This window comes from Canis lupus, chromosome 28 (genome assembly GCF_003254725.2).
Source record: "Canis lupus dingo isolate Sandy chromosome 28, ASM325472v2, whole genome shotgun sequence".
Classification (NCBI taxonomy): domain Eukaryota; kingdom Metazoa; phylum Chordata; class Mammalia; order Carnivora; family Canidae; genus Canis; species Canis lupus.
Window position 1 is genome coordinate 23441494 of NC_064270.1, and position 144179 is coordinate 23585672.

The window sequence follows — 144179 nt, forward strand, 5'->3', positions numbered from 1 at the left end:
TGACCCCTGACCATTGGCCACAGTGACTCCTGACCCTTGGTCAGGGGACAATCAGGTTGGCGGGGGGGAACTATAGCAAACTTAAAGCCACAGGCCTCATCTAAATGGCCTCTATTCCACTTGATGGGATGAGCACTGGGTGTTATGTTATATGTTGGCAAATTGAACTCCAATTAAAAATAAATTAAAATAAAATTAAAATTAAAAAATAAGTAAATGGCCTCTATTCATTTCAACCCATTGTTCAACCCACTGGAATGCAGACCCAGTGCTGAGAGATCTTCTAGTAATCTCAACAAAAGCCAGAATTTCAGAATTTAGAAATCTTTTGATACCTTGAACATTGACTCCATTTGTTTGGCACTTCACAGTTACCAAGCTAGGCGGGTCTGCGGGACGAATTAAGCCCACAGGTGACCCATGGGCATGGGCCTTGCACGTGAGCAACTTAATAGTTTCGTGAAATTTAATTATCAAGTGAGATTTTACAAGGATTCCTGTTCCCACGGCCTGATTCTCACCTTTCCTTCCAGACCCAGTTGAAGACTGACTCTGCCAGCGACCCCCTCGGGCACTACCACTCAACCTCCCACAGCAGCTCCTGCGTTTGCCTCCAAGTAACTTCTCTTGGGAAAAGTCCTGTGTCTTCTAGGAGACAGGGAGCTGCTCCGGGGTGAGTGCCACACTTTGCACTTTGTATCCTGTCCCCTGCCTATTAAACTCTGTCAGTGTTGGCTGCGGATGACAATAACACTCCCCGAACATTTGCCACCCTGAGTTCTTTTTTTTTTTTAATTTATTTTTTATTGGTGTTCGATTTACTAACATACAGAATAACCCCCAGTGCCCGTCACCCATTCACTCCCACCCCCCACCCTCCTCCCCTTCTACCACCCCTAGTTCGTTTCCCAGAGTTAGCAGTCTTTACGTTGTCTCCCTTTCTGATATTTCCCACACATTTCTTCCCCCTTCCCTTATATTCCCTTTCACTATTATTTATATTCCCCAAATGAATGAGAACATATAATGTTTGTCCTTCTCCGACTGACTTACTTCACTCAGCATAATACCCTCCAGTTCCATCCACGTTGAAGCAAATGGTGGGTATTTGTCATTTCTAATGGCTGAGTAATATTCCATTGTATACATAAACCACATCTTCTTTATCCACTCATCTTTCGTTGGACACCGAGGCTCCTTCCACAGTTTGGCTATCGTGGCCATTGCTGCTATAAACATCGGGGTGCAGGTGTCCCGGCGTTTTCATTGCATTTGTATCTTTGGGGTAAATCCCCAACAGTGCAATTGCTGGGTCGTAGGCCAACATGCATATGAGAAAATGCTCTGCATCACTTGCCATCAGGGAAATACAAATCAAAACCACAATGAGATACCACCTCACACCAGTGAGAATGGGGCAAATTAACAAGGCAGGAAACCACAAATGTTGGAGAGGATGCGGAGAAAAGGGAACCCTCTTACACTGTTGGTGGGAATGTGAACTGGTGCAGCCACTCTGGAAAACTGTGTGGAGGTTCCTCAAACAGTTAAAAATACACCCTGAGTTCTGATCTCTCCAAGCACCTTGTTGATCTTTCTCACTGGCAAGCAGCGAAAGAGGCAGGGCAATGTTTATAGATCATTCCTCATCACCATCTCTGAACACGGATCTCAAACTGGGAACTAGCAACGTCAGGTTCTCTAATTGCTCCACTCGCTGGTATGCCAACACATTGGTTAGTCGAATTTACCAGTCTTTGGAAACACTCTTCACATTGCTTTGTAGCTCAGCATCTAGCCAACGACATGTAGCCATGATGGCTGTCTTAGTCTGGGCTCCCCTAAGAGCGGCTCCTGAGACAAGAACTGGTCTACAAGTCATTCACGTGTGAGCTGACACCAGGAAGCACCAGCAAGGGATGGGCAAAGAGACAGGGAAGAGAGAAAGCCAAGAGAAAAGTATAATGAGTGGTCACTGCCATGGTCAGTGGAGGTTAAGCCCATTGGAGATCCTCTGAAGTCTTCCCATGAGGGGCAAAAAAGCCAACCTCTTATCTTCTGGTTCCCACCCCTTCTTGGTTGAGGGTCACTCTTGGGATGTTAACACCCCAGCACTTCTGGCTTGCTCTGTGGGCCCTCACACTTCCCAGTCAGAGATTGCCCTCAGCAGGAAGATACAGGCAGACAAGGAGTGCCGGAACATTCGGGGGTGACCCCCGGGTGGCCAGGAGGGTATAGGCAGAGTCCTACAGAATCTCTACAAGAACTCTGCCTCCAGAAGACCCCATTCCATGACACTGAGAGAATGAATTATACTTGCAAAGCATCGTCCTCTGGCCCATCTTGCTTCCCCATGATAGGCTTGGGGCTGTGACCCTTTGCTGGAGTTGGCAAATGGGAGAAACCGTTTGCCCAGAGTGATATAAATGGTCACTGACTCTAATTTGCAGATTTGCTGAACTTTATATCACTAAAGGCCTTGCCAGGGAGTTACTTCACATAGCAAAGCATTTCATCCTTGCAAATTGTTTTGTAATTTTTAAGTTGATTTCCTCACATCTTTTCGGGAATGTGTCTAGTTCTTGGTGTCATCCGTCTCGGTATGCTGGCGGGTCCTCTTTGTTACAGAAACCCTATATTGGGTGTCTGGCCCATTCTGGCCCCTTCCAGGGTCTTGAAATCCGAATGCCCTTTCTGACAAGTACTCTTTCCACCTTTACACTTCACCTTAATTTATGTAAAACTATTCCTTGGGCAGTGGCAAGATTTAGTTGTTAATAAAACTGAATTAAAACAGCAGCCACGGACACAGCATTGATGCTGACCCTCCCAGGACAACAGATTAGAGAACGCAATGAATTTTCAGTGAGAATGACCTCAATGGAAGGCTGCTGCCAATAAAAATTAAGTTTCCTCCTTGATCAAAAACAATGGCTGTGTTCCACTCCCCATCTGAGATAGTCGTTCCAAATTAATTTGCCTGCTTTGTGCCTACCGTGAGCGGGAACGTCAGTGGGGAAAAGTTAATGAGGCCGGAAGGCTCCCACCGAGCAGATTCCATACAACTGCCCAATTCGGATAGAAACAAACTCTCCATGAAAAATGACTTGTGGTTTTGAGCCTTATAGCATTACGTAGCTCTGACCCTGTTGATATCATTACTGGCCCAGGAGTCAGATTTAGAAGTGATTGATTCCATAGGGGAGGGGATGTCTCCTGACCCCAGACGGAGGGGCCAGGGCTGCAGGCTGTGCTGGGGGAGGGCAGGGTGGAAACGCCACCTCCTCTCCGCACCAGAGACAGTGACTTTTCCAACCTGGTGAACACAGCAGAAGACTTCACAGTGAGCCCAACCAAAGCCTGCCCGGTGCTCAAAACGCCTCCCAAATAAATGCCATCTGCAGATTCGCTTTCAGTGTTATTAGTTCTCTCTTCCAGACATGGACTGGCCAGGGAGGCGGAGTGCCCTCAGGAGCATTTGTAAAACAAAGTGCTGAGGATAGCATTTTTTTTAATTTATTTTTTATTGGTGTTCAATTTACTAACATACAGAATAACCCCCAGTGCCGTCACCCATTCACTCCCACCCCCCACCCTCCTCCCCTTCCACCACCCCTAGTTCGTTTCCCAGAGTTAGCAGTCTTTACGTTCTGTCTCCCTTTCTGATATTTCCCTCACATTTCTTCCCCCTTCCCTTATATTCCCTTTCACTATTATTTATATTCCCCAAATGAATGAGAACATATAATGTTTGTCCTTCTCTGATTGACTTACTTCACTCAGCATAATACCCTCCAGTTCCATCCACGTTGAAGCAAATGGTGGGTATTTGTCATTTCTAATGGCTGAGTAATATTCCATTGTATACATAAACCACATCTTCTTTATCCATTCATCTTTCGATGGACACCGAGGCTCCTTCCACAGTTTGGCTATCGTGGCCATTGCTGCTATAAACATCGGGGTGCAGGTGTCCCGGCGTTTCATTGCATTTGTATCTTTGGGGTAAATCCCCAACAGTGCAATTGCTGCATTTGAAAACCAGTCCCACAGCCTGCTGGCAACACGACCTGGACTAAGCGCTCACATTGCTTACCTCTGAGGGTCCTGAGAACCACCACCAAGTGATCGGCATGGCTCTTGACATACAGGATCCTAAAAGTACTTTCATAGGATCCGTTTGCACACTGGCCCTTGTACACTGCAGGCCAAGAGACACCGAAGAAAGAGGCAGAGCACTCCAGATTGGTAGGTGGCCGCCTTCAACAAGCAAGGGAACTTAGGAGGCTTTTCCTGGGCAATGGCAAGAATGGGAGATCTCTACACTCACCTGTGGGAATCTTAAAAGCTCACGTAGAGACCTTCACTGGGTTCACAGAAGCCCTCCAGACAATCTGAACAACACCTTTTCCTCTCAATGCTACATCCTTGAGATGGCTGCTCGGGTGGGAATAGTAGGGGAAATGTACTTTCCAGAGACAAAGGAGGGGACAGCAAGAGGGGAAGGAGCCTCCCATTGCCCTGGTTCAGCCTGCAGGTCAACTGGAGATCATGTTCTCTCAATAACCTCTGACATGTATGGCAATCACTGCTGAGTTTTGGCTCTGCACCATAACAAATACACAATACGTGTAGCCAACTCTAGCCATCTTCAATCTCAGAGGCTCTCCTCCTGCCTCACTGTGTGCAAGCAGCATGGTGGGAGAGGGCTTGTGCAAAATCCTCTGAGCGAGTCACATCACCTCAGTGCACAGGGACACCCTCACAATGCATTCTCGAAGAAGACCTTAGGTGGAATGAATGTGGAAGTGTTTTGTGAATTGGAAACGTTGCTCTTGGGTGGGATTTGCTCTTCTCTGCTTCCGATTGAGGACAGAAAAGTTTAGCTCTGAAAGGGAAATGAGGAGTCACCCAACATTCAGCCCCATTTTCCAGAGGAGGAAGTTGCCCATGCTCACACAGGAAGGTGATGAAAGAATCTGGAACAGAAATGACATCATCTGACCACCAGCCACATGGAATGCAAACCAGTAAGTGAAATGACCCAAAGGCCCTACAGTAATGTCAAGGTGATTCCTGCACTTAGTGTGAAACTTGGAAAACGACATGACAAAGTGAAACAAGAAGAAAGTTTATTGGCTCCAGCAAAACAATGGAGAACACTTATTATGAAAAACAATAAATACTGATTTGAAGGGCTATATAAAATTTGCTCACAGAACAAAACTTGGACAAGCCTTCTTTGGATAAATTGAGTGCTGAGAATCCCCCAGATGACAAGTCACACAAGGCAGAAGGTATGCCTGCCCTCACCCGCAGAGATGGCTGAGCAATGACAAGGCTCAGTATCACCATTGCCCAAGGTAGATACACCCCAACATGCATAGATGGGCCAAGGCCCATTATCCCATAGCCCAGCTTGGACAAGCTGACTTGATGGCTTTCATGCTTTCCTGAGAAGAACCCATTTTGGAAAGGGTATTTATTACCCATCTCTGTCCCTTGTTTCCATTTCCTGAGTACAAAGTGAAACTCCCAATTTTTGCCAAGGCTGTGTATCTAAAGCAGGGGTTCTCAAACCCTATGAATCAATGAGAGTTTGTCAAAACAGATTGCTGGGCACTGGGGTGGAGCCAAAAGTATTTGTTTTTCCAACAAGGCCCCAAGTGGTGCTGATGCTACTTGTCTGGTGATCTTCTTGAAAACCACTGATCAACAGAGAACAGCCATATTCAGTCCCTCCTTGAAATCCTCTTCACAGGCCCCATGTTGTTCTGGTTTTTCCTTATTAGATAAAAGGAGACTGGTAGCTCTCTTCTCCACCCACCATGCATGCCTAGAATCATACAAATAGAAGCAGGGATATTTTGCTCACCCTTTGAACCATAGAGAAATAATGAAGCATATTCATTTGGCCTCAAACCCTCCAAATGTACTAGAAGAGATGGACTTAATGGAACTCTGAAAAATTGAGAGATTCTTTGGAGAACTCCCGGGCTGTTTCTCCACAGTCTCTCCATAAGTGCTCAGATCAGTTCAATTATAAACATTTCCTTACAAGTAAATTTGAAGATGCTGAAAGTTCTCAGGTGGTAAACCCCCGAGTGTATTTGAGAAAAAAAAAAAAAAAAAAGAGAGAGAGAGAAAGAAAGTAGTGGAGTACTAACAACAGTGGCCAAAGTCTTGGTGGGACAGTGTTTAGAAAGTTTCTTCCCCTCTTTGACCAAGTTTTAGTTGAAAGAGTGTAGCCAAAACTGTAACCAAAGGAGGCACTACGTTTCCAGAAAAATCTCAAGGAAAAATACTGCAAGCAACAGTAGTAGCAGTTGGATCAGGTTCTAAAGGAAAAAGTGGGAGAGATTCAACCAGTGAGTGTGAAAGTTGTAGGTATAGTTCTTTGCCCAGAATATGGAGACACCAAAGTAGTTCTACGTGACACTGAATAGAGATGGTGACATTCTCGGAGAGCATGTAGACTAAAGTAAATCGTTATTGAAATGGCATCCAGTGAAGCTGCCCATTCCAGGGAAGTTGTGAAATCTTTTATCATGTAAATAATTTGTGTCTCTTTTATAATAAACTAATGGTACCCCAAAAAAGAAGCTCCTTTCTCAACTCTAGTGGGATCCTGTCACTGACGGGCAGATGGATGTCCCATGGATAGTGACCATATAATCTATTACTTTCACCTAGACTCCTCTGAGAGCCAAAAAGGGCATTATTAATAATCACAAAGGGACTATGGCAGGCAAATGGGAATCTAGGTATCAGATGGGCCCACCAATAAAGAACCCAAAAGGAAGCAAGTGGAAAGGTTATTTTTAAGATTTTTAAAAATTTATTTATTCATGAGAGACACAGACAGAGAGAGAAGCAGGCTCCATGCAGGGAGCCCGACGCGAGACTCGACCCCGGGGCTCCAGGATCACACCCCAGGTCGAAGGCAGGCCCTAAACCGCTGAGCCACCTGGGCGTCCCGAGGAAAGGTTATCTATATCTGCTATTGTCTTATGTAGACCCCTCACTTCTACTATGTTCTGTATCTTGGCTATGTAAATTAAGGACTTTCAACAGGTGTCTGCGGGAGTCTGTATGGGTTCTTTTCCTTCTAATTTTCAACTGACCTGCAATGTGAAGGTGGCAAGATGTTTTCCCAGAAGTTTGGAAATTGAGCTTGTGCACCTATTCTAACCATTTCCTGTCAGAAGTAGCTTTGGCAGGAACACCAGAGCCACTGGCAGTGGCAACACTGGCTTGTTTTGATGTACACTTTCCTTGACGTGGGCACAGCAGTGAGCCCAACATCAAAGGCTGACTCAATTGCCCATTGCCTGCCTGGTTAAACATTACCCAGTGGTCCTCATCAAAGCCTTGCTTTGACACTTCATCCCTGCCTAACTCAGATGAGCAAGATCAACCTTTCCCCAACAACAGAACCTTTTCTGGCTCCTGGAAGGGGCATCTAGAACTGGTGTATTCATAGCTGCTTTCTCCCAAATCAGAAGGCATGAACTGGCAGCTGACAAGACAGAAATGGCCCAGCAAGGCAGTACACATAATCCACATACTTTGTTGTACCAACATATAAAAATTGGGTACTTTCATATTGAAAAAATACAAATTTCAGACAAAATTGGCTTAATACTCAGAGGCTCCAGCAACAATGCCTGGACCATCTGATAAAGGGTGGGAGGCAAGGAAGAGTTGGAGAGGGTGGCGTTCTGAAGGAGAGAGAAGACCAGAGGGCCAAGGACACTCGAAGAGCAAAAGTAGCATCTCAATGAGGGGTCAGGCTGCGGTATGGACAGCGCGGATGCTGTGGACATTACAAAAACATCTTTCTATTTGCCAAGGGGGGACGGACATTAGAATTTTACTAGATATGTGTGTAGGAGACAGACTAGGTGGTACAAAAGGGAATAAACAGACTAAAATGAGTGGGTGCAGAACTGAAGATCTAGAGATTAGCCTTCAAAACTAACATCCACTTAGAGTGAGCGGTTGTAAATGGAATTTTGTATGATAGAGGGAAGGTCACACTTGGCTGCAGCGAGAGAGCTGCTAATGCAGAGAAAGAATGAATGCATCAAAGGGCAAGGGCACAGTCCTGGCAACAACCCGACCAAATCACAGAGGGCAGAGTACAACATTCGGATAGAGGGTCTGGTGGAGAACAGATGAGACGGCCTTGAATGTCAGGTTCACAGCCATGTCGTGTGCCTAAAGGACAGGGACAGCATGGCCAGGCACGTGTTTGCTCCCTTTCCAAAGGGCATGCTCCTGAAAAGGCTGCATTGGAGTGATTGTGAAGGATCCACAGAAAAATGTGCTATAAGAAAATACTTGCCTTGTCAAAAAAGTCAACTAATATTTTTTTGAGCAAATATTATGAACTATTGGGAGAAAAAAACGAACACTTCAGTACATAAAAATATGACAGAAGCACCCAGTTTAAAGGGATCTTTACAGAAACTCAAAGTCTATCTCTGTGATGTGAATATTTACTAAGGAGAGCAAATGCTTGATCGCAGTTGGAGAGTTCTGGGTCCGTAATAAAACCATGCACTGCATGCAGGCTCATAAATTTATGTAAGATCATTTCCTATAAGCATTTTAATAAAGTGCTATATAAAATCAAACAAGAACAACTGTATAATGAGTTATGTCAGGAACTTTTAACTACAAATGCAAGACATCAAGAATGTATTCATTTTTTGGTTTATTAAAAGAAAACTACACTTCTGTGTTTCTTACAATACATTAACAGGCATAAAAATCAATCAACGTTTCCAAATAAGTTTCGCTCACAAAATCACATAGTATTATTTCACAGTACTTTATAGTAATTCTTTTTACAACAATTTAACATTTCTTTGTACAACAGGAAAAATAACACCTTCCATCAAGGCATTTCAGAGCTTTAGATGTTTAGAAATAAAGTCAAAATTCTTTCAAATGCAATCATTAGTTTGTATTAAACTAGAACACCAGAGGCCAAGTCTCAAGTTCCTAAAAAGAGTGTTTTAAAAAACAGATTTACATCCAAATTAAGTCTTAGAAACTTCAATGATAGATCTTATCATTTCTAAACACTAGAACTACCTGTGGATAAAAATCTGCATTCAGTTGTGCATTATTTTCTTCTAGATCTGAATTAAAATCTTAATTATTTACCCCAGTTAATCCTTGTGTTAATTTTGCTACTTTCGGGGGGAAAAACCCAGGATCATTGACAGCCAATCTCTCCTTCAAAGGAAAGAGCTCTGACCGCCTATATTAGTTTTCTGTGCTTATTGTCTCCAGGGAAGAAAACATACACCCACTAACTAGAACGTGACTATACACAATGCATGCAAACTCTGCCTCCCTGCCATCTCATTCTGTTTTGTCCCCTTAAAGAACTACCTAATGTAGTGGTTCCCAAAATGTTTTCCATGGCATATTAGTGAGAGGTTCATAGGGGTGCCAAGGGGAAAAGAGGATCACAACGGTTTGGAAATGCCAGGTTAAACAGGCTTGGGACTGGCATATCCTGAGCCCTCACCATGCTAGTGCACAATGGGAGTTTCTTTAAAAAAAAAAAAAAAAGAGGATCCACATTTATTTTATCACCAACACTTCTTCTATAAAACACCTATGAACATCTCACAGAGCACTGAGATCACATGGAGAACCATGGGAAATGCTTTGCCCCTTCAGGTGCCTGGAAGCTTCACAATCTGAGTTTACATTCATGGCAATCCCTGATGTATTTTCTCCACTCGTCCTCGTGACTTTGAGAGACTGAACAGGTCTCAGAAGAAAGACTCGCGAGTACTTTCTCTGTTACTAGTTCTCCATGTTGCACACAAATTCCTTCCCTTTGTTTTTTCTTGAAATTTAAGGAAGAAAAAAAATCCTTCCTCTTTCTGAAATCACTTAGGACATTCTCAGTTGGAAAGCGTGCAGATTCATATTGCTTATTATTGGATTTTGTTTTTTAATTTGACTCACAGTCTTCCCCTGGAGGGCATGCATTTCAGTGTTAGAGAAATGCAGGAGAGTAAACTGTAATAAATTATTTACAAGCACCTAGTTTGTTTAATCTTACATGGAAGCCATTCGCTTTTGGAAAACAGTGAAAATAAATCTTTAAGCAAAAACAGTGCTACCTGGAAGCCTTACTGTGATGATGTATGTTTTTTTCAGTAATGAGGCACTGAAGAATGAGTTGTGCTAAAATTAACTCAGGGTCAGCTTGTCTGGATGAGCATAACTTTGGTTGAGATTATTCTTCCTTAAAAAAGGTTTTCAAAGCACCAGTTAATTACAAAAAGCATGCATATTTATTCTCACAGTGAGTTAAGTTGCGAGAGAGCTAGCAAATCATACATCGCATTCCTCAAAGCATCTGATTATATTTCCAGAAAACAAACCAACTGAAAAGGAAAATAAAGCCAGAGGAGCCACTGTTCCCTGCTCAGGCCAGCACAGCAGTGGCTCTTAGCAGAAGTCTCAGGTAGGGCAGCAGACTCCACTCAAAGTCACTCCCAACCTTGACTTCCCAGGTAACTGAGAGAATCTGAGCAATCCTTGATCTATGATTTAGAGGGAGAATGAGAGAGACTAGTGCGATGACGGCCAGTCGAGAAAAGGAACGCCCGTGGGGATTAGTAAGTCCCCCTGGGTGTTCCTCCACAGGCACAGCTCCAGTCCACAGAAGTGCTCCTCTGTCCCCGTTAGTCAAACGGAGTGCTACAAGGTGGAGACCCCGCTCCACACCAGAGCCGCTACAACACTGACAATGGCTTAAGGGTACATGAGTTCCTATCAAGAACAAATATAACCTACACACGGAATTTGAGAAGACTGGAAAAAGATCACCACAGCACAGCATTATTGCTATGAGTTTCAAAGGAGATATTTCATACAACATGAAGTACCGATCAGTACCCTTTCCTCTCCTGACACACACAGAGGACGATACAATTAGTGTTTAAAGTCCAAGCTTATAAAAGTACAAACTAAATTCTCAGTACTTTCTAATTCAAAGACTATATGCAATATTCTTCAAGAAAAATTCCTAATTCCATAATACCGTGGAGAGAAAGAACAGTAAGATGCTAGAAAATATTTTCATATCACATGATCTTTATGAAATCACCATAATTACAATGCACAGTTATGCTCCCTGCTCATAAAAAGGCACCTACCCATTATGAACAGACAATTTTTCATGACAATTTGCCACTATGTGGCATCAGGGTGTAGGCATGTAACCCACATACATTTTTTAAAAACCATGGTTTTTCCTCATAGCTAAAAATCCATACATGCCTCAAACCGATGACTAGTCAACAGGGCTACGACATATATGGCACAGGTTGTACACCACACAACTTGAGTGGGCACCAGTCACCTGGACTGGATGCAGTGCACAATCTGTACAAGGTACATGAGCCCTGGGGCAGCAGCCTATCACCACAGCACTTTACCCTAACACAGTCTCTCAGGCCAAGCTAATCAGGTTAGGACAACTGCTATTTGGTTGGAGAATCTCCAAGAAAGAGCTGCACCTATGACAGGCGGGTGCCACCCGAGGGTGGGAAGGGGTACAGACATAAAACAGGACTCGTTCCTAAATCCTTGCTGGTCATTTAAAACTCAATGGCACTTTTTTTACATGAGCAAAAGTTCAAAGTCAGTGTTCTGGCCAAGTTCACCTTGAATTTTGCCAGCCAAATTTACCTCCTGATGGTAACAGTTTGATCACATTAGCTCTATTTCTGACATAAACTAATATTGTGTTTTCAGGTAGCTTTTAAAAAACTTTCTAAATCTGACTGCGAAGGACAGCACAGTGATACCTGGGTGTGATAAAGATCAGCCCATTATTTGTAAAGCACTTTGGGATGAAAGGTGTCCCCTTTAAGACTTAGCTATTATTGACAAAAACTGAAAAAAAAAAAAATCAACAGTGAATGGATGACTCAATTATGTTTAAAGGAAGTATTAACCGTTAATCAGAAAGTATACCGACAAATTATCCGACAGTATTAAGTATACAAGATTCAGTTCTAGAACGAATCTACATTTTTGTGCCCATCACAGTAGTTTAGTCCTATACTTAAAAGGTAAATCTTTTCATATAAACTCCAAAATAATTTTTTGAGATTTCATTTTGTCATCTATTGATGATGAATTGCAAGCGGAGGCTGCTGTGTCATCTCGGAGTAGGGATAAGCACAGACCCACGGAGGGGAAGGCACTTGTCTTCCAGCACGTCAGATTAGGACAGGTCAGGCCTGACCACACGCTGGCACCTTCAACTCTCAAGCCAGAGGCTGGAGCCTACCAGGGACTCGTCCCATGCCCTTAACTTGCCAGAGGTGCCAGGAGTTACCTACAGCACCACAAAACTCAGAATGTATTCTAGGAGTTTTTGCCGGTTGCGTTGAGGTAGAAACGTGCTGCTGAGTTCTAAAACAGACACTCTCTTTTGTTTGGTCTCTTTGAAAACCTAGAGAGAAAGTTTAAATTAAAGACAAACTAAAAAAAAAAAAGAGAGACATTCCTATTACCAACCCTGACCTCTGTTCTAGACCCCAAAATGCACAAAGGCATATAAAACTGTATCTTGGCTTTAAGTAAATGTACTACGGGTTTTCACAAGTATGGGGTGGAGAGGTTATGGATGTAGGTGCCGTGTTCTTTGGGGTAGAGTCCAATCAGTACACTATACTTTAAAACCTGTGTTAGGATAGTCACAAATAGTTCCTTACAAATGCCATTAGTACCTCCATGGAACTCATGTCCCATATGACACATGAAGGAAGGTAAGTACACTGGAGGGTATATCTGGCAATACTGGTAAAAACCCAGTAACTGAAAATCATATGGCATAACTAATATCCCTGTCAAAACTTGTAGTAGCATCTTGAAACACACTGCCACCAGTTATATATAAATGGTCTTGGGATAAAAATGAAAGCCAGGGAAATTCCAGAACATTAGAATAAATCTGTACTGATGGGCACTTTTAACATACCTGTCCCCCTCCCAATCCCCAGAAATGTGGTCATGACTAGTCCAGCACAACCTGCTTTTCTCAGGGCCCACCCCAGATGCAGGTGGCTCAAACAGACCAGAGCTGATCAGAAAGAGAAGTTAACACATGCCTTCATACCATAAGCGGTGGGTACTCACCCCAATATCCTTAAACATTTTCACAGCATTCTTCACAAGGCAGTAAGTGGCACTCTCCGCTGTAGAGAAGGATAAGACCTTGTCAAAAGTTCAAGCCTGACAAACTCAAAAACCCCAACATCCACAGTATGAAAGTGTGGGAGGCCCTGGAGAGGGTGTGAGCAAGTCAGCAGACCGGGCTCGAGCTCTTCTGCTACTGGCAACCTGTGAGGTCTCAAAGGATTTGCTGTTTCTTTAAACCCATTCTGTCATCTTTTAAGGCAAAAAGAGCAAGAAAGAGGGAGGAAAAGAAACGAGAAAGAAAGGAAAAGAAGGAGAAATACCTATAACATCCATCTTGAAGGGTTTTTTGAGAGAAGTAAACAAGACAGTGGGGAGAAATTCTGTTAATCTGCACAGTGATGCACAGATGTTCCCATACCAGTGGAGTCAGAAAGAGCACAAATCTAGAGGTCAGAAAAAAAGAGTTCTGAATCCAGGTGTGCCCATGAACTAGCTGTGTGACCTACGATAGCTTCCTCATCTATAAAGTGAGTACTCGATCTCTAGATATCTATCTAGAGATAAATCTATAACTATATAGGTCTATAAGACTATGGGGAGAGGAAGGGAGAGAGAGATATAGTTCTAGAGAGAAATCACCTCTAGGTCCCTTCTGCCTCTAAATAAAGTATTGATTCCAAGCAGTTTCAGTCCTAAGCCATCACTGTATAAAACACTACTCCCACCTTAGTCACACTCCCATAAACATGGACTCTACTAAGCAGTGGCTGGATGGGGAGCACCGGAAACCCGTCACTGCGGGCGTGCAAACTGGCACATCACCCCAGGACCAGCCACAGTACCCCCAGAAGCTGTGACAGGCAACTCTATTCCTAGATGCAGCCTGGTGTAAATGAGGGCATATGTTTGCCCAGTGTTCAAACATGTTCGCAGTAGCACTAGTCACCGTAGCTCCAAGGTGCAGACAACCCAACTCTCCATCAATGATGGAAATACATGAAACAAGGTAAATGTTTCTGCCGGGTAGGACTATACAGCAACAACAATAACCAAACGACCACCTGTGCTATCATGTATGCTCTCACAATGTTAAGTGAGGGAAGCCACACAGGACAGTACCTGTATCATTCCGTTTATATAACATCCCCACACAGATAATAATAGCAATCTATGAAGTTAGAGATCAGGATAAGTTCGCATTTTTTTCCCTTTTGTCTACCAATAGCAGATTCCTGTGATCAAAAAAGGCCTAACTTTTGGGGATCCCTGGGTGGCTCAGTGGTTTAGCACCTGCCTTCAGCCCCGGGCCTGATCCTGGAGACCCGGGATCGAGTCCCACGTCAGGCTCCCTGCATGGAGCCTGCTTCTCCCTCTGCCTGTGTCTCTGCTTCTCTCTCTCTCTGTCTCTCATGAATAAATAAATAAAAATCTTTAAAAAATAAATAAATAAAAATAAAAAAGCCTAACTTTTAAAAGACACCAGAGTATCATACCATAGACAGCAACACTTCTCTCTGTCCTGGTGATCAAGTACTTGTGCAACTTCTGCAGATACTCAGGCTCCGGGACAGGCCCGCTGAAGTTGTGGATGAAGATGGCGGCCGAGCTGTAGGCCTCGAGCAAAGGCCCGAGCAGCCGCTGGAGGAAGGTGATGAACTGCTGGTGCTCCTTGGACTGGCTCACCTGGGAGTGCGAGGGTGGGAGATGAAGTCATGGAGCAGGGGCAGAAGAAACAAGCCTGTGACACAGCAACCTCCTCAGAGGCAGAAGTGGAGCGGGTGGCCTCTTCTGGCCCTTTCACAGAAACAGCTGGCCGCTCTGGGAACACAGACCCTCTGCTCAAAAGGACTCTGGCTTTGAAATGGGCTCTTTTATTGGGAGTCACTGCTTTCTATAGTATTTGAGGTTTGCACTCCCTACACAGCTGCCTAGAAGAAACCAGCATACCTGAATGACAGAGTTACGACATATCGTCATCACTGAACACAGCTGGTCCTGAGGCCAGACCCTCCAGGGTTTCACTCCAGTGTGAAAGAGGGCACGTGGCAAGACCACCAAGGTCACCTCAATCCTCCCCAGCCCTCACGTCCTGCTACCCCACACGGCCTTTGGCCCATATCCCGGCACAGTGGGGAGTGACAGTAGTGCTGACGGGGTGCTGGGTGGCAGAGGGGGCTCTCACTGTACCCCCCAAAACAGGAACTGCAGAGGTAAGCCCCTCTGCGGTGTGGCAGCAAGATCACTGCCCCATCTTAATGATGATAATACCCAAAATGCAGAAACTCCTAAAACTCAGGTGGACTTTCCAGAAGTGACACCTCCTGAATCTCTGTGTGTCTGTGTGTGTGTAAATTAGGGGTGTTACTAAGTAATCCATTTAAGGTATTCAGAAAAAATGGGTCAAATCAGGGGCAATCAATCTCATAAATCTGAAGTTTCCCGTGATGGGATTTGTTTTGATTGAAGGCAAAGAGCTCAACGTATGAAATTTGGGAAGGCTTGACAAGAGTGAGCATGACTCAGAGCCACGGGCTGCGTGGCAGCTGAGACCTACTCCCTTCACCACCTGGTCCAGCACTGCTGGCTCTGTGGAGGACCGAACACTGTCCCCCCTCTACGGGAGGAAGTGAAGGTTTGGGAAACAGCTTTGTTCCCTGTGCATTTTGATGAGAGGGTCGGGAAGGGTCTCACTCGTGTTCATCTTCTCAAATTTTGTTTCCTTTTCCATTATCTACACCCAAACTGAGCAACTGGGGGTATTTGCTCACCGTGAACATTTGAGTGTCTTTACTAGGCAGCAAGGACCACAGCTGGTTTGTGGGTAAGTCAGCAGAGTCCCAGTTGCTAAGAACCTCATTGACTAGGGGCAACATAAACCTCAGCTCCTCACTATAACGTCCACCAGAATTCTTCACCGAAGTACCTTCAGGTAGCAATCTCGCTGCTCCTCACCAAAATCACTGTCTTCATCTTCTTCATCACTTCTCCAAGACAAAGGCTCAGGAAGCTTCTTGTCCCACTGCTGCTCAGCAAGACCGGGACTGATATCTTCCTGGTCATCTTGCTATGCCAAAGAGATAGCAAACAGCAAACAAACATGCGTGGGCACACAGACATCTGCGTGGTTGGATGTCATACCAACATCCTCTCGCCCTGCCCTCCCAACTCCCCTCTGTTAGCCCCCTACAGCATCAGCCCACGTCCTGCTCCAAACACAGTCACTCGGGAGACAGTGAGGAGGGAAAGAAGGAAAGAAAGAGGTAGCAGGGGAAGCTGCCAGGTAGAGCAAATAAAAATACCCTGACCTCCCCTAAACTGATATCTACTTTCCCAGGCCATACCTGCTATACTAAGTACAAAAATTAAAATCTCAAAAGAGAAAAATGCATGTGTGCAAGCTACAAGCACATGGATATGAGACACATCTCATCTTGGAATGAACACTTTCGGGTGTCACTAAGTCAAGATATGTTCTAGACACCAGTTACACAAAAGAAACCAAAATATTAAAAACAATCCCAAAAGATGTTCGCTCTCCCTATTCTTTCCTCTTTATGTGGACTTGACTATATATCAAGATGTAATTATTGGCTAAAATCATTGGTTGTAACACGGGTTAAAATAATTGGTAGAAAAGATAAGGAAGAGCCAGAAATTGAATAAAGGCAAATAAAGGAAAGCCATTCCTCTTACCTCTGCCACAACGAGAATGCCATACTGGATAAACCTTCCTACTGTTTCATGGCAAATTTGGTAAAATGTCTGACAAGGCTGAAAAGAAAAGGCATTTAAATAATGTCACTGACCTTCTTAAAAAATTTTTTAAAGATTTTATTGAGAGACACAGAGAACACCAGTGCAGGGGGTAGGAGAGCGAGCGAGAGGGGTGGGGGGGGAGAAGCAGACTCCTCACTAAGCAGGGAGCCTGACACCAGGGCTCAATCCCAGGACCCCGGGATCATGACCTGAGCTGAAGGCAGATGCTTAACCCAACTGAGTCAACCAGGTGCCCCCCCATCACTGACCTTTTTTAAAGACAGAAAACACTGCACAAGGTAACTGCTAAATGCTTCCATATCAACCAACTCACTAAGTTGTTCTTAGGCAAGTCCTAAGATTCCTGAGGCCCACCCTCCATGGTCAAGGGCAATGTTCAAGAAGAGCCCTTGTTCTGTATCTGGTAGAGCACCCAGAGTTGCACCACCTGCACAGATGCCCTGAAACTGTCTCCTCCCACAGTGGGGCAACTCTCAGAAGGGTTGCTCATCAGGCCCCTACAGTCTATTTCTTTTCCTTCATAAGACAACTTCTCTGCAAATGCTACCTTACAGTAAACACTGTACGTAAAGGTAGTGGAAGAGGAAACATGCTATTCAAGTAACTCAAAAATGACCCAGGAAAAGGACAAGGTCAATCTTGGGAGCTTTATCCACCCCATCCCATCCCACCCTGTCCCTCAAAGTTCATGCAAAACAGATTCCACAACAGGGCGACAATATACCATATGCAAAGATCACTGTACTCACAATATACATACTCATAAATGTCCCAGAACACATTCAAATAAGTGAGAGAGAGAGTGCAAGACTTCAAATAGAATATGAATACTATTTGTTGATGATTCTGAGAAACAAGATTCTATTGCTTAATATGTATGCCTCATTATGGACGTTTAAAGGTAACTGAATACAAATGCTCAGCAGCCCTGCAGAGACTTAGTTTTCCCATTTGTAAAATGACAAGGGGTTGAACAGATGATTTTTAAGACTTTCTGGCTCTTATCTTCTGGGCGTGTTAATTATTTACAAGCCTCTAACCCAGTGCCTTATGTACAATAAGAGCTCAGTCAGTTGGGATCCATCTGATGGAGAATGTTGAGCAATCTGTCCTATCATGCCTCATAACTACATGAAGGGTTCACTGGAGCAGTGACCCCAATGGCAAACAAAGATAGTAAACAACATACTGGCCAGAGGGTCACTGACACCCAGGAGTAGAATGTAAAGCTTCAATAACAGACCAAACATTCTCTGCGAGAACAAAGGTGGCTTATGTTTGCATTAAAGTTCTCAAGGAAAAGAGAAGAGACAACACTAAAAAGTCTTCACTTACGAGGGATATGGTGCCTTCGTTAGAGAGAAGACAGCAGAGGCTGGCAGCCTTCCGCACCAGCTGTTCCTGGCTGACCAGGCTGGGGGATGTACCTGAAGGCCCTCCTGTGCCTCTCTTGTTCAGAACTGCATAAAGGCTGCAGGCTAAGGAAAGGAAAACATCAATGAAGCCGGCAGCCTTACAGCTCCAAGGAAAACTTCGACCGGCTCAGAAAACTTGAATTACCTTAATAGATCATGAACAAATCAGAAATAACAGTCTGCATTCACTGGAGAAAAATGTAAGTAAATCCCTGCAGGATTCACTCCTCACAATTCCATATGATCCCAATGCCATCCAACATCTTCCTCAGGGGCTTCAATCCCTCCTGCTCTCCTCCTCTGTTCCCTCTGGATCCCCTATACTCACTTCACTGCCATGTGGACTTCTCAGATTTTCAGCTCCTGATAGCAAAATACCTTCCCTCTCCTCCTTAGTAATAAGTGTAACACTATGCAAACAGTGATTCAGTAACAACTTATCCATAAATAAATGTAAAAATAAGTTAAAGTGAGATTTAGCAGACTACATAATTTGAAAACTAAAAGTACAGCAACACATCCCCTCCAACAAGGGGCTACCATCCAAATCAACAGACACCACCATGTGCTTTAGGCCCTTTCAGCTTCCACGAAGCTATTTCAGGGCAAGCCGTACCTATGATGGCCTCCATGATGAAGACATGGAGCACTCCGTTGCTGTAGAAGTTGAGTTCAAAGACTGATGGGACAGTTGTGCTGGGAGTAATAAAAAACTCATCATTCCTGCTAGTGTGGGTGATCGTGATGCAATTTCCCAGCAGCTGTATGGCATGCATGACTACATCTTCTGAGTTTCCTGAGAAGCCCAGGTCAAAATCACGAGCCAGGACTTCCTCCTTCATCACAAAGAAGTCTTCCACCAATGTGGAGAGATCAATTCCCTAAAGAAAAAGACAGAAATGGTCTCACAACAGTGGAAAACTGCTTCGCAAAAGGCCAAGAGGCCAGTCCAATGATTTTATTTCTTGCCTTGGCTTTCCTGCAGCCCACTGTTGGTCATATAGTGGCCAGAATATCAGGGCACAGGATATCAAAATACTGGTGAAAAAGCTGGTCCTCCAGAAAGTCAAGATACATCCAGAAAACGCTCTGATCACAACACATGATATGATCACAAAGGGGATAAGCAGCCATCTAAAAGTAAGAAGTGCTTATGTTTTAGCAATTATTCCCCTCATTTTATTTATTTATTTTTTAACAATTTTATTATTTGAGAGCACGAGAGAACACAAGCAGGGAGAGCAGATGAAGAGGGACAAACATATTTTCCACTGAGCAGGAAGCCCAATGCAGGGCTTGATCCCCAGACCCCGGGATCATGACCTGAGCCAAAGGCTGACACGTAACTGACTGAGCCACCCAGTGCCCCACTTTCCCTCATTTTATTGTATTTTTTTTAAATAAAAGATTTTATTTATTTATTCATGAGAGACACAGAGAGAAAGAGGCAGAGACACAGGCAGAGTCCTTCCAGCATGAAGCCTGACAGGACTCAATCCCGGGTCTCCAAGATCACAACCTGGACTGAAGGCAGAGTTAAACCACTGAGCCACCCGGGCTGCCCTTATTGTATTTTTTTTAAAACATTTTATTTGTTTATTTAAGAGAGAGGGAGTGAGAGACAGCATGAGCAGGGGGGAGGAGAGGGAGATGGAGATGAAGACTCCTTGCTGTGCAGGGAGCCCATCATGGGGCTCAATCCTAGGACTCTGGGACCATGACCTGAGCCAAAAGCAGATGCTTAACCAACTAAGCCACTCAGGTGCCCTCATTTTAAATATTTATCTGGGGCAGCCCGGGTGGCTTAGCGGTTTAGCACTGCCTTTGGCCCAGGGCATGATCCTGGAGACCCGGGATCGAGTCCCACGTCAGGCTCCCTATATGAAGCCTGCTTCTCCCTCTGCCTGTATCTCTGCCATTCTCTCTCTCTATGTTTCTCATGAATAAATAAATAAATTCTTTAAAAATAAATATTTATTTATCTATCTGACAACTACTTATTTGGTGCTTACAATATATATACACACATACGTAGGCACTATGTTTGGTGTTGAGTGGAACAGATGTGGTCTTTTCCATCACAGTACTTAGACAAGTGCATGAAGGGAATGTGACCCTAATTTAAGTCAAATAGTTGTCAGAACACTTACTGCATGTCCATGCAATATGCCTTATTTACGTGAACTATATTATTCAAAGAGTGTCCTACTGTCATCTGTATTACGCAGTCTCTGAGATTTTTTTTTTTTTTTTTTTTTTTTACATAGACTTCTTTCTCCATCAGATCTGTAAGCTCCTGTGGGCAGAGTGCTTAGCTTATTTTACTGCTTATCTCAGAAGCACAAGCCAGGACGAGACCACACTTATTAGTGAACAAGTATTTAAACAGCAGACACGGCATCCTCTGCTTTCCCTTAACTGCAGGTGACACTGCAGACATACCTGCCTGTGTCTGTAGAGGAGCAGGCAGGCCACGATGTGTGTTGACATAATGGCACAGGACTTGCTAGCAGCTGGAAGGCAAACACAAAGCTTTAGGGTCCCTTTTTTTAATAGCACTGAAAGTCTCTAAAAAGTACCTAAACCTTAAATAGGAGGATTGAAAACTATAAATACCTCTACGTTTCCTGTCACTATAGTTTACTGAAGGGAAATTACAGCATTACACCATGCTCTGGCCAACAGATCCTCAGTAGAGATCACTATGATGATATAACAGAATCTGGCCTAAGACAGCTCCACTTTCCAAACAGGCCAGTGGAATTTAGTTACTGAATGACCGAGAGACACCTTTATAGAAATACCAAGACCCAAAGCAGAAGCCGTTCTGGCAGTTCTACAGGGTCTCCCACTTTTGAGTTTGACTTAGTACTCTAGTAGCTGCATCTCTACTGTTCTAGTAGCTGCACCACTACAGCCTTCCTCTTGCAGGTAGATTCACCATCACAGTAAAACAGGTGTGCAGTGGGAGAAGGAGTAGTAGATTTGAAGTCAGAAAATCTGGGCTAAAATCTAATTTCTACAACTGACTAATTTCATAACTTGGGGGGAAAATTACTTCAACCCCTGTGCCGTAGCTTCCTCATTGGTAAGATGAAAATGCTGCCTCGCTCACTGGGATGAGGAGGAAATGACCCACCTGCCAGGTAGAGATATGGAGGGAGAGGGCAAAAATATATTTGAGAATGACCATAGTCCATAACCCAATACTCAGAATTTGTAGGAAATAATTATATAAATCAAATATGAGAATATCTATGGAATAATCCAAAACAAACACACTGTGAGTTTTCTGAGATGATAATGAATTCACGAATACTTCACTCATAGTGTTGTCTCTAGCGTTTGAAAAACAAAAACAAAAGTACCAACTACCACATTTATAGCCATTAAAAAGAATATTCATAGTTTTTAAAAAAACATGAATAAATATTTGTGTTATAAATGGAAAACAGTGCAATACAAAACATTTTTAGAGACTACACAGCAACATCCCTGGTTATCTAAGTAAGAGATTTTTTATTTATCTTCCAACTTTTCCACATTATAGGTGTATTATTTCTAGCATCAGAATTTAAGCAAGAAAGAGACACAAATAGAGGTGCATAAGAAAGAATACCCTGACTTCGGGTGAAGCAAGAGCAGGAGCAGCTGGAGTGGCAGGAGCAAGAGGAGGTGAGGAAGCCCCCACACTGGTGTTGCCGGGAAGTGCTGAGAGTCTGGCCTCACTGGGAGTGAGGCTCAGAGAATAACAAGGAGAGCCCACCTGGGCTGTGCACCAAGGGACCTCACCACTACCACTGCCACTGCCACAGGATTTTAAAGCAGACTCTACCACATGATACACACTGTCATTTGGGACTCAGAGATGGCTAATTCTGCACTCAACTCACTCTGCTCTGGCTCACATCCACTTGAATTACGTGTGCACGGCTATGCCACCAAAAAGAGCATAAGCTCATGCAAAACTGCTAATTATTCCATTTGTATCCCCCATGGCTGAAACAAAGCTGTATGCACACACGACAGCCCCTCAGTATTTGCTGGATAAAAATGAATATGGGGTCAGCAGGGGAAAGGGACATGCAACTATAAACCCACATGCGATATACTACTAATTAGTTCAAAGAAACAAATTCATGAACAAAAAAGGCAATAAATCATTGTGACAGTACTCATTTGTAAAAAGCATAAGACTCATCATATAAGCACCTACTAATTATCAGGCACTGTGTGTGATGTACCCGATTACTTCAAATCCCCAAAGCATCACCTTCTAATAACTTGCCATCACCACCTGTGTAGTAGGTAATGGCACCAGAAGCAGAACCTAACTACAGCAGGTTCCAAAATAAGTGTGGTGCGCCCTGCCCCACGCTGGGTCTCAAATGCAGTATTAAAGGGTTTGGTACTGTACTTACTGAAGAGAATGTGCTCAGCCAGATTTGCAATCAGCCTTCTTCGGAAGGATTCATCGGTTACATTTCGGGACTCATCGATGGATGTGTCTGCACCTTCATCAGCAGCATCACTAGGTCTGAAAAGAATTGTTTTAATTAGACTCTACAAGCTCTTTTATAAGCAAACTATCCAAAACTAAGGCATAAATGTCTTAAATACTTTCAATTACTCTATAATATAAATTTAAACCACAAATAGATTTATATGCATTATTTCCCTCCACAATATGCCTTACTATATTTATATATGTAGTATACTCTCCTGACCAAAAGATTTTATTGAGTCATGACTAGATAACCTATTGATACATCACTTCCAAAATCCACTGGCTGAAAAAAGCAAGATACCTCATTTTAAGACATTTCTAAAATTGAACACATTAAGGGAGGGGCTTAATATTTAATTTTGCTAAGTTACAATTCAACGTAAATTCTAGAAAATCTACATAGGAACTCTTCTGTACACTGCACTTAGGTACAATACACATAACCTATGCTACTACCAAAAGGAATTCAGTTCCAACATTCAAAAGTATAAATCAAGTAAGAACTCATACCTGATTCACACAATCAAAAAGATGTTAGAACACAAATAATCAAAAGCCTCCAGACTGATATGAAAATGTGTTACTTCACTATCCTTTAACAGACCAAGAGAAAAGTTACCCAAAGTGAGGATGTGAAAATGAGAATGTGCTCATTCTTCATACCTGCCCTACGACCCAACAATTGCACTGCTGGGGATTCACCCCAAAGATACAGATGCAATGAAACGCTGGGACACCTGCACCCCGATGTTTCTAGCAGCAATGTCCACAACAGCCAAACTGTGGAAGGAGCCTCGGTGTCCATAGAAAGATGAATGGATAAAGATGATGTGGTCTATGTATACAATGGAATATTACTCAGCCATTAGAAATGACAAATACCCACCATTTGCTTCGACGTGGATGGAACTGGAGGGTATTATGCTGAGTGAAATAAGTCAATCGGAGAAGGACAAACATTATATGGTCTCATTCATTTGGGGAATATAAATAATAGTGAAAGCGAATAGAAGGGAAGGGAGAAGAAATGGGTGGGAAATGTCAGAAAGGGAGACAGAACATAAAGACTCCTAACTCTGGGAAGCAAACTGGGGGTGGTGGAAGGGGAGGAGGGCAGGGGGTGGGGGATGAATGGATGACGGGCACTGAGGGGGGCACCTGACGGGATGAGCACTGGGTGTTATTCTGTATGTTGGCAAATTGAACACCAATAAAAAAATAAATTTATTATTAAAAAAAAATCTTTTAGAAGAATTTGGGGATGAGTTTGAGTTTAGTGCATAAAGAAGTAAACACTGACAAATTTAAGCTATAATTAACTCCAGGGAAAATAAAAGTTGTACAAGCAAGCAAATTGTAACAAAAAGAAAAAAATCTATCTTTCTGTACAATGCCAGAAGTAATAGATTATCTGATAATTTAGGTAGTATAAAAAATGTCCACAAATCTTACCTTAAAGGAAGTATAGCTGGTAACAATGCTTGCTCTAGAGAAAGTGGAGCAGATACAGGTTTCTGACTTTGGCTTTCTAGATATTCCTGGGGGTGGGGAGGGAATACAATACAATCATTAACTCCCATTGTCTTGCTTACATAAGCATATATAAAATATAATTCAATCTTCAAAAAATAAAAAGGGAGTGGTTTATAAAATGAGCCATGCTACAGAGCAGAAGAAGTACTTTCTAATGCTAAACTACCTTCAAAAGTGTAGAACGACACCTACAATGTTGGCAAGCATGAAATCTAAGGACTGATGATACAAAGGATGGGACAATGAACGCTTAAGCAAAATTACATATTTTTTTAGTTAAAAAAAAATTTTTTAAGTAGGCTCCACACCCAACATGAGGCTTGAACTCCCAACTCTGAGATCAAGAGTTGCACGCCCTACCAAGAACTTTTCTCATATCTACACAAAACTATCTGACATTCCCAATATTATATTTAAAAATATAATGCTTATAACCATGCTTTTAAAAATCATTGTTGTTATCATAATGATAGTGATAATAATAATAATGATAATCAATACAACCCTGCTTTTTAAAGGAAATCTGACAACCTGAAAGTCACATAATATTCAAAAGACCCTTAATCCAAAAGCAGATCCTAACAGTATAGAGAAGCTGTACAATAATTTTGAAGAGGATAAAGTGGTTAAGAAAGGACAAGATTCTTGAAAGCACGTAAGGCCAGAAAGCACCGAGCACCACAGTCAGAATCTTTAAAGAAAAACTACGAAAAAGAAAAGGAGGCCTCTGCTTCTTGTCCCTGGGCTCCCGATTCCCTTACTCGTTCTTCTCCCTTCTCCTGGACTGATTCAGTGATCTCAGGAAAGTAAAACTGCCAGGACCTCAGGGACCCGCCAGCACCAGGCTTCTACACAAACGGTACCGTGCCTTTGAATGTATGCATGCTGCATTCCACTCGGTAGAACAGAACATGGTCCTAGACTGTCGATTTTACCCAGGTTTTAGGGGTAGGTTTTGAAAAAATTTCCTCTAAAGACAATTTTAAAACATACTATAAGATACCAACGTATATCAATGTGCAGAATTCTCATGAACTAAGAAAGAAACAATAGCAAAAAATGTTGATGCTGGCATTGCCCAGAGATAGAAATTTACTATCCTTTGTCAATAGGCACACTTGGGTGGGAAAATTTAGGAAATGCCAATTTTGACATAGCCCTCATTTTAAAAGAGAAGATACCAAGGTCACACAGAGAGGAGGCAGCAGAGACAGAACCAAAGCCCACATCTTCTGACACAGAGCTATGCCAGCACTTTAATACCGCTTCGTTCCAATAAATACTCACCTTTAAGGAAAATGGTTGTGCAAAATCCACTCTGACACAGCCATAGTTTTTTCGTAACATTCTGATAACTCCTCTAGCTACGCTCCAAAGGCTCTCATTCTTCTTAGGTTTTCCCTGAATGCCAATTTTCAAAGAACAGCATGGTAAGAAATAAAGCTAACAAGGTATTCTGTTACCCAAAAAATGCCATTCATTCATTCATTCATTCACTTATTACTCGGACGCTTAAATCAACTGAGCCCAGGTGCCCACCATTTTTTTTTTAAGGAAACTAGATGTTTGTATTGAAAGAGACAACATTGGATAAAGAAGGAAAAGTGTTCCTTGACTGAGACCTGTCATAAATGCTTAGCATGCAAAGACGCAAAAAGACGTAATCCTTTTATGGGGAGAGACAGTTTGGTCAGTGAAAACCAGAACACTAATTCATTTAGCACACTGTTTACACCATTCACAAAAACACCTCTGCAAACTATGGTACTGGCACAAAAACAGACACATAAATGAACAAAATAGAGTTTCCAGAAATAAACCCACAATTATATGGTCAATTAATCTTCAACAAAGGAAGCAAGAATATGCAATGGTAAAAAACCTGTCTTCAACAAATTGTGCTGGGAAAACCGGACAACTACTTGCAAAATAATTGAAACTGGATCTCTTTCTTACACCATACACAAAAAAATACACAAAAAATAAACTCAAAATGCGTTAAAGAACTAAACGTGAGACCTGAAATGATAAAAATCCTTGAGGAGAGCACAAGCAATAATTTCTCTGTCACTGGTCATACCAATATTTTTCTAGACAGGTCTCAAGACAAGGTAAATAAAGACAAAAATAAACTATTAGGGCTACATGAAAGTAAAAAAGTTTCTGCACAGCAAAGGAAACACTGAACAAAACTAAATGACAACCTACTACATGGAAGAAGAAATTTGCAAAATGACATATTAGATAAAGGGTTAATATTCAAAATGTATAAAAGAACTTATACAACTCAACACCAAAAAAAGAAAAAAATTTAAAATGGGCAGAGGTGCCTAGGTGGCACAGTCCATTGAACATCCAACTCTTAGTTTGGCTCAAGTCATGATCTCGTATGATGATCAAGCCCTTCCTCAGGCTCCAGGCTCAGCACAGAGTCTACTTGATTCTTTTTCCCTCTCCCTCTGCCCCTTCCCCCTGTAGGGGTACATACATTCTCTCTCTCTCAAATAAATGAATCAATCCTTAAAAAAAAAAAAAAAATGGCAGAAGATATGAACAGATAGTTCTCCAAAGAAGACATGCAGATGCCAACAACACATCATCAGGAAGTTCAAATCAAAACTGCAATGAGGTATCACACCTGTCAGAATGGCTAGCAACAAAACAAGAAACAACTGTTGTCAACGATGTGGCGATAAAAGAACCCTCATGTACTGGCGATGGGAATGCAAACTTGTGCAGCCACTGGAGGTTCCTCAAAAAGTTAAACACAGAATTAGCCTACAATCCCATAATCACACACTACTGGGAACTTACCCCAAAATACAAAAGCACTAATTCAAAAGGATAGATGCACCCTAATGTTTATTGCAGCATTATTTACAACAGCCAAAGTATGGAAGCAGCCTAAATCCCTATAGACTGAATGGAGAAAGAAGATGCAGCATATATACATAATAGAATGTCATTCAGCCATAAAAAAGAATGAAATCTTGCCATTTGCAACAAGGATGGAGCTTATAATTATACTATAGAGTATAATTATAAGCAAAATAAACCAGTCAGAGAAATACATATGATTTCACTCACATGTGGAATTTAAGAAACAAAATAAATGAACAAAAGGAAAAGAGAGAGAGAAGGAGAGGCAAAGAAAGAAACAGATCCTCAACTACACAGAACAGATGGTTGCCAGAGGGGAGATAGGTGGGGGGGATGGGAGAATTAGGTAAAGGGGATTAAGAGTACACTTAACATAATGAGCACTAAGGAAGGTAGAGAACTGCTGAATCACCATTCTGTACACCTGAAACTAATAGAATACTATGTTAATTATACTGGAATTGAAATTTAAAACACACAACAAAGAAAAAATACCATTGCAAACTAACGAAGGATAAAAATGATGCAACAGGCTGGAGAACTGTTCTGCAGTTCTCAGATAAAAATAGGTCAGGTGCCATTTATATGAAGCCTGATGATCACCAGAGCCCACATATCCAATATTAGGCAAGTGAATGCCAAATCTAGCCCCAGTGGCCTTTAATCCAATTATTCATTTAGTAACATTTACTGAATATTAATATACATAAGGCACAATGATGGGCCTCTAATGGACACAGGATGCAGATATGGCCTCATGAAACAGGGTGAGTGGTGTACATATTCAACACAGACCAATTCAAGGAGGGGTCTCCTAAGAGGAACACAGATGATAATCCGGTCTATCACTTCATCTTTAAAGCCTCTAATTATCGGGGTGCCTAGGTGGCTCAGTCAGTTAAACATCTGTCTTCGGCTCAGGTCATGGTCTTGGGATCAAGTCCCGAGTCAGGCTCCCTGCTCAGCCAGGAGCCTGCTTCTCCCTCTCCTTCTGCTCTGCCTACCACTCTGCCTGTTGGTGCGCTATGTATGTATGTATGTATGTATGTATGTATGAATAAATAAATAAATAAATAAATAAATAAATAAAATCTTTAAAAAAGTAATAAAGACTCTAATTATCTAGTATCCTTGAACTTCTGGCATTTTAGGGGCAATTAAGCTCAAAACCAATACTTTATCCAAGACTTCTACACTAAATCAGAGCAAAACAAAATCCCTCTGGAATTCTCATAATGCAGGTAAGTTGATAAAAGCAATCTGGAAAACTGGCATTATCTGCTAAAGCCAAACATACGTATACCTTATGACCCAGCAATTCCACTTGTAGGTACATACCCAACAAAATGCATATATATGGTCATCAAGAGAAATCTACCGCCTATTGACCATAGTCAAAAACCAGAAACCAAATTGCCTTTCAACAGATCATGGTACATGGTTAAACACAACAACACGGATGCATCTCACAAACGCCTGCTTGAGCAAAGAAAACCAGAAGCAAAAGACCATCCATATATTACATAATTTCATTTACGTAAGAGTTCAAAAATAGGCAAAATTAATCTATTCTGTAAGCAGATAAGTGGTTGCCCCTGAGAGGACAGTGATGACAGGGGCATGGTGGGCGGGGGGCAGTTCCTAGGGGCATGATCATATTGTTTCTTGATGTGCATACCAGTTACACGAGTGTGATCACTTTGCAATCATTCAACCTACATGCTTCTGATTTGTGCATTCTTCTCCAACTATTACACTTACTTCAATAAAAAGTTTACTAAAAAATTACTGCCACTTATCAAATGAGTTCACAGTTGCTTTTTCGACGTGATCCCACCACTCCTTCAGGCTGAACTTAAAACCCACACATAAACCATAAACCCTGGGGAGAACTACATTTAACCCTCCATGGTAGAGATGGCAACTCAGTGCCAAGTGTTCTTGCCTTTCCCAATTCCACAGTCATGGCCAGCACTGAAAATCTAACCATGTCAGTCCCTCCAAGTGCAGGAAAACAGCAGGTCAGCACTACCAATCAGACTGACACAAAAGATGAGAGCTACTCAGTATGACCACGCTACCATGTCTCCCACAGTGCTTTAAATAAAATAATAGCAAAAAAATTCCTAATTGATTCCAAAAGCTTGTATCTAAAAGCAAAAGAGTTGACAGTGAAGAACACTTTTGGGTAAGCAGGCCTCTTACCAGTTGTTCGCCATTGTAGTGACCTTCAATAATACGATCATAGGAGATTCCAACAGGTATTATCAAGATGTCTGGGATAGTATTAGTAGACAGAGTATCTACCACAACTGACAAAAGTCCTGCCCGAGCACAGGACGTTTTTCCACTCCTAGAGCGTGTGCCTTCCAGAAAAATCTCTAAGAATTGCTGCTGTCGAAGTAGCTCAACTATATGCTGCAATGGAAGGAGAATGTAAAATGTGAGTTCAAGACCACCCAACTTAGATGAAGCTTAGCCAAGTTAAATCTTAAAACAAACAGAAACCTGTAACTTAACTACTGACAAAATATTTTACTCATGAATAATAGCAAGCCAGCTCCTCCAATGCTCTATTTTGGTGATAACAGAAATAATCATCAGCCCCATATTCAAACAGTAACCACTTACATAATTTCTCAGACAATTTTTTAAATCTCAGTCAAGTCTCTTTTTCCTTCTACTGTGACAACTACTATAAGGGCTTTAAGAATGAGAGAACGTGGGCAGCCCAGGTGGCTCAGTGGTTTAGTGCTGCCTTCGGCCCAGGGTGTGATCCTGGAGACCCGAGATCGGGTCCCACGTCCAGCTCCCTGCATGGAGCCTGCTTCTCCCTCTGCCTCTCTCTCTCTCCCTGTGTCTCTCATGAATAAATAAATAAAACCTTTAAAAAAAAAAAAAAAAAAAAGAATGAGAGAATGTACATACCCCATGGAGCAAAGCTCTATAAAGAACATCCTTCCGTCCATCTGGCGTCTCATCCAGCCTCCGTCGTATGAAAAAGCCTCCGAGCTTATGGATCAAGGTACTGCAAATTAAGGAATGCATTAGTTATTTATAAAGAAAAACGTAAGGATACACAAATTCTAGGTTACTTCAAAACATATGCCACATGAATATAAACCACATGTGTTGTTTGAGCTGACAGTGAAAACATGAGCCTTTTTCCATTTTCATGTTATTGACATGTTTCCATCATTTGCATCATTTGTCAGCCTTTAGAATATCACTTCATGTACTGAAGCTCTAATAACATCTGTTCCAAACTAAAAGAAGTTTGTACAATACATTACCCTGCAAAGATGGTGTTATAGATTTAAAGAGGACGATGAAATACTGATAAATCTTAAAACTGTCAAAGATCTCAGGACATTGACTATTAGATATCCTGAAATCTACCTTTGGCACATTTACTACAAAATGAATGTGATGTGGCAGAAGCTCCTTGGGCAAATGTTCTTGGAAAGTACTGCTTAAGGACGCCTAGGTCCCTCAGTTGGTAAGCATCTGCCTTCAGCTCAGGTCATGATCCCAGGGTCCTAGGACTGAGCCCCATGACAGGCTCCCTGCTTAGTCTGCTTCTCCCTTTGCCCCTTCCCCTGCTTGTGTGCAATCTCTCTCAAATAAAATATTTTTTTAAAAAGAAAGTACTGCTTAGAGAGTGCCTCAGTAAGACAATGATAATCTTATCAAACCAAAACCAAGCATAACCATTTTCCCAAAACATGAAACAAAAATGTGCTTCATGTACCCTTACAGGGGGATAAAACGATTCTTCTCTCAATCCTATGGTTCTTTCTATGACACTGATGGATTCTGACATTGAAATGAAATTTTATAATACCTAAGTCAACCTTTCCAAACTCAGAGCATCCCCCTTTTCAAATAGAGTGATATTAATATTAATATCAACATACATTTTCAATATCCTCTAAGAGCAAAACTACAGAGCTATTTGAAGGCAAGGACTACGTTACCTTCTTCACTCTTGTCTAAAACATAGCTGGGTAAGTATCAACTGACACATGAATGAATGACCTCCCTTCAGCCATTCACATGAGTCTGGCCAGCCACAGAACTTTGAGCAAAGGATTAGGAAGGAGCTCCTTGGACTGTGAGGCTGAGGGTAAAACTTCACAGCACACAAAGGTAATCACACTGCCACTCTGTGAGACCTTACCTGCACAATCTGCCAGTCCACTCCCCCACCAATTACTGTGAATCCATCCTCGTTCTATTCCCAACTGCTCAGAGCTGACCTCAGAGATGCTCTATGCTTTGAAATTTGAGCCTTCAATGTCCTAAACCAACTAAACCTACTCCTCACCCATTCCCCATTGGTGATCAGCTCTACTGTCACCAGGTGGTAAATATCTGGGAGGCTTCTTCCCTCATTTCCCCCTCTCCCACTGTGGACTAGCATTTCATCTTATAAATTCACCTAAGTACTCTTAGTGGCCACTCTATGCCTTCCTTACCAAGAGCACCACGACAAATTTTAAGCCTTCATTACCTTTTGCCTAAACTATTGCAATAGTTGCAATAGAGCCAGAATTGTTCTAAATCCCTCTAATCCAGAATGACTTTCCAAAATGCAAATCTGACCACTTCCCAACTACAGGATATACTCCATAAACTCTTGGCTTAAAAACTCTTGGTTGTGATCTAGCTCTCACTCCCTGTGCAATGACCACTTCTGGCCTTTGACCATTTAACTGCATCTCATATTCTAATCCCACTGAATCGCCTGCCCTTCTGACCATACCATGGATTTGAACCTCTCAGCCTCTTCACATACTATTTCCTCTGAATGGAATGCACTGCATTCTCCCAAAAACCTCTAATATATACTTTTCGTGTCATGCTATAATTATTACATGTCCTAGCAGTACTAAATTATCGGGGCAAAGTTAACAGGTATGGTTCTTCTTACTTACTTCCTACCATCACCACAACCCTCATACCCACCCTACCTTCCCCTACTGCCAAGCCTTATACAATATGCTAGCTCATCTTTCTAGGCCTTTTAGCCATTTGATAAATATTCCCAATGAAGTTGAGGTATTCATAGTTCACTAAGTACCCCACATAAAACATAGAAATAATTAATAATCTTAATGCTTTTTTGTACTTTTCAAATTTTCACAATAAATATGCATTACTTATATAGCAAAAGTAAAAAAGCTAATATCATCTTTACAATAACAGGTTTTATGTTTCAAGACATATAATGAAAAAATAAATATTCAACATACAGTCTTTCCACTACCCTAAAATTCAAAATAAGCTGGTCTTACCTGAAGATGGGAATGTTAAGATTATTGCCTGAAGCAATGTATGGTGCTTTGATGTTATGACAGAAGAGAATGAAAGTCAGCAGGAGATAGTCAATATGTGATCTGTGAACTGGCAGGAATATAAGTGGCAAATTCATCTAGTAAAAAAAAAAAAAAAAAAAAAAGCCAAATTTAAAATTCAAATGTGAACATCAAATCAATGAGTCATTGATCTGTGTACAATTGCAATTTTATATTTGGTTAGAATGCTCGTTGATCAATGACTCATTCTTTAAAAACATTTTCCACTAATTTCTCCCAATTTAATACTTCCACAGCTGAAAGCAACAACCACCACAGTAACAATGAGTTAGGAAAGGAAAAGTGCAGTCGAGAATTCAAATGGACTTTATGTACCTTCGGAGAGGCAGCTCTGATCATGTCAAAAGAGCAGAGGCTTTAGAGTCAAGCCTGGCTTGGGTTGAAATCGTGGGCAGTCACTCACTAGCCATGATTGGGAAATACTTATCTGCACTTCTATTTCTTCATTAAAAATACGGATTGTTCTACCTGATTTCAGAGTTGTTGCAAGGTAATTTACAGAAGGAATCCAGCATATTACTGGCAGGTCCTCCTTTACTCACACCTCCCCAAATGCACAACTACTGTGGTCACCTCACATGGGGGAAATCTTCCAAATGGGTTGGATGCACACAGGACACAAGAGAACATTTCCATACAAAAGACTCTAACTAACATCACTCCACAAACATGGGGATAACAGAATGACAGATCACACAAATTCTTGCCTCAGTTGCAGCTTTAACCATCTCAAGTTGGCCTTTGTGGATCTGAATATTCCAAAAGAAGCTGTTGAACAGTTTAAGCAACACCCATCCTGTCAGTCTAAAAGAAATTTAAAAAGGAAAAAAAAAAAAAAGGAATTTGAATGTGCATAAATACATTGAGAGAGAACTGACTTTTGTCTAAAGTTTCTGAACCTACAACCTAAAAGTGCTCATAAACAACTTAGTGTGTATGTCTGTATCTGAACTTCTGAATTAAAGAGCTGATTTTTACATGTATACGTATAGATACATGTATTTATTAAAGACTAAATCTTACATTTCACTCAAATAGCATACTTTACACTTTAGAAGCAAATCATCAACTGAATATTTAGGTGAGCAGAATGCCGTACAAAACTACTCCCTTTTGGGGCACCTAGGTGGCTCAGTGGTTGAGCATCTGCCTTTGGCTCTGCTCATGATCCTGGTGTCCTGGAATCGAGTCCCGCATCAGGCTCCCCCAGGGAGCCTACTTCTCCCTCTGCCTATGTCTCTACCTCTCTGTGTCTCTCATGAATAAATAAAATCTTTAAAAAAAAAAAAAGGGGGGGGGCGGGGAGGGAAGCCTGGGTGGCTTAGTGATTTAGTGCCGCCTTCAGCCCAGGGCGTGATCCTGGAGACCCGGGATCGAGTCCCACGTCGGGCTCCCTGCATGGAGCCTGCTTCTCCCTCTGCCTGTGTCTCTGCCTCTCTGTCTTTCTCTCTCTCTCTGTCTCTCATTAATAAATAAATAAAATCTTAAAAAAAAAAACCAGTTTTTGTAAGATATGGATATGTGAAATCTACCACACAAGTCTAGAGAGATGTCAGCAGTTGTACAATGGTTGCTATCAATTAACAAAGATTAAGGCACCTCAAATCCTACCACAGTGCTACTTCCTATGGAAGCTGAATAAGAATATAAAAAGGAGTTAGTTTTAACATCAGAACATGCTCAAACTTCCTTTGGACGGAAACCACTGCACTAGGAAAGTCCAATGGTTCAGTCCCTATTTGCTCAAAACCGGATGGCTCTGAAGGAAAGCTTTTTACTTTGCCTTTTAATACCTGATCATTGTTGGTGAGACAGTGGCAACCATTTCTTGAAGGATCCTTTTGGCTTTCTTTTTCACTTTATTGATGGCTTTTGATTGCTGCTGAGCAGAACCATCAGGATTTAATTCAGCAGCCACTTCTGCAATTGCCTCTTGAACTCTGATTTGAAAACAGAAAGACAATGTAACTGGTTCTAGGATACATTCTGCATTCAGTATTTTCTAAATCACAGCTATAAATCACAAGAAAAGCCATAAATCTCCTTAATATACTTATAGAACCTGAAAATAAGCTCAAATTAGATATGTTTTGTTTGGCTGCCCACTAAATATTAAGGATATTACACTCCTAAATCAAGGAATCTCTGAGGTATCTGGAAGGCGGATTTAAGAACCTAACTCAAATTCATTGGCTTAACAACTACATGAATTGAATGTTCCAGGTATCCTGCAAGGGATACAAAGTTGCAGTCTAGCAGAGGAAGAGAAAGAAAGGTTATCCTTTCAGGAATATAATTCAGAGGTATCCAAAGCCCCCTGCCAAGGTGAAGTGTGATTTTTCTTCTGAAGACTTTACTCATTTATATTGTGACTTTATTAGAACAACATGTAAAACTCTCTAGGAGGGATCAAAGAGGAGTATAAATATTTACAAGTGTTTCCCATATCAATTTACTAATATAAGAAAGGCATAGCTCAAGATTAAAACAACACACAGTGATAAGTGGTAAAGTAAGAGGTAAGATTTAACCTAGTTTTTGTAAATCTTCCATGTGACTTAGGGAACGTGTGAGGTTAAACCTCCTTAAATCACTTTTAATATCCTAGTTATTAGTCAAAACAGGCAATGGAATGAAACATACTTAAAGGTTTTTACCTAGAAAACAGAACATACAATAACCCAAAGGAGTTTCAAATAATTACATTTTTCTCCCACCGTTGCTACTGATTTCAGACTAGTACACAGCAAAACCCCACATAGTCCCGTAATTCATTAATACAAAAGATCAATTCCATAGGACACTGATGCACCTTCAGCCTATTCCTTTAATACCTTCATTTCAATCTGGCCAGGCATGTATTTTTTACAAGTAATTGAGAAGATAACTAAATCTCCATATCAACTATTTTCTCATTCATTCATTCATTCATTCATTCATTCATTCATTCTTTACTGAGTACCTACTATGTGCCACCACTGTTCAGGCCTCAACAACCACAGCATAGGGCCTGCATTTCAAAGCAGTCTTTCTAACCACTCTGATTTCTGGTCCCTAAATCCAGGTAGATATCTACATGGGCCACACCAATGAGGTGGAGCAGAGACTGACCTTCCTGCAAACTCCCATACTCTAACACTTAAACTTGAGAATGATTTCTTTCCCCACTCTGAGTTCAAGTCACTCCCATTTGTAAGCAAGCTCTTCTGAGACCAAGGACAGAATTGTTATTCTCTTAAAATTTCTAGGAAGGATTTTCTAGCACAAAAATTTGTACCTACATACTCAATAACTGAAATAGCAAATGCACTTCTCTTTCAGCTATAAGATAGGAAACATAATGTCCCAAATATTCATATTAAAGAAAACTTAACAGAACTAGGTATGTGCATCTCTAAATTCTAACTCACCTTTCACATATTAAAAGCCCATTTGATTATTAATGCATAAAACAAGACTATTATTCGCAAAACCACCTGTTTTGCTGCCTTTCCTTGCTTTCCCTGTAGTTTAACATTTAACATTTGGAAATGGAAATCCCACTTAAGACAGAGTCCCAGAGAAACTAAAGGTTAATAAAGGAATTGATCCCCCACTCCCTCACCCCATCCCTGCCTCTTCCCCTTACAATAGTATCCTTACCCTTACCTACTGCTGTTCAGTACATTTTCAGCCACATTGGTGGCAAACATGCCTCTATGGACATCTCGCTCTTGAATAAAAAGCACATAAGAAAGACGTCTTGCAAGCCATCCTCGGTGCCTGCAATGTGAAAAAAGACTTAGCAGAGAGTAGACTAGGAAGACCTAAAAAAAATTGCTTGAAGTATACAGTAGTTTCCCTGCCATAAAAACAAACCCTTGTTTCATCTATTCCTGAAATGTGGCATACTATAGCAAATTCTCCGTAGCAGTTCAGAATGATTTGCGTAGACAATTTCATTCCAGATTTCTTTCATGTACTCTCAACTAAAATTTCAACTTGGAATTTGTGTACTAAAATGCTTGGTTTAAAAAAAAAAAATGCCTGGTTTTTACTCTGCCAAATAATAAACCAATATAAAAACAAAAGAAATAAAAATGTCTTACTTTATTAAAACATTGTTAAAAGCAAGTATGTTGAATGAGATCTATATATTTAACTGTGAGCTATAAAGAAAAAGTTTGGAAGTCTTTTCTACACAAAGGGCTATTTTTTTTTTATTAAAGTAATTTTTTTTTTTTAATCTAAGGTATCACTGACTCTCATATTGAATTGATAAGGCTTGATTAGTTGAGAAGTCAAGGATAGCTCAAGTACGGTCTGAACATTTGTATACTGGGCTTACGAAGCCAGAAATTCTTACCTCCTCCCCCCCGCCCCGGACATTTGACCTATCTTAGGCCTAGGACACATTCCCATCAGTGTTGCTGACTATGTGTTACTTATATAGGGCTTTGGAGACAGAGACCACAAAATAAGAATGCTACAAACCTTCACATGCAAGGATTTGAAACCATTTGTAATGATTATATAATGCCTCACTATCATTTCCTCATAAGCACATTCAAATGGATTCAAATATAAATTCATGAATTTTGAAAAGCCCTCAGGTGAGGAAAAGTAACTGGAGGAAGAACTATTGATGAATCGCTCATTCCTTCACCTTTTTTCTGGATATTCTTTTTCTACCTCCTTTCCTCTGTCTCATTTCTCTGCAAACTTGACCCACTATGTTAAGTGTTTACTTCTAAATTCTTCCTTGAGTGAGCACTTTCAGAACTGTTACTAGAATGTGCAAAGTCCCAGCTCCTGATGAAATCCTTTTGCAATGGATTGAGTTGTGTGTGTGTGGGGGGGGGGGGGGGGGGGAAATGTGTGGTGTGTGTGTTTATAAAACTGTTTAGGCTTTGCTCCATGTAACATGCAGAGAAAAGCTAAGTAGCCAGCTCAACCGCAGAGCTGCAGAGGCAGCTCATCACACAGACTGGTTTCCGATTGCCTAGTCAGTACAGCATATGCTTTTTTTTTTTTTTTTTTCCCTTAACTGCTTCCAACTGAGGACAACAAATGAACCCTTTGGCTTTACATAAAATGGCTAAACAAGAAGAAACCCTATGAGATTTTCCTTAAGTCAAATAGGGAGGAAAAAAAAAGAAATAGTGGGCCATAATTTCTCCTCTCTCCTTTAAACTTAAGACAGAGAAAAAAGAGTAGCATGGGAATGGGGAAACATAAATCCCTTGACTTTGGTTCTATTAAAAAAAAAAAAAAAAAAGACCTTTTATATGCAGGTATTGTCATGCTCACTTATGATCTCATCACCAAAATATGATCAGTAACATCAGAAAGCCTTCAAATTTAAGTACTTGACTTTTCTGGATCAATTTTTCACAGAATTTCAAGCATGTCTCATCACCTGAACCTACTTGCTGACCCACTCCAGGCATTTACTCTTAGAATTAGTTGTAAGGACTGGCAGCATTTTTGGCTGCCATTCTCTTCTGCCTCACAGACATTCACACAACCTTCCCTTCCCCCTAGCCTAGATTCACATAAAACAAAGCCTCTTTTCTCTGGCTCGGATGCCTAACAGCCCATCTCCATCTTCAGTGTGCCTGAAGTCTCGAAGAATTCTAAAGAAAATCTTAACCTAATAAATGAAAGAACATTTGCTCAATGCAGGAACACATCTTTTAAAACTCCATAAATTAGGCTGATTTCAATTTTTAAGTATAAAATAATAATAGATAAGACATTTGAAACTACTCTTTCCTCAGACAAACCTTTTATCGTTTTGGCACACTTCAGATATAAAATCAATATACAAATAAAAAAAGAAAGCTATTAAGAGAAATCTACACTCTCCCAAAATAGTTACTAAATCATTACAAAGTGTAATAGTAACAGGCTGCTCAGGGGGCTGTGCTGCTTCCAGTTTTTAGATAAAGCCCTTTGTATCCAAAGCTCAATTCTATTAGCTTTAAAAAAGATGAAGAGATTCCTCTTAGAATATATCCATTCATTATTATAGTATTTCTTTTGAGAGGTATTAGAAATAAAAGAAATTTCTTTTTACCTTGTGTGAGTTTCATTGATATAAATAACATTCCGCAAACCCAAAGATGGGATACTGGAGTTGAAAAATTTATCCTACATGAAACAAAATGTAGACGTAAGTATACAACTGGACTGCTGGTGAAGAGCTCACATTACTACTTCTTGATAACCTTTATAACTCAGTTTAAAGTTAAGCATTGCTTCAAAAATCTAAGTGATGAAGAAAAATTATGTTTTGTTGAAAAAAAAAAAAGTACTTTTCAGCCTTCAAAGAAGGTCACAAGCTCAGAACTAAGGCTTTCCACTACCTTGCAAAGGAAATTGTGCCTCCCTTTCCTGCCTCACTCCCTTATCTCCAACCCAAAAGGCTTGAAACTACTGAAAGCTTGTTAAATCGCCGCCAGGAATACTGGAGATTTCAGTGTTCTCCAAATGCAAAAATATCATGCTAAGTACCATGTAGTTATCATTAGATTACTAAATCTGGCAATAATCCTGACACAATAATTATTATCCCCATTTTACAGATAGGAAAATTGAGGCTGACAGACACTTTAATTTTCAAATCTACATCTTGCTCGAAAGAGTATGGTCTATTTCTTTAAAATGACTGTTTACTTAATTGGAAACTGTATGGCTAGATGTCACTCTTTGTACAGGAAACCTTAAAGGGTAATTCAGAGATAGTTCTGCTGAAAAGAGAGTCTGTAGCTTTAGCAGTGTGGACAAAAAGAAAACATTCCACAAATAAATGCTGGGAAAGCATAATGTACCTTCGATAGAAAATATAAAAATATTTATGTGGAATCTCTTTAGAGATAAGGAAAACAAGATATCAGAGAAAGGATAACAAATATCAAAAAATCACTATTTAAATACTGTTTAAAATTTTTTTGAATAAACATGCCAAAGGAAGAACTTTACGTTCAACTCCATCAGGTTCTGTATTTAAGCACAAAAATCAATTATTTACTATACAATTCATCTATGCCTCCCCAAAACACCCCTCCCACCACCAAATAATTTCCTATACTATCTCTTGACTTAAGAACATATTAGAGTCAGGGCCCCTAGGTGGCTCAGTCAATTGAGCTTTGGACTCTTTGTTTTTGGCCCAGTCCCTGATTTCTGTGTCATGGGATCAAGCTCCATGAGGCTCCGTGGGATCAAGCTCCATGAGTCTCCGTGCTCAGCAAAGAATCTGCTTGGGGCTCTCCCTCCTTCTGTCTCTGCCCCTTCCTCATGCTTGTGCATACGTGTGCACTCGCTCACTCTGTCTCGCTCTCTTTTCCAAAAAATCTTTTTTTTTAAAAAAAGAATGCATTAAAGTCAAAGCCACATGACCGTTTTATTTAAATTTGTATTTCAACTGGCCTATTCATCTGAACTAGCCTTACTTCTAGGCTAGAAATATCATGGTCCTTCAATACTACCAAATTCCTGCAACAAGGCACTTGTGATCTAAGAGGAACAGTATCTATAACTAAGATATTCTTGAGCAGACCAGAATATTGAACATAAACTGCCTGGGTCCCACACAAATCTCGCCCAAATTAGTGAATCCCTTTATACAACTCAGAATCTACAACCCTAAGTAGAAAACTCACATAGCACAGTTAGCTCTCTACACAGATTATAAGCAATGTCAATAAATGAAAGGCACTCAAAAGGCAGAATTTCTACCCTGATAACTATCCCATCCCAGAGAGAGCTTAACATACAGGTATACCTTTTTTTCTTTTTTAAAGATTTTATTTATTTATTCATGAGAGACAGAGAGAGAGAGAGAGAGAGAGAAAGAGGCAGAGACACAGGCAGAGAGAGAAGCAGGCACTATGCAGGGAGCCCAATATGGGACTCGATCCTGGGACTCCAGGATCATGCCCTGGGCTGAAGGTGGGCGCTCAACCACTGAGCCACCCAGGCATCCACCAGGCATACCTTTTAAAAGGTAATTCTAAAAAAAATAAAAAATAAAAAAAATAAAATAAAATAAAATAAAATAAAAATAAAAAAAGGTTATTCTACTGCCCAAGAACACAGGCACATTAGATTTTACATTCCTGTGCTAATTCATCCCTCTAGCAAATTAGCAACAGAAGCTTGCTTTTCATCTGATTATTCAAATACTTAAACTGTAATGTGGAAGATTTTGCATGATGTGCTTATTTCACCAAAATACAAGCAACAAACCCATACACATTCTATTTAAAATTTTCATCCTGGGACGCCTAGGTGGCTAGCGATTGAGTGCCTGCCTTTGGCTCAGGACATGATCCCGGGATCCGAAATCAAGTCCCACATCAGGCTCCTTGCATGGAGCCTACTTCTCCCTCTGCCAGTGTCTCTGCCTCTCTCTGTGTGTCTCTCACGAATAAATAAAATATTTAAAAAATAAAATAAAATTTTATCCTAACACTTTTTTGAAAATTTTATTTATGTATTTGAGAGAGTGAGCACACGTGCAAATGAGCATAAATGGGGGGGAGGAGCAGAGGGAGAGGGAGAAGCAGACTCCCCCTTGAGCAGGGAGCCAGACACAGGACTGGATCCCAGGACCCTGAGATCATGACCTGAGCCGAAAGCAGATGCTTAACCTACTGAGCCACCCAGGCACCCCTTATGTTTTAAAAAGATTTTTATTTATTTATTTATTTATTGAGAGGGGGAGAGAGAGAGAATCTCAGACTCAAAGACTACACTGAGCAGGGCATGAAGCAGAGCTCGATCTCACAACCCTGAGATCATGACCTGAGCAGAAATCAGGAGTCATATGTCTATCTGAATGAGTCACTCAGGCACCCCATCCTAACATTTTCATAACCATCCTTCACTATCATAGTCAACAGATACCCATCCTCCCTACCTGTCCTCCCCCTCAACAGAAACTTAGCAAAAGGAGAGTAGGACAGAGCCACATCTTTAAAACTTCACTCTGTCCTGCTATCTCTTGCTCATCTTGCTAGGATTTTAAGATTAAGTTAAAGTTCAACATCTAGAAGTTATATGAAGGTTCCTATTAAACTCTTTAGAAAGAGTAATTTAAAAGATCTACTCTTCCCCTAAAGTCCTGCTAAATTTAAAAAGAACTGGGGAAACTAAGTGGCTCAGTTAGTTAAGCGTCCATCTTCAGCTAACATCATGGACTCCAGAATGGAGCTCAGCAAGAAATCGGTTTCTCCAAGTGCTCCTCCTCCTCCTCCCTCTGCTCTCCGTCTCACAGGCTCTCAGGCACACATTTCTCTCTCTCAAATAAATAAATTAAATCTAAAAAAAAAAAAAAAAAAGAAACTAAAAAAGAACCAAATTATCACTTATCATCAACTGTTTGACCAATATTTACTGAAAAAAAAAAAAGAACGGAAAGAAAAATTGAGTCAGCATCGTTACTTGGAATATTTGGTTTATAAACATGGGCCTAAGTTCTAAAAATGAACTAAGTCCATTCAAACTATCCAATAATAAAATTCACACAAAGCTGGAATTTCACTGTGTTTATTAAAGATCAACAAGCAGTAACATTCTTACCCAGCTCTGGGGAGTACAGGAGTAACAACATCTTCCAACAAATGGCCTTTTTCGGCTCATTAGGCTTTCTTTCCATTTTAAGGTTGCAGATCTGAAGACAGTAGGTCTGAAACCACACTCACCCTAATAAATGTTAATGAAAAAAAGGGTCTGAATGGCAAGAGAACTCTATTTGTCCACTTGGTCTCTAAAACTAAGATATTTCAGATAGAAGAGAAACCTAGGACTTAGGTTTCTTTGGGTAGTAGAAATTTCTCAGAGTAATTTTCCTTCATGGTACTCCCCTCCGTCATCAACACTTGGAACACAAGCAAAAAGCAAGCACCTAAGAGTAATAGCAAGGTCCACTGCACAGAGGTTCAAAAACAGTTGTACAAGGTTAAGCAGCCTGTGACAACACCAGGATGAACAAAACCAGACTCCTGGATCCATATGCTAATAATCAACCTTATCCCTCTCCTATCACAGACTCCCACAAAACCACTACAAAGCCTTAAACAGCAAGTAACTTGTCATTTACAGCTTAAAATATTTTAAACAAAAAACAAGGTAAACTTATATAACATTCCTTTATCCTGACAACAGAGTTTAAAGGCTGGAATTTAAATCATAGCCATACTGTCCAATTAGGGTCAAATTCTACTCATTGTTCTAAACATTTTGCTCATTGAGTTCGTAAGTTGCTCAAATCCCATGGATATAGTATTCTCAAAAATAAGCCAAAAAGCCCCAAAACTCTGACATTATTTTTTATATAATGCAGATAGTGTTCAGGAAACATTTTAAACATGCTACGTTACATCAAAACAAAAACAATACAAGAAAATGCATGTCCTTTAAATTGAGATTCATGCAAATATTTATTTCCTGCTTTTATTTTTTTTTAAACTTTATTTCCATTGCAAAATCCATCATTACATTATGGAAAATAGACACAGAAAGTATCTTATAGGACACCATCCAAAACAACTCCTAGTTGTTTTTTTTTCCTATGCAAAATATTTTGCTTTTTAACATAACCACAGTGCTTAAATATCTCACCCAATTTTTTCTTCCCAATTAACATAAAACCATAAGAATATTTAAATATTAGGCTTCATAAACATATCTTCTAACAGCTGGAGGCAGTTTCTTTGGCTATTAACTTCTATTTGATATTATGTTGCTTCCAGCTTCCTTCATAAACAACATTGAAACAAACATCTTTAGGTTGAATTTTTACCATATTAAACTTACCCATTCCTCATTTGCATGCTTACATCGACCCACACTGTATTCAGATGAATTTGGCAAATAAGAAACATCTATTGTGCCAAGGGTCAGTGCAGATTCATCCATGTCACAAAGAGTAACTTCCAAATCATGTGCTATTAAAAAAAAAATACACCATTTAAATTTAATGACTAATCCAGGTGGCAAATTAATTTGTTCCATCATCAGATGCCAAGGGAACTACTGATGTACTTCTACCATGTTCAGTCAATGTGTAAAGGTAGACTTTGATGTGTTTAAACTCAGCAACTCCAATAAACTATTCTGATTTTTTTTTTAAATCAACATTTGTATCCTTCGACTTCCTGAAAAAAAAAAAATAGCCATGAATGTGCAAGGGTAAATAACAGCTTATTTCAGGTAGGTGACCAAGAATTCTGGAAGGATGAAGGCATGTGCTTATTTAATTAAATAAAAGTTATGTGTATGCACACAAGTACTTTTTTAAAATTATGTGCTGGGAATTTTTGGTCTTACATACTCTCAAGTTTCCCGCTTGAATTAAGCAGCCAGTTTTCTTGTTTTGCCTTAAATGCAATATTTGCACTTTTAATACACCTACAGGGCTCTAAGTCAAAACCAACACTGTCTTGAAATAACCTGATTTAAAAGCTTTCCCCCTTTTCAATAAGCCTTTTCGTACCCTAAGGGAAAATGTTGATGAACAGTGAGCTGCCAAAGAAAACAGAGATTAACCTAAAATACAAAAACTCCCTAACAGAATTCTCAAATTGCCTAAACTCTCGGCTATTTCTCACCAGTCCTTAAATTATTCCCTTAAAACTCTGAGAGGTCACGTCCAGGGTAACAGTGTCACTCCCCAGATGGGTTTGCTGCGGTAACTAGTATCCTCGCCACAACCAACCACCCGGTACGTCCTTAACAATGTCACGCATCAACCTAGCGTAATTGGCCAGATGAGAGAACAGTAAAGCTACGCACCTGGCCCAGAAAGCTTTCACGCTTCTGAAAAAAAGCAGCTATTAGTTTCACTTGCAGGATGCAGGACGTGGCTACAACAGGGGGAGCCCCACTGCCGCCCCAGAAAAGTCGCTGCTGGCCCCAGGGATGGGAGAGTAGTTGGGGGGGAGAAGGAGTCTTGTGCCAATAGGAAGTCACGCTACGCTCCTCCCTCCCTACGGCGTTTATCCAAGGTCAGTAAAACAGAATCTGGGGGCGCCAGACCCTGGGGGGGGGGGGGGGGCGGGGGAGGAACCCGCTCTGGGTTTTGAAAAGAACAGAGAGAGAAAGAGAGAGGAGGGTCAGCTCTGAAGCACAACATACCCGAGTTCGAATCCCCCACTGCTGATCACATGTGTGACTTTGAACAAGTTGGGTAACTTCTATGCCTTGGTTTCCCCATCTGGAAAATGGGCACAAGATGACAGCTCTTACCTCCTGGAGTTGCTGGGAGGGCTGGACGGTACTCACAATGCGCCTTACACGGCGCGCGGCCCCCCGCCCCCCGTCCTGGGTCCTGGGGCTGCCCGAGCCCCCACGACTTTCTCCGGCGCGCAGGCTGCTCCATCCCCGGGAGCCTCCCTCCGCCCCAGGGGCGCCCGCCGCAGCCCAGGCCCCCGACCCCCGGGCGGCACGAGCCGGGCCCACTTGTCAGAGGGGCCCCTGGAGCTGCGGGGAGGGCGACGACGCACCTGTCGCGGCGCCCCGGGCCCCAGCAGCCTCCCGCAGCCGCGCTGGTCCTCGCGGGCACGCCCGTCGGCTCCGCCCGCTCCGGCTCGGGCTCCCGCGGCTGCCGGCACTTCAAGCCTCCGCCGGCGCTGCTGCAACGTCGCGGCGGGATGACGCAACGGGCGCCCGCGAGTGAGCGCGGCCGGCCCCGGGCGGGGGGGCGGGGGGGCGGGGGGCGCCCGGGCTCCGCGTGCCGACGGCGCCGAGCGTGCGCGCAGGGGCCCGGCGGGGCCAAGGCTGCGGCGGGGGCGCCTAACCCGACGCTCACTCCGCCTAGGCGCTGAGTCACGTGAGCGTGTGGCGCGCGCCTGCGCGCTGGTGCACGTGCGCCGAGGGCTACATTGTATCCCTTCTGCCCAGCTGGAGGTCTGCACCTGCCGCGGCCCTGCCGGCAGCCCTCGCCGGGCCTCTGGGGGTCCCGTAGGCCTGTGCGGTCAGCCTTCGTGAGGTCTCTTTTTTTTTTTTAAATTATATTTTATTGGAGTTCAAATTGCCAACATAGAGCGTAACACCCAGTGCTCATCCCATCAGGTGCCCCCCTCAGTGCCCGTCACCCAGTCACCCCACCTCCCTTCCACCACCCCTTGTTCGTTTCCCAGAGTTAGGAGCCTCTCATGTTCTGTCTCCCTCTCTGATATTTCCCACTCATTTTCTCTCCTTTCCCCTTTATTCCCCTTAACTATTACTTAATTCCCCAAATGAATGAGACCATATCATGTTTGTCGTTCTCCGATGGACTTACTTCACTCTTCGTGAGGTTTCGAAGCGTATACCCAAGTCGTCAGGCTTGGGGGAGGTGGGGTTTGGGAACGACCCGGTTGTGTAATTTCTGGGACAGTGGCTGAGTCACAGTGGAATGGACTCAAGCAATGGAATAAAATGAGATGAAAAAGAAATAAGGCTTTGAAAGAGCCGGAGTCTAAATTGGCCAACCTTTAGTTCTTCCTGCGGCACGAAGAAGTGCTTTCACGGTATTTGTCATGCCGTTGGCGAGGCCGATGGTTATGAAGAATATTAGCAATTTGGAAAGCAAAAGACAACCTTTTACACGCACCTTAGCAACAAGCATTAAGTTTGAACCAACACATGGGAATACAGACATAATTAAGACGGTATAAATCCCTGCTCTCACACTCTGCCACCAGTCCTCACCTCCTCTGTGCACATTAACCCTAACGGGCTCTTGGAAACACATCTTCCATGTCCTCCCATCAAACACCATCCAGAGCTCTCCACAGTCCAAATGCCTGAGCCTGGCACACAAGGCCTCCACTGGTAGAGCTCTATTTTCCCCACTGTTTTCCAGGAGGAGCTCCCACTTCAACCTCTCTAGTCCCTAGTCAAGCCATGGGCTTCCATACTCTCATGGTCACACCGCTTTTTCCTAAATTCTATAGTTCTTCCCTGAACTAGATCTCCAAGCCTTCCCTCATCTCTCCAGCCCTCAGTAATCACACCCTTCTGTGAAATCTCAGATTTACTGTGGTGCCACACCTTCGGTCTTTATCAATATGTGTCGTTCTTCCAAAAGATTATGAATTTATCAATGTCAGTAATTTGTCTCAGTCTCTTAGGTAATAACAACAACACTTTGTTATTGCAAACACTCAATAAATACTGTTGAAGCTGTGGAGCAAGAAGAAAAACAAGAATTCCTTTTCTTGAACTTTCTGCTTCTATTCCTAAATCCATCTCAAAATGGAGAGATATCCTTTTAAACCAATCCAAACTGTAGGAGAATTAAAAAAAAAAAAAGATTGAGCTGCTTAAAGCCAAAGACCCTGCCTTTATTCAACCCAACATACCCCTTAACTCCAAGCACACACCTAAGTACTCAAGGACTGTATTGATGAGAATACGATGAATTCTAGTCCCAAAACATCATGACATTTCGTGTATAGATTACTGGTCCCTGGGCAGCCCAGGTGGCTCAGCGGTTTAGCGCTGCCTTCAGCCCAGGGCACGATCCTGGAGACCCAGGATCGAGTTCCACATCGGGCTCCCTGCTTGGAGCCTGCTTCTCCCTCTGCCTGTGTCTCTGCCTCTCTCTCTCTGTGTGTGTGTGTGTGTGTGTGTGTGTGTATGAATAAATAAATAAAATCTTAAAAAAAAAAAAAGACTACTGGTCCCTGACCAAAAAGAGAAAGAAACAAGGAGAGGAGAAAACAGAGGACAGTCTCAGGGTTTGAAGTCACTACTAAAGAGAAAGTGATGAGAAATTAAGTACAGAGAGCATTGCAGGAATGAAAATGGAATCCAGAGGGGAAAATCAGATTAATTTACACAGAGTTTATTTGTAGGCAACTCTTCTGTAACACCCATTGCACAAGAATATCCTGTACTTGTAGGAGATGTGGATTGCAGTACAAGTATTTCAGGTTACATAATGAGAATTGTTTTTAAAAACAGTTGTCATAACAATATGTTTTATCAACAGAACAATAATAATTTATATAATCCAGTCTGGCCAGCCAGGATGGAGCAACATTGACTAAATTTACTCTCCTACTAAAACAACTTAATTAATTAATTAATTAATTAAGCAGCAGTGCAGAACAGTGGTCAATAAGGGAGAGCAGATGCATGCAGTGAGCACTCTGACTACCTCTGCTTACTGCCTAAGAGAGCTGCCAGGTAGCAGTACAGAGAAGGGAAGCCAGGAAGACCTAGACAGTCTCCTTTAGTTGAGGAGATAGAACTGGGAGATCGGGAAAGCTGAGACAGTGGGAGCCGGGAGTAGAGTGCTGGAGAGAAGAGAACTATACGGTGAAATGGGGAGCTCTGGAGACCCACAGAAGATCTTGCTCCAGTCTTCCAACTGTTTAGCACGTGAGTGTAAGCTACCCCAGAGTAAGAGCCACCTAGATAGAGAGAACAATCACCAAAGCTTGCACAGGGCAGGGAATTGTTTCTGTTCCCACAAATCAGAGTGGAGAGATACCCAGTGATCATACAGGACAAGGAAGAGGACCTGAGCCTGGGACCCAGATCAGAAACCTCATAATTCATGGCTTATGGGCAGCCCAGGTGGCTCGGTGGTTTAGCACTGCCTTCAGCCCAGGGCGTGATCCTGGAGACCCGGGATCGAGTCCCACGTCGGGCTTCCTGCATCGAGCCTCCTTCTCTCTCTGCCTGTGTCTCTGCCTCTCTCTCTCTCTCTCTCTCTCATGAATAAATAAATAAAATCTTTTAAAAAAATTCATGGCTCAATAGGTCTTGTCTCAGTAGTGAGGTAAAAACAGTGACAGAGTAAATGCTACTCTGGTCCTACCAAACAAATCTTAAAAGCCTGCCCCAAAAGGATTGAACTGTTTCCAAGAACAAAGTGTCCCAAAACAGAGCACAACAGTACTTATAGGAAATCAGAAATATCCAGTATCCAACAAGGTAAAATGCACAATGTCTGGCATCTAATCAAAAATGATCAGGCATACAAAAAAAAAAAAAGTAGGAAAAAATGGTCCATATAAGGAGAAAAATCAATCAATTGAAACAGTCTTAGAGGGGTCCCTGGGTGGCTCAGTCAATTAAGCCCCTGCCTTTGGGTCAGGTCGTGATCCCAGGAGTCCTGGGATGGAACCCCACAATGGGATCCTGGCTCAGCAGGGAGTCTGCTTGTCCCTCTCTCTCTGCCCCTCCCCCCTCCATTCTCTCTCTCTCTCTCTCTCTCCATCTCTCTCAAATTTTTAAAAAGAAAAATAACTGAGTGATGGGCCCTGGGGGCGGGGGGGCACTTGACAGGATGAGCACTGGGTATTTTGCTATATGTTGGGAAATCAAACTCCAATAAAAACATACTAAATAAATAAATAAAAAGAAAACTAAATCAATGGAGTCACAGAAATTATAGAATTAGTAGCATAGGACACTAAAAAATAATAATAACCGCATTCTATATGGCCAAGGAAGTAGAAATATGGAAAATCTTTGAAAAGCCCCAAAGCAAATACCTAGGAATCATAAAAACATTGTCTGGGATTTTTAGCACACACACCACTACATGTCTTTGGGATGAAGAGCAGATTAGACATTACTGGGGGAAAAAAAAAAAAAAAAAGAGGTTAAAGAACCTGAAAACATTGCAGTAGAAACTATCCAAAATGAAATACAGGGAATAAAAAGCCTTAAAATATACACAAATAGGGTATCAATGAGCTTAACATACAGATAACTGGAGTCCCTGAAGGACAGGAGAAATATGGGAATGAGGAGGAGTCAAGGGAGGACAGGAAAAAAAAAGTTGAAGAAATAGTAGCTGAAAACTTCCCAAATTTGATAAAAACTATAAACTCACAAATCCAAGAAGCTCAACAAACTCCTAATAGAAATATGAAGAGCACTATACCAAGGAACATCATAATTAAATTGCTTAGAACCAGTGATAAAATGAAAATCTTAAAAGCAGAGAGAAAAAGATACATCATTATGCAAAGGAAGGAAGATAAAATGACAGCAGATTTCTCATCAGAAATTTGCAAACAAGAAGTCAGGGAAGCAGCATCTTTAAAATACTCAAAAAACTGTCAATCTAGAATTCTTTACCATATATATATGAAATATATATAATAAAATATAACATATATATATGTTTCAAAAACAAGACAAACTATAGACAAGATGGTCATGTGACTCAGTTCTGGGCAATGTGACCTAAGAGAAAATCAAATCAAGGATTTCCAGAGAAGGTTTTCTTTCTTAGTAAAAGGGAACAGGCAGCTGACACTACTTCTTTTTCACTATATTCCCCATTTGTTCTGTGACAAACCCAACACCACCAGCCACACATCACTGGAGTTTTGTTAAATCTCTATTGGTTTAATCCCGTAAATCTTGTCTGTTACTCACACGCAAGTGCATTCCTGACTCATGTTTAATCTTGAGCACAATTCTAGCCACTAGAAAGACTCAAATATGTAGGGAGAAAAGAAAAAAAAAGGAGCTATGAAGTAATCCCTACCAGTGTATCTTGCTGGGGTTTATGGCAATGAAAGTGGCCTTAGAGCATGTCATTTAGAAAGTACGTTAGGCCAGAAGAGAATGGAACACCTCTGACTCATTTTTATGACATTTGTGGCAGAATAAGGACTTCAATTCTACTCGAAACTGATTTATTAGTAATGAAGCTATAAATAAATTCCAATAATCTAAACAGGATGCAGGCAGGCTTCTGGGAGAACTGCCTTGCCATCTCCTACAGGATGGGCTACCTGATAATACTCAGTCCCCTGCCTCCTACCCCCAAGAAGGCAGGCCAGCAGGAACTAGGTGGGGTTCTGGACTGTCTTTCAGCCATTAGCTGTGCATCAGTTCCAGAAGGGATCTGGGGCACTGGATCAGATAACTCGTGGAGCAGGGTAATTAAGAAATTAGCTCGTAAATCGAGGTTTGGTTTGATTGATTGATTGATTTTATAGCTGTTAGTTCATTCCTAAGAAATGGAAGGTATTTTTTTCCCTTTCTCCCAGGAGTGTAGCCAGGCTCTTTGGTTTAGGTCTCAAGATTCCCCAAGCTTTTAAGGGAGGCTGAGTAATTGCAATTCACTGCCTTTTTATTACTGAAAGTCAAAAAATGAAAAACTATTGATTGGGTTGGTAACCAAGAAGACAAAACCTGAATGGGTCTTTTGTTTGTCTTGTAGAATCAAGCTGGGCTGTGTGAGAAGAGATTGTCTGAGAAGGGGACAGGGACCAGCATGGCCCAAGCACTGAGAAGGGGCTAAATGTTGAGGGTGCTGGTCCTGGATTCCATATAAGATTGCTTCATGCAAGGCCATGGAGGTGGCCAGTCTGCAGAAGGAGGGTCACTATGGGAGGACCCAAAGGATTGGAAGTCTAGATTCTTGAGAGCCTCAGTGAAGATCCCAGTAGCCAAATGTGTTGTAGAGAGAAGGGAGCTTCACCTACCACTTGGGGCCTGGGCATGGAACAATCGTGAAGGAAACTGGCTGTCAGGCTGTCAGCACTACCCAAGTGCCAGGATAAGGGAGAAGAGGGGAATCCCCAAAATGATCACTATTGGACTTCTACGGATCCGCAACAGGAAATTATTTCAAAATTCTTTCTTTCATAACGTACTGAGAGCCCCTTTTGTGCCAGTCTTTTTAGTCACTGAGGATACAAGATGAAGATCTAGGGAGGTCACACGTAGAACCTGCCCTTGTGAGGTTAATAGTCTAATGGCCTCTGGCAGGTTGGGAGGGAAACAAGTTATGGAAAGGACAATGAAGAACCAAACAGCCTCTGTCACAGAGGACAAAAGAGGTGACCAGCATTAAAGAAGGTGGTCAGGGAGGGCCTCTCTGCCGAAGGGGCAGCAACCCCAAGGCTGTGGTCCTAACCGATACTGGCTATGTGCTGCCACGGGCCCCAGCATCAAGATCTGGGACTTGGAAGGCAAGATCATTGTAGATGAACTAAAGCAAGAAGTTATCAGTACCAGCCGCAAGGCAGAGCCACCCCAGTGTACCTCTCTGGCCTGGTCTGCTGATGGCCAGACTCTGTTTGCTGGCTACACCGACAACCTGGTGCGTGTGTGGCAGGTGACCTGCCATTGGCACCCGCTAGGTAGCTTTAGAAATAAAACATTGGTTTTCAAAAATAAAAAATAAAAAATAAATAAATAAATAAATAAACATTGGTTTTTCTGGAAAAAAAAAAAAAAAAAAGGACCTCATCTGATAAGAGCCCAGAGAAGAGCTTTCCAAGAAGGGGGGACTACGTGTGCCAAAGCCCTGTGGGAAGACAGAGCTGGCATACACAAGTGAGCAGTGTGGGCAGGAGTTGGACAAGTGAGAAAGTGGCAGGGGGAGGTGTTGGAAGGCCAGAAGGGCCAGATAAAGCAGGGCTTTTTAAGTCATAGTAAGAACTTTTGAAAACTAAAAATAACATTGTGAGATGTGTTTAAAATATCATGGAGGAATTCACAGGCCCCTTAGAAGGATGAATCCAAACAGAATCCTGGGTTTGTGGACCTGGCCAACGTGGAAGGAAGAGGCCATGACTCAGGAGCTGTGATGCAGGCTGGGGCCTGCCTGGGGCAAACTGGCTGCAAAGAATCTAGGTAAGAGGAAAGCACATTTTGTAAGGTACCATTGGTTGGGCACTTTTTATGTGCCAAGCACTACTCTAAGGAATCCATAGGCATTATCTCCAGCAATCCTCTGTATCAGCCATGACACAATCTGGAAAAGAGCCTGTGCTGGACCACCGGAAGTGTGATTTTCCTAAACTTCTTAGAAAGGTCTTGGGAGAGCTAAAAGAGCAAAAGGGGACTGTGAGGCAGCCCAGAGATTAGCAACAACAGATCAGGACTCTAGGACTGGAGCAACGAAGTAAGATATTAACAGAACTGGGAGCCAGCAACATCTGGGACCAAGGAGAGAGGGGCTGCTTAGGAGGACCCAAAATCACAGAGCTGCCACTGCTGGAGGTGCCATCTGGCAAAGGGAGGGACACTTTCTGCCCTCCCTCCACCTGAAAGCCCCTCCTATTGGTTGAAGCAAACTGTAAAGAAGCTTAAGGAATGAGTTTGCAGGAACCACTCCTCTCCCAGACATAAAGTAGAGCAGAGAAGGATGAAGAATGGATCTGAGAGCAAACAGAAAAACAAGGTTCCCATCTTCCTCACAGCCCCATGAGCCAGGAATAATTATTACCCTCATTTTTCAAATGGAGAAACCGAGGCATGTGGAAAGGTTAGGTGAATCCAGTACCTGGAAGAACCTCAATTTGAATTCAGATCTATTTGATTCTGGAGAACAAACACATAACATACATTTTCAGCCAGCTTAGATGAGAGCCTGGTAGTTAGAGAGGACAGGTCCCAGGTCTGAAAAGCATATTGTAACGTTAAATCCCACTCTATAAAGATAAGATACTCAGATGGGGTTGGCTTAAGAACTGAGCTGAGTGAGGACATCAGTGAACCAACCCTGATTCCTTCTAGCAGAATGTCTGAGAACTCTGCAAGGACTTTGGGGCCAGGCATCCTGGGTTCCAATCTTGGTTCTGCCATTCACCAGCTGTGTGACCCTGGGCAAGATATTTAACTTCACTGAGCCTCTCATTTTCAAAGTGGATTTGGTCATGTCCACTACCTTTTTGGGTTATTTTGAGATTATATGGAATAATGTGTGCAAGATAATTAGCATAGCACCTGCCACATGGTTAAGATTTACTAAATAGTAGCTATTATTATGAGTGTTAGTAGTCTCCTTTTGCAGAGACTTTTGGAGAGAAAAGAGAGATCCAAATTCTCTGAGCTTAAATCCTGGCAAAGAATTTGTCATCAAGTCTCTGGAACTCATATGAACTCTTAGGGTTACTTTGTTCTAGAAAGGGTGTCTCTGTATCAGTCAGGATGGGCTAGGTTATGATTCAGTAACAAATGTTTCAGAGCCTTAAGATTACAAAGTTTATTTTTTTTACCTATGCTACATGTAAACTACAGCTTATTATAGAAGCTCTGCTCATAAAAGTCACTGATGGAGGCTCCTTGTTGATACAGACTTCCTTTTTTGCTGAGGCCAAGAACAGAGTATAAACCATGCAATGGCTCTTAATCCATACATTGCTTGTGTTCCCATTGCATTAGTTAAAGCCTTATATAAAGCAAGTGGCTGAAGAAATATAATCCTACTATGTGCCACAAACAAGATAAATATTTATGAACAACCCTAATGACCTTCAGAACAACCTCAGTGAAACTTCTGGTTGGGATGAATAAAACAAAATTCCCAATCTGGAATGAAAATATTTTGGAGCTTCTGACAAGCCAGACTATCCTATAGGACATCATAAAAGTTTGCATTTCTGAAGACATATAGTTTTGTTCCTACATATTGCTTAGGGTCACTTGTCTGAAAATCACTGTTGGCTCCTGAAAGGTATTGTCAAAGGTGGTTTCTGGAGTTGAGATGCTACCTGGAAACAAGGCATCTTGTCTTCCGGAAGAAGGATCTGAATGTGGACTAGATTGTGAGTGCCCAGACTTATCCAGAGCCCGTCTACTATTACACAACCTGATGTCAGATTATCAGATACTGAGGGGTTGCTGAGCAACTTCAAATTCTAGTGGAAGGAGCAAGGCCTTCCCTTGGCTTTCACAACCCCATGCTCTCCTGGATTTCTTTCTCCCTACCTAGGTGCTTTTTCTTGGCAACTTTTTTTGGCTCAAGGCCCTCCTTTATTCTTATTCCCTACTCTCCCAGCACACCAGGAACCTAGGAGTCATTCTTAACCTCTTCCTGCATCCAATCCAACACCAACTTCTAGCAATTTAACCTTCTAAATAGCTTTAAACCCATCATCCATTTGCCTCCTCTCTACCTGCACTATCCTAATGCAGGCCATCACCATGTTCCCTGGGAAGCACAAAACTTACTACCAAGACTCCTGCTTGGTCGTCAGCTTCCCACCCACCACTTTCCCAAACATCCCACACATCAGCCAGAGTGTGCAACACCGAGCATTTCAAACACTGCATTTCTCCGCCTGATCCCCACTACGAGTGATTAAAATCCTTTCTATTGTTCTTGCAGTTTAAGGACAGAGGCTTTGGACTTTTAGGACAGAGACTTTAAGAAAAATTCTTCAACATGGCCTCTAAGCCCTGGCCCAGCTAACACTTGCCAGCCTTACCACCCTCATCTCCTCCCACTTGCTCTTTCTGTCTGACTTTGTCCACACTGGCTTGCTTTCATTTCCTTACAAAAGATGGCTCTGCTCTTCTCTTGCACATACTGCTTCCTCTGCTGGCAGTGGCCCCCACCACAACCCCCTTTTTTCTCTACAGTTCATGCCTCATAACACAGCTCAGTTCCCACCTCCTCATGACAATCTTCATGGATCTCAGACTGTCAGACCCCTTGTCATGTGCTTCTTCCCCATGGGACCTATCATAATTATAATTAAAGACTCCACTATAAAACTAGTCATTTAACATCTACCTGTCCCTCTTAAATTCTTGACCTCTCTCATTTCCTTCTTTATTTCCTAGTACCTAACAATGTCTTGCACAAAATAGATGTTCCAGATGTTTGTTGAGTGTCTAAGATGGGATAAATTATTTAATAAAGGAGAGTGTAAGTGGCTATTATAATTATTAATAGTCACAGACAAGTATAACTTTAAGAGTGGAAGCATTCAAGGAGCAATACATGAACCATAGAGTTTTAGGGGCTCAGGACTCCATGGGTCTTGAGAAGCATGTATCCAGCTTGGCAGAGAAGTAGGAAGCAGATTACTGATGCTCCCCACCCCCCCACTCCCACTCCCACTCCCTGGGTCCGAGGAGAGGGAACAACATAAATACCAAGGAGAATAGGGTCCCAGTTCTCCAGTGGTGCCCAGTAACACAATGGGTGATGGTCTTCCATGGATGAGTATCTGCAATTGAGAACAAGGCAAAGCAGAGGCTGGGAGGCAAACACACATGTGCCCAGGACACTTGAAGGAAGGAATTTGAAAATACTTGATAGCTAGACGTGGCTGGAGATAGACTTACTTTTATTTCCTCCTTAGAATCAGTTTTTGTCTAAAAGGAAAAAAGTTTTCATGAAGAGGACAAAGAGAAGCAGAACTACATTGAATTCTAATGAGATCAAAGTAAGCTTTAGAATACTTTTAAAGACATCTAGTCATATTACTTTTGGAGACATAGAAGCTCCAAGATTTTCTTTTAGAAAATGTATTCTCTTGGATGTTCTAAACATACTCCTTAAACTGTCTTTAGCTTTTAACTTACAGATTTCCCCAAATGAAAGGTTTACAAAGATTGTTATCAACACAGTTTTCAATTTTCTAAATAACCTGCTATAAAGCAAAACTGGAACAAGCATAGTATTAATGATTAGCCGTGATTTTTACCAAATCTTTCCTGATGGTCGTCATCATATTATTCCATAAAATATTTGAAATGGATTACAAGGATGATCTCCAACATGAAAGTAAGAAATTGTTTAATAGGCTTTCCATAATCCAGAGTCACAAGGTACAATCCCTCTGGTAGCCCCATTTGGTTATACCGATGATTGCACAGGTCAATGAGTTTGACCCTTCACTCAGGGTGACTTACACCTCACCCATTCCTCTGTACCTCCAATTCTGTTAGGATATGGCTAAACAGCTTTCCCCTTTATCAAATTATTTTATAGTTACTTTTTCCAAAGGCTGTTGGTTCTGGTCCAGTGTTCCTACTTTACCTCCATAAATCACTGGCACACATATGTAGATTTAGCATGCATCCATGAATTGTAGAATTACTAAGAACCACTATAGGTCACAGAAGGGTTTAAACAAACCCTTAATATTCACAATGTTGGTTTTCTCTACCTTAATTATAAATAATGTTTTTAGAAGATAGTCCATAAATTCTAGGTCACCTGATCATTAATTGTTGAAAAATATAATCTAGGTAACAGATGAATTATATCTAAAGCCCCATAAATTAATCAAATCCTGGAATGAATGAAATTTTAACCTCCCAGAGATAAGGCTTAGTCAACTTAAAGCTCTATAGGGTCATGGCATGCCTTAGGTACATGACCTGAATTTTTTAGTAGTGATAATAACAATAAAATTATCTACATAGTTAGTAACCCCATTTTATAAACACAGTGATGCTTAGACAAATCCTAATTAAAAGAGTAGTAGCTGCCTCTCCTCTGCACATGACCTGCAATCTGCTCTTATTCACAAAACCAGAAGTGGCACGTACAGGAATCCTATTATTAATTAGGCATGTGCTTGAAGATTACAACATGACTACCATTCAGACACATCTGAAATGGTAATTATTCTCAACTACCAACTACAGCTTGACAAACTACATGACCCAGAACCATGAAGGATCTTGGAATATTAAATACAAACTAAATCTATGGTTTTAATCTCTCTATGTCTCATTTTCCTCATCTATACAACAAAACTAGTAATAGTATCTGCTTCATATGGGAGTTGTGAAGATTAAGAGTTAAAATATGTAAGGCATTAATGGACAGTGTCTGTTGTATAGCAAGCAAAATATAATGTTTGCAATTATCATAAGAGTTTCTTGGGAAATGTCTAGTCCAGGAGGCTTCATTTGATCCAGGTTCATAATCAATCAGTGTGGTAGTTCAGAATCCCAGGCTTCCCCAGCTCCAACCCCAACAACCTCTCTTTTCCAATTACAAATAGAGTTTTCCTTCAATGACTACACTATGGATTATGTCACTAAAATCTTGAAAGCAGTAGTTCCTAATTTCTTGGAGTCAGGGGAACACTTTGAGAATCTGATGAAATTCTAGACTCTCTCCTGAGGGGGGGGGAAAGTACATGTAAAAGTGTGCATTTAGTTTCAGGGGGTTCATCACCCCCACCCCCCAGAGGTCATTCATGGACCCCAGATTAAGAAGCAGTGTTTGAAAGCATGGCTTGGAAGACAGCCGCATTTGGGATCTTGTTCTTTTAACAATATCTAAAGCAAGATGAGACAGAAATACACATTTGCACATTGTAAAGGAAGTATTAATTACTATTAGCCAGGCAAGTACTTTCCAATAAAGGATTTTGATGATGATGAAGAAGATGAAGAAGAAGAATGAAGAAGAGGAGGAGTCTTCCAAAATGGATAAAGGTAGGTAAACTAAAGGTAGACTTTGTATTTAAGTAAGCTAAGTATGCAGCAGGGCTTTGAAACTGCGTGGCTGTTATTAGCAACTCTAGAGGCAGTTTGAATAACTGATTATATCTATGGCTTTCTTTAAAACCTCCAACAGGCAAAATATTATCACTGGGGCTCTTCACGCCTGTTCAATGATTCAGACACAAAAGAAATGCTAATTATGAGAACTGGGCTGTGAATTCTGAGAGACCCTAGGGACAAAATGATTATCTGGTTGTCTTATGTTGCTGGAAATTTATTAGAGTGTTTTAAGATTACATTAACTGGTTTTCACCTTAAGTGCTCTGCCTGGAGAAGCATTAAAGGCTCCTGATAAGAAAGATTTCAAAGAGGTAATGGCATCAGCCAAAAGATCTTTTGGGTGAGTCAGGGGTACTGTGAGGAGAAAAGCCCAAGTGAGGTGGCTGGGATCAGCCAGGTGGTGGGATGGGCTTGCCACAACCAAAAGCTTCCACTTTGACCTGGGCTCCTTAGGCCCCTCCTCATCTCCAGTTTCCAACAGCGACAAATGCCAGAGACCAAAGAGGAAGAATAATATATTTACAACAAAGGTCAGAGAATGAGGCCAAGGACCTCATTTCTGCTCCATTATGGTCTCAGATTGCACCTCTGCCTCTAAAATCTTCCCAAGGCCCAAAAGTGTTGACATGCTGTTACCACTGTGGACATCTGCTATCCTCCTCTCCATCACAGCTCTAGTCCCCAAGGCCACCCCTCTTCTTGAACCATCCCAAGCTCATCCTTGGCTCAGGGATTTCTTATTTGTCTCTGCTGTTAGGAACATTCCTTTTCTGGATATGCACATGACTCAGTCTTATGTTTAGGTCTTAGCTTATTTAGCAACTTCCTGTTCCCTGCCTCATCACTTTCTTCTGTGCTATCCTATTTTATTTTATTTATAGCACGTGTCACTATCTGATAACAATCTTTGATTTGTTTTCTTTATATTGCCCATCTTCCCTGTTAGAATGTAAGCATAATGAGAGCAGGGAGCTTCTATGTCAATCACTGTCATGGCCACCCCTCTCTCCCGTCCTGCCAGCTTAAAACAGAGAAACCACTAGATATACATTTGTGAACTAAAGGAATGAATGCATAGGATTAGCATTTGCTCTGTGCCAGGCACAGGGTTGTAGTTTTTACAAATACTATCTCACTGAATTCTCACACCAACCCTCCAAGGTAGGTATTTCTCTATTATCCCCATGGTACAGATTAGGTTTCAGAGAGGTCATGCCACTTTTCCAACGTCAAAGCTAGCTTGTTACAAGCTAGCAAGTAACCAAGATCTGATTTGAATTTAGGCATGTTTGACTCCAACACATACACTAAATCGGGAGTCAGCGCACTTTTTCTATAAAGGGCCAGCTAGTAAACATTTAAACCTTTGGGGGCTATATGGTCCTTGTCACAACTATGCAACTCTGAAGCAGTATGAGAACAGGCATAGACCATACATAAACAAATGGATGCTCTGTGTGCCCATAAAACTTTATTTACAAAACAAGTGGTAGACAGGATTTGGCCTAAGGGCCATAGTCTCAGACCTGTTCTTTAAATCATTATTTGATATATGCTATGGCAGAAGGGGGTTAAACAAAAGAGGGGAATAAAAGAAAAAATTAAAATATGTGCTCTGTGCATGGTGAGCCCCTTTCAGATAAGAAAGACGGCCATTTTCAGTTAAGTTTTAACTTAGTTAAAAGAAAAAAAAGGTGGAATAGAAGACAGGGTCCTGGTAGGAAACAGGACTCTACTGATTCAACTTATTGACTGAATTATGGCCATCATCTACAAGTACAGTAGAGTTTAATTCAATTAAGCTATTCCATTTTTACCAAGGTTCCATTCACAGTGTAATTACACCTGATTTCGCATCATGGGAAGTATACATGATGCCAGCATCTGAACAGAACCACATAACCTCCCATTGCAAGCAAGCTCCAAAGAGTCAACATTGAAGGACCAAGTGTAGCAAGCCACTCTTAAAATTCTTCCTCTTTCAATAGTGAGCCTAAAACCTTCGGTCTTTCCTTCTCAAGCAAGCTTATGAGTTATTGGCAAGAGATGAAAGATTCGATATGAATCACAGCTCTGAGCCAGCCCATTGGGAAGGGGCACACTATTTGTGCTTATGGTCATTCATAGGAGCTCTTGAGACTGAATATCAGCATTAAAGCAAAAGATCAACTCACCAGTCCCTTGGGCCTGGGCTAGACGGTAAGGGCTGAGCTTTGAGAAGGTGGGAGGTAGAAGGACAAAGGCAGTCGTTTTTATAGCGCTTGGCTGTGCATCAGGACAGGCTAGTGTGGCTGGGGTGCCCTGGGGGGCTAGGCCTCCTCTCCTGCTCGGCTTTTCTCTCAGGAAATCCTAGGTCATCAGAAACCCATTAGACAAATATTCATTTCTCTCTTACCCTGAAGAAAGAGTGCCTGTGGAAACAGCACGTGGTGCTTAAACCAATAGGCACATTTTCCTCAATTTGTATGCAATTTTCCAAACTTGGGCTTTAAATGTTTGGGCAAGTGACAAAAATTCAAACTTTAGTTAGTTCTCCTGAATCTTCTCCTAAGCCCATCAGTGCCCCTCTTTGTAAAATCCAGTTTTAGCGAGAAGGCTGCTAAATCAGTTTCACCAGGTCCCCAACCTCCCATATCTGATCAGGCTCCTCGGCCTCCACCATCCCACAGGTGTTGTCTGACCACCCCAGCCTGTCTTCAGTGAAGAATCCTGTTAGGTCAGTTTAGCCAGAGTCCCCCCACCCCCACCCCAACCTTGCTGTTTCCTCTTAGTACTTTTCCATCTGCTCACTGCTACCCTGCTCCTTGCCCAGGCTGTATGTGGAGTTGAGTCCAATCTGTGTTCCTCACTGTAAAAACCCCATCATGGTGGTCCCTGTGCTCTGGTGAGAGTCCTAAAGCATCTGCCATACCATGTTTACAAGTGTCATTGAATATTTTGTTTCTTTAACACAGGAAAGCAGCCCTAGCATGGAAGACTCATCATGTGAAGGAGAACCTACAGATGCAAGATCTGCCCCAGCTCTGCCATTAACCTGGGTGCCCTTCCCTTCCCCTGTCTGAGCCTGTTTTCTCATTACCAACAGAACAAGTCAATCTCATACATATCTTTTCACCCAGTCTAGTCCATCTTTTTGTTATCTAATACCTGTCATATTTATTATTGTTTATAGTTATTATTTAGGTCGATAGGTATTAATAAAAGTGGATTTCTATTGAGCACTTAATATTTACTAGGATTGCACTATATATTCTAACATTTCATTCATTCATTTCATCCATGTATTCTAGCATTTCATTCTCAGAGAGACCCTAGTGATTGCAGACTTCTCAGATACAACAGCTGAGGTTCAGAGTAGTAACATAAATGTCCCAAAGTGAGACAAAGAATAAGTGACAGAGCTGGGATTTGAGCCTGAACCTATTTTTTTCCCCCAAGAACTTCATTTTCTTCATGTTGCCCTAGCCCCTGGTCAGAATCTGACAGGAGAGGAAAAGCAACGCTGATAAGTCACAGAGCATGAGCTCCCCCTTCCTCAGTTCCTTATTGTCACCATGCAGAAGTGAACATGAAACAATGGCCTCTGCAAATCTCTGGTGATTCTCCAGATCTGGAGAATCTTTATCTTCGCTAGAGAAAGGCAACTCCTTCAAAATGGACCAAATAAACAATCTGGTAATAGAAGAGATTGGGATGGGGGGCTCTCCTTTAAACAAACAGTTGGAGTTCTTTTTTTTTTCTTAAAGATTTTATTTATTTATTCATGACAGACAGAGAAAGAGAAAGGCAAAGGGACAGTTGGAGATTTTTAAGAAGACATATCAGTATTGGCCTGACCAGGAATCAGGGAGCGGGCATGTGGTATAAGAAGGGTAGATTCTTAGAGATGGCAGAGCAAGGCTGATGAAGTTAACAATTCAGGCAGATCTGATTCTCTCAGGGGTGGGGAAGAAAAGAAAATGAGCTTAATTATTGAATGTCTATTATGATCTAAGGCCTTTTATATACAGTAAGCATTAGGTCTTGACAACAGTATACAAGGTTGATGTTTTATAGATGAGGTTAGTAAGAATACAAAGAGAGATTCTCTCTTTTTTTTATTCTATCTCCATGCCTGCATAGACACCATTCTAGTTCTTACTCAGATTTTCATGAAGTAGTAGCACTTACTTTATGGAGTGTCTGTAAAAAATATTTAGGCTACAAAACTTAATATAGTGCCTAGTATATAGTAGGTGTTCAATAAAACAGGATGGATTAACAACTCAGTGTGGTTTCTCAAACTGAGATAAGTATAATCTGATCTAATAGTTCTCAACTGGGGATGATTTTGCCCCCAGGGAGACATTTGGAAATGTCTTCAGATACTTTCAGTTGTTACAAAATAGAAGAAGAATACTACTGGCACCCAGTGGATAGAAGCCAGTTTGCTGCTAAGCATCCTACAATGCACAGGACAGCCAGCCCCACAACAAAAAAATTATCTGGCCCATAATGTCAATAGTGCCAAGGTGGGAAATCCTGATCTATTCCAACATGTTTTACAGATGAAGAAACCATGACCGTGACAGATAGATGACTTGCCCAGGGCCATATAATTGATTGATGGCAAATCTGTGATGAGAAACATGCTTAAGCTTTCTACATTGTTCTTGCCAGACCTCAAGCTGCTGACCAGCCAGAGGCTGCCTGCTACAAGAGGGATGAGTTCAGTGGAAAAGAATGTGCTGGCCAAATAGCCCAGGCAAACCAAATACAATTATGTAAGTTCAAGTGGACCAAGCCTATTGCCCCCCAGTCTGGATCATACCCTGCCTGAATAAGCAGCCAGGGCAGATTCCAGAAAACTAGGGACCAACGCTTGGAACACAGAGTGCTCACTAGAAGCCTTTGTTGCCTACCAGTTGCACACCCCCACTTTTTCTTTTTCTTAGTGTTGCAAACCAAAACATAATTATCAAGTCAAGGAAAGAATTTTCTTCTAGGGGCAGCCCCGGTGGCTCAGTGGTTTAGTGCCACCTTCAGCCCAGGGTGTGATCCTGGAGACCCAGGATCGAGTACCACGTCGGGCTCCATGGATGGACCCCGCTTCTCCCTCTGCCTGTGTCTCAGCCTCTCTCTTTCTCTGGTCTCTCATGAATAAATAAAATCTTTAAAAAATAATTTTCTTCTAATAATTAAATAGGCAAGTTAAAATATGAATGATTAAGTGGTGGTATCAGGTCAAGGTAGAAATTGCCAGAAACTGATTCTCTCCAAAAGATACTAGTTATTTGCATTATTGTTATCACCAGCAACAATTTTTTGGCATCTTACATGCCAAGAGATGGGTTAGGTCCTAGAAGAGAGATAGGAAGAAAAGTGTGTTCACCAATATCATGCACAAGGTACATCCTTGACCTCAAGAAGCACTCAGTCCAAGCATGAGAGTCTCCTTTTGTATTGGCCATCACAGACCAAAACCAACATTGCGGAATGGTAAAGGAAAATCTTCCTTACAGCTAAATTATCTAAACCTAGCATGAATCATTTATTTTAAATAACCCATTTTAAAAGATTTATTTATTTATTTTAGAGAGAGAGAGAGCACAAGCAGAAGGGGTAGAGGAAGAGGGAGAGAGAATCTCAAGGAGACTCGGTGTTCAGTGCAGAGCCCAACATGGGGCTCAATCTCACAACCCTGAGATTATGAGCTGAGCCAAAACCAAGAGTCATTGTCCAACTGGCTGTGCCACCCAGGTGCCCCTTAAATAACCTTCAACACAGAAACATTCAACTAGAGCCCAAGAACTTGGACTTTACCACATATAGTATTGAGATTTGGCTTGACTGATGGGCATTTTCTTCTATCCGTCAAGCTTCTTGGGGACTTCTGATGCCCTCTACCATATCTAAAAGGTGGGATAACCAAATGCAGTATGGGATTTAATTTAACTAGATGAGATCCTTTGACCCCAAGATTTCCTAACCTCAGCAGATGGATGGAAACCCCCTAAAAGGCTATTCCCGGCCAAGGTACGGGCATCTTTTCCAGCAGTTTCTAAGCTGCATCTCAGTGGGAGATGGAGATCTGGGTTAACACAACTCTGAAGATCAACTTTTATCTTGCAATTTCAATGAAAAATTAAACATCCTGATAACGCTGAGTACGAATCGCTTTTATTTCCATTGCAACTACTTTCTGAGACAGATAATTCCCCTTTAGATTTTCATGAGTTTGGCCCAGAAATTGGATACTCAAGGTATTAAACATACAGCAGCTTGAGATGCCAAGAAAACAGCAGTGTCTATTTAAGGATTTGGCCTCCACGGCCAGCTAAGTGTCTTTGGGAGGTGGGTAGAATTTGAATACATCAGCTCCACCAGTCTGCTACAGACTGAGAAACAGACATTAAGAAAGATACCCCAGGGGTTCCCACTTGGGTTTGGATGTAGGTTTTAACCTTGGTGACAAGCAGTTTGTTAGGCAGTGCTTCCCAGACCTTGAGTATCATGGGTGTTTAGCTATCACTAAACAATGGATGTGGACTTTTTTATTCTTCTTGGTCATAACATTAAAATTAAACACAACACAAATTGATAATCTACAAATGCCATCATCTCATAAAAGAAAGAATGCTTTGACATCCCAACAAACAGGAGGGATAGACTCTCAGAAGGAAGGGAAGTTCCTCCAGCTAAATACATAGTACTAAAGGTTGGCTACTTTCTCCTTAGCTCTTAAATGCCCATGGATTAGAAAAACATCATAGACCAGCACTCATCTGCAGTCTGGAATGTGGGTACTGGTAGTAGCCGCTGGAGTTGCTGGGAGAAAAATTACATTTGAGACCCAGCTTGAACAGAGGGGGCATTCCAGGGCAAGGACGGAGAGGAGGGAGGAGTAGAGGTGGAAGGATAAAAGTTGCCCTGAGAATAAGCCACTCTGCTTTATGGTGGCTCTCTACACGTGGTAATGCTACCCTAAACTGCTTGTCTAATTACCCACCTTTTCCACTCTGCTTGAGTTCCTTAAGAGCAGTGGCTGTGCCTTGTTGCCTGAGTCACAGAACTAATTAGTTGGGGGGCAGAGGTGGCAGTGTAGGGAGAGGGCATTCGAAAGACCAATGGCGAAGCACCAGGAACACACAGTCCTGCTTCATGAACCTATACGACCTCACGATTGGCGATTAGAGGGCACATTTTCTATGATCTGAATCATGCATGCTGTTTCTGGCTAGTGCAGTGGATAGGGAGCCTCACCTCCATCCTACCCAACAGGCTCACCCTGAGCATCATCCCACAAGATAATTAAAATGAGCCCCAAGGGGAGTGCGATGGGGGTTAAGACTGCTACTGCCCCAGGGAGTTGCCAGGGGACCGCTGAGTGAAGGCTCAGCAACTCTCCCGTGTCCCTGAGCTGCCTGGGCAGAAGCAGGGCTGGGGTGTGGAGCCGCCAGCCTCCTGCCTGCTGCTTGATGCCCTTGGTTTTCCCATTGCCGAGTTGAAGAAGAGCTTTCAGTCCCAAGATTTTGCATTTTCCCAGGCCCTTGCTCCTCATAGGCACTCTTAATTTGGAATCCACACAAAGCAAACATCATCCACATTGTTAGCGAGCAGCCCCAAGGTAAGTTCCACAGCAACCACTCCTCCCTGCAGAGAAAGTCCAGCTCATGGGGAAATGGATGTTGCTTTCTCTTAAAACTCGTTTTGGGTAGATTTTTTTAGCCAACTTGATTTCTGGCAAGAGGTCAAGGCTCTCAATGCACAGAGCCAACCTCAGCTAGACTTCCTGCCAAACCCGTAGGGCAGGTTGGAGGCCAAATGTAAAGCTCACTAAGCAAGTGCATGAGGCTAGGAGAGGATGGGGTGGGGAGAGGGCTCCTGGCCCCCTGTTGCTTGAGAGCTCAGGAATGATGGAGCATCTTCATTAGCACTGGCTCGGCCTGCTAACTTAGAGCCCCATTACACAGCTGAAATTCTGTTCATGACTGGAGAACCCAGCTTCACCTTGTAAGATTAGCAAGACTTCAAGTTCTGGGAACTGAATGGTGAGGGTATGCTTTCCATTGCAAATATCCTGCCACTTTCCTTTTATGACCCTTTGGGGAGCATTTGCCTCAGGGTTCAACTTGCTATTCAAAGTCTCTTTGGAAATGCTCTTGGCATGATGTATTATTGCACAGCATTTTTGTGCCTTTCTCAATATCCATCCAGTCCTCTTTGACTCCCCTACCAAATAAAGGTTTTCAAACCCTGATTTCATGTGAAGACAGTTGTGTGAAGTTTCAATCCTATAGCCTGTCTCTCTGCCATCATTGCTCCCTTAGGCATCACTGGCTAAAACTCTGATGTCCCTGGGAGGTCTTTACTATGCATCCTGGCCAGCAAGCAGTAGGTAGGGATTGGCTAACGGGCAGCTGAAGGCAAGAGTGAGGCCCCAGGTAAGGAAGAGGAGGTAGAGAGTTGATATGCCCCTGGAGGTCGAGGGGACAGGATCCCCCATGGGGAAGGTGGGAGAGGATTGAAGACCATTCTTTCAGGAGCCTGAAACTAATCATTTCCTTTCATCTCGCTTGGCAAGCTTAGCCTTTCCATCACCTCTCAGAGCTTCTGGCTTTGTCTGGAAAAAATGCTAACCAGCTCTTCACAAGGGCTGTCACTAAATCCCTGGCCAGAGAGCTCACAAAAGACACTGTGTGCAGTGCAAAAGGAACATGGTGCTCCCGGGGCAGGGTGGGGTGGGGGGACTGAGTGGGTGGGGGAGGGGGTAGTCTTGGGAGCACTCATGGGCAGTCAAGGAAGATGATGCACACATCCCCAAATCCTCAACTTGCAGCTCTGTGCTTGGAATTTCACCAGAGAGGATTGCCTCAGGCCAGTGAATCATTCAAGCTGGACATGTAGGAATCTGGAGGACAAGGACATGGAGAACTTGTTTCTGTCCCTAGGAAGGGGCTTAGAGATTTCCGTCTAGGAGGATCGAGGATGGGGAGTGAGGATGCTGGCCTCCAGCTGGGGAGTGGAAGGAGGTGCTAGAGAAAGAGGCTTCCAGGAGACAGAATCACCCAAGTCTTCCTCCTGGCTTCCTTGATTTTGGATTTCAGACTTTCTCCATCCATGGAGACAACTGGGTAGAAGAGCACTGGACAGGAAGTAGGGGATTCTCCTTTACTCTGACTCTATCTTGCTGTGGATCAAGGGAATTTTAAATACCAGAGATTGGAAACTCAGCCTTAGGAATCATCCAGTCCAGGGGATCCCTGGGTGGCTGAGCGGTTGAGCGCTTGCCTTTGGCCCAGGGCGTGATCTTGGAGACCCGGGATCCCACATCGGGCTCCCTGCATGGAGCCTGCTTCTCCCTCTCCCTGTGTCTCTGTCTCTGTCTCTGTCTGTCTCTCTCTCTGTCTCTCATGAATAAATAAATAAAATCTTTAAAAAAAAAAAAAAAGGGAATCATCCAGTCCATATGCTACACTTTATACTCACAGCCTCTGAGTCCCAGAGAGCTGCAGGTGGTTGGCCAGGGTTACACATACTGAGTACCTACTGCATTCTGGTTCAGGGGACATGTTAGGTGCTTCTATACAATTGATTCATCAGAGAAGTCTTTCCTGTCTAGCTCTCCACCTCCATCCAAATTAGGTCTTTTGTTCTTTTTTCTCACCACTAACAAGAATGGCCTAGTTATTTGTGTGACTTTTTAAAAAGTCCCTATTGCCTCCAATTTGACTGTAACTTCTAAAGGGAAGGGAGTTTCCTCTGCCTGATTCTCCACTGTATCCCAGGGTCTCACACATGGCAGGCACACATGCACACTCAGTGAGAACAGAAGCTCTATTTGCAAAGTAACCCCACGAGAGATGTATTATACCCATTTCCAGATGATGGAAACTAGAGCTTAAACAATGTAAATAACAAGTGGGGAAAAAAGCAAAATTCGGCAGTGGATCTGAATGATCCTGCCCCCCCGGCCCTTCAATGGCTTACGACTCTTCTAACACAGGTTTTCAGACTTTGTAGATTCCCTTAGGCCAGGGGGCCTTGGCTTAGGCTTTTTTGGCTATGAGGCTCTAGAACCAGATGCCCCCAAACCAGTCCCTGGCCTTGTCAAGCCCCATGCTAGATTGTGGTCTAGGCAGGGAAGATGATGGGGAGGACCACACACAGCAGTGAGGAGATCCCCACTCAGCAACTGGGAAGTTAGACAGTGGAACAGGAATATCTGCCCAACAGGAATTTCAGGGGGGACTCATCACCAGACGGCAGTGAGCCCAAAGCTAAGTGTTTGTGAAACCCCCTGGTATGTGGGGAGGGTTCTGGCTTTGAGGCTAGATACATCAGAAATTGAGTCTTGACTTTCACACTTACCAGCTTGGGCTAGTTAATTCTCTTAGCCTTAGTTGGTTCCTCTAAGATACAGGATGATGCTAACCGCTCCCCCTCTCCCCCAGAAGCAGGATGAATGAGATCGGGCAGAGAGAGCCCTTAGTACAGCCCCTAATCAAATCTGAGCATCCAGCGAATGATCGTTTCCTTAAGTTCTTCCTTCAAGGCTGGACCAAATTGTTGATTTGGAGCTCATAAGTGGTTAAACCTGGCTACAAAGGTAGGCAAGAGGCTGAGAGGGAAAGCAGATCCTGACAGAGAGGACATAACTTAAAATTAGAACCCACTCAGGTCAGGGGCTGTGCCCACTTAGCTACCATGTCCTCAAAGCCTTGCTCACAACCTGCGCTGTGGTTCATGTGCAATCCGCTCAGCTGGGCAAACAGGTCAACAGAGCAGATGGGAGAGTTGCCTAGTGTTCTGCTCATTACCCTGATATCACTCATTGGGTTTTCATGGACTCACTCAGCACCAGATTGGCGGGCAGCACAGGAGGGGAAACATGGGCTCTGAAGTCCACCATTTCCTAGCTGAACTTGTTTCTTGATATAGCCCCCTTGTCCGTTAAATGGGCTGACACTCACCTCACAGACTTGTTGTGAGGATTGAGTTAATAAGTGTAAAGCAGTTGGAACAGGGCCAGACAGGGAGAAAACACTCCATCGGTGTTACCTGCTATTACCAGTAAGAGTTTACTGGGTGTCACATGCCACTAGGCCTTGGGGGCCCAGCTGGAAGCAAGACCCATTGCTCCACAGAGCTCCAAGTGTAGGGGAGCCAATGGATAAGGACACAAGACATCTTAAGGCAATACAATTAGGATCCAATGAGGTGCAAGGGGCCCTAACCCCGCTCCAGAGCAAGAGGCTTTACTCAAAGATGCAACTAATATGTTGACTTGGCCAGAGCAGGGAGCAGGGGTGGGTGTGAAGAACGAGCGTCTGTGTGGTGGGACAGGGATGGAGAACGGTGAGGGAGAAGGACGGAGAGGTGAGCAGGACCCAGACTATGGTAAATGGAAGAAGTTCTCCCAAGAGAGCAGGAAAGAATCTGGCCCCGGGGGTACAATCTGCTGCCCTGGGCTTTTCTTCCCTCTTGTTATTTCCCTTAAAATTATGAGGGGGAAGCAGGATTTACTGTGATCAGCAACTCAGACCATTGCTCTGAAGAGTCTCAGGAAATCCAATGTGTCCCCAGCAGAGATAATTCCCCGGGGGCCACAGAGTCACCAACAAGAAGAAGGGTCCTCCCACCACCCTGTGGAGAAGCTTTGCAGGGCAAGGTGACGATTACATCCCACCGAGACCAACAAAGCACAACCCGGGTACAAAGAGTTCAAAATTAGAACAGCCTGGATGGAAACATTTGGAAGTTAAAACAACTGCTGTGACTAGAGAGAGGAAACACAGTAATCTAAAATGCACAGGAAGGGGCGCCTGGGTGGTTTAGTCGGTGACCCGTCTCCCTTCAGCTCAGGTCATGATCTCAGGGTCCTGGGATCGAGTTTGGCATCAGGCTCCCTGCTCAGCAGGGATTCTGCTTCTCCCTCTCCCTCTGCACCATCCCCCTCTCCTGCTCGTGCTCTCTCACATTCTGCTCTTTCTGAAATAAAATAAAATCTTTTTTAAAAAAAAATTAGAAAAAAAATAAATAAAAAAAATAAAAAAAAATAAAAAAAATTAGAAAAACGCAGAGGGAAAACCCAGTTTTAATACCAACTTACTCTAAAAGCCTCTTTTTCCACTTAATGCTAAAATAAAATGATGTTTTTCTTATTTTGCATCATATCCTCCCCTCTTGACTATGTCCAGCCAAACCTCACAATTAGAGAGGACAGTTCTGTCCTCATTCCAAGTGGTTCAATCCCTGCCGCCACCACATGGAGCTCAGTTTGCATCTGTAGCGAGGAAGTTCTCTGACTTGTCCTCCATCCAACCAGCCCAAGTGCAGAAAACACTGCTGAGCTGGGAGCTTGGTGGGGATGAGAACAGTGTACTTCACACAGAGATCTCTGACAAAGTGGAGACAAATTCTCATAAATGCAGTGCTCGGCCCCACTCTTTTCTCTGTGGTCAACAGCACAAGGATTGGGGTCACCCAGCAGGACCTTCAAAGGCCGTGTCCTATTTGCAGATCAGATCGGATAAGTTTCAAGCTAAGGCAACTGAATTCCTCATATGGTGCCCCAAATCCTATCAGAACTTTGGGGTTCAGTGGGAGACGATGACAGACATGCCAATGGAGGGGACAGACCTCCAGGAAGGACTTCATAGGGAACAAAACACTCAAATGCCAGTGATGCAATCATGCTCACACCTCTTTCCAGCTGCAAATAACTCACATCTTGGCTTTGCCTTTCTGTAGAATTCCAAGATTCTGAGTCTTTTTTTCTTGCACTTTCTTTTTCCACTTTCTCTGCCTCTCCTGTTTTCCACTCTGGGGCCCAAAGCTCCACCCTACCCCCCATTTCAAATATCATGACATTCTAGGAAATTAGACCTCCCCCCGCAAAAAAAAAAAAAAGTTACCTGTAATACCTGTATCCTTGACTCTGTAGTGTTTGAGGGATTATTTTCAACCAGCTGATTAGCAAAGCTGATGAAGACTCATCAGAAAATAGACTCTGCCTGTCTGTAGCTTCTCTGGGTGTCTGTATGGCTGCAGACCGAAGGACTTTGGGTGCTCGGGAGTAACCTCAGAAAAACTCCCCAGGCAGCAGCAAACCTCTCCCAGCACAGTTTTGAAACACCACAGGAGGAGGAAGCCTCTTTAATCAAATAATAACCAGCCAGAGATAAGGCCTGCTAGGCCGAGCTCGGCCAGCCAATCACCTGCTTCCTTCCGACCGCAAGGACAAACAGACCCAGGCTTCTGGAGTGAGTTTCAGGCCTCGTTATAATTTAATGATGCTGCAAGTGGTGTCTTCTTGGCTTTGCCTGGTGGGGATTTTCTGACTTAGGAGTGAAGCTTTGAGCTCAGGAGCCTCATTCTCAGTAGAGGAGCCTGACCCAGGGGCTGCAGCTAAGTATCCTGAGAAATCACGTGGGGGCACTCAGCTCCCAGTCTGGATGCTTCCATGATGCCAAGAGAGCTCTCACTGCTCCTAAGAAACCAAGCCTGAGTGGGGCTGAGCAGCGCTGGGTCGTGAGAGGGTAGGGGAGTAGGGGTGAGTGTATTTGGCACCAGATGAACAACTTATTGACTGCGACCCTGAAGAAGTCATGGAGACCCTAGTGACTTGTTCTCACATGTTGGAGATGCTTTACATGCCTTTCCTTGGGTCCTTCCTTGGCAGTGACTTTAACTTCTCTATATCCCTCATCCTTCCCAATCACTCTCCCCCTCACACTGTCAGTGAGATGATGCCACAGGAGCATCATGAGGAGGGTGGGCGTTGGCAGCTAAACAGGCCTGAGAATGGATAATGGTATTGATACAGTAGAACTCTTCTATGAAGGAATCTCAGAACCCCTTTGTTAGGCGAATAACAGCCATCAGCAGAATCAATTTTAGGACATTTCAAGTGACATCAGAAAGAAACCCCTTCCCAGTAGCAGTCATTTCCCCTTATCCCCACTCCAACCTCTCCATCAACCATTTGTTCAACAGATTTATTTTGCTTCTACTGTATCAGGGACTGAGGTAATCCCTGGGGTGGGGATGGCGGAGTGGGCTTGGGAAGGAGCACCAAGGTGAGTCCCCTGCCCTCATGAAACGGTTACAGCACAGGAGGCAGAAGTTCATTAGAGTCCTTTGTGCAGTCAGGCCAAAGGAAGGGGCCAGTGAAGGCAACTTGTCACAGACGGTTTGGGCCTGTCCAAAGGGAGCAGCGGAAAACCAGTAACGATGGACGAGAAGTGGACTCAAGTCAGTGGGTTCCCTGTAGGGCTCCAACTAGGGGGAAAAAGAAGAAAAGCAAGATTGTATCCCCACTTGAAAAATATATATACTTATATATAAAGTAGCCTCCTTAAGATATAATTTACATACCGTACAACTCACCCATTTAAATGATATAATTCAACAATTTCTAGCATCTTCACACAGTTGTGTGGCCATCAGCAGAGTCAATTTTAGAACTTTTCAGCACCCAGGAAAGAAACCTCTTCCTGTTTGCTCCACCCCCCACCCCCACCTCTACCCATTCTAGGGAACCACTCATCCACGTGGTGTCTCCTGTGGATTTGCCTATTCTGGACATTTCATTTAAATGGAATCATATACTATGTGGCCTTTGCGACTGACCTCTTTCATTTAGCATAATGTTTTCAAGGTTCACTCCATTCCTTTTTATTGCTAATAATATTCCATTGTGAAAATATACTGCAATTTGTTTATCCATTCACTGCTTGGTGTTCATTTGGATGGTTTCCACATTTTTGTTGTTTTGAATAATGCTGTCATGGACATTCATGTACCAGTCTCCACTCCCCTTTATCCACAAATTCACAACCCCATAGCAGAAAAGCAAGAAGGCAGCAAAGCAGGTGCGAGAGCTAGCCTTCAAAGGGCTTCTCTCCCGGCAGAAGTTAGAATATCATAGCAGCAACTGAGTCTGATGTTTGCATAGATTTTTACCATGTAGAAGCACCATCACACATTCCCTCTCGTGTAAGGGTCCCCACAATCATAGGCATGAGGGAGATATTATTTTTATTATCATTTTAAAGATGACACCATAAAAAAAATTAGAAAGTTTCAGTAACTTGCCAAAAATCACCCATCTGAAAATTGAAGCCAGAATTAAGTCCTATGATTTTTTCTACTTCAGCTCGTCACACACAAAACAGATCTTTAATCTTCTCTTGCAGACTCAGCCTTGGCTTCCAGGATGTGTAGTTCAGCGAGAAAGAAGAAGAAAGAAATAAAAGAACTTCACTATTATTTATGGAGAAAATGGCAGTTAGACCGACAAATAGAGGTTAGCATTCACATTTTTTAAATGTGTACATTCAGCCCAGAAAGATTACATACTTTTTCTAAGGACACAAACCTCGTAAACCACACATTAACAATTGAAAGGCAGTTATGTGATTCCCAAACACGGGCTAGATCAGCTTGCTCTATTGCTAACATTTAACTGAGAGCAGTTGAGGTCTCAGATGTTCAGGTGGGAGGAAGGGTAACCCATAGGAGGCACAGCAGGTGAGGGAAGACCAAGGTGAGGAAGGTACTGGGCATCACAGGGAATTAGGGAACATGAAAGTCTGAAGATGCAGTGAAAGATGGCTATAAAGAGAAGAGCCAAGGGTAACAGAGAGAATGTGGGGAGAGTCCTGTTCAAAGGCTGGCCATGTTCCCAGCTTGTCCCATGGCCAGCAATGTTTCATCCAAACCCTAAGGTTTGATAAACAATACAAACAGATGCTCCAGGTGGAATGATGTGAGAAAAACATTAACCAGGGATAGCAAGTGTGGTATTAGAGTACAGAGCCCACCCAGCTTCTTATCACCGGTCCAGCCCCAACCAAAGAGCACAGACCTGGTGAGCACCACCCATGAGGGATCCTCCTGGGAGCAGGAGGGCAAAACTCCCCATGGGGGAAGGGCGGTCTCGTGGGCCAGGAGAGCACAAGTGATGGGCATGGCCACAGCTCACCTCTGAAGTGGAGATTACGGTGCAAAATGCTCCTTACCTGAGAGTAGGAATCATGGAGTGGGCAGAGGGGTGTGAAAGTACCAGAAGTCTGGAACTAGCCAGGTATCTCATGGGCTCCTGGATCTTGACCCATTGCATCCAGATCATGCCACCTGCATGGGTTTTCTTGGGCCCATTACTCGCAGAATACAGTATGCACCAGGAAAACCAGAAAAAGTTGATTAGAAAATGCTCTAAGAATACGAAGCAGTCCCAAGCTAGTACCAGGTCCCTCATATCTCTGAGCTAGCTACAAGATCCACTTATGGAAAAGGAAAGGGTATCTTTAGATCTGCTCCCACTTCAGAGTCCCAGAGAGTATTGGGCATCGGGGTGCAAAACAAGGCAGTAGGTTCAAGTTGGTTAAAAGAAACAATATCTTTTGGCACCTACCATAGGCCAGGCCCATGAAAACCCAAAGGGTAGGAATATGTACACCCATTTCAGAGAATGAAATAGTAGAGCTCAGAGAAGTTAACTAAAATGCTTGAGGTCACACAGTTAGCATGTGGTGCAGTTGGGACTTAAACCTGAGGCCATCTGACTCCAAAACCTATCTTCCTGTGATTTCATGTTAGCACTCATAAGAGAATTCTTATTCTCTTATTCCTATTCTTAGGGGCACCTGGGCGGCTCAATCAGTTAGGTGTCTGACTCTCAGTGTCGGCTCAGGTTGTGATCTCATGGGTTGTGAGATTGAGCCCAAGTTAGGCTCCATGACCACTGGGGAGTCTGCTTGAAGATTCTCTCCCTCTGCCTCTCTGCCCATTCACGCACTCGCACGTGTGCACATGTGCGCGCTCTCTCTCTCTCTTAAATAAATAAATAAACCTTTAAAACACAGAGAGTTTTTAGATTCATTTCCTTTCTGTTTCTCACAAACTACCGCTTATTCCCATTCTCCGTTCAGTGATTTCTCCGGCATTCCCCAAATCATGTGTATGTTAATACATATGTGCATCTAGATCCATATCATACATATCTGTGAGAATATCTATGTACATATCTGCGTGTGTGTTTCCTTGCTTTTGACTCTATGAGTTCTGTTGCCTTCAGAGAATAGTAGCTTTAGCTTTAATTTCCTTAAGGCTATGTCAAAGTTTGTCCTTAAATAGTTGGTTGATGATAGTCTTAAGTAGAGAAATTGGCTCCTGTGACCAGGTAAATCTTCCTACTGCAGGCATTTTCTGAGTACCTGGTCCTGGGATGAGTCTTTCAACCCAGAGAAGATCTGTGCAAACTTCTGTTAATGGAGGTGCCCAGTGATCCATACCATTGATGGCTGTGTCGTGGCCAGATAAAAACCCTTTTCCATTTGGGCTCAGTCTGCACTACTTAAGGGCAGAACCACACAGAGACAAACACACTTGCCAATTGAATTGGGGAGTCTGTCCAATGTATCACAAATCCAAAAGCATCTTAGCACCAGGCAGGTAATATAAATGAGAAAAATGGGTTAGGTGTAATTAATAGGGAGTAGCGGGGGCTGACGTCAAATGGGGCGTACATAACCCATCTAAGGGCATCTACCATCTCCAGCCAAACATTGCATGGAAAATGTAGGCTGTGTTGTCAGGGCTCTTTATCTTCATGAGAGACAGGAAAGATGACTTTTATGGAAACCTCCAATTTTTTTTAGAATTTGGCAACTGTTCAGGCCAAAAAGATCTCCACAGATTTTCAAGATAATTCAGCCTATGGCTGCCAGTTTTTGCCCCATAACGTAAACAAAATACATATTCACATATATTTACTTGCTAATACTTTTTTACAGTTACCAAAGTTTCTAAATAGACTGTAACAGCCAAACCTCCAAGTGGCTTGTGGGTTTCTCTCTCTTGCCTCCCTAGAGTCATTAAAGTGTGGTCAGAGGACTCTTTTATCGGAAGTCTCCAGGTACATCATAACCACACAGATCTCCGGGCACCACCCTGGAAGCCCTAGGAACAGAAACCAGAAATTGCCCATTGTTTGTGTCTCACTGTGAATAGTAGCTGGATTCCAGTCATTAGGAATCCCACACAAACCCACACATATTTCCGTAGATTTTTTTTTTGAATGACTCATCCGTGTCTGTGAGGCCCCTCTATATCATGAGCTTGTTTGTGACCAGGGACCCACATAATCACAGTAGCTGGCATGGAGCCTAGTACTTGGTTAGATACTCAGTGAATGCTGAATAGGTGGAGGCAACCCGTGGGCGTGGGCAAGGCTGAAAATGATGCAGAACACCCAGCACACATGCCCGTCGTAATGCCTAATGAGAACATTCCAAGCTCTCCTCCAAGGATGCCTCTTTGAACCACTACCACACATTGTTCCTGCCAATCTCAGGCTGCTGTCATTCTCCTTTTATTATTGCCTGTGCCATGATTTGATGCACATTCCCTTGTCCAGGTGTGCAAATTGATCTTCCTGGTTAGATCATGAGCTCCCTGGTGATGGGAACAATGTTCCTTAGATCCTCATAGCTTCCAGGCCTGGCACAGACCCTGGCAAGGGTGTGCAGGCAAACAATGCATGCTGTAGCATCATAGAGATGTACTCCCCAGCGTCCTCTTCAAGAGAACCTGCTACAGGAGCATAGTTGGCAAACATCCTCTAGATGCTGCCCCTAAAAATCCACTACACATTTCAGCCAAGGCCACATTTCCATAGGTTCCTGTTGATCAATGGCTGGGCATGATAGGGGTCTGAGCCAATCTTTTTCTGCCCATGCAACGTTGCTCCATCAGCCCAGATAAGACATTCTTGGAGCTGCCATGGGGTCTGAGGCTCTTCTTTCCTCCCTTTCTCTCCCTTCACAGGGCTCAGACCAACATTATGGTCCAAGGCCTACCTGCTTCTGCCCTCTCCCTCTGTATCCTTCAAAAGCATTTCCCTCAATAAATCTCTTGCCTGCCTACTCCTGTTTCAGTACCTACTTCTTGGAGAACCCAAACTGTTGAACAACCAAAGTGCCTGAACTCCACCAATAGGCAGGGACTTCCATGCTCCCTTTCTTGCACATAAATAAACAAACAAAAAATCATTGGCTTCCCAGGTTACATTTGAAAACATGGTGTGAAATTCTTACCCTAGAACCAATTAAATAAATTCTGCCCTGAATGAAGATGTTCTCTTCTGTGAAGCCCACGAGTTGCAGTGGAATGAATCAGCGCCCCATGGGACACCTAGGTAGTTGTACATGGCATTATGATATTGAGCAAGGTCCTCTCCTTCGGGGTGCCTCACTTGCTTGATAAAGCTACTAAGGTCTTCCTAAGGTTGAAAGACATTTCTAGGCCCCAGTTGGAGATGTTCCCAGGTGCCACAGCAGGAAACCAAATCTTCAATAAAGTTCATTTCCCTGTAAATGCTCTGCTCAGCCAGAAATGTAGTATATCCACTCAGCCAATCCCCAAGTGTGAAGTTACCTCTGGGCTCTACACTTACTTTCTTGTTCTTTATTCATTTTCTATTTGTCCCTTCCTTATACCTTATTCTTCACCCTTCTACACCATTGTGCAGTTCTCCAGCCCCTTGGGAACAGAGACTGCCTGCTTTATGAAGTGTTAAATAAATGTTGTCTGTATCAAATGAACTGACTTACTTAATCATTGTTAACACTTACTTCCCTGGATGTACACCTTTTTAAAACGTGTCTTAAGTACCGTAAAACAAAATTGACAAGCTCTATCTGTAAAGAGCTAAATAGTAAATATTTTAGGCTTTGTGGGCCTTATGGTGTCTGTCACAGCTACTCAGCTGCCATGTAGGCAAAAGCTGCCACAGATAGTGTGAAAAAGCAGTGCAATGGTGTTTCAACAAAATTTTATTTAAATGAAAACTTGTAGTGGACTGCATTGGGTCCAAGGGCTGCAATTTGCTGACCCTTACCCTAGAGTCCTGGAATCTCATGGTTGGAAAAGATAATAAACATTATGAGGCTTAACGTACCAACACCCTTCCTCCTATACTCCTGGCAGAGCTGACCAATCAGGAAGCATCTTCCTATAGCACTCACCAGTGGCCTCAGAATCCTTCTTAACACAGGGCTGTAGATCAAGCTGAGCTGGCATGTCTATCATTTCCCTAGCTCTTGTTCAGTCCCCACGACTCCTAAATGAGAGAACTGAGGCCAGTGTTTCATGACAACATATATAAAAGTGTTTTAAAATGTGTACTGCCCTTCTTCGAAGCAAAATGTATCGGTACTGGGCTAAAAACCAGCCATTTGAAACAATATTTAAATAATAATACATTAAATCATTGCATACAAAATGATCATGATTTTCTGCAGCGGGAACAACTGGGTCAGAATTTTCTATTGCCCTATTCCTATCTCATGGAAAGTAGGGCTTCACCATCTTAGTTTGCACAGACAAATGTCTATTTTTCCACTGGCAGGAGATGGGCTGGGCTCTCTGGCCCTGGGCTGGAGGCATGAGACAGGTCTGCACCTTTCCCCTGCAGAACCACACAGGTGCTAGAACAGGGTTGCCAGCTGTCTTAGATGCCCTCTCAGCAAGGGTCTGTCCAAAGCAGAGCCCACATGGGCACCACCAGGTGCTCCTTTGACTGGCCTCTCCTTGAAGCTGCTTTGTCATTACGTTCTGGGAGGACAACCTTGACATTTTCTCTCAACTTGTTCAGCAGAAAGATCAAAGCCTTCTGTAAAATATACAACTACACAGGATTTGTGATACTGTGATTTATAAGAAATGTATGTTTTGGTCTTCATCCCCATTTCTGGCACAGAGTTCCTAAAACCCTTGAAGTTTCTGAAGCAAAAAGGCAATGAAAGATAAAGTTGTCTTTCATTAATCCTAATAAGCCCTTTTCAACCACACCGCAGATGTATTTGGGGGGAAAGCCCCTAGGAGGTGGACTGGTTGCCTGGGAGAGCTACCATTAGTTGGTTGAAACTTTAGTTCCTCCTTGCAATCAGACCAGGGTGTTGGGGGGTTGGGGAGAGGAGAGGCTGGAGATTCAAGTTCAATCACCAATGGCTAATGGTTTAATCAATCATGCCTATGTAATAAGGCTTCCACAGAAACACAGGACTGGGTTGGGTGAGCTTCCAGGTTGGTGATCTCACCGAGGTGCTGGTAGAACAGTAGACTCAGAGAAGGTATGGAAGTTTCTCGCCCCTTCTCGCACACCTTGCCCTAAACATCTCTTTCACTTGGCTCTTTCTGAGTTGTATCTTTTATAATAAATCTATAATCTAGTAAGTAAACTGTTTTTCCTGAATTCTGTGAGCCACTTTAGCAAATTGATTGAACCAGATGAGGGAGTCATGGGAACCTCTAATTTATAGCCATTCAGTCAGAAATAGAGGTGATAATTTGAATTCGGGATTGGTGTCTGAAGTAGGTAGTGTTGTGGAACTGCGCCCTTCACCAGTGGGATCTGACAATAATGCCAGGGAGTATCAGAACAGAGTTACATTGTAGGACATCTAGCTGGTGTCACCAAATTGATGTGTGGGACAGAAGTGTGTCAGAAGTGAAGAGGTGTTGTCATGAGTTTTGAGAGTGGAGACACATGGGAGATTGATTTTTCCTTTACAGGACTGACAATGTACATCTCTGCCCCTAAGAAGCCAACTTCCCTTATACACACTGGATAGGTCAACTCCACCATTTGGGATCAACCACCCATTTTAGAATCTGATGATATCCATGGATCTTCTCCATGGGAAAGGCACATGTACTGTGGTCACCCCAACTTTCCCACTCTCCAGGGTCACCTCTTTATTTATATCCAAATGACAGCCTCACACTAGTTAATATTATCATTTCCACAGAATGCACATAGTCCTCTGTGTCATCAAGCAGAATATTTATAAGCTTAGGTTGGAGCATGTGCCTTAGGATGACTTTGCCAACTTCACAGCTGCCTCCTAGGGAAGTCCCCAGGGATATCTCCCAGAACAGGTGGATGCTGCCCTAGAACAGATTTAAGCTTCTAATCTAGAATGCAGAATCCAGGTTCCTGCTACACAGGCACAAATTTGCCCACAATTTCAAAATCCTGGAGGAGAGCCCCACATTGGATAAGCCACCTGAAGGCCACTGGCTCCTGGAGAAAAGACTCCAGGGAAAGTTGGGGCCTGAGGTTCAAAGCTTCAGGACACTGAGTCGCCCAGGTGTCACTGCCACACCTTTGCATTCCACAATTTCACCCTCCCAGGTGTGTCAGCCAGCCAGCCCAATTCACTACCAGGATGTCTATGGGGGGAAATAAAATAAAAAGAATGTTCTAGGGAGCAAGGGGTTGGGGGCAGGAAGATTCTTAGTAGGATCCCGGCACTGTGATCTCTCATAGAACAGGACACACTTCTCTCTTCATAAATGAAGCCTTAACTAACCTCTACATAAACAATGGCAATTCCTTCCCCACTTAGAAGAATGCCTGGCCCAATAAATGCTTCTTTAAATACATTTAATAAATAAATAAAGGAATTACCAGTAGCCATGTTTTGGGAGCCTGGCTTAGGCTACACCTACTCTGGGAACCTCCTCTGACTACTCTGAAGATCATTCCATTTTTCCTGTGGACACTCATTCATTTCTTTTCAACAATTCTTATTGAACACCTATGATGTGCCAAATTATATATTAAGCCCTGGATTTACAGGAGAGACTAAGGAAAGTCCTAGCCTTCAAGCAGTTTGCAATTTAGTTTAGTACATACAAAGCATCTAGTTTGGGTTTCTAGTTGCTTCCTGATAGCTTTTTCTACCCAAGAAGCCAGAGGTTGCTGAAGAAGACAGACAGCTGACATTGCTGAGCATCAGCACATTCCCAGTATGGTCATATGCATTCTTCTGCAACCAGGTGGTCTGACCCTAAAAAGAAGGTCATTCATGGGCCAATGATGGGAGAGGAATGGAGAAGGGCCTTGCAGAGCACAGGAGTCAGAACCCAGAGGTTGAGGGGAATAGACAGTCATTTTCTATTAGAAATATAAAAGGAGACACAAAAAGAATATAGGAAAAGATCACCAAGCCTGGTGAAAAGAAGCCAGGTTATACCCTGTACCCATGCAACCTTGGGCACACCACTCTTCTTCTCTTGGCCTCTTCACATCAGTAAAGGCAAATGGTGGCCCAGACAACCTCCAAATTTCTTTATGTGTAAACATCTATGATCTTTCCTAACCCACACAGTGTCTCCTTCCTTTGCTTCCTGTGGACCTTTTTCTAATGTCTCCTCATGGAAAAATAACTTCACGGTGTTTTCATAAATGTGATTTTTGTAAGGGACAGTCCATTAAACCTGAAATTTTGCTTCTTAGGGAAAATTAGTTTGGAGAATGAAGGAGAATAAAAGAGCTCAATGGTTTCTCTGTTCAACTCTTTCCAACTAACCTGGAGTACACTCTCTCTCTCTCTCATGCTCTACCTTCTCCTCTGGCATCTCTCCATCCTGGAGCTCAGCCATTGGCTGTCCTGGTTCTTCTCTTGCTCAATTGACTCACCTGATTGGATATGAGGCCAAAGCTCAATAAGCTCCTGCACTCACCAAGAGTCCTTGGCTTCTGGCCCTCTGGCCACCCATTGGACAGAAGCCAACAAGACTATGGTCTCGAGTGACTTTTTCTTCATTGTGCTGATCTCCATAGCTGAAGAAGATGGGTTGAGCCAGGTAAATGAAGACATGAGCTGATGACATTCATTAAGCTGTTGGTTCTCATCCTGCTGCTGCAAGTGGACAAGCAGAGGTCAAGGTCCCTGCCCCCACTCTAACCACGACCAATTACATACCAAGGAGAACTGCATGACAAGTACCTGGTGGCTTTTGAAACCACAAACAGTCTGAATCAATTTATTTCAAAGGCTCATTGGACAACCATACTGCTCTCTTCCCTCTTTGTCTATCTGACTATGAGGCTCCTTGCTCCAACAGGCAAGAACACCACACCAGCCCCTCAATTACAAGGGTCTGGGTACACTGAGCATAGGGCAACTAATTAACCACATTCCATTTGCAATCATGAGATGATATGAACAGTATCAAAGCCTCCTGACTAATCATTTCCAGGTCTTTTGAAATACAACCTCTCTTTCAAAAGGGTAATCTTACCACTGGGCTGAGATAAGTTGTCACTAACAGGGATCCCTGGGTGGCGCAGCGGTTTAGCGCCTGCCTTTGGCCCAGGGCGCGATCCTGGAGACCCGGGATCGAATCCCACGTCGGGCTCCTGGTGCATGGAGCCTGCTTCTCCCTCTGCCTGTGTCTCTGCCTCTCTCTCTCTCACTGTGTGCCTATCATAAATAAAAAATAAAAAAATAAAAAAATAAAAAAAAAGTTGTCACTAACAATAGTGAAATGATGAATGATGGGCAGCTGAAAATACTCCATAAACAAAACAGTATAAATGTATCATTTTAACTATTCTGCTTAACATTTAAAAAAAAACAAGCATCATTTTGTGTTTGTGGATCCTGTAAAGTTGTCTAAACCAATAGCCTCAGAAATTCTTACATGTTCTGTAATCGAGAATTCAGAGTTACAATCAAACCCCTAATATTAATTGAGTGTCTATAACTCTCAAAATGCTGCATTATGTTGATACACAGAAATATAAAGCTCAGACCTTGACTTCCAGATGTGAGTTGGTCACTGAAGAAGGTTTAGGAACAGAAGTTATAAACCTACATCAAAATGATGGAGTGAGGGAACACATGGGTAGCTCAGGCTGTTAAGTGTCTAACTCTTAATTTTGGCTCAGGTCTTGTGATCTCTGGGTCTTGTGATCAAGCCCTGTGTCACACTCCATGCTCAGTGAAGAGTCTTCTTGAGATTCTCTCTCTCTCCTTCTCCCTCTGTCTCTCTCCCTGCTCAAGCTCTCTCTCTCTTTCTTTCTGAAATAAGTACATACATACATACAATATTTTAAAAAATGATTGAGTGAAAATAGCCAGATGTTATGAACTCACACTGAAATGAACATCTGAAATAGGTCCTTCGTTGGATTAAGCCTATTACTGTCAAAACAGATCCACCAAGTTCTGATGTAAGATTTGGTAATTTTACATAGAGCGTAAAATGGTAAGGGATAGACATGAATAATGCTGGATTTCATATGCATCTCAAATCAGTTAGAAAGGCATTCAGCTGTAAGTAACAAAATACTCACAAAAAGTAGTTTAAACTAGTACAGGGCATATTTTTTCTCACTCAGTAAGAATTCCAAAGGGAGACAACTCAGAGCTGGAGAAGTTGTTACGAAAATCATCAACAGTTTGTATTTCCCCACTGTACTGTCCTTTGTGGATTTTATCCTCTTGTTTTCAAAATGGCTGCTGTACCCCAGGCATCATATCCACATTTTAGAAGACAAAACAAGGAAAGTAGAAATGGCAAAAATCTTCTTCTTCTTCTTCTTCTTCTTCTTCTTCTTCTTCTTCTTCTTCTTCTCTTCTCTTTTTAAGCTAATAATTTTTCAATTGGGAAGAGAAGCCTTCCTTGGGTATCTGCCTTTATCTCATTGACCAGAAGAAAACGTATGGCCATCCCTAGCTGCAAGGGAAGCTGGGTATTTTTCACTTTTCAGCCTTCATAGCAGAGAAAGGCAAGGGAGAAGGTGATTATATAGGTTTCACTAAACCTATAATATATGAACTATATTCGATTTTAAATAGCCATATTATAAGACATGATGTCCCTGGCCTCACTGAATGTGTGATATACCCCGTATTTATCTTTTTAAGAATCGGCTTTTAAATGTAGTTATGTTTTTAAGACTATATTTTTAAAGAATAGTTAGGTACACCTTTTATAGTGATTATCCTTGAATGATGAAATGATAGGTTTTTAAAAATATATTTTCTGCACTAGTTTTTTTAAATTTCATTTCTGAGTTTTCTGTAACAAGAGTATATTGTCTTGTAATCATGGAATAAAAAAGTTTTCTTAAAGAACATTCATGGTTGTTTATGATACACTGTCAAATGAAAAAGCAGTATATGAACTGTTCCAAATTTTCATAAATACATAGAAGAGAAAAAAATAATATGTATATGAGAGAAACAAAAGCCTGGAGAGTTGCCTCTGAGTGTTGGGAATATAGTTTGTTTTCGTTTTTTTTCCTTCTGTTTTTTGACATTTTCCAAATTGATCCCAGTAAGAAATCTTAGGAACACACAGCAGCCACGGGCAAGTGGTTCTCCACCTGGACCTAGAAGACGGCCGTCTACCCTCAGGCATACACTACTGACACACTGGACAATAGGCTTGGAGGATAAAAATTGCAGCCAAGAAAAAAAAAAAAAAAGAACAAGACATTCTCCTGGGGAACAGGCCTTGTTTGTTAAGACCAAAAAGGATACAGGAAAATGCCTCCCTCTGTCCCTAGTTCCCCTTCTTCTAAAGCACTTTCTGCTGAGAAACATTAAACCCCCTTAACATTCTTCAGGGGATTCTCAAGTCCAAGGCTCAGAGATCCACAGAGGGGTATTTGTTCCTTCCCGGTGAGTCAGCTGGGAAACGTGGCTCCTTATTTTCTAGCAAATATGGCCACAGGAAGGGCCCTTTCATGGCCTCTTTTCTTCCCAGGAGGCTGGAGAAGCTGGGAGCAGAAAGGTGGCCGGCCAATGGCTCCTCTGCCTTTCAGGGAGCCCGGTCCACATACAACCCAGGAGCCATTCTCTTTGCCTTGTGTTGTAAAGTTGTTTTTTTTTTTTTTCTTGCTTTCTTCCAGAAAGCAAGAGGCCATCTATAAATCTCCTGAGTTTGCAGAGCAAGAGGCCATAATCCCAGAGGTCTGGGAAATTAATAATCTAGTAAAAGGGTTCTCCTACTGGATCAACCTCAAAGCCAGACTGCCCATTCCTTGAGTATTCACTTACTCATCCATCTGTCCACTTCACAAGAGTATTTTACCTGAGGATATAGTAAGAACAAGACAGATTAAACATGGCCTTCAGGGAACTTATATTTGGAGGACATAGGGGAGGGTAGACAGAAAATAGGAAAAAAGATAACACATCAATAAATACTTTCAGAAAATGGGCACATGCCACAAAGAATATGAAGCAAAGTCTGGCTCTAGAGAGTCACAAGGGAACAGAGTGAGTAGCGAGAAAGGGTCTTTCAGGAGGTGACGTTTGAATTTAATTTGGGAGGAGACTGGAATGACAAGAAGAAGGAAGCCACAAGAAGCTAAAGTATGGTGTAGGGAGGCAACAGCAGAGATAGCAATAAAAGCATAGGCTCTCAGAGGCTGTAGGGAGGAGGACCAGTGGCCATCAGCAGGCTATTTGGTGAGCCAGAGCAAAGGGTAGCATGCAGCCATCCAGTCATCAGCAACTATGTTCCAGTCTTGCTGGATGGGAACATAGAGGATTTGATGAAAAGCTTCTTATTTTCTAGAAGCTTCCAGGCTAGGGCCAGAGCCAAAAACAATGGCTAACACAATTATGGAAGAAATCTGGGCCAAGTTGTATCTGGTGCTGATTCTACGGAAAGGTATTTGAGGAAAGGAAGATCACTGGAGCAGAAGCATTTAGAGGCTTTCGTGGGGGAGGAGTGGGCCAGACCTTGGAGAGGGAAGGATTGTACCAGGATGGCCAAGCTTTCACTGCACACACTCACTCCTCCCACTGCAAACATCTTAAGCCACTCTCCCACAAACCTTGGTCTCAAAAACCTTCTCAAACTATCATTCCAGGAAAATGGCTCTAGAGAAGCAGAGTTAGCATAAGAGGAGAAATCTCAGCCTGAGCCAGCGACCATAGGTCAGGGAAATCGGCAGGTGAAAATGCCTCCCAAATAGAGAGGCCTAAAGATCAATTAGGAGTTACCTAAGAGAAGCTGGCAAAGGTGATGGTTCTGGACACAAGAACAGCAGGTACAAATGGTGGGAGGTAGAGAGAGTGTGGGGCAAGTGACTCCATGTGGCCAGTTATAAAGGGCAGGCAGGATTATCATGGGGGATGGTGAAAGCCATGGGGAGAACTTGGGTTTAGGGGAAGGATAAGAGGCTATTGCAGGAACCCAGGGGACTACACTAGGGTGGTATCCAGGGGAACGAAGATAGGTGGGTGGCTTGAAGGCAATTAGGACATGCAATTTCTCCAAACTGGTGATCCAATGAGGGGGTAGAGAAGGGAGCCAAGGATAGAGTCCTGCTTCCTCACATGAGTTCCCAGATCCCCCTACTGACAAGGGAGAGATAAAAACCAACAAGCTCAGCTAAGCTGTGCATCCAGACCCTAAATACCTACAGGAAGCAATCAATGCCAGAAGCTTTGCCAAAAGATGTCTACGTCTTCCTGAGAACTTGACACCCCAGATGTGCAGCTGTCCCTCTCTTCTGCTTTAGGTCTCAGACAAGTTTGTACACAAAGACTTTTCCATCCAGAACCTCTCACTTGTAATAGCGCTGAGCGCCGAGCGGTAGCCCAACCTTTGAAAACCACTTGATATTCTAATTTGCTGGTGTCCCATCTTTGCAAAGGATAATCCAGAGGCTCGGAAAGAGAGGGAATATTATTCAAGGCTACACAGCAAGATGGAGGTGAGTAGAGAATTAGAGCCCAACAATCCCTCTGTTTGAACCCTCAATGCTCAGGCCCTGAACAAAAACAACATTAGGCCACTGCCCACCTTAGCATATTTATACACCTTCCCAGTGCTGGGTCAGCACCTCTGGCCAAGCCCCTTCCTGGCTATAAGCAAATGTCATCAGAGCCTGGCCTGGAGTGATAGAGGGTTGGGCCAGGATCCATCTAATCTGTGTGTACCCCAGGGCCTCTGGACTCTACTTCCCCCTTCCCTGACTAGATTTTAGTAACTAAAAGAAGGTAGAGTGGGGTGTGTTCAGATTCTGAAATATGACATTTGTATAGCACCTCGCTCCTGGTGGGAGCTGTGAGGTGACGTGGCACCGCTGAATCTCAGCATTCACCTGCACACCTACTGCATGCAGACACTGTCATCGGCACTGTGCACTTGTTGCCTGGATATACTTCTGTTGCAGCCTCTGATAAGCAGTCTATACAGAACAATAACAAAGATCTTTTAAGTTTGATTTCTCTTGAACTCTAGGATGGCTGGTACCCTCAAGTGGGGCATGCAGAGTCAAAGGAGTTTAATTTCTGTGCAACAGTGAGAGACATCTGGAGATCTGAGGGCAGGAGAGGGGGCAGGGAAATGGGAGTTTCAGAGGCTAGGAGTACCCAAGATGGAAATTTTCCAGGGATTGGCCCAGAAGGCAGACAGCGAGTGGGATGAGCTGGACAATATAGGCTGTCCCCATCCCCCACATCACCATTCACTCATTCATTCACTCATTTGTTCATTCATTCATCCAACAATCATTTATGAGACACCTTCTCAAGTGTTTTGAGTGATAGGTACAATGACAAGTGAACAAAGTGAGTCAGACAAATAGCAAACAATTTCACTCATATGGGGAATTTAAGAAATAAAACAAGTGAATAAACAAAGGGAAAAAAGAGATGAACAAAAAAACCCTGCTCTTAAATCCAGAGAAGAAACTGATGGTGACCAGAGGGAAGGCGGGTAGAGTGAAATAGATGAAGGGGATGAAGAATGCACTTGTCATGATGAGCACTGAGGAACATACAGAATTGCTGAATCACTACATTGTACACCTGAAGCTAATATAACACTGTATGCTCATTACACTCGAAGAAAAAATTTATTAATCAATATTTTTAAAATAAAATGTTCTGGGTGCTGGGACTATAATAGCAAAGTTAAAATCTGTTCATATGCAGCTGTTACTGGGGTGGGGGAGAGGGTCTGTGAAGAAGGACATAGAATGTTCGTAGTGATATTCATGAGGGTGAACACCCAAGTGTGGGAAGAAGACACAGGGAAGGAGTGGTGTGTGAGAGGAGATCAGGCATGGTGCTCGGGAGGCCAGAAAAGGCTCCAAGAAGCAGAGGAGTTTTCATCAAAGACTAAGGGAAATGAGGGAGGTCAGGCTGCTGATACCTGGGACAAGAGCAATGTGCCTGTCAGTCTCTAAGTCTGAGGAATACCCCACCACCACCATTACCACCCCCAGAGTGGCCTTCCCAAAACACAGCTCCACCCATGCTTCACAATTTTGTTAAAAAACAAAATTCAACCCATCAGCCAACCAACAAACAAAATAGTCTTCCCCATTCCTCCTCCATTCAATAAGAATTTTTATGCCGGAAAGATCCATCCACCCATGTGGCTCTAAACCCCATTTATAGATAAATTCACTGTCTCCCCATGTGTGAGTAGTTTTCTATTTGCAGAGTCTGGGGATTGATGAATAGCTACTGGACTTCAGTCACACTTTTCACTGAACAGCATGTCTTATTCATCAGTACAGCATCACCATGTGCTTCAGAAATAGCACCCATGGGAGCTGCAATGTGACTCGTGCACATGATCCATTGACTTGCAGGGAACCTCATAGGCCCCAGGGCTGGTGGCCCACAGAAATTGCTGATGAAGTTCAAAATGAAAATGTTATTGAGCAATAAATTGAAGCCAAAGGAAGATTAGGTGAATTTCCCAAGGCCACACCATGAGAGGTAAGACAGAGACTTCTTGAACCCTCATCTTCTATAACCAGTGTATCATTCCTTACTGCAGAAGATACTCAAGATTCTCCAATCTGGCCAGACCCACCTCCTCAGACTTAATATGGTATCACCTCCCAACAAGCAACAATATGCCTGATAAAATGGATCACTCATACCATAGCCCCATGGTAGAGAGATTAATGGCCTCCAAAGTAGTCTCTGTCCTCTCTGGACACCAATCCCATTCATGAGGGCTCCACCCTCACAACCAATCTCCTTCCAAAGGCCTCACCTCCTAATACCATCAAGTGGGGGTTAGGATTTCAACATGAATTTTGAGGGAACACAGATATTCATCTCACGAAATCTGTTCTCCCAGAGATAATAATTGAGTAACTCTTAGTATTTTTGTATAGCTTTTCATGCAGGTATGTGCGTGTTATTTAAATTTGGAACCATACTATGAACAATGCTTTGCAACCTATTTTTTCATTAAACATTAAATTATAAGCATTTCCCCATGTAATTAATTATTCTGCAAAATTATGGTTTCTGTTAGTTTCATTGTTTTCATTGCGTCGTATTTGAATAAATATAGGTAACGTATTTAATACACATATAGATCTTCCTCCACTTATATTGGAGGAAGACTTACTTCCTCCATTACATCTTGATAGAACCACTGCAAGTTGAAAATATCATAAATTGAAATGCATTTAATATGTCTAACCTACCAAGGTTCATAGCTTAGCCTAGCCTATCTTAAATGTGCTCAGAACACTTACATTAGCCACAGTTAGGCAAAATCATCTAATACAAAGTCTATTTTATAATAAATTCTTAAATGTCTCCTGTTATTTACTGAAGACTGTACTGAAAGTGAAGAACAGAATGTACCGAAAGTGAAGAACAGAATGTAATGAAAGTGAAGAACATACTACATACCACTAGCCTGGGAAAAGATCGAAATTTGAAGTACAGTTTCTACTGCATGCATATTACTTTCACGGCATTGTGAAGTCAATAAATCATAAGTCGAACCATTTTAGTTGGGGACCATCTGTATATTCAGACAAAGCATATATATATTTTTCAATTGTGCAGTTGTGTATACATTTAAATATATGTACCTGTGCATATGTGATTTACTAAACAGTATTATTAAAATTTTATTTCTAGGGATGCCTGGGTGGCTCAGCGGTTGAGGGTCTGCCTTTGGCTCAGGGCATGATCCCAGGGTCTGGGATTGAGTACCACATCAGGCTCCTTGTGGGGAGCCTACTTCTCCGCCTGTGTCTCTGCCTCTCTCTCTCTGTATGTGTCTCTCATGAATAAATAAATAAAACCATTTTTAAAAAATAAAATTTTATTTCTAATTTTTCACTATTGCAAAAAATAGCTCATTTTTACTGTGTTAAATGCTTTCTAATGATTATTTCATTAAGTTTCACAATAATGCCATGAGGTGGGTATTACTATCATCACCATTCTACAGACAAGGAAATAGAAGCAGAGACAAATAAGTAATTTGCCCAAAGTCACAGAGCTAGTAAGAGATAGAACACAGACCCAGGCAGCTTCCTAACCACTGTGAGATCTGGCTGAGTTTCAGTTTCTTTCTCATAAAAGGACACTGGCCTACTAGTCAGTAAGGTCCCTTAACACACATTCCAGTTAACCCAGTCCATCACTAGGGAAGATACAGTGGTGAAAGCAGAGGCTTTGAAGCCAGGCTTATCTGAGCCCATAATCCCAGCTCTACTTACTCACCAACCTGAACTGTTAAACCTTAGGTCCTCATCTGAGAAACAAGGATGAAGGAAGTCCTACTTTACAGGATTGCTCTGAGCATTTAATAAGATGATGCCTGCTAAGCACTTCAATGTTTCGCAACATGTAACACTTAGAAGTGTCTTTAGTTGGAGTATTTTTGCAGTTGGAACACTGACACTTTTGACAAAGGATGGAGACTTCTTTTATTCTAGAAGGTATAAATGAATCTAGGCAACATTCCAGGAATGGAAATCTATTCAGATCACACCGTAAAATTCTCAACCGAATTTTATCATTTACTGGTTGGGACTTGGCAAAGGACTTCACTGGAAACTTCAAGCCAGATTTGATCATCAGCCCTCCCCAGAAGACCAGATACTGGTGCGAGTGAGTTCTTTGCTCTTCTCAAGCCCAGGCTGGCCAGTCACGGCACCACAGGACAACCTGGCCCCTCCAGATGAGATCCAGGATGAAGTCCTTGCAGAGGGTCCCAGAGGGGCGAGGAGCTCCTGTCTAGGGATGTGAGGGGCCAGCAGGCACCAAGCACAACCTATGTCTTGTTGAAGGTTTCCAGAACTACCCAGCCACAGTCTGCATTTCAGAACAAGAAGCTTTTATTTGGTTTTATTTCTAAGAGAAAGAGATTTACCATCCCAGGGAGGACACCAGCTTCCTCTGGAAAACCAGGGGTTTATCCAGGTGCCTCAAGATGGTATCATCCATAAGAACTGATAAAGCCATCACTCTTAACATCCAATGGATGTTAAAAAAAAAATCCAATGGATGTTCCTACAAGACAACACACCTATTGCTGAACCAACTCACCAACATGCTGTTTTTGTCAATCACTTCGAATCTACCTGAAAATATAGAAGCAGCCAGTATTATAGGAGGTTCTAAAACCAGCCAAGAGGAGACGATCACTCTGGTTCATCGCCCCAACTTCTCCACCATGCCCACCTCTCTACTGCTTTTACAAATCTGATAAAAATCCCATTTTCCTTGCTTCCAGTTTCTCATGTTTTCTTCCAACAGAGGAGGCTGTTTTAGAAGTTGGAAAATGGCCAGTTTTAATAAGAACCTCCCTTGCCCTCCCACCCACCTCTGAAAAGAGCTGTTCTGCTTGAAGCCAATGCAGACCCTTCTCCATTTTGGCCTCAAGAAAGAGAGGGGAGGGGTCAGCTGAGGTGAGAGGAGGGAACAAGCCACACCTGTCAACATCTCCCTCAGGACCCTTTGTCTCTATCACCATCACTGCCTTTAGAGAGTGAAAGATTTTTTTTGGAAGGCAGTAGAAAGCAACAGAAAGCCTCTCGGAACAATGCTTTAACTGTTACAAGATCTCTCTAATAACATTAGGACAGGAGCCAGTTGATGCCAGAATGGAATGTTCCATATGTTCTCACACATCCCCTCCTCCACATTTGCAGGAAAAAAAAAAAAAGCCACCCTTCCTGTCCTCAGTCTACCTAACCTGAATAGAATGGATAGGTTAGGCTTGCAGAGAACCTAATTGTTTATCATGCAAAACACTACAGCTGTTTTGTGTGTTTTGTATTTGTTGTTTGTTTCAGCTTACTGTTTGTTATTGCCCTGACTCACAGACAGATAAACTTTTAAAAACAAACTAAAGCACCTGCCCTCTTTGTAAAGTAATCAAACACTGACTCTGCAGAGTATCTTCAGAGACCCTTCCTGCCAAACTCCTTGTTTTTCAAATGAGACACCTGAGTCTTGCTCCGGAGAACGTGACTTACTCCAGGTCAAATATGTTCACAGTGACCAGGAAAGGGAAGTGGCTCCTCACCAATTTATGACAAGGCCAGGGCTGTGGCAATGACCTCAGCAAAGCCCAAGCATCCCCTATGCCCTCCACTGCCCTCAGAGAGAGTGAGTATTTTTAAAGAATTTATTTTGTATCTCTGAGAAAGCATTAAAAATTCAAAACTACATTGGATCCTTGATTTTTTTTAGGTGTGTAGTATTTATATTTTTAATTACAAACAGGAAGAGGGGAGACATGAGTGTTTAGGGCTTAGGGTCTCTATATCGTCTACTGCAGCCTTATTCTGCATCGCCTCCCCAAGTCCCTAGCTCATATATCAAAAAATCTGTCTCCTGTCCCCAAACATTCACATTCACCACCCACCTGGGCAGCATGATGACTTTCTGTGACATTTTTCCCTTTCAAGAGGTTGCATTTGATTCTCTCATTGACCTTTCAGTTCTGGAAAGTACTGGAAGCTGGAGGACCGTGAGGGAAGAGAAAGGTGCATGGATTTCCCCTAGTTGGTCTGAGTAGCAGGGCTTTAGAATGAATTCTACACAGAGATAAATGAAAATGATGTCAGTACCACTGAATTCTGTTCTCCCATTGCACAAATGAGAGAGCTGAAACCCAAGGGAAGGACTCAAATCACCTGGAGGCAGTCCTGCATCAGTGCTGTATCCCCAGCACTTCATATCCCCAGCATTCGAATAGAATACCTGCTCCACTGACTTTAACGTCTTTCGAAGGGTAAGTAACCCTTTAAAATAAATAACTGGGGATCCCTGGGTGACGCAGCAGTTTAGCACCTGCCTTTGGCCCAGGGCACGATCCTGGAGACCCGGAATTGAGTCCCACGTCGGGCTCCTGGTGCATGGAGCCTGCTTCTCCCTCTGCCTGTGTCTCTGCCTCTCTCTCTCTCTCTCTCTCTCTCTCTCTCTCTCTGTGTGTGTGACTATCATAAATAAATAAAAATTTAAAAAAATAATAAAACAAAATAAAATAAATAACTGGAGTGAGGACTAAGCAGTGGCTCCGAGGTAGAAATTTAGGCTACCAAGAGAGACAGAAAAAGAGAGAGGGAGAGAGAAATTAAGAAGGCTAGTGGAGCCCCACCAGTCATTCTGTGAGTGTGTTGGGTAGAGGCCAGAGGGGCCCTTCTGAAGTAAGCATGCTTTCCCAGATGCCCACCTCATTCCTTCTGAACCTACCAAAGTTGAGAGAGAAAGTTCCCCAACTTGGTGTCAATACATAAAAGTCCTTCATCCAATGATGTTGGTAAGAATCAACAGGCCCTGCCCCTCAGCCCATTCCTCCTCCCCCTTCCCTGGTGCTCTCTGAGGATTTCATATGGACAAAACCATCAATGAGGTGATGACTCAGAAGAATGACTGAGATGTGTTCCAGGGCCCTTTTGAAGGTTGTTGCACCCATTAGCTGGTTACACTCTGCCAAGTCAGAGCCTATTGTACCTCTAGCCTGCAGATGAGCCCCATTGTCCAGGCCTTTCAGCCAGAGCTGTCTCTGAGACATCAAGGATGGGAGCCTTTGGGTTTGAACACCCATGAAGACTGGTTGGGGAGAGGAAGCAGAAGGAAGTGAAGGCAAGAGATTCTCCCTAAAATGGGGACAAGCTATTGGCTGACACTGGTTGGACAGGACATATAAGAAAAAAATCCCCTCCCTTAGGTGAAAACCAGACACCTCCTGGCATGAGCAAGAGTGAGAAAGGAGGGCTTCACAACACAACCAGTCCGGATCCTAGCCCAGGTTCCCAATTTCTACGTCAGCCCCATCCCCCCACTCTTAGATCAATCTTCCCCTTTTAACACAGTGTCTAGAAAGGTCAAAAAAGGATTCCCTGTAATCCTTTCAGTGCAGCTAAAAACAAGTAGCATTTTCACTTAAAAAGAAAACAACAAAAATGTAAGGAAAAACAAAAAAGAAAGAATTCCAAAAAATACAGAGTAACTATCATCACATTATATACCAAAGTGCCCTGGTCTCCATAGAGGTCATGAAATGCTTTGCTGACAACCAAAATACATTCACCAAAGGATACAAATGTCTCTCATGCATTTTTTTTGCTCTCAATTCAATGCTCTTAGCAGATATCACTGACCAAGTACAGCATTTTGACCAAATGGTGATGCGCTGATCTTTTAGGGGGGACACACTTCAATTCATAAAAGATGTCTAACAAGTGCATCAAATCTAATAGGTTCAGAATCAAGCTCTGAATTCTCCTCAGTCTACTTTTCTTATGGTCTTCCTTCCATCCATCATTGGCAACTCTATTCTCATAATTTCAGAGTGAAAACCCTGGTATCACCCTTGAGTCCTCTCTGTCTTCCATGTCCTCCACTCTGTCCATCCCTGCCTGCCCATGTAAATGCTGATGAGACCAACCAGTATGGGGAGATTTAAACTTTCCCAGAAGATTGCAACCCAGATATCACCTCCCACTCTACAATGCCATGTTCTAGGCAGAGCTTTAATTTGTTTTAATAGTGCTTTGGAAGAATCCATGTGTATGTTTTCATCATTTATTATTTTTAAGTTATTGCTATTTTACTTAAGGCAGAAGTCACAAAGACAAATGCGTACAGGGTCCAGTTGGAATATGAATATGAGAAGCAGAAGCAGGTGGAAACAGACACACAAATTGTGTCTGTGAATGGTAGGGACTGTGACAACTAGAGAATGTGACCTGTCAACTGCATATGGGAGCTAATCTGCAACCACAGCTATCACTGTGCTGAAATGTAGGCACAGTATTGCCAGAACTTGTCATGCTTCAGATTCAGCAAAAAGTGTTTGTCCAAGGTTACGTGATATCTCCCAATTTTTAAATGTTGACTCAAATTCATAAAATTCTCTGAGGGCCAAACAAGTCATGTGTCTGCTGGTTGAATTAGCCTGTGACCTGACCTGTGTATTCCTAACCTCTGATCTAAGGAAATGCTCTTTTGTAAATAGTTATGTGCTATTGGGTGGGGGGCACCTGGGTAGTTCAGTTGGTTAAGTGTCTGACTCTTGGTTGTGGCTCAGGTCATGATCTTTTGGGTTGTGAGATTGAGCCCCACGGTGGGCTGTATTCAGCAGGAGTCTGCTTGAAGTTTCTCTCCCTCTGCCCCTCCCTCACTTGCTCTCTCTCTAAAATAAATAAATATTTTTTAAAAAATAGTTAAGTGTTAAGTAAGTAGTGAGAAATGACCCAAAAAGAAAGGAAGGAGGTGGGAGCCATTACCAGCAGAGTAGAAATGCTTGAGTCACAGTTAGGAGGTGCTAATAATGGAGAGACCACAGTAAATCTGCTAAATAGGATGGAGAAAAAGGAATAAAACATAGAAGCACAAATTAAGGGAGATCACTGAGGGACCACCAATCCTGGGGATTTAATTTTATCCTGGAAATCATAAGGAGCCATTAAACACGTTCAAGCAGAAGAGTGACACTTGACTGCAGAAAAATTTTTCAAAATCTGGGCATCCCTAGAATCTCTTCTTCTGAAGTGTGGCGCTATCTCCTACCCTTTGATGAAACCAGCAGGCCGCCATCAAAGGAAGAGCTACGGAGGGCTGCGGCCCTTTTGTGGTACTGGGACAGGTGAAACCTGTGCCCAAATCAGCTTCAGAACTCACTGGCTTGGCTTTGTTCTTTTTTCCTAAAGCCACTTTCTTGTCATTCTCTCACTTACTATGTGTAAGCCGCCTCTAACAGGCCACCTCCAAGTGACTCAATATGAGTTCCAAAAGGCCTGGGACAATGAGGCTGGCTCCATGGGGGATGGCGCTATCAGCTCCCTTGAAATCACAGGCGTAGAAAACCAGGGATTACCCGGTAGGATCATGGTTTCAGTGTGTTCACAAAAGGAGGCCCTGGCATGAAGTCATAGGCTTGAGTTATGTGGAGGAGAGAATTCTGATTCCACTCAGGATAAGCTCAAATGCAGAGGGGAGAGGTCGACATTTGCATTTTTTCCAGTGGCCATTTGATAGGAAACCTCTACTGAACCCAGATGAGAGATTCTGGGGGCCAGCTTATGGTCATATTGCTTTATCCCTACCTCAATCCCTTTTACCTGCTGGAAAATAAGAGACTTTTGCTGTGGGTCACCCTCCCTGGATGGCAACGAGGCTGAGTGAGGTGATTCTCTGAGTCACCAAATTCCACGTGGGAGAAGGTCAAGAAAGATGGAAGAGAAACAGAATCTTGAGTGGCCCTTCTTCCTCAGTGGCATAGGTATCAGGACACCCTTGGCAGCCACTGCTGAATATTTGAGGTTTAAACTATTCACAAGTGATCCTGAAAGTCCAAGGAAAAATGAAAGGAAGAGGTTGGTAGAAGAGGGTAAGATCCTATGGAAATGTCTCCACCTCCCCTCGAGTCATGCAAGCCACAGCTCAGGGCCACCACTCAAGGACCACCTCCACCTGCATAGCCAATAAATTGTAGTCAGCACAGCAGTCTAACCGGTGACCTTTCCTCCAGCTAAAAACACCACCAGCCAGCCTCACTATTAGAAATGGCTGTCTCTTGTAGGACCTTGCATATGTGGTTGACCTTAGAGTATTGAAAATACACTCACAACTTCCACCTACCTCTCTATCAGACTCTCTGCTTAGAAGCAAGAAATTTTATATAAATGTAAATATATACATGTGTGCATACACATGTGTGTATATATAATTGCAATTATGTACTTCAATGTACAGCTTCTAATTTTCAAATCATTTTTGACTGCCTCTCCTCTGATCTTCATCAGAACTTTTTAAGGAGCTTGGTGGAAATGAATGGCCAGGGAAGTGGGGCCATTTGGCCAAGGTTGCACAGGGAGCTAAGGGCAGGACCAGAACAGGGGCGGGGGGAGGAGGAATCTAAGTACTTCCCAAGCCCAAGCTTCTGTTCTCCAAGGGAAGACTGCATTGTGCTGTGGATATCTTGGAGTGTGCACAGAGCTGCAAATGGATTTCCTATCAAATCTAACCATCTTTTAGGTCCACTGGGAAGGATTGATTTCCATAGTTGTTTAATCCATCTGTAAGAGAGCAGAGCTAATTTCAAACCAGAAACCAAAGCGGTATAAATGGTCTGATGTAACCAGGAAGGGTCATAGGGCACAAAGCCATAGAACTATCCAGCAATTGCAATACTTGAGAAAGATTGCAGGCCTGGTTATGCGGCTTCCAAGTTGCTCAAAAATACTGGGCCACTCTTTGTTTTATTTTGCTTTAAAAAAAAAAAAAAAGAAAGAGAGAGAGAAAGAAAGGGAAAAAAAAATCACTGCACTAGATTCTCCCATAAAGATCTCACAGCTGTCTGTATATTCTGGATGGTCCCAGAAAATCAATACAGGTTTCCCCCACTATCTGAAAATAGAGCATTCCTTTGAAAGCTTTAATAAGCTGAAAAAGCATAAAGCAGAGAAGCAATTACTATTAATTTACATGGGGAAATTTTCAAGCGTTCCCAGACCCGCAAAATACTTTCTATTAGGCTTTTTTTTTTTATACTTTAGGACACATCTTGCTGATGGGTGCCAAAAATAAATGGAGATACGGCACGGGTGGTCACAGACACAGTTCAGAGCTCTGGAGGTTCCATGCTGAGATGCTGAGTGTCCTTCTGGGAAGGAGCTTAGTGGGGCCTCCGTTGCGGCTGGGGATGCCGACTGCTTCTGTAACCACTCTCTGCAAAACAAACACTGCATGCTGTTTTTGCTTTTTTCCCTTTTTGGTAAAAGCAAAAATCCTCCTTGGATTTCCTTTGGTCAGTGAAGACAGGTCCTAACATCGATCTCTTGTAGAAGTGGCAGAGTGTAAACTTTTGAAAAGGGGAAGCTACTGTATCATTGTTTGGGCCAATCTATTGGCTCACTGGCTCACTGCCAGATAAAACCCTTCAATTGCGAATTGTTAAATATAACAAATATTCAGTGAGCACAAAATCCCTAGATCAATGGGCTCTGTAAAGATGGACAATGAAGATAAGAAGCAAATGGGAACGAAACCGGAAAGACACCTCACCTGTGTCCCAGTCTGGCAGATGGATCATGGGAGGGGGTTGACCTAAATTTCTCCTACAAGCCCTGACCCTGTGTGTTCTGCTTTGACCTGATTTCCCAGCACATGAGCAGACACAGGCTGATAAGACAGAGTCGGTGCATGAATGGTTCCATAGGATGTGATTTAAAAGTCAGTGTCAGAAAGACTTCGCTGGGGCCAAGAAGCATCTTGAACGTTGACGCTCCCAGACTCTTGAAGGCACCTGGCAGGGAATAGAAAAGGTGCCCCCCACCCCAGCTCCTCACACACGTGAGTCCCTGGGGTTATCCAGCAGAAGCCCCAAGGGCTCAGATGAAAGATGTCCTTTACATGAAGGGGTCTGAACCCCATAGAGGAAGGAGCCAGATAAAACTGCTCTACTGGGACTTTGAGAAATGATGTTAAGATGATGGCAATAGCTACTGGTTATTGAGTCCTTACCGGATGCCAAGTACATTATCAATCTTATCTCATTTAGTCTCTCAACAACCCTTGGAGGCAGATGTTGGCATTATCACCTTCTTCCAAATGAGGAAAGTAGAGGAAAGAAAGGTTAAGTAATGGGTTCACAGACACACAGCTTGTCTGTCTCACTGTCAGTCTAAGTTGAAAACAATACTCTAAAGCCCACCCACTTACAACGCCCCTCTGAAGGAAAGAAGCCAAATTTTTCTTATACCTGATTACTATACTTCAACCAACTTGAACCTCAGCTGATTGGACAAGGGGTCAGTTGGTCCCTCTGTAGGCTGGTCAGTAATCATTGAGATAGCTGGCCTGGCAAAAGAGCTCTGCCAATAAGGTACTAGCTGACCAAGAAGATCCTCTATTGGGATGACCAGTGATCTACAGAGGAACTCAGCAAGCAGTGGATTATCTGCTCTGAGCTTAAGAAGAGGATACAGTAACACTGTGCCAAGATTTACTGTCCCGCTCATTCACCCAAATCCTTACTAGCTCTGAGCCACTGACATGTCCAGTCCAGGACCCCAAGTTCTTCTGTCCACCTACCCCCTACCAAGGCAGGAGCCTACCACCCTATTCTGAGACCTGAGGCTTGGCTGCCTGGAGTCAGAAGGCCTGGCCACTCCAAAATGTGTAAAGTCTTTACACTGAACCCTGTTCCCATTATTTCTGCAGGCTCTGCTCTTCAGATTTCAGCAGCAGAGGACACAAAAGGGAGAATGAGCCCCTTTCTATTTGTCTGTTTGATGCTTTTTTCCCACATAATCAGTTGCCATCAAAGTAACCATTACACTGTCTGCAATTCTTCTGCTGGTGCAAGGCCCAGGCGATGGCCATTGGTGGGCACTTCTAATGGAGCTGGAGTTGACAGGCACAGCCTTGCAATATTGCCAGAAGAAGCAGAGGTGGAGCACTGGGTGATGAAAAAGGGACAGAGATCATGAGTGCTGCAAAAAGCATCACCTGGTTGGTAGTGCAGTGGTAGTAGTAGAGGGGAGTGGAGGAACTCCATTTTTGTGTAATCCACATCAACCACTTAAGTCTTCAACATGAACAGTTGAGATTTTAGTCTTATGTAAGGTCAGCTTATCGCTGAAACATCCTATCCTTTCAACTAGAATGCTACATTAAATCCCTTCCTTATAGAAAATCTGCTACTGCCATTGTGCATAAACTAGTTTTTCCAGATAAATCACTAGATTAATTAAATAGAAACCCTGCACAGGCTCAGGAGCATTCTGCGACCCTTTCCCTGCTGGTAGTGTAGAGGCTGATATTCATTGAATGTGTGCAGAGGAGTAGATTCAAGATCCAACAGCAGTTTCTTCTCTCTCTTCTACTAAAGACAGGGGCCTGTGCAGTTACATCTAAAAATTTTCAGGGAGTAAGATACCTAACCCTTCCTAGAAGAAGATCAGAAATAAGTTATTCATTTATATATATATATATATATATATATATATATATATATATATATAAGATTTTATTTATTTATTTGAAATACAGAGAGTAAGTGGAGGGAGAGGGAGGAGGAGCAGGGGGAGGGGCAGAGGGAGAGGAAGAAGCAGACTCCCCACTGAGCAGGGAGCCCCACGATGCAGGCCATCCCAAGGCCCCGGGATCATGACCAGAGTTAAAGGCAGATGCTCAACCAACTGAGCCACCCAGGCTCAGTCATTCTTTAACAACCCAGAATCTATGTTTCTGAGCACAGGCTTACCCACAGAATGTTAGGACATTCAGGGACCCCAGGGTATGCTCTCAGATTGTTTCCAGATAATTCTCTAATCTGAAGCCTTGAACCCTGGTCAGGGCCTTTGCTTTTCATTCACTAGGGAATTAACATATATTTACTGAGCATTTATTAAAGATTTTCAGGTTGTGAATTGATAAGGCTGGAGCTGTCCTTTAAGAAGATTGGTCTGTTGGGCAGCCCTGGTGGCTCATCGGTTTAGCACTGCCTTTGGCCCAGGGCCTGATCCTGGAGACCCTGGATCAAGTCCCCTGTGGGCTCCCTGCAGGGAGCCTGCTTCTGCCTGTGTCTCTGCCTCTCTCTGTGTGTCTCTATATCTCTCATGAATAAATAAATAAAATCTTAAGAAAAAATAATAAAATAAAATCAATTGGCATGTCTACTTTCTATGAATAATAGAAACTACATTTGTACCTTCCCAAGTTTTCAACCTTCCCCAAATGTTTAACACAGGCATTGTCATTCTCTCTCTGCGTTCAAAAGCACACAATGTATGTCTGCATTGAGATGCAAAGCAGACTTAAAAGTGTCACACATCATCCCGCCAGTTTATTAAACAAATGAGACCCACATGTTAGGGTCAGAAAAATAGAAAAATGGGACTACTCAGAATTTAGTTCATGAGACCATTTAACACTCGTAAACTACAATGTGGAGTGCGCATTTTGCAGGGTGAGTGCTAACAGCACTGCAAGGTTTTGAAAACACTCCCTCCCCAACCCCAGGATACAATTTGGTTCTCAGAGCCAAGGGACAATGTTGGTAGGTTTGTGTACTGCAGTTACACATAAATCCCTTTGAGGCACTGTGGGAATGGCCTTCCCCTCAGAAACACTTCAACAATGGTGCCTGCCTGTGGGGGCTGTGGAGCTGCAGGAAGCAGAACGGACTGCGAGTTAGTGAGAGGCAAATCAGAGTCATGCATGTTCAGACTTCAGAAGGAGTCTGACCGGGTCTCTTTTGGCAAACTGGCCAAAATGTAATGGACTTCACAAAGAAATACAGAATAATACCCTCCTGGGTTTGAGGACAGTTTGAAAGTTCTTTGGCTTCTTCCAAAGAATAACTTGAGCAAAAATTTTATAAATCAGTCTCCTTAAATGCCAAACACTCTGCCTAGAATATTCTGTCCCTACATATATACTCACACAACATGTGTGTATACGTGTGAACAAATCCCATCGACACCCACCCCAATGCATTTTCATCCTTCAGGCCCCATCTTGACCAGTTTATCTAACTTAGATGCCTCTTCTCTGTCCTGTATTCTTTGTCTTTGTAACCTATTTGTGCCCTTCCTCGATATCCTTACATTTACCCCAGATCCACATATATTCCTCAACTTATGATGGGGCTGCCCGGCATCACAAGAGTATTAGATCGTGTATTGCTAGCCCGAGAAAAGATCCAAATTCAAATTTGAAGCATGGTTTTCTCCTGAACACATCACTCTCGCACCATCATGAAGTCAACAAAATCTTAAGTCAAAACATCTTTAAGCCGAGGACCATCCATGTACACATTCACATACATGTATTTGATTACTACATGGTACATAACAGACACTCATTACATGTTTGGTGAATGAATAAATGAGTAAATGGATAAAGAATAAAAGGACGATATCTCGTGAAGTTTTAAGAACAGAACAAATTATTCACCTTGAATGTTTTTTACCAGTAATGAGATCCTTAATGTTGATCTGAAGAGGAACTATTTTTTTTTTACTCTCTAGTCTTATACTTGGAGTCAAGGAGGGTGGTGGGGAGACAGGCCAGGGAGGAACCAATGGGTCCTACTCTTCTGAGAAAGAGGTAAGACTTTATCCTCCCCCCAGCCCCCTTCTTAGAGATTTGCCAGATAAGACTGGAGGATTTCCTGGACAGACCAGTTTACCTTCCTGAGGCAATCTGGTTCCCTAAAACTTGTGGCTGCTGGGTCTGGGGAGGGATGGGGAGGTGGAGCTTCTTGCTCTGAATTTCTGATGCACTATCAGCACAGACTCTTTTCTCACTTCTCAATTCTCCTTTATGAAGTGTATTTTCTCTAAGGGGAACACCGCTTTCTCTGGAGAACTATTAATTCCCAAGGAGTAAGCCATTGAAGACTGCATGGGAACACCCACTCATTTGCAAATTGGCAAAAGAGTCTCCCACAAAGTAGAAGAAGGCTTGATTCAGGGCTTAAAGGAAACAATGGAGTCCATTTAACAAAGCCAACATTTAATGAACTCAAAACAGTGTGCTTTAAAAAATAAGTTAATAAAGCAGCCTTTTAAACTTTAATGCATGCCTATTAGCTTTATTTCTAAAGTACCATCTGTTACCATAGTAAGGGTTTCCTGGTTTGTTTATCATCAGGATTCATCACCTATATGATTTCTGACCGATGAATGAAAATGTTGGTTGGAATTTTGCAAATGGAAATCTTTTGGTGTCTGGATCAGCTTTCACAAATCATGCAAGACCTTCAAATAGAACAGATAACTTCTATTCCCTGGCAATTTGCAAAAAAAAGACACTTGAGAGACAAGCTCACCTTTCAGATGAGTGCCGTAAAACCCCCTTTACTGCATTCTTTTGAGATCCTGGGATTGTTCAAATCTTCCCATCAGTTTTGTGTGTGTGGTTTATGGAGAAATAGCAATAAGTCTCAGCGGGAGACATTTCTTTGGGATCCATCTCCCAGTGGCATCCCTTTGCCTGCATCCTCATCTCCAGAAGGGAGAGGGGTGTTGGAAAGCAGAGAGGGGATGGGGTGGGGTAGCAGAACAGTGGGATAATTACCAGGAAAAAATAGGAGCCTCCTACCTTTTATCAGAGCAAGTATCAAATACTGTTCAGCCCCAGTACATTTTGTCCTGTTCTGTTTCTTATGCAAATTCAACATCTAGTAAGCAGCCTGCCACAAAAGTTAATTCCACTTCCCCAACTTCATTCAACTTGCCCTTGAAAGGAGTATCATATACCTGATTGTTAGCTGGGCCCCTACATCCAAGAAATTGTAGGCGAGATCTTATCATTATCAGGCTTTTCTAGAAATCAAAAGCACCTACTCTTTGTTAAGGTGGGCTTCTAAAGAGAGAATTATTCCCATTAGAAATAATTCTAATGCCCAGAGTTCATACAGGAACACTATTGACATGTCTTCCCAACTTGAGGATACCAACCTCAGACGAATAAACTTAATGGTAGCAAACCTTCACTGAGCACTTACTGTGTACCAGGCCTTGTGCTACGCAATCTACATGTATCATTTCTTTAGTCCCTTGCAACAGCCCTAGGCCATAGGAGCCCAAATTTACAGATTTAGAAACTGAAGGCTTAGAGGTCAAGTTACTTGCCCAAGATCACACAACTGGAAATGTAACAGAGCCACAATCTCTGATTCAGAACCTGTGCTCTTAGTTACATGTGACATAATTCAGCATTGATGGCAATAATGTATATACTTTCCAGTGGTGACCCACTCCTAATGGGCTCCCCTCTTTGGATTTCCCAAATAGAATAAAGCATAAAACAATGATGCTCTACCCCTAATAGAGGAAAATAAACCATGTCTGTATAAACCAATTTATATCTTATTTAATACTCTAACACTATGTCATAGATATTATCATATCCTTTCAGGAGTGGAGGAAATTAAGACTCACAGAAGCTATGTAACTTGCCCAAGAACCCACAGCTAGAGAATGGTATGGGTGGGCCTCTGATTCCAAGCCAACAGCAGGGTCTATCTGCCCAAAGTCACAGCATCTTGCAGGTATTTATCAGACATTTCCACTGGGAGACAAGAAAGGTTTTCATTTCTACTGCAACACTTTCCTTGAGTGAACTCTGCCCTTCCAAGTCAGAGATTAGATGATCCTGTCGACCTGCCTGAGCCAAAGTTGGCTGAAAGGAAGGATATACTTGAAGATGTGTGAAAAGAATCTTCTTGAGATAGAAACAGGTATCTCAACATACATAGAGTAGCAATAGTGAGTTATCAGTGATGAACAATCATTATGTCAAATCAGAGGGGCCATTCTCTAGAAGCAAGGCTGCTTTGGGCCTCTGTGACCTGAGCTACTGGTTCATTCCTCTGCCAAGCATCATGATTTTCCCCCTTTTCCCTCCTCTCCATCCCACATTTCATCGCTACGCATCCCCCACCCACCCACCCAGTTCCTGGCACCACTGACATGTCTGTGTTTTCCCAGCACACAGTATATGTTTGAGGCTCAGTAAATGTTTAAGAAAATGATAGAGGAAGAAATAAGGTAGGTTAGTGCAAAGCCTGGGGAAAGAGGAACTCAAAGAATTCACGCATACTTGTTAGAGTCCAGTGCCTTTTGTGCTCAAGAAGTAGTGCCTATAATGAACTGTGGAGATGAGTATAAACATGCTGGTGTTTCCAGGTCACATGAAACTTGATCCAAGTGTATGAATTAAAAAAAGTAATATGCACCATCCCCCTCCTCTCTTCAGCCCATTTGGTCTTTATCCATAAAATACATGCATGTCTGTTATATAATATAGATATGCCTCCTGTTACATGAAACTAGATACAACATGTTATGTTACCTTTTTTTGAGGGGAACAAAAAAACCAACTCAGGGACATAGACATTTGCATGCAATTGTTAATTGTATGTCCATGTAATCTATTATTTATTGTCTACTTCATAGCTTATAAGAGCCTTCATTTCGTTGCTCTCGCACTCTGTAAGCTAAACCCAGGGCTATGGCATTCATTTAGAGGGAAGGAAAGTGAGTTACAGAAATTTTTAATGACTTGCCACATGGCTACTTCCTCATTTTCTTGACACCATCATTGTAAGACATACCACCAACTTAACAGTAGGTTTTTGGAAATAAAGAAACTATTGTGTTGTGTATGCACATTGCTTATAGAACACATCCCAGTGTTTCCAAACATTAAATTATGTGCTCTTGGAGGGAGGGATGGGTATCTTCAAACTAAGGAAATGTGGTAAGTAGCAAAACAATGATTTAACCCAGTATTCCAACTCTGAGTCATTGTGTATTGGTGACTTAACTTCTCAGCTACATTATAAAGCCCTGCCAAGCAGGGCATTTTTTTTTTTTTTTTGTGCTTTTTATAACTGTCTCTTAAAGGGCTTTATGTAGTGGCTTCCATTGATTGATGAAAGAGTCTGTTTCCTCTAAAAACAAAAACTAAAACAAATCCTGATTTTTCAATCTTAAATTTCTGGGTGCTGAAGAATCTCATGCAATATATTCAGAAGCTTCACACAAGCAGGATTTTATTTGTTGTTTTCAGTGGGATCTGGTTTGTTGACTAAGAATTGAATCATAAGATTACCTTTTTAAATTCCCTCTTCCAATATCACTGCTCTGGGAGACGAATAAAACTTCAAAAGCCTGGAGATCTAAAATAAGAGGTTATATTTCAGGATGAAGTTCTAGAGAAATGCCAGGATGACATTCTAGTTCGGAGTTTATTAAAAAATATTAGAGGGGACCCCCTTACCATGTTTATATTGACACAAACAACCTTTTTTGTTTGAGTAGGAGGTGTAACACTGTTGAACGTCGGTCTTCTTTAAAGTTTAGATAGCCTCCATATAAAGATAAGAACACAAGAAATAAAGCAAAGAAAGTAAGACATAAAGAAAGAAAACTGTCCCCTGGAGCCATGCAGAAATTAGTTTGCCTCCAATCAGAGTTATTTTTTGTTTGGGGGGAAGATTCAACTTTTTATTCCAATCCTGGTTGAAGCAGTTAAAAAAAAAAAAGGTTTTTTCCAACTCTGTGAAGTAAAAGAAATTAGATTCAAGTGGCTGAACTTGAGCTTCCCATTGGATTATTGTGCAAGGTTTCCCTTTATTTCCCCCCACAGTGGATAATGCATGTTCATTGTGATTTATCTGGAGCCGGTTTCTTTTACACCCTCAGCTGATATAAAGTCGAGCGAGGACTGAGGTCGGAGATTTGGGGAGCATCTGGGAGGCAGCCTCTACGGTCCAGAGAGAATGAAACATTCGGGAACGTGAGCAACCGCATGTGTCATTGACGTTCCCAGTGGTAGGAGCCCCACTTTTTGCCTCTCAGCACAGACAAGGAACCATTAAGAAAGAGGGACAGAATTATTGATCTCCTTGGAAAATTTTCCCCCAAGACTGTGTGTGCTGCTTTGTTTTCATCTTGATTTTAACTTTTCGCTCATGTTTCTGACCTAGAATGATCGAGGCTCGGGCTCTCTGGCAGGACTGTGAACCTTTGGCCAGCTTGGTTTGGCCACCTGGCAAAGAGAGGGTTCTGAGAAGCGATGGTGATGAGGGCCTTTGTCCTGTTGGCTGTCTTCGCGGAAGCCTCTGCGAGATCTTGCACTCCGAATAAAGCAGGTATGCCCTGGGCTAGCCCATCTTCCTGGAAAGGGAAGTTTCCTAAGACTCTTTGCAAAGCTCAGAGCTCTGTTTCTCTTTTCATCAAAATGCAGTATTGTAGCCACATAGACCCAGTGAAGCCTCCAGGCCCAGCCAGACTTTTCCGTAGGAAATAACAGTGTAGTGGATAAACTTAGACTTTTTTAAAATTAGAAAATCCTAGATAGATGAATGGATAGATACATAAATAGATATAAAAATATTTATTTTCAATCAATAAATAATAATGTATTATAATTTCATAAATACATAATCTATTTCCTATTTGACCTACCGAATTTTTGTCCTGTGCCATAAATTAGGTTTCACAGTGTTACATATGAAATGGACATTTTTAAAAATTTTAAATGATGTGCTCACTTTCATGGGCATGCAAATTTGTATATATTTCTAAATTGAAATATATTTCTAATCCATTCAATCTGGCTTCACAGATATATCCCTGAAAATAGATGAAAGCCTAAAAGTAGACCAGTCTTGAGTACATATTAAGTATGGAGAAGATATCACAAAAATGTAACAGACACTGTAAAGGCAGAGCTTCAGTGACTGAGGTTTAGGGAAAACATTCACCACAGTCATGAAGAATAGTGAGGAAAGTATTTTTAATCAACTGCTTTTCATGTTCAGGTGTGCCTAGAACCCACTGTTCTCTATGAAGATTAATATGATTTTCATATCTGATTTCAAACCCTGTGTATCCTCTTTCTAGATGTCATTCTTGTGTTTTGTTATCCCAAAACCATCATCACCAAAATCCCCGAGTGTCCCTATGGCTGGGAAGTTCATCAGCTGGCACTCGGTGGGCTGTGTTACAATGGTGTCCACGAAGGAGGTTACTATCAGTTTGTGATACCAGATTTGTCACCTAAAAACAAGTCCTATTGTGGAACCCAGTCTGAGGTAAGTCCAGGCCACCCAATGAGGAGTTGCTAAGATTACCCAACTGGGCCCCAAAAATAAGACATCTATGGCCCGCCCTTAAAAAGGATTCAGAATTCACCAATTTCCTTTTAAAAGCCAATCCTCACTTTTATGTCCTGGGATGTTAGTGTTATTTAATTTCTTCTCATCTGCCTTGTTTAAGCGACTCTTTGGATTTGAATTATATTCTCCTAATTTTGTGCCTGAGCGAACTAGGCCACCTTCCATGAGTAAACAACATACATTTCCCATCTCCATCTTGCTTTGAGTTCTGAGCTTGGGCTCACAAGCTGCCATCCTTCCAGGTTAGATGGTGGGACTTCTTCTGACCAAGACTTTGAAGTAGTTGGAAAGGCATTTTAAAGGAGTAACCAAAGTATAATACAATTCATAATTGGGTCTCGTGAAGTACCTGGGACAGATAATCAGAATTGAAAGGAACCACATGCAACCTCTTGCCGAATGTCCTTGTATGACAGAGGAGACATAGGAGACCTCCCAGTAAAGTCACAAGCTGGGAGCCACAAAACCAGTAGGGGTGTAGTCACGAAGGGAGGCTGCTCTGCTGCTCACCCCTAGTATTCCTATTACCTTGACTGCAAAAAACTAGATATAAACGGGGTCTCATAAAATGAAAACAAAGAGCTCCCCAGGGTTACTTCCTCTTCCTAAAGTCCCCACAAGGACTGTGATTTAGAGACTCATGGACATGATTAACAAAATCATCATGTGTTTGAGTCTCCTGGAAGAGGGAACTAGAAATCATCTGTGTGGTCTTAGGCAGGTCACCTCTCACACAGATGTTTGAGATCCCTTCCAATTCCAGTATTCTGAAATCTTAGAGTTCAACAAGCCAGAGGAAAAAAGTCACAGAAATACTGCTCATTATTGGAAAAGGGAAAAAGCAAATAATGATGTAATGTTCTAGAAACAGGAGATGGGTGAAGGCATTCATGTAAGATTACTTGGATGGGAGAAATGGATTAACAAGTTGATACTGGGACACAGAGATCCTTTAGCCACTTCTTTTGGCCAGAAGCCGAACGCGTATATGGATTTCTTGTAAGTGTACAATCTTTGACCTAGATTATTCTAAATAATCTTAGTTGAACTTTTTGGTTAGTCAAGAACTCTGCAGAAATTCTCAGCTCACCACTGACACCTTCCCATAGGTCTGACCATCTTAGATCACTTTTCCCAGCCAACTCATTCTCATCATGGGGTCCAAGGCCACCCTAACTGCCTTCCCTCTTTCTCCAGTACAAGCCTCCTATCTACCACTTCTACAGCCACATCGTTTCCAATGACAGCACAGTGATAGTAAAGAACCAGCCTGTGAACTACTCCTTCTCCTGCACCTACCACTCCACCTACTTGGTAAATCAGGCTGCCTTTGACCAAAGGTAAGTGGCTCTGAGCGTAGAGGGCTGGCTGCCTTGCGTGTGACCTGCAGTCCCTGACAATCAGGTATGTTTCAGTCCTTATGCAAAATTCTCTCCCCTTTCCAGAGTGGCCACTGTTCATGTGAAGAACGGGAGCATGGGCACATTCGAAAGCCAATTGTCTCTCAACTTCTACACTGTAAGTGGTCTCTGGGTTCTCATTAGTGCCCTGTGGCCTGTTCAGGAGATAATGGGATGCTTCCTCAGGATTTGCTCTTCCCTAATCTCTATGCAGAACCCCATTCTTGAATTCAAATGAAGACATCAGCTTTGGTCTACTTGTACCCCTCTTCAAGGACTAGATGCCACAGAAAGGTAGATTCATAGACTGGACAGAGGAGCCAAAAAAGGTGCCACAGAGATGTAATGCCTATGTGCCCATTTTATAAGAAAACTGAGGAGAGAGCAATCCTGTGAGTTGTAGAAGGTCAATAGGCGATAAGACAGACAACATCTAACTCTTAAGCCAGATTAAGTTTCCACTGCAACCCATTCCAGAGATTGATATTAGAGTCTAGCTCCTGCTAAAGCATTTGGCACAGAGTTATGACTTTTCTACCTGGGACAGAGCTAAGGAGAGAGGTCGGGGTTGCCCTCTGCTCCTTAGTTCTTTGGTATCCAAAGCCATTCAGAGAGTGGGCTTCCTCTTGGTCTAATTTGGGCATGCTGCTTCTATTGACATTGAAGTTAAAAGCACACTTTGATTTCTCAAAATAAAACTAAATGTGCAACAGCCATTAGCCCAGCTGCCCTTCTGTTTGGAAGGGGTGTTTTGTTTTTTAAACCTGCAGCTTCCAATGAGAGGCATACTTATAGTGACACTCCAGTTGGTTGGAGGAAGATGCAGGCAGAAATAGAAACTTTTACATAGAACATTAGAACTGGGAGATATCCTTACAAGCCATCATGTCCAGCCCATTCATTTCACAAAGGAAACGACTATATTACCTGGAACTCCACTGACCTTGAACTCTGAACTTGCTTTACCCACTGCCTAGAAGCTACCAACCCACTGCCTAGAAGTTACCAATTCAGAAGGTGAGAGATCCTCTAAAAGGGATCTTAGAGTCACCTGGTCCATTTACAGACAAAGATCTGCAGCCCAGAAGGAGGAAATGATGTGCCCATGATTCCACAGGTAGTGTGAAGCAGTGCCCAGTCTAGCATATAGATCTCTCAGCTCTGCTCTCTGATGCTTACTTCCAATGAAGGGGAGAAGGGGATGGAGCTGAGGTTTCATGACCCCTATCTCACGCTGGCCTCATTTAAGGCCCTGTGTCTAATTTCATATTCAAAATTTTGACTCTCTTTATGAAAAAGAACTCTATAAATTATAGAATCTTTAAGGTCCCAAAGAACCTAGATCTGCTGCTGACCACATACCAGTAATGGTTAAGTCCAGAGAAAAGGAATCCCGTATAGGCCCTGGGCCTATAATCAGGAGGGTTAATGCAGTGTGGACCAGCAGGGGGATTAAAAGATGGCAACATCATTGCAGTAACTGATGAAGGCTATCCAGAGAGAAAAACAGGCTCACTTATCAACAACAGTCTCAGGGGACATCATGGTGATGGGCTGTCTTTACTACTGAGTCCTCGTCCAGATGTGCATGATTGTTATTTTAACCAGATAAAATTATAGATATGATCTTATGCTGATTTATGACAGCTTGTAACAGGATTATCAAAAATCATCACCCATCATCAGCCATGTTGGGCTAAGTTTCAGACATAAATATCAAATCTTAGAATTGGAAAAGAAATTTTTTAAGAAGTAAAAAAAGAAGTATAGCTTCATCATCACCCACACCATCCTCTGGGCTGGATAGACAGACTTAACAGGACACTTCCTTGAACTGTTCTAGAAAGAGGCTAAGGCGTCCCCTGGGGCCCATCAAGACCTTTACAGGACCAATGACCTCAACAAAAAGGGGGTCTGCTGTTGCAACAGAAACATTTATACTGATCAATATTCTTACCATGGGCTTGGTTTCCTATGCCTGACCCATGAGACTGGTATTTTTCTTCTCCTCCCTCCTTCCGCTCTGAGGGCATTCTTGTGTGTTTCTGAAGCAACAGCTGCCCCCTGCATACATTTCCATCAAATTACCAGAGACAGAGCTGTGCCCTAGATTGCACAAAAGAATCAATGCACGGCTAATTGCTTAGGATTCCAAGAGCTCCGAATGCTGGGCTCCAAAGCCACCAGTTCTACTCAACATGCTTCCTCTCTTCTCTGTCTATCCCCCTCTCACTCACTCCTGCCAATAGCCCATAGTTGGTGTTCCTGGCGAAAAGTCATTTTGGTCCCCAATCCAAAATAAAGGAAGGGAGTCAGCTTGTAGAATATCAGTGTGCTTAAGAAAATAGTCTGCCATTGGCCCACTGGTTTAAGGTCTAGTTCTACCATTTACTAGTTGTGTGACATTCAGTAAGGCAGTTAACCTCTTTGAGCCTTCATGTATTCATTTGTTAAATAAAAATAATAATAGCACTTGCCCCATACATTTATTAGGAGGATTAAATAAAATTATTATTATTTTTTAAAAAATATTTTATTTATTTATTCATGAGAGACAGAGAGAGAGAGAGGCAGAGACATAGGCAGAGGGAGAAGTTCTTCCCAGGGAGCCTGATGCAGGACTCGATCCCCAGACTCAGGATCACGCTCTGAGCCGAAGGCAGACATTCAACTGCTGAGCTACCCAGGAATCCCAATAAAATTATTTTTATAAAGCACTTAGCATACTACCTGGCACAAGGTAAGTGCCTGTGAAAGTAGCCAAACTCATGATCACAGCCTTTGACTCCATTTAAAATGAAAACTCTGAGAGCTCCTAGCACCACCAGTTACCTTTATAGGGTTGTTACCTTTGTATGGTTGTTACCTCTGTACCATCAACATCAGTATGGGATTAGGTTAACTTTTATACAATCGAAATAGTGTTAGCCATTCTCAGTTAAACCAAGACCAAGGAAAAGGCTTGGGATGGAACAAATGCAAACAATAGAGGCCAAATTCATAGACTTCCAAAGCCAGAACAATCTTCAGAGGTGATCAACCTTGACCTTCCACCCAAAGTCCAAAGCCCTTCTATAAGATCGCTAGAGGGTAGGCTCCTTACCAAAGGAAAAGGGAAAGTGAGCCCTTCCCATTTTAGATCAGCATGTGAAATCTGATATCCCTTTGGTCATGGTCTGTCTTCTGAAATAATACTGAGTCATAGTGTTGTTGATGGCCCTTCACCTATCTCAAGCTTATCTTCTCCAACATCACCCCACCATTGGTGCTCCATCATCCTACCCTTCCCTCTGAGAACGATCCAGTTGGCCACTGACCCTGCTAAAATGCAGAGCCCAGAATTGAAATATTATATTGTAGGTCTTTTCAGATCTCTGTGGGCCACAGTGGGTCAGGGGTGACCTTCTTATTTCTGAAAGATTCTGGGAACATGTAGAATAATATTAGCTTTGTGCAATTTTCTTTTATTTCTATTTCACATTGAGCTTGTGAGCAACACCAGCCCCCAGATCTTGCCCACATGAACTGCTATTAAGCAGATGTACCCATCCTAACTGTGTCAATGGACTATTGTGACTCAATCTTTCCATCAAGCGAAGGGACTAGAAGGCTTGATTTTTCAAGCCCTGTGTTCTTCCATCTTGTTCCACAAATGAGTAGTTTATGTGCTGTCTCTATGTTTCCAGGAATGCCAAAACAAATGGTCTAGGTATTATAGGATGAAGTTATCTGGAAATAGATCTCTAACTTATGTTATAAAGAAAGTAGGAGGAAATCATGCTGAGAATTGCCTTAGCTATAAGCTGAGAAGTGGAGAAATTGACCAACAAAGTATTTTGTTTCAGAAATGGAATTAATGGTGCAGATTCTCTTCTCTACTTTGTAACAGAATCATACTAGCTCTTCTGCAAATACAGGCATTATTCCAATATTCTGGTACCCCATTGGCTGGTCCCTGGGAGATGGGGCTGGGAAATGTACCTGCAGATAAGCTGGGGACTGCATTGTGGTCCCCAGGTTAGGTCTCACATTTGTAAACAGTCTCTTGAAATATGACAAATCTCGGAAAATAATTAACACTAACAACCATTGTAAATCCGCTGCTTCAAATGCATAGTAAGCTAGTAAATCACTTATGATTAAGAACATTAGTGTTCAATTATTCCAACTATTGAAGTGGTGCAGGGGGTTGGCAGACAGGAATAAAAGAACTGACTTCTGAGTAATTTACTTGGAACCCCAGCTGGACCTACAATCACGGAAAATAAATGTGAGAGCCCCTACAAGATAATTCTGAGGCCTCTCAGCAAATGCCCTGAATTGGACCCCGTTAGGGGGCTAAAGTCCATTGTAACTAGATATCCTTGCTGACACTGTTTACTCATTGCAGTTTTGCAAATCTCTAAGTCCATGAAACTCAATCTTTTAACTAATATCCTGGTTTAAGCCTTATGCATCTATTACATAAAGTCACCATCATAAAAACATTTCTCCAAGGCTGATGAAGGCAAAGGTCACTCACATTTTTCAGAAGGGGAAACTGAGGCCTAAAAGTCTGACTTGCCCATAATTTAGTGTGGGAACTAGGATTAGCCTAGGAACCTTGTCCTTCTGTCATGATGCTTTTGTCTCCAGAGGCTAAACTCACAGAGTAGCTAAAGGATGTTACTAAAGTTGAATGAAACTAAATGAATGGGTATCAGCCTCCTTTGGGTAAGTCAACTGACATACTATTTTTTAATAACTCACCCACAACTGCCTAATGAAGAGGCCAAGTGAAGATCACACACACCACATCTGTGACCAAAGGCTGCTGTTTCTGTTCTCAAATTGTGGTCATGACTCCCTACTGTACTTGGAGTTGCAACCACAGTCTTCTGGATCCATCCCCATAGCCTGTCTCACTTCACTACCTACCCCTCTCACTTCCTACCTTCCCCCACCCCTTTGCTTACTCATGCTCCAGCATATCGACCCTCTTGCTGTCTTGCCAGCTATATTGTCACCCAGTGCTTTGCTTTGGCTGGAGCATTCTTCCAGAGATGCCTGCATGTGCTGTAGAAGCATTTCTTTGTATCAGTACTCAGCCTAGAAGCACAGGCTTCCTTGCTTCCCTCAAGTCTTGGCTCAAGTATCACAACCTCAAGGAAACCTCCTTAAATGCTACAGTGTTTAAAGTTGCAGCTTACCCATCCTTGCACTTCCAATTTACCCTACTCCCCTCTACATTTGTTGCAGTTTTTCTATATAGTGTACTACATTCTATTCTAACATGTTATATAATTTACTTGCCTAATGTCTATTGTCTGCATCCCTTGCTGGAATGTTAGGCGGTTAGAGACAGAGATATTTACTTTGTTCCCAGATGTATCTCAATATACAGGATATCCTGACATAGAGACTATCTCAAACAGAGAGCAGCGCCTGACACATAGTAGATGATCAGTAGGTTACTGCTGTTGCCATTGTTGCTAACTGTACTGGAATCAGATCATATGCCCTCTGACCTAGGCTGGAATATCCTCAGGCACATAGTGGAGGTGAGCAAGAGCAAAACAAGGTTGTATATGTTCTATCCCTATTTCCATGGGTGATTAAGTGAAGCTCAGTGCTTCAGCATTCTTGGATTCCACCTTTTTTCTGTCAGCCAAATCTTGTTCCTCACCGGCATATGTCTCCTTGTGGCCAGCAAATCCAGAGATGTGATTCCCTGACCCCTTCTCAGATGGCACCAGCATCCTAGGAGGTATAGCTTCTCTAGTCCTGGAGGGTCTCACTGTGGTCTCATGTGCCTGTGCCCCACCCCACCCCACCCCAGTTCATCTGCTCCTGTCACACCCATCTGCTCAGTCTGAGAGGTCATAATGCCTAGTGTCAATTTCCTTCCAAAGAATGCCAAGTTCTCCACTAAGAAGGAAGCCCCCTTTGTCCTGGAGACATCTGAAATCGGTTCAGATCTGTTTGCAGGAGTAGAAGCCAAAGGATTGAGCATTAGGTAAGTATATTTCCTCCATATTTATATTTTTAAAGCCAAAGAAAAGGGAAAAAGATTAGCCAAGAAGCTTTAATTACCAGATGTTTCTAGGCATACAACCCTCTGGCTCAAAGTTATGCATTTTATTTCATTTCCAGGTTTAAAGTGGTTTTGAACAGCTGTTGGGCCACACCATCAGCTGATTTCATGTATCCCTTGCAGTGGCAGCTCATCAACAAGGGGTAAGTCCCGTGCCCCAGAGCACAGTGCTGAGAAGTGGGGTCAGGCAGATCTGGGGCTACTTTGGCTTGGGATAGCTTGGGAAGGAGAGATGAAGCCTCTTAGAGTCATGCCGTGACACCCTCTGTGCTTCCAGATGGATTACTGATACAAGCAGACATTTATATAGTGCTTTCTGGGTACCAGGGGCAGTTCTGAGAGCTTTATCATGTATTATTAGCCCATTTGCCTTACAAGAGACAGTCATTACTACCATCTCTATTTTCTAGGTGAGGAAACTGAGGCACAGAAGGGGTTAAGTAATGTCACATTCTTAGTGTATGCGTATTTATGGAGAAGTGGGTTCAAATCCAATTAGTCTGTCACCAGCACCCTGATGAGAACTAAATTAGATAATCCACGTAAAAAGTTAAGCATGTAGTACCTAATCAATATCCAACCAATTTAAATAATATCATTGATTTTGTTACTAATCCAGGAGATAGTTGGGAGTTATTAAAATTTTTTGACTAGAGGATGAAAGCATTGGGATTGTACAAAAGAAAGATGATTTTGGAAGTCATCCATGGGACGGTTTAGAAGCAGTACATGAGAGGTGGAAAGACCAAATTAGAGGGCATGGCCTGAACTGATATGCAGCCAAGTAAATGGAAAGGTCATCCATGGGAGGAAGAAACCATCAAAATTTAGCAACCAATCAGATATGGGGTGGAGAGAAGAACAGGGCAAGAAGCCTGAGAAATATGTGGCTTCTTTACAAATCAGTGGGTTGTAAAGGTGAGGAATTGTTTGTTGTAGGGAAGAAGATTCTGGATAAGTGTGTTGGGTTCCCCTTGCATTCAGGGATGACATGTGGAGCTTAAGATACCAATTTTCCAGAAACACTTAGAATTGTAACTTGGGAAAACAGAGGACAGTTTGAGCTAGACTGAGATGTGGGCATCATCCACACAATGAACTATAAATATGAAAGAGACCGTTCCCCAAACAGACCGGTGTGCCCATGTTGCTGCCAGAACCCTTCAGAGCTAAGTAAACATTGGGGCCAGGGACAAAAATGATTAGATAACAAAGGTGGAGCCAACTTGGACCTTTAACTATTTATTTTTACTTAACAAACACTTATATAGCACTTGCAACATACCAAGCATGTTCTAGGTAGGGGCCTTACAAATATTATTTTCAATGTTATCAAACCCCCTATAAAGTAGGTAGCATACTAAGCACTATCTTATAGAGGAAAAGTCTAAGGGATACACAGGTTCAGAAACTTGCCCAAAGTCCAGAGATGGTCAGGGGATGGATGATCTGGGGTTCAAACTCAGGCAGCATTATTTACTAAGCGATGTAGATAGGACAGGTCAGCAGAACCACATCTAAACAACCTAGCAAAGCTTCCTGCAGAAATAGTAGCTTAATTTGGATGTCACACCTGTCACTGAAGGATTCATTTAGGGTCTGTTGACAATGGTGCGATCAAATGACTTCAGGGAGATTGTGAAATAAATTCTTGACCTACAGGGACCTGAAATTATGATCAGGCATTGGGAACCTCTCTCAAACAATGGCTGCAACCGGGCAAAGTCTCGGCCATGCCATGGAAGCATCTCCCTGCAAATCGCTCTGGTACTTCCAACCTGCAAATGTACAAGATGGCAGAAAAAGGAATGCTTGTGGTTTTGTGGTGGTCTATACAGGCAGTCTGCAGACTCTAGTGTGCATAGGAATTACCTAGGGTGCTTGTCACACATGCAGGCACACAGTTAACCTACCCCATCAGAGGGTTCCCGGAGAAACCCTGAGAACCTGTGTCTATGCAGAACAAAATTAAAGAAGCCCTCATCCCCTCATCTAGTTCCACTTTCTGCCTAGCTAAAATGGCCCCTTGAGGTTGGAGATACACAAAAACCAGTGCCAAGGGGAGGGATGAGGAAGTCCACTCCCATAACCTCCCAGAAGTTTTGGTTCACACTGGGCCCTTTTGGAGGAAAACCCAGTTTTCAAGAGTATCTGGAGAGGTTAGAAGAGTTATATTATTAGGAATTTTAATCTGATGTGGAGAAGACTCTTGTGGTGATGTTGTAAGGGCCACCCTTGGGCCTTCCACCATCCCAAGATGTCTGTCACAGAGGGGCAGGTGCCACAGCTGGTGACAAGAGGCAGCGGAGCCAAGACATCTAAGCCTGCCCAGGCCTTGCCTCCTCCCCACCCCCAACAAAGCTCTGTTTACATTGTTTTCCACTGGCTGACACCATGCCTTGGACACTCCAGCTGCAAGGAGCTATTTTAAGGACTCACATCTTGAGTTCATACAAGGATCTCAGGTTTATTGACCAAATGATCCTCCAAGGTCTTGTTTCACAACTTGGAAAATGCCTCCAGCTCTGTCATTGCTCAGAAGTCACCACAAACGTGGCCAGGCTTCTGACCCCTGGTCCAGATATAAGATAGACTGTTCACTTCTTGTTTTAATCACTAACTGACAGAATTGACATTCCTTCAGGCCTAAACTTATAATTTGCCCCCTAATGTCTGGTTCTGATGGAATGTGTGGAGGAGGGCACATCTCAAAGGCTCTCAGATAGCTGGAGGGATCTCTGGTATATGTACCCTGAGTTGGATTGACAATGGAGTCAGAGAGATGCTCTGGGAGGGGCATCAACTTTGGAGTCCACTGTGGTGCTGTCCACTGGTCTTAAGCTTTGGGACAGATTCTGGTCTTCCTTGTCACCTGCAGACAACAATCCCCAAGTTCATGTGGGCCTTACTGTACATTGCCCAGAACGATCATGTCAGGTCCCAACACCCTGCCAAATGTCTGGCACTTAACTAGAGAATTAGCACATGTTTGGTAAATGAAAAAGTATTTTGATTAAACCAAGTTTTTTGTTTTGTTTTGTTTTTTTTTTTTTTTTTTTAGTCTCAATGCCGTTGACATTATTCGGGGCTGGATCATTCTTTTTTGGGGACAGGGGGCTGTCCTGTGCATTGCTGTGTGATGATGTGTAGCATCCCTGGCCTCTACTGACTCCATGTCAGTAGCATCTCCTGACTAGTCATGGTGACAATACCAAATGTCTCCTGGGGGGCAAAATGGTCCCTAGGCAAGAACCATTGACTTTGACAAACACCCATCTGTGTCATTATTTTTGCTTTTATTATCAATGATTACCTTTGGGACTTTGGAAATTCCCAAATACTACATTTTCATTATAGAGAATTTGGGAAAAAATATGAGATATAAGAAGAAAGCAAAAACCATCCATAATGGCACCACTCCATAATGGCCAGCACTAGCATTTAGAGGGCATTCCTCCAGTCATTTTTTGCCCTGTGCCTGTATTAAAAATATGACCAAATTTTTACAAAGGTGACTATATAATATAGAATTTAAATAACAACATAAATTCAAACTCCCAGTGGCAAACTCTCACAGTGTACACAGAGAAATATGTTATATATGGCTTGGCTGAGGTGGCTTTGGCAGTACTTCGGGAAATGCGGTTCTCAGCACCAGTGTCTTTATCTTGAACATATACGGGAGTCGGTCCATGTCCTGGTCTTTCAGACAACTTCATCTCTCAGGGATTTCTGTTTTTTGGGGACAGAGGTATGGTGACTTACCAGGTGTGCGTCTTCTCATAAGTCACTCCCCTTCACCCCACGGTCCCCTGTCTATAGAGTGAAGACTAGCACGCCCATCCCATAGCTCCTCAACTTGACCTCATATCATAAGGATAGGCAAGGTGCTGCCAGTCGAAGTGCTTTGTAAGGATAACATGCTGTATAGAAGCCCAGGGAAGTGTTGCTGTTTTCTGTGAATTTACCTCAGGTTTTGCTAGAGTTCATGAGCTAATTTTTTCTCCCCTCACCCTGTCTGCTCCAGCTGCCCCACAGATGAAACAGTCCTCGTACATGAGAATGGGAAAGACCACAGGGCCACCTTCCAATTCAATGCTTTCCGGTTCCAGAACATCCCCAAACTCTCTAAGGTTTGGTTACACTGTGAGACATTCATCTGTGACAGCGAGAAGCTCTCCTGCCCAGTGGTGAGCCACTCTCTCCAGAATGAGAATATGACCTGAGGTGGGGGGGGGGGGGCATTTGAGAAGCTGTATTTTTAGCTGGGAATTGTCACCAGACCAGCATATGTGCGTGCTGAGGGCATTCTGGAAGAAAGGGCACTAGGTGTAGGGGCAGACAGTCAGGCTCTGTCCACCCTGCCACCAACAAGCTACATGGTCTGGCATATGTCACAATCTCTGGAGCCTCGTTTTCTCATCTTTAAAGACAGTGGTGATAGGTCATGATGGCCCTTCTCTTTTCAGAGAGTCATATTAAGTAAAATGAGCACAAGAACAGACATGGAAATGCTTTGAAAAAGTTAAAAGCGCAAGGAAAATTCAAAACCTAAGTGGTAGCAATAGGTGCTGGATGGAAGGCAAAAGGTGGGTATTTTTAGCTCTTGCCTGGGCAACATAAGGGTCCATTTCTGAGACCTGAAATGAGCCAGAGAGATGCTGCAGAAATTCCCAACACCACTTAATGCTGAACTGACTTTGTGAGAGGAAGGGCCGGGCTGTGGGGCCCCTAGTTCACAGCCATGTTCAGTGCAGCCCAGGCCAGGGACCAGCTTCCCCTCCACATCTGAGAAGCTGCTGCAGACTCCACCAACAGGCATAACGAGTTCAGGTGGGAGACAGTTTTCCGTAGCAGCCAGGTGTGAACCTGGTCCTTAGGGCTGTGGTTCCACAGTGTGGTCGGGGCAGCTTCAGCATCACCTGTGAACTTGTTAGGGATGCAAATTCTCAGGCTCCCCAGACCACCTGATTTGGAAACGCCGTGTAGGCCCAGAAATCTGTGATTTAACAGCTGCTCCAGGTGACTCTGAGGCATGCTCAGGTTTGAGAACCACCTCCTTAGACCTAAAAGTGATAAATTGCAAACTGTTGCCTGCTGTATTTGGAGACCCCAGTGAGAAGGAACACAGTGTTTCTGAAAAAGGACACCTGCTTACATAGCCTGTAGTAACCAATCGAACAAAGATTATAATCTCTAGTTCTACCCATTTTTTTTTTTTTTTTTGGCCAGAAAATGGTCACATAGGAGCACCATAAAGAGGAGGGAGCAGAGAGATATTTCACAGTTGATGAAAGGGTAATTATTGGCACTACATTTTAAAAAGAAAATAAAGTGAACCAGAACATATTTTCCAAGTGTCCACCTCTCAAACCACTGCAATGAGAGTCACTGCAGGTAACAAGGTAAAGCTTTGTCCTTTTCCCAAGTTAGAGAAGGGATGAAGATACCACTCTGGGAAATAAATAAATAAATAAATAAATAAATAAATAAATAAGCAAGCAAGCAAGCAGACAAATAAGGTAACTAAGATCTGTTGACTGAGGAATTTTGACTCTATCAAGTGTGGCATTCCTGTTTTTAATCTGTGGTCTTTCTCTTTTCTCCCCTGTGTGCATTTCTCTTGCCACCCCCCCCCCCCCATCATCCCCTCCCCTCCCCTGTCCTTTGCTGCTGCTGGTTCCTCAGACCTGTGACAAACGGAAGCGCCTCCTGCGGGACCAGACAGGGGGCGTCCTGGTGGTGGAGCTCTCCCTCCGTAGTAAGCTTCTCTGTTTCCCCCAGAGGTTGAGTTCACTCTGGGCTGCGTCCACAGGCACAGCCGCTTTGAGCATTTTCACTGAATTGCCAAACCAGTTGTGCCTGTAGACACTACCCTCACCTGCGACTCAAGGCTTCCCACCTGGGGGGCGGGGACGCCATAGCACACGCCAAACCAAGAAGTTGAAGTTTGCTGACTACCCTGAAACTCTTCTAATCTGCAGCCTAAACCCCAGCACCCCCAAAGAATTAGGAAGTGCTGAGCCTCCAGGCGGAGCATGCAGTCCAGGATAATGACAGACAATGAGATGTACTGGGAACAGCCCGAGCAAGTCAACCAAACTTCAGCATGCCCGCCCTGGGCTGGGCTGGACACTGGGGTTTCAAAATTCAAGGAGACCCACATGGCCCTTGTCTTCAAGAACTTATCATTTGGCAAGGAGAGAGCTGCTCAGTGCCAGGAGAGAGGGAGATGACTATCAGTGGTGGTGGAGGAGGCAGGGTGCATTGGGAGTTCATGGCCAGGTGATACACCCGAGTCTGGGGCCTAGGGAAGACCTGTGGGGGTCATCTTTAAGCCTGACCTGAAGAGTGGTGTGACATGAAGGGTGAGCAGGGTCTGGGAAGGCTGGGGCCTTTATTTTTTTTTTTTAATTTTTATTTATTTATGATAGTCACACAGAGAGAGAGAGAGAGAGAGAGGCAGAGACATAGAGGGAGAAGCAGGCTCCATGCACCGGAAGCCCGACGTGGAATTCGATCCCGGGTCTCCAGGATTGGGCCCTGGGCCAAAGGCAGGCACTAAACCCCTGCACCACCCAGGGATCCCGGCTGGGGCCTTTAGTAGCTGCACATCTTAGAGGAGAGTTGCTAAACCATGACCAGGGGCCCAATCCAGGCTTCCACCTGCTGTTTTCTGGCCTACAAGCTAAGAACAGTTTTTACCTTCTCATATGGTTCCCAAAAAACTAAAAGAATGATATTTTATGACACAGAAAAATGATTTGAAAGAAAATTTCAGCTTTCTCTAAAGTTTTATTGGAACCCAGCCACACGTGTTCATATAGATATTGTCTCCAGATGCTTTCACGCCACAATGGCAATGTCAAGTAGTTGCAATAGGGACCATATGGCCCATAGCTGAAATATTTACTATCTGGTCCCTTCCAGAAAGTTTACCAACCCCTGCCTTAGAAAGCCAAGGAGAAAATGGTTTTCTTCTTCTTTCAAAGAAGATTTTGTGAACCCTGCTATAAACTTTGCCCTAAAGGCAGTGGGAAACTGTTGGTTTAATTAAGGGAGTATATGGTCAGGTTTGTATTTTAGAAACATTTATCTGAGGCTCTTCCATGATCTTTTCTTAAACCTTCAGCTTTCTCTCTCTTTACTTATTACAGGCAGGGGATTCTCCAGTCTCTATAGCTTCTCAGGTAAGGAAAAGAGGCACCTCTGGGAAGTGTCATGGGGCAATGCCTTTAAAAGGTAGATATGTGTTTTCAAAGAAGCTTAGCTTTGGCCCCAGCAAAACCTTTAGGAATTGAAAGTTGCTCTTTAAAGCACACCTGATTGGGACAGAGAGGGGCAGAGGCAGACAGATGTCTCTCCAGCCATCCCCTGAGCTCTGCAGGAAGGGTGGGGCTGGGGATAAATTGGATGAAGCAGAATTGGGTCCCACCTCTCAACGAAAGCAGCACCAGGGAGATTTGCTTGGGTTCCTGCATTTAGAGAATGTGATTTTCAGTGATGTGTTTTTTCAACAAATATTTCTGAGTCCCTGCTATGACTCTGCCCCTGACCCTCATTAACTAAATGACCTTGGGCAATGAACTCACCCTTCCACTCCCCAGTTTCCTCTAAGAAATTAGGCTAATCATTGCTCCTAACATACATGGCTGCTGTATGGACTAAATGTTACAACGAAGGGCACCAAAGAATGCCCTGCATGCAGCAAACATCCAGTAAGATTGGCCATAATTACTCTTCTAGGCAGTGGAGCTCCCGCAGAGAGAAATAGGCAAGGCCTCTAAGCTTCCCATAGTGTGACACGTTGGAGTGGGGGTAGAGGAATGATTTAGATAGCAGCCAGGGAAGCCTCTCAGAGGAAGAAACATTTCAGCTAAGACCCAAGATCTCAGCTGAATGATGAGGAGAACAACTATGTGAGGAGATGGGGTAAGACAGTTCTACTGATTAATAAACTCACTGATGTAGACTTTGCTCTCCCAGTTACAGGAAATCATGTAAACCAACTTTTTAAAATTCTAATCCCAGATCCTCATTTCTAAAGGAAGTTCTACAGCAAAAGCCCTAAGGTGAAATGTGCCATCACCGTGTTACCCATATTCAGATTCCCATCTGTCAGAGGTCCACAACCTAGGTTAATCTGTTGGGTTCCTTGCACTGACAAAACCGAGCTCCCGAAACCCCAAAAGATAAACAAAACTGATTTTATATAAAATGAGAATTTTATGAGATTTTTATGAGAATCTATTTAATGCCCGAGTTGACTGTTTTGTTAACTCTTTGTTGTGCTGTCCTTGCTCCATGTAAACTTTCTCTGTCTGCTTTCCTGTCTGACTCACAGATGTCCTCTATCACCTCATCGTGATGCTGGGGATTTGTGTCGTGTTGTAGGAGATCGCCAGAAAGGCGGTGACATCTCCTCCACTCAACATCATCTCCTCTGTCTGTGACAAACTCCCATGTATCGTGCTGCCAACAAGAACAAACAGAAGAGCCTACTGTTGAGATGCAGAGAACAGTGCTTTGCCAATTACGTGTTCCAATAATTTTTGTGAAATTCAGTGATGGTCTTTGGTGCCCCACTTCCTCTTGTGACTTCCTGTGGCTCTGAGATCCTGCAGTTCTTCTCCTGCAGCTGGTGGAGTCTCCTTTCCCCATGCTCAAGTCAGGGCTGCAGTGGACTCCTGTGAAAGCTATTCTAATTTTAAAAGACTAGCACACCCAACCAAGCGCAGCTGAACATTTTGAGGAGAATGTAGGGCATAACCACAAAGTCAGTGCTAAGTACAGAATGCACCGGAATAGCCAACTTTGCCAAGGGGGGCCTTTGTCATTGATGTTGCGCAATGCTTATTTAAGAACCAGGGCTTAGCTACCAGGCAGGGGTTCCCATCGTTCAAATGATGATGTGGGAATCAGAGTGGAATATAACAGTTTTGCTCAAACTTGAGTATTATAAAGGAAAACAATTCTTGAGAGGCCCCCAGTGCTAACCTAATTTGTCTTTATTATAGTGTTTCTTAAATATGTATAAACATTATATACATATTAACTCATTTTATAGGTGATATAGATTTCTAAAATCAAAAGAAAATTACAGATTATGTAGTAATAAGGCTACAAAAGAATAATATCCGCATTAACATAAATTTAAGATCATAATGTGGCATTGATTAAATGAAACTGCTACTGACACACGACATCTGTGACAGGTCCCGTGAAGTTTGTCAACCCAATCCTACTGTACACCTTATAATGTTCAATGCTCTCACCATTTTTCTTTCTATTCGATCTAAGAAATTTTCATCTGTGCATAATGGTCTGACCTCATTTAGTCTCTAACAGTTAAGCACATATTTGTTTTTGTCTCCTTAACTTGATTGTTAGAATGGAACCTACCAAAAGACTCAGAAACGCAACTGCAAAAATGGCCATGGTGCCACACCCTGGTAACACTGCCACCCCAGTGATCCAGAATGCACTGATATGAATGATTTACATTGTCAATAAAATAAAAACTGAATGAACCAATCCTCTTAGACAGTTAACTGGCAGCTCGAGGATGCACTGTTGACCCCAGAAGTTAGAATGTGATAGGAAAAGCCAGAGCTCTACGTTTTTTTCTTAGTCTTGTACAGACTTACTTAGTGGGCTTATAAGTTGAAAACACATCAGTTTGCATCTCTGTGTTTAATATATTTGAGGAGTTTTGAGATCTGTAGTTCGATGGGTCTTTTATAGCTGTGTTATGGAACTCAGAAATTCAGTTAGTTCCCAAATTTCTGGAAACACGGAGTACATTTTTGTGGAGCAACAGACTAGATTTAAATGACTCAGTGTAGTCTAAACTGGTCTCAAAGATGGAGCTCCAACCAACTGGGGTCTCTTCTTCCTGTATATAATTTTTATAATCAGGAAGGACAGAAGACATATTGTGTGGTTCTAATCAAAAACTCTTAAATAGCATACTTAGAGCCATAATCAAATCTTTGGCATGTCAGAGTAAAACAATATTATATTAGTTTTGCTTTATTTTATCATAATGTTTAATGATCTTGTATTTCCACCTGGTACTATGGAATAAATAAAATGCCTTAAAATAATAACCTATGACTACAGCTCACGGTGTTAATGTAGCATATCAATAGCCAATTCCTACACCTTCCTGAGGGGTTCTACAACTAGAACTTCTTAGACTTACACACATACCACAGACTTTCCATCATTCTACACTACATTTATGTTCCAAAAATTCCAGCATTCGCTTTCTGATGCAAGGAGGCAAAGCCATCCACATGATCTCCCCGTCTCCAACACCCTAACATCTACCACCAGGTAGCAACCAAATGTGTTTCAACCTCAAGTGAGCTAAAGCCCCTTCATGTCTTCTGACTTCCCTATCAAAAAATTAAGAGAGCACATTCAAAACTGTTTCTGTTATACATTCTCGTGAGTGCTAGACATAAAACATATGTGAGAATGAGGAAAGAGTTCCTCCCTTAGGTATCCTTGGTTGACATAGAAAAAACACTGGATATAAATTTTAGCAAATTAATCTTATCCAATTCCTGCTTATGATCCTTAAAGACTATCTCTCTTAAAATTTGAGTAATATAAAGAAAAGATATGCACAGACATGCATATGTACTGAATTTATGTACATTCACATAAAACTGATCTATCAATACATACAGATTTAGTTATAGAGAGATTTATGTGTGTGTATATATGCATGTATATGTGCATATATGTGGACATATGAATGCATGTGTATGCACATGTGTGGAAATATGTTTTACATTTGTTTGCGTATGGATGCCAAATATTTATAATGTTCAATGAAAAAGGCAGAAGTTGGACAGCCTTGGTGGCTCAGCGGTTTAGCGCCGCCTTCAGTCCAGGAGATACAGGATGGAGATCCACGTCAGGGTCCCTGCATGGAGCCTGCTCCTCCCTCTGCCTGTGTCTCTGGCCACCCCCCTCTCTCTGTGGTGTCTCTCATGAATAAATAGATAAAATCTTTATAAAAAAAAAAGAGAAAAAGTCTTTATTATATAAATATAACTTGTGTAAGCATGTGGGCTAGAGCCAAAAGGGAACAAACACACACACACTCTCTATACTAATACAAAGATGAGATAATAATAGACAATCACTATATCCCACCCAACCTTACATCAGTATCTTGTTTTCTAATGCCTTTTAAATGTAACAACATTGGACTGCTTAACTACTTCCACACTTTTCTCCATACCTGTATCAGTCCTTAATATATTGCAGTACTACTAGTTGTGCTACCTCTCTTCAACTAACCTGAGAGCTAAAGATGAAGGAAAGTTTCATATTATCATCTCCCCCAGTGTGGTACTTGGCACAGAGTAAGTGCCCAATAAATGTTCTTTGAATTAATGAAATGTGATACGGATCAATGGATGGATGCATGCATGCATGCATAGGGAATGGCCTATCTCTCTGAGAGACCTCATAGCGGAGATCGTTCTGTTCCCTTCCATGGTAGAACAAAATGTTTGGAATCCATAAGCCCTGCATCCAAACAAGGGAAGAAGTTCTGAAGAAGACAGATGTTGTCCCATTGTCTCCATGCTGAGATAACAGGGGAAGCTACCCTTTCCCTTTCAGATAAATGCCTTCTTTTGACTAATGTCTTCAATTCTTGATGCTAATGGCTTACAGGGAGGAGCAAAGTCTACCACAATAAAAATGGAATCATGTTAGAGAAAATGGAGTCTGTGAAGGTCCTAGAGTTCAGTCTCCCACCTCTGGGCAGGAGAAAAGTCCTACCAGTGGAAACACAATAGCTCCGTGGAGATGGGACTGTCTGTAAAGCACTTTCCTTGGGCCCTACTTAGTGTCCTTCTTCCTGACAAAAGGCAAGAATTCCACCAAACCTTTTGCAAGATTTGGTATTAAAGACCCTCGACTCACTAAAAGGTAGCTTATTTTCCTATACAGAGCTAAAAAATCTCTCTACAAAAGCAGCTCACAGGTCAAGTAACAAAGAAAACATTCCCAATCTCACGGGTTTTCACTTCTTCAGTCTTGGGAAATTCACCAGGAAAAAATCTCAAACATAATATATCGTCCAAACTGCTCTCCCACATTCAGGAGCAGCCACCAGGAAGATAATCTGGATGTGAGGAGTTCCAAGAGATAAAAAAAGAGAAATACTGTAAGTGCATTAATGGGTTAATAAGTCTGCTACAAAAATCACTGACAGACATGATGGAATCCTATTGTTTGGGCAAAGGGGGAAGTATTCATAGCGGAATGGATGGGTTCATCTTTGTCTGCTGGAGATTGGAAAAAATTAAACACTTCATAAATCAATGGAAAATTCCACTTAAAATTCAAGCCTTGATTGAAAGCAAAGCCTATCTTCATTCCTTTGCTTTGGATAGGAAAGAAATTAAGCAATAAATTGAGACTGTGACATTTCCATTTGGAAACTTCAGTGCTCACAGGAAGTCAGGGCTCAGGATCAGGCCTTCCGGGGACTGACTGACTGCCTAGATCCAGTCTACCTGGAATGGCCTGATCCTGTTGGATTTCAGTGGTTGTTCACATCTTGGATAGAGCTTTATCTCCAGAAAACATTTCTGGAATGCCTTCCGGTAACTAAAGTTTAGGGAGCAGCCCCTAGAAAAATAAGGCAGGGCAGGGTGGAACCAGCAGTTCCAGGTTTTGCTCTCTGGCTTTCCTTTCTCCCAGAATGAAATTGGAATCACTGCAAATTCACAAGCTAATGGGCCGGAAATATCTGGCAGCTAGGGCAAGTTCACTGGCAGGTCTGGGAGCAACAGCCCAGCCTTGGTCCCTCAGGAAATGAGTTCACCATATCCAGCTCATCCAACTCCACATTTGGTCTAGACAGCACAGCTCTGGGGTGGGAAGAGCAAGCCAGCTAGATGACTCCCCCTACTGGCAGATTCACTCAATATCCCATATCTACACCCTCTTGAATGGGATTTTTAATGCATCACAAGGACTGGTCCTTAGACTTTCATGGGATCCCACAAACATCTTTAAAGAAAATACCTCAGAAGCTCTCCAAGATTTTAGCTTCCTCCTCAGTAAATTCGGGGAGTGGAATAGTTAAGCCTTCTTTGCCTTCCAACCAGAAAGTTGTTTGTTCTCCTTTGCCCTGTGGAAGCAAAGAAGAGTGCTGGTGAGTCACAGAGGAGGAAAGGCTGCCTGTGAAATGTGGTCTCTGAACAGACAACTCAGTCGGTCTCTCTTGCTTGTTGACTGAAATGCTGTTCTGAGCCAAACTGCAAGTAGGCAGGAGCAGCCTCAGTGAGGGAAAGGCCTCATTATAGATGAAATCTTTATTTCCTTGGGCTTTACTGATAAGCTTATATGGGTAGTCTGCAATGGCCTAGGAGGTGAAGTTAAGGTTGAATTTTGCTGCAAAGGAAGTCTTTTAAAAATAATAATCAAATCTATTGAGCTCTTATGATCAGTAGAGCATCAAGTGAAGCACCTCATATACATGTTCACATTTGATCTTCACATCTACCCTCTGAGGGAAGTATTATCATTATTCTCATTTACTGGAAAAACAACCAAGCCCCCAAATCAGACAGCCAGTAAGTAGTGGAACAAGATTCAAAGCTAGGTCTAGACTACTGCCTTCTAGAAACAATTTCCCCTTACCTGAAGTCCATTGATCAAATACAGTATGCAAGAGCCAGGCTCACTCCTTCCCTTTCACGTCTTTCCATGAATCCCCCTACCCACCCAAACACTTAACATCATGGTAAACACCCACCACTTCCATCATGAACATCTCCAAGATGTTCTTGAGAACATCCATCCCCAACCTCACCAAAGGCCGATGGTTATCAGAAAGGTGAGTTTGCATCATGGTGTGTTTCAGCCAGCCTGGAGGGAGGAGAAGAAGAGGAAAGGGAAAAGACATTTAGATGAATTGAGATAGGGTCCTAGTGTCCTCAAGCCAATGGGCCTCTGTCTCCTCTATCTGGGAACATTAGACTCAGGAGAAGGGATCCATAGAGGAAATGTGGGCATTATAATTCCTGGGCTTTTACTTGCTGTTGCTTAATGAAAGACTAGACTGGGGTGTTCAAGCAGAAGCCAAGAGACCATTTGTGACCAAGAGAAAAGAGGCATCCCCCAGGGGGTTGGTCTAGGTGGGAACGAATATGTTTTCTGTTATAGATTCTGCATTTACCTTTTGAGGGAACCATACAAATCTCTGAAGGAAGAAGACCTGGCAGCTGCAAGAGCCTCCACATGGATGTCAGCAGTCTCCACATACCACAGTACAGAGATGCACTCATCCCATCAACTTCCTTAACATCTCCATCAGAGACTCCAATGAGGCAGGTGGGGTGCACTAAGTCGGTCTCACCTTGACTGGAATGGTGCCTCTCTCTTGCAAATCGTACCCTCCCGATGCCAGCAGGACGGCTGCAGTGCTCCGAGAGACATGGAACTAGAGAGCTGCCATAAGCCAGTTATTGCCTAATTACTGCTTGGTTGTGACTTTCATCTGGGGGTCAGCGGGCAGGGGGCTGGGGGCTGCTGTGGAGAGGGAATGCTACACTGCTTAAAATCTTGGGCTGCCAGCACCTTTCATTAAAGCAAATCACAGACAACCTCTCTGAAGTCTAGAACAGTTGGGGTGCGGCCCCCCAACCACCCAGACATTGTTCAGATGCTATTGATAGCTCAAGCTGCTCAAGCTTTAACATGTTCAGGTTAGAAACAGTAGACAGAACTAACTCCATATGCAATCTCATACTCCCCATGGATGGAGGTCCACTGGACTCCTCAAGCTTCCTGGGATGGTACCAGAGCTGGGACACATCACTGAAAATGTGGTTCACAACCAGCACTATGTCTAGAATCAGGTTTGGATCCTACATCAGCAGCCCCACTTTCAAGATTTATTCCTAAAAATCTTGACACACAAGTTTAAAGAGAGGTTTAAATCAGTGTTTGAGACTTGGCTGATTAGCCTAAACCATGAAGTACTCAGAAGAAAAAAATATTTTTGCACGTTTTCATATATTGTGGAAAATTTAGAAATTCAGAAGAATCTTAACCTAAATATTTTGAAACTTAAATCCTTAATAATTTTTTCTAGCTGATAAATGTCTCAGTGAATAAATAACATGCTGTCTAGCAATAATTAATGCAGTAAAATTACTGTAAAGCAAAAGAATATGATATCCGCTGGAGTTCCTGGCCATAGATTCATTCTGCATCACCAAAACTAAACTCTGCATTAGGGATGGGTAAATTACCACTCACCAGCCAAATCAAGCCCATCATTTGTGCTTACAAATTAAGTTTTATTGGAACATGGCCATACCCATCATTCACAAATTATAAATGGCTACTTTCACACTAAAACAGTAGTTAAGTAACAGGGACTATGGCCCATAAAGCCTAAAATATTTACTGTCTGGCTCTGAATGGATAAAGCTTGCTGACTCCTGCTTTTCCTTTAAATGGCCCTATTATATGTGTACCTGACTATTTAGAATTGAAAATCTTAGAAGGAAGTAGTCATGTGTGTTACGTAGAAAGCACTGTGCAAAACCCTGTCTACAAAGTTTGTGATCAACTTTGTCTGAAGGAGATAATGATATTATCCTCCAAATGGAAAACAGTAGACAAAATGAAAATGGGTTTTCTAAAAATACCCTCTGGCGAAAGATAGGGGACTGGAGGGACAGTGAAAAATCATGTTTGAAAAATACTGTAAATGATACTCATGCAAACTGTTGCTTTCCATTCTGGATGCCATGTTCACAGTGTCCCCAAACAGACAGTACCTGGATATGGTGGTTCCCACCACACCAGCCACCACAGGACCTACACACAGGAGAACAGAAGGGCATAGCCATTCTGCATTTCCCAAGGGCTTGAGGTATATTAAGCCAAGAAATGCCATTCAACAAATATTTAAGTGCCCTCTTCAGGCAGAGCTTGGCAGTCGACCTTTGAGTTTACAAAGAGGCAACCTACAGAATCCAGACTCCTGGTGGGAAACAACATAGTCAAATATGATGAGCTGAATGCTTGCAACCCCCTCCCTCATTCACTTGTGGAAGCCCTAACTCTCAATACAAAGGCCTTTGGGAGGTACTTAGGTTTAGATGAGGTCGCGAGGGTAGGGCCTCCAGGATGGGATTAGTGCCCTTATAAGAAGAAGAGACACCAGAGCTCTCTCTCTTTCTTCACTATGTGAGAACATAGCCAGAAGGCAGCCTTTGGTGAGATAGGAAGAGGGTCTTTACTAGAACCCAACCATGCTGGGACCCTGATCTTGGATTTCCCTGCCTCCGGAACTATGAGAAAGTAAGTCACTGCTGTTTAAGCCATCCAGTCTGTGGTATTTTGTTATAACAACCAAGCCAAGACAGAAGTTAATGACGATGTAATTCATGCGCTAGAGATGTCAACAAAGCAACTGCAGCACAAACATGGGAGTAATTAGGTCTGATTAGGGGTCAGGTTTTATTTTAGTCAAGCCTTGGAGGACAGTTAGGAGCAGGTTTAGTTACACGACTTATAGAGCCCAGTCTAAAATGAAAATAAGGAACCCCTCATCCCAAAATTATTAATAAATTAAGAAAATTAACAATTATTATCAATACTATAGCAATGTTATATTACATATTGTATATATTTGTATATTGTATGTAATATTATGATATTATATTATACTAATAACTAAGAAATTAAGACAGAAGAGCATTAAACCAAATGCTAGTCACTTCTGCACAGGTCATGTGCCCATGGGTTTGACAAAAAATAGACCAAATCAAAGAGCATTTGATGTAGAGGTATGGGTGGTGCGGGGGAGGCACCTCAATATAACTATCCTGTCTCCCCTCAACTTTCAGTTCAACAGCTTGGAGTCTCTGGGTGTCTTTGCTGTTACCAAGTAATCTAGCTAGCTGGAAATACATTCACAAAGACAAGTCAACCTTTTGTTTTCCTTGAAGATGTTACCCTTCAACCTCACGGTCCTAAACACCTCAGACCTAGGGCTTGACTCCAGAACCACCTGCTGGCATACCTGGATCATAAGTCCCAGTGCTGTGTACCTGTGTGGATGCCAATCCTGAGCATGAGCTTCTCCTCAGGTATGTGCCCAATCTGGAAGTAGACAGTGGCATTGAGAACGTGCAAAGACATTGTGGCAATCTCATCCACATGCTGGCTTCCATTGCAGATGGGAAGTCTGCTAGCACCACGTACGCATCTCCAATCATTTCACCCTGAAAATAAAGGAACTAAGTGGCCTTCAGCTGAGGCCCCCCATGTCCCAGCATTTCTACAAGTTTCTGCTCTTGTCCTGGTTCTTCCACAAAGCCTTCCTTCTGTAAGCCCTCCTGCACACAGTCACTGCTTTCTCCTCTGAAATCTGATAGTGGTGGTGACCATATTTCCTCCACTCAAGTTCAAAACCAGTTAAACAGGCAGCAGCATATGAAAAGGGTAAATCTTGAAGGATCCCATGCATCCATCAAGTGGAATTCATGTTACCCAACCTGAAAGGTCTTCACCCCATAGAAGAGTTCTTAGGTACATTTATACATATGTATACATTGTTATACTTAGGTATAAATGCATGTATCTGCCTGAATTGTCCTCTTCTCTCCTCTAATAAATCCTAATAAAATCAGCTTTCAGATCCCTCATTCACAATAGAAAATAAATGACAAGTGTAAACTTTAAAGATACATTTGCCATCAAGCAGAATCCAAAGATGATGTGGGATTTCAGGCATTAGCTAGGCAGTAAAAATAGCTCAGCCTATTGGCCACCCCAGAATTATACAAAATCAACCAGTGCACAAGTCTGACTGTTTATTGGCTACCTCTCCCCATCATGGGTACATCCTTTAGACATTGAAACTGATTTAGTCTTAGCTCATGCAAAACATAATGGAGAAGATGACACCAAGAGGAAATCCCAGAGGACGTCCTCCTAAGCAGAGGTTCCATTTTATTTTATTTCATTTTATTTTATTTATTATTTTTTAGAGCTTCCATTTTAGAGTACATGTGACCTACACTTTGAGATTATTCACAGCATCTTTTCTTCCACCCTTAAACAGAGGCATATCTGTGGGGAACCCCGGGAAATAACTACTACTATGTCCTGGAGGACATAACTGCACTGTCTCCCAAACCTCCCCAGCCCCAGGGCCACAGGCAGAGTCTTCCAATCATGGTCAGAGCTGGTGCCACCAATGGCTGCCCCAGGCATGTGTGAGCTTGGACACCCTGTAGTCAGCATCTGGCCTCATCAGAAAACTCAGAAAATACCTGAAGCAGCCATCATTACCACCACTTGAATGAAGCCAAATTATTTGTTTTTGCTATCCTTCCCCAAAAGATCATTTTTGACTCTGGGTGACCATATTCATACATCCCTCCTGAGCAGCACTAGGCAGATGGTTGTTTCTCATTTTCATCACAGTTCTGATAGTCTACACTTGGGAGTCGGTCTTCACCTGCCTTGCTAAGGCTCACAGCCACAAAAGTGAGATTCACACAAAGTCCAAAGACAACTTTTAATAAAGTAAATATGAGATTCTCTGAATACAAAGGAAATATATTCAGAAGCAAGCTGGAGGGATAGGTCAGTAGAAAGTCAGTGCCTCTTTGGAAATGTGTTTACCGTGAGATAAAATAATGGAAGGAATCAAGGAGCAACTGGTGATTCTTGACAAGGACATACATCTGTGATTAATCAAGCCCTTTTCCAAGAAAACAAACAGGAATAAAATATTGAGTTTCTGCCATGAACCAAGATGGACTGCTAGCCTGAAATAGAGCCTTTCCCTGGCTGACATCAAGGGCTGGGTCCACCCTCACTCATGCCCTGGAGTCAGCTGACAAGGAGAACGTGTTCCCTCCCAACCCAGGAGCCAGAAGTCTCACCTTAGACACATCATAGTTTTTAATGATCTGGTCAAATAAACTCTATATGTCATTAAGGAGCTTTATGACTTGCAAGGGGAGGAGGGACTGAGGGAACACAGTTTTGTGAATCCAGCAATGTCAGAGAAAAAGATTGTCACAGACTCAAAAGGTTCTGGTTCTATGGACCTTCCAGCTATGAGCTGTTCTCTGATGAAGCTGAAACCACAGAATAGGGATTGATGTTGAATAGACTCTTATTTATCCCATCTCCTACAAACCCCTCCAAAGTCATCCTTCTAGACCTTTTGCTTCAATGGATTGGGATTTTGGTCAACAAAATTCCATCATCTAAAGGGATTGACTCCCATTTCTCTCCCTGCATTTTACCTAAAGAGATATTCCCACTGGTGAGTATAAATTGGAGGAGGTGGAAGCAGGTCACAGAAATGCCCTTACGATAAAGACTTTCTCCCTGAGGGCATCTCATTTTCCTCTATTGATTATAGAGTTGGATTGTAAAGATTCAATCTGCAGCTGTGGGAGCAAAAGTAAGCAACCACCAACCCACAAGTCAGTAATTTTGCTTTAACCAGTCTCTCATTAACGCCTTCAAATCCCCGACCCTGTCTCTTCCTCAAGACACACAGGAAGGGTGCTGGAATTTTAATAGCAGATGCTCCTGCCAAGTGTTTGGAGAGTGTACAGATGCAATCAGAGCCAAAAATGAAGCGAGTTTTGGGGTCTGAAGTCATGGGTGCATATTGTATTCTGCAAAGAAAGGTTTTGGAGTAGATCACAAATACTGGGGAGTTAGCTAATAATCAGACTCATGAAACCAGAGCGCCATCTAGTGGTCGCTCTCCGGCTGTTGCAGCCACCATCTTTCCTGTAAAAAACATTGTCTAGTTTCATGAATTCAAGAGCCTTTGCTTCTATCTTCTTTTACAGGATGACCAAAATGCCTGCAAAATGCTTGACCCATTTTAGAAGGACTCGACTTCCTCTTATTAAAGGGGGAAAAAAGGCTGTCCTGTCTACGTGGAGCCTCTTAGTGATGCTATTGCTTCCTGGGTCCTTTGGAAAGCCACCCCCGAGCTGTGGAATACCTTGGCAGCATTGTGGACAGAGGCCGATCCACCTTCCTCTTCTCTGCCATCAGCTGGTTTGTCCTCTCTTCCACCACACCCTCCAGGTGATTGGCATACATCTCCAGCTTGCTCACCATACTGTCTAGGATGCTCACGTGGCTTAAAAGAACCCCCCATAATTAACACCTTTTTCCAAAAACTTTAGGGCCAAAGTGGAGCAGAACTTCCAACCATACATTCCAAGAAAAGAAAATATGTCTTGCTCTTAAGGTTCCCTACTTCAGTGCTGCCAATGGACAGCAGCGAAATGACAATGACAATGAGGCCATGCAGCAGGACAGAGACTGCCCTCGACCAGCTCTGTGATCTGGACCTGCACCCTTCATTTCCCTGAGCACCAGTTTCTTCATCTGGAAAATGAGGAAAACAATACACACTTCCAGGGTCATTCTGAGGGTTCAGAATGATACTGGGTACATAGCACCGAAAGTTGTGTCTGGCACTCAGCAGGCACTCCACAAACAGTGGCCTCCCCCATTTCCCCATATGCTCCAGATCATGATCATGATCATGAGTCAAAGATGCAGATTTCAGGACAGGACAGGTCTTTTTTTACCCCTAAATAATACCAGCCATTTTCTTTCCAGATGACAGATGTAAGGGGCACTTCTAGATCCTTTTATTTTTTTTTAAGATTTTATTTATTTATTCATGAGAGACAGAGAGAGAGGCAGAGGGAGAAGCAGGCTCCATGCAGGGAGCCTGAAGTGGGACTCGATCCTGGGACTCCAGGATCATGCCCTGGGCCAAAGGCAGATGCTCAACCACTGAGCCACCCAGGGATCCCCACTTCTAGATCCTATAGGCTCTTGCTTTAAAAGTGTCTTTAAAAAATCATTCTTTTTTTCAGATGAGGAAACTGAGGCTTACATAGGAAATAGACTCACCTTAACACGGGAAACCAGATTTTCTGAGTTAAAGTTGTGATTGAGGGGATCCCTCTCTCTCTCTCTGTGTGTGTGTGTGTGTGTGTGTGTCTCATGAATAATAAATAAAATCTTTAAAAAAAATAAAGTTGTGATTGACCTGAGACATACCATTTAAAACAATTTTGGTGTGGAAAATGCAGAGTACAGGGCTGTTGCGTTAAGAATGCATAGCAGAATGGCCAAGTTTAGAGTAGATGCCAGACTCCCAGCCCAGGGCTCTTCTATCAACTCAAGCTACTTCTAACACGGCTGTGCCTGTATATGTTCAATGTGCCGAAAGATGACATAATTATCCTAATATGAAGCAAACTACTGTTGAGGAAATTGTTTGAGAGGGGCATGAATAATTTAAGTTAATGACTCATTCTAAGGCTGGTGAATTATTTTTTATCCCATAGTCCAGTCACAACCGATGAGACATGACCCTTGGAATACTGGTTTGGGAAAGATTCTGGGGTTATGTCACAATTCCCTGGGAAAGGGAGCCTTGATTGATTAGTGATATCTGAAGTGGACAAAGGAGGACAATGGAAGTGCTGATGTCTGATACATTTTTGTGTCATTTGTGAAACAAAGGCAGAATTTATCACTCATTAGCCAGCATGGAACGCAGTGCTTTGCATGTGGCAGGCATCGAGTGGGTATATGATGAATGAATGAATTAATGAATGAGTGGGAGAATGAATGAATGAATGGAGTGAGCCACACAGGAGCCATCACAGCCATATAGTTTTAAAATTCTAATGGTTAAATGATTAGGAGAAAATGTCGCACATCCGACTCACCCTTTGGAACTGGCTTCTCGTAAAATTTTCTTGATGGAGGAAAAGGTGGGCTTCTTCTCTGGAGATTCATCCCAACATGCTCTCACCATGAGCACAATCTTTTCATTGCCCTCCTCCTCAGACAGGGAAGGTCGAAGTGGATCTGATGCCATGGGGTCTTTGATTCGTTTGATGATTTCTGAAATTCATGTGGGGTGTAGATAGCCAAATGTCTGCAAACTTCATGCCATTTAGTACACTTCACTTTACACATATGTGCTCTTAAATCTGTAAACTGAATTTTTAAATAAATTGAACAAATTGGAATGTCGGAGAAATCTGAATAATTGATGAGAAATATTCTGAATCCTCCTGGAAAATGAAGAGTCCATCTGTAAAACATGTAAGTGCCTTCTAATGAATCTGTTCTTAGACTAAGCTGTGTTCTTTTTTTCTAATAGAAGTTCTCTTGAAACAAAGCATATGTCTATGTGACTTCAGGAATGTATAAGAATTTGGGGTTGGAAATCCCCAAAGTGCATCTTATACAATTTGCATTCCATACGAAATGTCACATTAAAGTTATTTTAATGAATAATAGTGTTACCCCCACATGCTGCCTCCGTGTCCTACTTTGCAAATCTAGTTCTTTCACTTCTGCATTGACTTCTACTGACATTTATTAAACATTCTGATTAACCAGGTTTTGTAGAGGAAATAATCATTTGAAAACAATGTATACCTGTTTTGGTATAAAAATATTATGGGTGTAACAACATGAACGAACCAAGTGCATGTTATACTAAGTATAAAAAGTAGTTTGAAAAGGCTACATATTGTATGGCTGTGTCTATATGACATTCTAGAAAAGGTAAAATTATATGGAGAGAAGACAGATGAGAGGCTGCCAGGAGTTTGGGGCAGAGAAGGTGTTGAACAGGTGAGGCATGGGGGATTTTTTTAGAGTGATGAGACTCTGCTATATGATACTGTAGAGGTGGGTACATGACACTGTGTAATTGCCAAAACCCATAGAACTTTACAGCACAGAGAGTAAACCTCTCTGTGCACACAAAATCCTCAACAGTGTCAGTTAGGGTATTGGACAATCTCAGGATAAACGAAGACCGTGACAAAAGAATGACTTAAGATCATTAAGGCTAAATGGAAGAACCCATTTACAATCACGATATTCTAGTCGGCAAGATTGCTTCTCACAAGGGGACAGAGTAACAACTCTGAAAGTCCTACACACATATGCTGCGGTTGGATAAATAAATAAATGGATGGCAGATGGTGGGAGCCAGGATCTCATTGTTGAAAAGGGAGGTCATGGATAAGCGATAGGGAGACTAGAATAAATGAACCATGTGGCAATGATGTTGGAAATGTCAGTATGAACTCGTGTTTAGCTTAATATAGATACAGACGAGTAGATACAGATATGGAAATGGGTACGCAGAGGTTAGTGCACACACATGCATTTCCTGCTCAGTCCACTGGGAGGTGCTGGAAGCAACATCACCCCAGCAGCAGCTAGCACACTCAGCATCTGGGGCTTGGTTTCTAATATCATTCTCCAGTAAAAAGACGGGCACTGAGGGGGGCACTTGACGGGATGAGCACTGGGTGTTACTCTGTATGTTGGTAAATTGAACACCAATAAAAAATTAATTTATTAAAAAAAAAGAACCAGAGTCCTTGAAGAAATGGCTGATTCTAGGGTCATGACATGACAAGATGAGATTGAGCATCTTCTACTGCCAGGAAGTAAGGCAGTCCTTAACAAAATAAGTCAAAACACAGCAATGGATATATGTCAAAGGTGCATAGAGGTCAATTGAAATGGCATGGTCAAAGATGAAACAATTTGAGCAACAAAATAAAGTCGTGTTAGATGATAACTCCGAGGATAAAATAAATATATAATGTAATATACAAATGTATACACATATTATGATATAGATATGCATAATAATGCAATACCAATACAATGATATTAATTGTGTTTATCCAATTCTTGATATTAAGAATTCTTAATATCAAGAATTGGATAAATACATACATGGGAGAGAACAGATAAACCTCCTGTGGAGAAACATTTCAAACAATTTACTTAGATATTCTCCATTCAAGGTCGTGGAACACAACTCCCCACTCCTTAAGTGTGGGCTTCACATAGTGACATCTTTCTTAAGAGGACCATACAGGAAGAGGGGAAAGCAGGTGTAACTTTACAGTGGAGAAACCAGACAAACCTCATCCAGGTCCAGCTCGACAGTGATAGTCATGTTGGTTGGCTGTACCCTTGACATGATGTGACGAACATGACAATTTCCCTCCATGGACTTCCTCCCAAGAAAGATAAGCCCAGTCTCACCATGAAGAAAAAAATAATCAAATAAATCTCAAATGAGAAACATTCTACAAAATCCCTTGTCAGTACTCCTCAAAACTCCAATGTCATAAAAATTAAGGACAGGCTCTGAGAAACATTCCTGAAGAGCATAGAGTAGACATGATGGCTAATTGCTGTATGGTGTCCTGGATAGGATGTTGAGGTATGAAGAACATTGGGTTAAAAACTAAGAAAATCTGGGGGTGCCTGGGTGGCTCAGTCAGTTAAGCATCTGACTCTTGATTTTGGCTCAGGTCATGATCTCAGGGTTGTGAGATCGAGCCCATGTCAGGCTCAGCACTTGCTTAAGATTCTCTCTCTCCTTCTCCCTCTGCCCTTCCTTCCCTCCTTTTCTCTAAAGCAGAAAACTAAGGACATCTGAACAAAGTGTGGCTTAATAATACAAGTCACAAAACTGTGTAAAATATTATCTTGTTTTTGTCAATATACATACTTGTGTTTAAATGCACATTTTTAATGCCTAAAAGTAACCTGAAAAAAATATACATTAAAAAAGGATATACTGTGAGTAATTGTGGGGTTTTTGTTTTGTTTTGTTTTGTTTGGTCCCAAACAAATTGTAATTTGAGACATGGTACAACAATAGTTTTATTTTTCTGTGTGATTTATTTATTTTTTTACATATTTTTTAATTGGAGTTCAATTTGCCAACATATAGCATAACACCCAGTGCTCATCCCATCAAGTGCCCACCTCAGTGCCCATCACCCAGTCACCCCCACCCCTGCCCACCTCCCTTTCCATAACCCCTTGTTTGTTTACCAGAGTTAGGAGTCTCTCATCTTCTGTCTCCCTTTCTGATATTTCCCACTCATTTTTTCTCCTTTCCCCTTTATTCCCTTTCACTATCTTTTATATTCCCCAAATGAATGAGACCATATAATGTTTGTCCTTCTCCGATTGACTTATTTCACTCAGCATAATACCCTCCAGTTCCATCCACATCGAAGCAAATGGTGGGTATTTGTCATTTCTAATGGCTGAGGAATATTACATACAACAATAGTTTTAAAGAAGTGACTGGAGAATTAGTATTGCTGCATCCTCTGCTTCCCCATATTCAGCTTTAAGAAATGCCATGAAAGAATAAATAAATTGATATAAAACTTTGAACCATGGGTTCAGATTCAAATTGTGGGTCTGCACCTCAGAGTACACACGTTTATGAGCTAGTAATGTGCAGCCGTCCTGTAATCTTTAACCATCCAGGATCACTCTATTGTAATCATTCTACTTTGGTGCACAATCAGAATCAGGGATTGGGGGTTGTTAAAAAGTAAATTCTGAGCTCACCTTCAGAGTTTCCAACTCAGAAGGCCTGGGGTTGGGGCTGAAAATATGGATTTCTAACAAGTATCCAGGGGAGGCTGACACTGCTAGTCCAGAGTCACACTAGGTCAGTACCTCTCAAATGGTAGATCTTCTACATCACCTGGGAAATTGATAAAAACCTCAATTCTCAGGCCTCGCCCCAGACCTGCTGAGACAGAGACCCTGAGGGTAGGACCCAGCAATTTTGTGTTTTAAGCCTTCCAGGTAATTCTGATGCCTAGTAATATTGGAAAACCACTGGTTGAGTATGTGCAGAGAATCAATATCTATTCATTTCCCAGTACCAGGATTGTTTGTAGGGAAGTATGAGAAGTTAATAGAAGAAGTGTATTTGCCCATAAATTAGGTGCACCTTGTACTTTTCCTGGTTGCAGTCCTGTGTATACAAAATCCCATATGGCCACCTTTCATTTAACTATGTGAGCATAGGACTACAGTGAAAGGCAAACATACCAACTGTGTACGGTCTCCCCACCCCAACTGGTGTAATCCAATGGCCCTGAGCTTGGCATCTGTGGATGGGCTCCTGGTTGGGCTCAGTCTGGGAGGATCTGTATAGCTTCTTGCTTCCAACATCAGTTGCACTTGGATTTGGGATGAACCTTTTTGGATTAGTCTCCCTTCTATTTCACCTGGCCATAAAATAAAAACTGGGATCCATTTTTAAAGCAACCACATACATTCTGAAAGGCTCCTGACTTAAAAAAAAAGTCTCCAGGGAATGCATAAAGATCTAAAGATGACACTTGAGGTTGGCCCCTAGGAATGGGCTAGAAATTGTAGGCAAAATGATTAAAAAAAAAAAAAAAGTCGAGAGAGAAAGGTGAGCTGAGTTTACTTAGAAACCAGCAGACGGGGCAGCCCCAGTGGTGCAGAGGTTTAGCACCGCCTTCGGCTGGGGGTGTGATCCTGGAGACCCAGGATAGAGTCCCACGTGGGGCTCCCTGTGTGGAGCCTGCTTCTCCCTCTGCCTGTGTCTCTGCCTCTCTCTCGCTCTCACTCTGTCATGAATAAATAAATAAAATCTTAAAAAAAAAAAGAAATCAACAGACGCACACTTCCTTGGGCTCACTCTGAGACAGTGGTGTTCAGCGTGGGCTGCACATTGGAATTACCAGAAAATCCTGATGCCAAGGCAGCTACACAGATTGATGACATATGACATCAGAATCTTCTTGGCTGAGATCCAGGCAGCAGCACTTTTTAAAGTCCCCCAGGTAATTTCACCAGGTTATGGTGAAAGCAGAGACTGAAGCAATATATATGGCCAAGGTGGAAAATAATAGTGTCGGTGGTTAAGCCTCCTATAATTTTATCAATCTTGATCAAATTTTGCTTTATCTCCCACTACTTCTTCCCTTAACCCCATGACAGGATGTGTGTTAAGAGACAACTCAGCCAAAAATAAGCCTGAATATATCCTATAAAGACAATTGGGTAGCATTTATATAAAAAAATTAAATACAATTAAAATACATTTATCTCTTCAGTTTCCTGTCCACAAAGATACAAGGCTGCTCATTGTAGCAACTATGATGGCAAAAAAATGGAAAACAACCAGAATGTGTATCAATCGATAATACACTGCATGCCCTTACAATGAAAAATCCTGTAGTCCTTAAGAAAGAATAAAGTAAATTTGTATATACAAATATGAGGTGAGAGTTACCCAAGGAGAGGGAATCGTGTGTGCAAAGGCTCTGGGGTAGGAAGGTGCCTGGCGTGAGGGAGGCGCACGGCCAGCAATGAATGAATGAAAGGAGCAAAGCATGGGGCGGGGGGTGAGATTAGGAAAGCATACTGGGCTGAATGGTGGTCCCCAGTGAGATATGTCCATGTCCTCACCCCCAGAACCTTACTTGAAGAAAAGGTTTTTGCAGATATAATTAAGTATCTTGGGTTAAGGAGATCATTTCGGATTTCCAGGTGGGCCCTAATCCAATGACAAGTGTCCTTATAAGACACAGATGGAAGACAGCTATACAGAGGAGGAGCCCACGTTATGGTGAAGGCAGAGACTGAAGCAATTTGGCCAAAAGCCGATGAAGTCTAGTGTCACCACCAAAAACTGGACAAGGCAGAGAACAGATCTTCCCTAAAGCTTCTAGAGGGAGCAAAATTCTGCCAAATCTTGATTTTGGACTTCTGCCTTCTAGAACCACAAGAAAATAGTTTTCCATCATTTAAAGCCAGCAGGTTTGTGGTTAACTTATTACAGCCATAGGACACTAATAAAGAAGGTCACAGAGACCAGGTGAGAGGGCTTCGGTGGTCTTGCAGGCCACTGTAAGGGCTTAGCTTTCATTCCCTAAATGGAAAGCCGGGAGAGGATGTCATGAACAGAAGTTCTGGGACCTATCTCATTTTCCAACAGGATCACCCTGAATGCCGTAATAGAATAAAGTATGTAATTCCAAATTCCACGATTGTTTTTATAAGCCAACTGCCTCTAGTTTTTTAATTAAAAAAAAAAAACACCATAGGCTTTAAAAAGGAAAAGCAATGAAATAAACCATAAAGTAATAAACATTTAGTTAAAATAAAAAACAAACCCAGCATTTAAAAGCTAGAGCAAGGGGCACCTGTATGGTTCAGCTGTTGAGTGTCTGCCTTTGGCTCAGATTGTGATCCCGGGGTCCTGGGATCGTGCCCCCACATCAGGCTCCCTGCAGGGAGCCTGCTTCTCCCTCTGCCTGTGTCTCTGCCTCTCTCTCTGTGTCTCTCATGAATAAACAAATAACATTCTTTTTTAAAAAATAAAAGCTAGACCAAAGCCTGTCAAAGAGTTTCATTCATCTTTACCATCTGGCACCTCATCGAGATCGTCAAAAGGCCCGTGGTCCTGGTGGTGGATCAGCTCTGTCATCAGGATGGCAAAGCTGTACACATCTCCCTTTGGGGTGCCCGACCAGGGGGCCTCTGGGAGCCGCAACAGCTCTGGGACCGTCCAGTGGAACTCTGCAAAGCAAGATGTGTCCTAAGCATGCAGTGGGAAAGGAGCAAGCAGAACTAAAAAAGCCACCCCTCTTTCTCAGGAAAGCACAGAATTGCAAGCCTCCAGCCCCTTAGCCCCTAAGGTCCCTAACTTGAAGGGCAGATGGGGATCCCTGGGTATGCAAATACAGAGCAAACAGCCAGGAAGGGCTCTCACAACAACGTGTCAACTGTGGCTAACACCTGGCTGTGAGTTTATAAGACGTCTTCATTTTTCTTTGCCCTTTCTGTCTTGTCTACATTTTAGAAACTAATTTATTGGGGTAGGATTCCTAGGACATAAAATTAACCACGAAAGCAAGCAATTCAGTGGCATGTGGTACATTCGCAATACTATACAAGCAGCACCCCCTATCTAGTTCCAAGACATGTCCATGGCCTCAAAGTAAAATCCTATAGCCATCAAGCAGCCGCTCCCTGTTCCTCCTACCCCCGGCCCTGGGGAACCACCAAGCCGCATCCTGGCTTTACAGATCTCTGTGTTCCGGGTAGTTTATATGACCTACAATTAATTTTTTGCTGTGAGGTTTATAGGCTTATTTCATTGTAGGTTACAATCACTAAAAG

General features: G+C 42.6%; 2 protein-coding genes, 2 long non-coding RNA genes and 1 pseudogene across 8 annotated transcripts; 2 read left to right on the forward strand and 3 right to left on the reverse strand.

The window, feature by feature from the left end:
* Nucleotides 1-8702: 8702 nt before the first annotated feature.
* GPAM (glycerol-3-phosphate acyltransferase, mitochondrial) lies at nucleotides 8703-70960 on the reverse strand. 4 transcript variants are annotated; one of them, XM_025467196.3, is made up of 22 exons: nucleotides 45170-45325; nucleotides 44802-44880; nucleotides 43482-43612; nucleotides 42246-42368; nucleotides 38737-38810; nucleotides 36327-36440; nucleotides 34472-34618; nucleotides 33386-33482; nucleotides 32598-32734; nucleotides 30229-30328; nucleotides 29506-29718; nucleotides 25708-25821; nucleotides 24340-24425; nucleotides 22802-22917; nucleotides 20823-20893; nucleotides 18997-19261; nucleotides 18301-18443; nucleotides 16882-16959; nucleotides 16112-16252; nucleotides 14682-14871; nucleotides 13186-13244; nucleotides 8703-12499 (listed from the first exon to the last, which is right to left on the reverse strand). In XM_025467196.3, exons 3-22 carry the CDS (start codon nucleotides 43581-43583, stop codon nucleotides 12383-12385), a joined length of 2487 nt encoding a protein of 828 aa, XP_025322981.1. In that variant the 5' UTR covers nucleotides 43584-43612; nucleotides 44802-44880; nucleotides 45170-45325; the 3' UTR covers nucleotides 8703-12382. The 4 variants fall into 4 exon arrangements, with proteins under 4 accessions (XP_025322981.1, XP_025322983.1, XP_025322980.3 ...); XM_025467198.3 differs by lacking the exons at nucleotides 44802-44880; nucleotides 45170-45325 and adding an exon at nucleotides 70787-70960; XM_025467195.3 differs by lacking the exons at nucleotides 44802-44880; nucleotides 45170-45325 and adding an exon at nucleotides 44913-45041.
* On the forward strand, nucleotides 44530-61116 carry LOC112672339 (uncharacterized). The gene is made up of 3 exons (XR_003144210.3): nucleotides 44530-44671; nucleotides 57727-57821; nucleotides 60845-61116. It is a non-coding gene; the product is annotated as an uncharacterized LOC112672339 (long non-coding RNA).
* Nucleotides 70961-72968: 2008 nt separating the features above from the next.
* Nucleotides 72969-81580, reverse strand: LOC125753914 (uncharacterized). Its single transcript, XR_007406755.1, has 3 exons — nucleotides 81408-81580; nucleotides 73895-75836; nucleotides 72969-73081 (listed from the first exon to the last, which is right to left on the reverse strand). It is a non-coding gene; the product is annotated as an uncharacterized LOC125753914 (long non-coding RNA).
* A 24491-nt stretch (nucleotides 81581-106071) lies between these two features.
* TECTB (tectorin beta) lies at nucleotides 106072-125203 on the forward strand. 2 transcript variants are annotated; one of them, XM_025467202.3, is made up of 11 exons: nucleotides 106072-106272; nucleotides 106428-106592; nucleotides 107347-107537; nucleotides 108819-108961; nucleotides 109037-109139; nucleotides 114913-115016; nucleotides 115154-115237; nucleotides 119122-119284; nucleotides 120783-120855; nucleotides 122252-122284; nucleotides 123439-125203. In XM_025467202.3, the coding sequence occupies exons 2-11, from the start codon at nucleotides 106517-106519 to the stop codon at nucleotides 123486-123488; spliced, it is 1020 nt and encodes a 339-aa protein (XP_025322987.1). In that variant the 5' UTR covers nucleotides 106072-106272; nucleotides 106428-106516; the 3' UTR covers nucleotides 123489-125203. The 2 variants fall into 2 exon arrangements, with proteins under 2 accessions (XP_025322987.1, XP_025322988.1); XM_025467203.3 differs by having other exon boundaries at nucleotides 106073-106272; nucleotides 109067-109139.
* Nucleotides 125204-128154: 2951 nt separating this feature from the next.
* LOC112672646 (guanylate cyclase 2G-like) overlaps nucleotides 128155-144179 on the reverse strand; it is a 45396-nt pseudogene continuing 29371 nt past the window's right edge.

Excerpts from the sequence above, each read along its gene's own strand:
- GPAM (XM_025467198.3), bottom strand. The coding sequence starts at position 43,583 with ATGGATGAATCTGCACTGACCCTTGGCACAATAGATGTTTCTTATTTG. Across the intron at positions 38,811-42,245 it reads CCTGTACTCCCCAGAGCTGG|GATAAATTTTTCAACTCCAG; the intron begins GTAAGAATGTTA and ends TGTTTCATGTAG. Across the intron at positions 12,500-13,185 it reads AAATGTTTAAGGATATTGGG|GTTTTCAAAGAGACCAAACA; the intron begins GTGAGTACCCAC and ends CTTTCTCTCTAG.
- TECTB (XM_025467202.3), top strand. The coding sequence starts at position 106,517 with ATGGTGATGAGGGCCTTTGTCCTGTTGGCTGTCTTCGCGGAAGCCTCT. Across the intron at positions 107,538-108,818 it reads ATTGTGGAACCCAGTCTGAG|TACAAGCCTCCTATCTACCA; the intron begins GTAAGTCCAGGC and ends CTCTTTCTCCAG. Across the intron at positions 115,017-115,153 it reads GCCAAAGGATTGAGCATTAG|GTTTAAAGTGGTTTTGAACA; the intron begins GTAAGTATATTT and ends TTTCATTTCCAG.